Source organism: Centruroides vittatus, unplaced genomic scaffold, assembly GCF_030686945.1.
Source record: "Centruroides vittatus isolate TY-2023 unplaced genomic scaffold, ASM3068694v2 contig_1427, whole genome shotgun sequence".
Taxonomy (NCBI): Eukaryota; Metazoa; Arthropoda; class Arachnida; order Scorpiones; family Buthidae; genus Centruroides; species Centruroides vittatus.
The window spans coordinates 361,774-505,952 of NW_027120893.1; the positions used below are offsets into that span (position 1 = coordinate 361,774).

A 144,179-nucleotide genomic window follows, 5' to 3' on the forward strand; every position below is an offset into this window, starting at 1 on the left:
CTTCTGGGATAATGACTGATATCGAATTATGGGCCACTCTAAATTGATATGCCAAACTACGAAACGATTCGCTTAAATTATATATAAGTATAATTATATTCATACAGATATATTCCCTATAACCTTCGGCATCCAAAAGCCTTAATTCATTCATCAGCTGGTGAAAGCACGATTGTTTAGCCCGTTGATTTTCATTTCGCCAAGTTTTAACCCAGCATGAACGTTTTTTCTTATTTTTCTCTTCGTATATTCTCGCCAGCTCTAACAAAATTAGCACCTTTTTTCTTTTATTCATTCCAGAAAAGGAACTGCTTGCTATTTTAATAAGAAAAGTAACTAAAATTCCGTAAATACTCTGAAGTAAAACGTAAAATGTTGGTAAACTCACGAAAGTAGACAAAAACAAGCTACTGTAATTTTATTGGTTTATTATAGGGTCAAGTGTTCCGAGTTGCAACGTCAACGAACAATGTGTGACCACGAGAAGACTCACGCTTGTTGCAGTTGCGGTCGCCTGTGCGGCTGGAAATCGCATAGTGTGACCAGGGCTTTAGTGGTGGATTGCACGAAATATGCTTTTGAACTACTTGCTAACATGTAGAATGTTCAGTACAAGCAAACTATTTTAAAATATATATCGTTTATTCAAAATTTAAAAAATATTATTAAAAAATTCAATTATAACAATCTGTATTTACATTCTGTATCTACTGTATACTGCCAGTAATATTTGTAATATATGTACAGTGTAATTACTGAATATTTACATTTATTTCACAAATATTTTAATTGTATCTTTTTCTGCTTATATATTTTTGAAAAGTTTATTTATTTCTTATAAAAATTAAATAGCAGCCTTATATAGGCCTCTTTTTGTCTTCTGACAATCAATATTTTAGATCCAGTCTGCCATTGTCTACGACCCATAGTTTTCAAAAAAATGCAAAAGAAAAAGTATGATGTTACATCCAATACACAGAAAATAAGCTCTACTGGAAACATGAACATTGATACTTTCATATGATATTATGCTTACATAGGAAGATGCTCAAAATGACCACCATGCATGCCATAGAATGGCTGACTGTACACCATCCAGCATTGTGTTGGCCACAAAAGTGAATGCCGCATGAAGATGAGCAAGCAAGCAAGATCATGTGCAGTCAGACAGTCTATAGCATGTGCATGCATACCTCGATATGCTCGGTGGTCATTTTGAGCGTCTTCCTATGTAAGCATAATATCATATGAAAGTACCAATGCTCGTGTTTGCAATAAAGTTTATTTTTCGTGCACCAGATGTGATGTCACATTTTTTCTTTCTCAGTTTTCGAAAACGATGGGTCGTAGAGGTATGGTTCTTGAGTCATGTTTTATATATCCCGAGCAAGGATTCTTGCTCTGTTCAGTTTATGCGGTCTCGGCAGGACACCCTGTATAATAGAAGTTATGCTTTATTATAACTTAGTAAAATAAACTGAGATTATTTATACAAGTTTATTAATCAGATTTTTTTTACTGAGACAGACTCCTACATATCCAGGTCAATGAATGAAAATTTCTGATTGACTTGGGATGAACTGAGTCCTTCAGAACAAGCACACGAGGTAATTGTATATTAAAATTACATAAGCAACAGTTTATTTTACAAAAAGTTTAATCAGTTGTTAGACAAATCCTGTTTGCTCTTAGTTACACAATTATAACTAATTACTATGAAATTTTTATTTACATATGCTTCAATATGCAATGCTTATTTATATACTGTAATAATGTGGTAAACTTAAATTACTACAAAGTATGAACGGAATGACATCAAAGGAATTGGCTGGGGTATCCAGGTTTCATGATAGCCGATTTTCCACAGGATCCTAGAGAGCAACTATAAAAAATTTCATCCAGATGTTTTAATGTTTGTCATTACTTTCCTCCCCATACTACGCAGGCAAAAAGTATTGCTAAATCTCTCTGGATAGCTTTGAATAGAGATACTTAAATTATATACTGAGTGATCATAATAATTAATTTTAAAATAAATTTTAGTTAGTTTTTCATTGCCAGAAACATTATAATCTGTTTTGAATTTTAATTTTAAAAAATTTCTTAGAAATATTATTATTATTGATTCTGGCTTCTCAAACTATTTGATTAAACTATTGAAAAATGCTTTATTTATGAGTGTTTTTAATCTGATAAAAATTGTTTATTCATTAGGCTAATGATAATAATTATTATTATTATTTCACAAAGTTTTATAAACAGTTAAAATTCCATAAATATAATTCTGGATTTAAGTAATTTTTAAAAACAGAATAATTAAATTACCTGTGGATAAGACAATTAAAAAAACTGAATTGGACACATTGGAAATTGCAAGTATTTCACAATTCATTATTGAATATTTTGCTAATTGTTTATATTGCAGCCTCTGGCTCTTTCTTTTAATTAATTGTTATTATGAGAGTGAAGTTTGCATTTAAATCAATAATTATAACAACATATTATATACTTTTCTTGAATAGACATTATCTAAATATTTATTCAAAAACTGATTTATAATTCTTTATGTGTGTTCATTACAACCGTATTTTTCAGATATTGAAAGAAAACATTATTATTTCTTTTAAAATTAAAACTTTTATTATACATCTTACTTGTAAACTTTTTATTTTACAAGAAAAATCTTCTCCTACTTGTTTCCATTTCGTGTCGCTGTAAATAAGTAAAATTTCAATTTAATATTTACTACTTGATAAAAACTTTTAAATGTGTATTTTATTTAATTTAAAAAAAAAACATAAGGCAGACTATAAAATGAACTGAACTGATTATTTTTAAATTAAAAATTTTCTTTTTAGCATTAAAGACTTGATCTGTAAATGAACTACATTGATATACAGTAGAGCATCGATTATCCGAATCAACTAGGGACTGAGGTTGGTCGGATAACCGAAAAGTATAAAAAAATACATTATTAATATAGTGTATTAGTATATCCCATGTAATAAGCATATTAGTATATCGCTAGTAACCTACTTCGCATTGAATTTTCATCGATGTTAAGCCTAACAAATTTTTTTTTTTTTTAAATAATAATCATCGTTAAATTATTTCTTTATTTTGCACAAAATAAATACAGAAATAAAGAAAAAATAGAAAATTAAGCCTGGTTTAAATACTGGCCTCCCTTTCATGGTCGAGCCAGTGTTTCCAGCTAAAACAAGCAAAAATTTAACAAAAATAATATTAAAGTAGCCAAGACGTAGCCAAATACTGTAGCGCCACATCACTAGCGGACATTTGAATTTGCCGACTAGAATGCGGTCGGTTAACCGATGTGATGGTTGATCGGGGGTCAGATAATCGATGCTCTACTGTATAGTAGAATCTGAATATTTGCACATTTTGCATATATGTGATTCAGCATTTGCAAAACTAAAATTTGTTTACTAACAGAAGGATTTAATGAAAATGACTAAGTAATGAATAAAGTGAAAAATTAAATGATTTTTGATGGTTTATCTTAAACATACTTCACTGCAATTCACACTTTTGACCATTAAATCATTTTAGTAAATTTTCTTAAAGTTGCATTATTTTAGCACATGCACTTATTCAAGTGGCTCTTAAGTGACACATACCTAAGGTTGCAAAATTTTATATCATCAATGTTTAAAAATATACATTTAATTAATAGATATAGAATTTATAATGAAACATTTCTTTAAAAATTGTATTTATTTAGTTTATCATAGTCTTAAAGCTCACTACTAGTTTTATCTTTACTTTTTTAGTAACTCATTACTTATTTTAAGATATTTTTTAGTATTTGTTTAAACATCAGATTTTTTGAAAAGCCAATGATACATAATAATGATGAATAAGACTAATATAAAAAATTATTAGATGAACATCATTGTATATTTGTTTAAAATGTACAGCAAATAATTGTTTATTTTAAATTAATATTTATTAGTTAAAGTTCAAACTATCCAAATGGAGAATTTACACTTTATATATTTTTTTTTAAGTGTACTTTTTATTTACTATAACAGATTTATTATTAGTTAGTTTTGGTGAATTAGATATATAAAACTTACAAAATGTGATTAATTTCATTATACATTAAAAAGATAAACATGAAATTATATATTTAACGAATAATATGTGAAAATTCGAACCCGCTGGAACCAAACCACTAATAATAAAATATTTTATTGTTTGGTTTTCACGGAGAAAACATCAATCATGAGGAACAACATTTGAATAATGCTGGTTGGTGAAACTGAGAAACGTGACCGAGACGATATAAGGGCGACGAGAGAGGAAAAGGGGTCGGTTACGTAGTGTCGATTAGACAGTGTGTGTGCGTCCCAAGTCCCGAGGGAACCCGACATCTACGAAGGAATACCTTGCCGAGGATACTTTAGTTGGTAACCAGAGCAACTCGGATTAAGAGGTATGACTTCCCCAAAGTTGTGTAAACTCTCCCTCCACATATCCGAACTTAGGCAACAGTAGCTCGCCCTAACCGTATCTGTAGCTTTAGCATTAATAAATCATTCTTGTTGTTATTATATGTCATTAATGTCCTTTATTCGAGTATTGCCGCCGCTCTACCGTCGGACCAATCCTCTTCTGCACTCTCACTCGCGTGACGCGTAACAAAACCGAGCCGCCATCTTGACGTGGGCAGGTCTCACTGACCTGTTAGCCAAGAAAAAGAAGAAACGAGACTCCATCCACCTCCCAGCACCCACAATTGGTGTCAGGAGTGGGGTTCAACTCCTTCAAATTATCGATAGAGCAGAAAGGACCATATTCGAATAATAAGGACAATTCCAGTTGAAGTAGGGACCTAAATCATAGGTAGAAAGACTAGGAATATTATCGGAGGTAGTTCCAATCTAATCGAACCTATTAGGAAGAATGGAAGGCGATCCGCAACCCGCGGCAGGACCAGCTCACCCGAATCCAAATCCAAATCCCCTCATGCTAGGAGGATTGGGCGGAATAATTCCGTTACTGCCCGTGTTTACTGGAGAAACGAGAGGCATCAGAGTCACGGATTTTTTCAACTCCTTAGCGGACGTGATGAAAGTCACGGCATGATCCAAGGCCCAAATGCTAGCTGTAGCCAAGCTCAAACTCACCGGGATAGCTCGGAAATTCGTCCGGAAAGACCGATGAATCAAAGAGGTTGACAACTTTGATGAATTCAAGCACTTAATGATCGCGCAGTTTGAGCGGGAACCCTTTTCATTTAGGCTTAGTAGATTTTATACCTGTGTACAAAGACGGGACAAGGACGTACAAGCATATGCCGCCCGGCTTCAAGCGCTTGCCATGGAAATCGAGATCACGCCAGAGCCTGGGGCAGATGCCGCGGAAACTGCTATTATTCAGCGCATTCAAAGAAAGGAGTTAGACGAACGGTTAAAAGCGCAATTCCTCAATGGAATAGATATAAGGATCCGCCAGCGAGTAATGAGTCGCGAGGCTGAGACCTTTGATGAGGCGCTCAAAGCGGCGATCAGTGAGGAGACGATCGAACAGCTCACCTCCCAGCCTCGGGGAATATTGCGAACAGTCCGGGATAGTGAACGGGAGACAGACTCCCCCTCACAGGACGAGATAGCCCAACTAACGTTGGATATGCAGGAACTTAAAGCCAGAGTGGAAGATCTAACCCGAGCCTCATCAACAAACAATGCTAGAACCCCTCCAGGGAAGCAAAATAATCGAGGGAATTATAACAACCCGCCTTTCCGACGAGGAGGATACCGCCCAGTTAATACTAGCCATAGACCCGACCGACCAAATGATCAAAACTATAGGAACCGGAACCCCCGCGGTCGCAGAGATACTAATAGTAACGCTTCTCCAACGAGTCAACGAAATGAATCTCCAAGGAGATGCAAAAGCGAAAATGATCAAGATAGCTCTCAACCTAAGGAAGAAAATCGAAACGGATGGACAGGCATTATTCGAAGCATCCAAGATCAGCGACCTCGATATAATTACGCTACTAGATCCCCTTATCCGGTATCTAAGCAAAAACGATGCTATACCGAATCAAGTATGAACTTTTCTCCACCCCAAACAGATTCGTCCGATGAAAATGAGATGAGGTGGAAAAGTAGGATAAGAATAACTAGAACTGTCTCAAGGCACAAACTTATTATATTAGTTTATATTAACAATATTCCAGTAAAAATACAAGTTAATACCAGCGCAGAACGTACGCTCATATCAAACGACTTAGCGAATAAATTGAAAGGAAAAGCTCCCATAAAATTCGGGTGCCGACAGAAGTTAGGAAACAGCTTAGGAGAGCCGATTTCAGCTATAGGATCAGCAACACCTACATTTAAATTACGGGGAAAGAAATATGCCATGCCAGGTGCCATCGTACGAGCCAAAGTCACAAACCCGTGTGAAGGAATCTTGGGGCGAGACCTCATCGAAACCACACAGTTAATTTTAGATCTTGCTCATGATCAAGTCATCCTACCAAATGGGAAAACAATACATTTTTGCACACCTAGACGGCCGCGCAGAGGGAGAAAGCGGCGTAAGACCTGCAATAAAAGAGAGACAATCCTGTCAGACAGCCCACAAGCAGAAATCCCTCCCGCCGAAGGGAAGGAGAGTCAGAAACTACAAATCCGGAGCGCGAGAAGGACCGCTGCTCATCGAAAAGCTAAGCGACCCGAATACAACCAAATAACACAGACAAGCATTCAGCCACTTGTTGCATCACCCGGCGAAGACGCATTAACGGCCACACCACCACCAAGCGAACTACCCGACCTTTGAAACGAGGCTATTCTGGCATCTGTACTCCCTCCCCTACCGAAAGAATCGTCGGAATCAGAAAGCGAAAGCAAGTTAAAGGAATCCGGGCTGGAAAGCGAAATGTAGGAAGCGAAATCAACAGGGGACCGAGAAAGCATGCCCCCATATGCACTTCAAAGCCGCTGCCCTGTCCCCGAGCAGCCACGGATAATACCGCGGCCAAGCCGTAATCGTAGCCGCATCCCACGGTTCGTTTCCCCCGCGACAAGCTGACCTTCATCCCCTGAGCCCGGGGAATTAGACTAAGGAAGGTTAGCAATAAAATATATTACCGGCCTTCATCTTTGCCTCTTCCGTAATACTTGCTAGTTGCTTTGGTGCTGCAATATTCTTTATTGGCCTTATCTATATTTTCTGATCGGTTACACGCCGCCACCGACAAACTCCGGCGGGCCGACAACAACTGCAAGAAACTCGACCGGAAGAAATCCCTCTTCAAAAAAGGGAAGCTAACTCGCTTCCGGGAAGTGACGCACCCTTACAGGAACCCAAGTTCCAAGTCTCGAGGGAACCTGACATCTATGAAAAAATACCTTGCCAAGGATACTTTAGTTGGTAACCAGAGCAACTCGGATTAAGAGGTATGACTTCCCCAAAGTCGTGTAAACTCTCCCTCCGCGTATCCGAACTTAGGCAACAGTAGCTCGCCCTAACCGTATCTGTAGCTTTAGCATTAATAAATCGTTGTTGTTGTTATACGTCGTTAATGTCCTTTATTCGAGTATCGCCGCCGCTCTACCGTTGGACCCATCCTCTTCCACACACTCACTCGCGTAACGCGTGACGCGTAACAAAACCGAGCAGCCATCTTGACGTGGGCAGGTCTCACTGACCTGTTAGCCGAGAAAAAGGAGGAACGAGACTCCGTCCACCTCCCGGCACCCACAAATATATTAACTCTAATTTTTTTATACTTTCTCAATTTAGTTAATAATTGAAGAGCTTAAGTAAAAACAGTATATTCATATTAGGGAGTTTTTAAGAAAAGGAAGGATTTGATTTTCAATTCACTAGCACTTTAATATGCAACAATTTATTAATGTACAATCTGTGGATATGCTGTATTTTACACTAAGCCCCTCAATTATATTATTAAAGCCATATCAAAATTATTCAGATAGTAAAAAACATTTGCATTTTTGTTCACAAATGCATTCATTATATAATTTATACAGAAACTACTAGATATCAAATTTTTGTATCTTAGATAAATACAACACTTACTTGAGCCTGTGACCGGTGTGAAAATAACCAAATCAAATCAACAAACGTTTTCCGGACACCTTCCGTGTCCTTCCTCAGGTTAAAACTGCTGGATTCTTTTTTATATAACGCCGTTCTGGCTTTTAAAACGAATTTGAACGGTGATAGTTCGATTGCGTAATGTCCATCGCGCAAGCGCTGTATCCGTCGAGTTCCGTGCTGTTCTGAACCGTCTTTCTCCTGCATGTCCGGAAAACGTTTGTTGATTTGATTTGGTTATTTTCACACCGGTCACAGGCTCAAGTAAGTGTTGTATACACTCCGGTGTGTGTGAGGAAGATATTTTTTTATCTATTAAATATCATAATTATATCAAATAATATTTGGACTATTAATATTTCGATCTTTAAATTGTAATAATTTTGACAATTCATAGCAGATTTAAATGATAACTCACTTTTAATATCCATTCGTACTCTCCATATTTAGAATCAAATGTTCCTTTTTGTAGAGAGCGTAACTTCAATGTAAATCTTGGACCAATTTCTTGCAAAGCAACTTTCTTCCCTCCTTTGAATTCATATCTAAAAATATATTAAAATTTATAAATGAAAAAATTGTTCTAAAAGTGTTTTAATTGTTCTAATAATTATATTCTTAATTGAAATATGATAAATTAATCATAATTCTTATAAATTACAATAAATTAGTTGATTAAAAAATTTTATATAATATTTATATAGATACGTATAATATATGTAACTATTACATACAGTTTATAATGCAAATTCATTAATAAATTTTTTAATTAATTTTTGTTTTTGTAAAGAAGATATTGTTTGTTCATACTATAATTCATTTTTAATGATGTAATAAATTTATAATCATAATTTATATGGATATACTGTTTTAAATTAAGTTTTGAAATAATAGTCTATACATATACTTATATATACATTATTTATTTTATTTGTAATCTGTCACTGCTGATGACTTTAATTTTCATAGTTTCAAAATACTCAATACTTTAAAGAAATATTAAATAAATTTGAATACGTATCCTTTATAAAACTGAAATATAAAATCTAAATGGATTTATATCAAGAAAATTTTATACTTATTTATATAATATATAATCATCATCATCATTTTCTTCTTAAAGAACACCACTTTTTATGTAAACTTGGTAATTATACAATTTATTAATATATGGTCAAATTTTAACTTTAAATTGAATTTTTATTTCTATTTTTGTTGTATTCGTCACAAATTTCAAGAATAAAAATATTCTGTTAGAACTAACAAATTAGAATATCACTTCTGGAAGAAAATTCGCTAAGTTCGGCGTTAAAATAGTTCCTTTTGTACTAACACAAGCACTTTCGATGAGTTTATAATCGTCGTCTTTAGGTGAAAAGAACGATTTTAATGGAACGAGCATGCAGAATGTTCCAAGAAAAACAGAATTTTTAAATTTAAAACAGGTGTCCGGTAATTCCGGTAAATTAGAATATCACTATTACTAAAGAATTTTTAACTTATTCCAAAATCATGTCTTTTTTTAATTCTTTTTTACTTCACAACTGGGTGCATAGGTAGACACTGGGCATCTTTAACATCATTCCTTATTCAGGAATATCTTACACAATGCATTTCTGGCATACACTGCAGCTTTTTCATTTACACACATGCCTGAAATGCATATCAGTGTGTAAGATATTCCTGAATAAACAGTGATGTTAAAGATGCCCAGTATCTACCTATGAACCTAGTTGAGAAGTAAAAAAGAAACAAAGAATTTTTTTAAATTAAGAATTAAAAAATTTTTCTTATAAACTAATAATTGTATAAATATATTTTACATTGTTTTTCTAAACAAATACCAGTATTTATCTAATATACTAAATAAACATTAATGTATTAAATAAATGCAAACCTGTGATGGCGAACAAATATATAGTCTCTTTGATTATGAAATGTTACAACTCTTCTACCATGAAACTGTGGATCATAATGAAAGAGAGATGCAACCATTCGGCCAACTCTTTGACCGAGTCTTGTATTGAAATTGTTCAATATGATTTCTGGTCTATGTGAACTCCATTCAGCTTTCCTCTATAACAAAAACTTGTTTAACAGAAAGTTTTAAATATTTTCAAAAAATTTTAAAGTACTTACCTTTATATTTTTACAGAACTTTACACCACTTAATCTAAAATAAGCTGTTGGTCCTTCTGGTAAATGTGTTACCAATAAAGCATCTTTTCTGGTTAAGTTTAACTTTTCTTTAATTATAATTAATAATTATTTATCAATAAGGTGTAATTAAATGAAATGGATTATATAAAAATTAAACTGAAGTTTTTAGTATTTGGATATTAAAACAAATGTAATAAACATATATACAGCTTATTTAGGGTGCTATGTAAGTTTATTATGCCAACAATTACCAAATTATATTGGGCTATTATATCGTGATTACTTTAAATTAATTACGAAATAATTTGCCACTAGAGGGAGGTGTTAGGTGCCATCTCTTATTAGATTTAATAATTATAATTAAATTAAATAATTTAAAAAATTCGGAAAGAAAAGAATCAGCCCAGAGCAGATCTTGAACCCACAACTGCCATGCAGATTGTTGCCAGTTACGCTACCCAAGCCGCCGGTCCAACCACCTCTTCCAGATATATTTAAACATGAGATAACCATCGTTGGTTACAGGTGAGTGTTTACAGGACATGGACGCTGAATGCATCTCCAGCTGGCATTTGATCCGTTAAGTTCTTTTAAGTTTTTTTTGAATTTAATTAAATGTTATTTTGTTTTATTTTTGTTAAAATAAAAGTTTGATTTACATTGGCACTTTGCTGTTAGTTAATTCAAATAATGAAAGTTATGAGATATTTAACAATAGTCGATCAGAATTCCTGCAATTGCTAATGTTAGGCATTTCCTAAAAATGCATAAAAATTTAGAACTATTTCAATTTTCTTCTGATCTTAAAGATTCAAAATGCTTAGTGTTATTCCAAAAATTAACTACCTGTTATATCTAAAGTATTATAGTATTATGTACTAAGAAAGTGCAATTTTTTCCTCTTCGTAGCACCATGCAGCACCGGGTTAAGCCTCTAGCGGGCCCTAGACAAAATTTTAATTGGGGCCCCATTTAAATAAGTTGCTTCTAAACAAATCTTATATAATGTGACATTAGCGTAGCTAGCATGGGTGACACCCGGTGTGGATATCGTGGTGTTACCCCAAGTCACGCTGTGGTGTCACCCTTTTTAACTCTTTTATAAAACACTATCGAATTGTAATATCTTCACACTCGAGCAACTTGAACGCTATATCGAATATGCGATGTCGCATATTCGATATAGCGTTCGATATGCGATGTCGCATATTCGGTATAGCGTATAGTAAGCATTGTTAAATACAGCCTTTTCTGTCCTATCGAATTTCTTAAATAATTTTTAACTCGTTTTAAAACAGAGAAATCTTTTGCACTGAAGCCGGGTCCCTCCGAATTACGGGCCCTAGACATTTCGCTGATTTGTCTATTCGATAATCCGGTCCTGGCACCATGATATATATTCATCAAAATAATAACAACTATTACTTCACTTCTTGAAGTAATAACTTATTTTGATTAATATTAATGTTAAATAATGTAAGGAATATTTAGATTTGGTTATGTTTATTAGGAAATGAAATTAACTGCAGTGGTTTGATCTTTCTTCTGCTTTTTAGCCACCATAGCAATAAGCCATTATCTTACATATTCAATAATTTTACTGTTTCATAACATCTTATTTCTTCAGTGTTTCATATTATTGTATTAGTAATCTTTTTATACTCAATGAACTACTTACTATTCAACAGTTATGCTGAACCTTTCTCTTGTGCCTTCTACAATTAGCCTCCCTTCATAATACAAAGAAACATTTTAGATTCTATATATTTTATTTTTGGAAAAATATCATCTTATTAACCAGCATACATTGTAATCATTTTGTATATTCATTCATTTTTCTAATCAGGAGTCATGGCAGTGATTCCCAGCCAAGTAAAAAAGTCACTGACTGACTATATATACAGAAATCAGAGTTGCTGATTTTTAAGGGTTGATTTCTCTGCCACCCAAACACCTGCAGTAATTCTGAATATCTTGTTTGAAAGATAATTGTTTCCTTAGATAATGTGCAAAATTTCAAGATTTTTTATAAAGCAGTTGACGAAATATAAGCAAACAAAAAATGCAAAAATCACCAAAAAAAACTGTATTTTCTTCTTTTGTTTCTTCATCTGGCACTGCAGATGTTCATAGAGAAAAAAACTGTTGGATCTAGAAAACACAAATTTTAAACTTCAGCCTTTCCCATTATCAGTGAAGTGTCAGCAAAACTTCTGGGTAGATAGGTCAAAGTTCACAAGTGTTTCCCATAGAACAATTTCAGTTTTATGGCTTAATTTTATGCTTTTCAGGATAAAATTGCATTGAAACAAATAAATTTTATTCAAAATGTTATCCAAAATAACAAAAGCTCAAATTTATGTGAATTAAAACCTTTTATAACAATTTTTCTAAACAGCATATCAAAAGAGTTGGTTAGCGGTGCATTTAGTCAGTGCCAACTGAAATGAATATTGAAAACGTTCAGTCACCAAGCACAGGCTGAATTGTACTTCATCACGTTTTTGTTTGGATTTACATTTTTACTTTGATTAGATGAAAATTTATAATTAACCTAATATAACTACAATATTTTATTATTAATGATATGTATCTTCAATTCCTCAGCATTTATTCTACATTCTGAACTAGTACTTTCAATTTTTTTGAAGGATATTTTCAGGTTCAATATACAATGTAATTTATACAAATAATTTTTTTAATGAACATTTATGAAGGTAAAATTTTTAAAAGTTTTCACTATCTTTGAGAAACTCAACAATAATTTAAATGTAAAATTGAATACTTTAAAAATTAACATAATTATTAAATAATGAAATTGTACAAAAAATAAATTGAACAGTTAGTAATGATAGTAAAAAAATATGACATTTAATATCATTATTTCGTTCACATAAATCTACTTTATAAATATACTTAAAAAAAAAACCTGTTAATTCTAATACAAACAAAGACAGAAACATCACAAATTAACATTGAATCATTGCATAGTACAGTAGAACCCCTCTAATCCGTCACCTTTGAGACTGGGGGTATGGACGGAATGCAAAAAAGGTCGGATTATCAGAAAAAAGTAAAATAAACAATGTTTCAACTCAAGAATGACTGTATTGTTCTCTACAGTAAAAACATTGCAATGAATTGCACAAAAGCTGTTATTATTAATGAAAAAGAGCAATACTATAAGTGAAGATCCTTTCTGCTCGTCACGTGATCTTTACAAATGTTTCGTTAGAAGGTCCGTCGGAAAGTCACACCTCCACACTCAATGATTAGTTATATACAATTTATTTACAAATATTTACAAAGATATACACTATGTAATAGCATTACATACACTACAGTATCGGAGCTGTGATGCAGCACGTCGACTTAGCTGGCCTGGGAACACGAGTCACTCTTTCGGAGATGGCTTAACCTCGTGGCCGTCCGTCTCTACAACAACCTTTCTCCAGAGGACTTTCCAAGAGGAGAACACTCTCTCTATCCGCCTCAAAGGTCTGCCTGTTGTTAGAGACCGCCACGTACCAGGTCCCTCGCCCTTTCTCCTCGCTTTTTTGCCACCCTTCCAATTTAAGGGATTCTGGCACTGCCTCCTGCGACCAATCACTTCCTTCCCCTTCTTAGAGTCTTCCAAGACGTCCGCCCTATCTCCCGCCGACGTAGCTCACATTTGCGTCCGTGCTTTATTTATTCTTGTTTTCTCAAGCTGGCCGGCACGTGGCCAACACATTGTCCCTTAAGTGGAGACGCTCCACCTTTGATCCTTCCGGCCGTTTATGGCCCCGACCCCAGGTGGGAGCAATTACCTCAGTCGGGCGGTTTCTTTGACACAGGCCACCAAAGGCGACCTTTACACCTCCCACCGACAAGGTTCAAACTGCGCTTCAACAAAAGCCTGTTTGACATAAACAATACTACCGCGACACACAGCAATCTTTACCGTACAAATTATTTTGTTACACTACACTTCCTCCTTTCTTATTACAAGGATCAAGTTACTACAAATAATAAACTATACTAACAATATACAGTATTTAATATTTTACAGAAAAAGATATTTTACACAGTCAATAACATCTTCGGCAAATTGTCCCGTCACATTGCATTCAGAATCGCCTGGTAGATACTGATTACATCTATCCGAAGGACTTAATACCGACATAACTGCCTTGTCTGTACGATCTGGGGGTTCCGGATTGCTCCTGATTTCCCGTCTGGATAGTACGTCGATCTCATTACGATTTTTCGCTCTTCTGTGCGCGATTTTTGCCTTATTATCCCGCGCTACCAATGCCCTAGGGACCGATTGTTCCTTAAGAGGCGTGCGGTCAACTAGCCGAAGGGGAACGCTTGCCTGCCGACCATGACCCGCCTTACAATATTTTCTAGCATCGCTCTTTTTATTTGTCGTGGGGCTCGTCCTATTTTCCCCGCTTTCTTTCGCAACCGTAACCCTCGCGACTGGTTTCCGTCGCCTATTCGTTTTCGTCCGTTCGACTCTCCTCAAAACGCAATAATCGGCTGCCGAAAGTAATGCATCTGTACCGCAGCTAAGTTCGTCAGTTAATGCGCAAGTTATCAAGGCTGGAGCGTAATCATTTTTCTTTTTATTCGACCTCCCTTCTAGTCTTACAGGTATCGTCGCTAACACTGCTGATACCTGCTGCCCAAATGCGCTGATCAACTTAACCTTTCTCGCTGCCCGCGACACGTAAACAGGCACTACAGACTTCCTAATAACCGTCATATCTACCCCCGTGTCCACTATTGCAGAAAATTTATTATCTTTACAAGCGAGCAGGAGATTTTCGTTTCCGCTGATCGTTTCCCTGTTCACCTTTACCCTAGCTACTAGCTGCTCGTCCGATTCTACTGTTTCGTCTATTTTAACCGCTCGCGTTGCTTTAGGCTTTGGTCCTTCCTCTTTAATATTTCTCCGAGGACAATCCCTTCTGAGATGACCCATTTGGTCACAGACATAGCATCTCATTCTTGATCCTCCATTGTTCGCGCTCATGCCTCCAGTTCTAGTGACTGTTCTATCCCTTTCGCGTTCAGGTATAAGTCTAACGTCACCCTTTTCCACAGCCTCCGCATGCTTATCTGCGTATCTGGCTAACTCTTCCGGTGGGAACCAGCCTTTACCTTCTTGCAATAAAACGTAACGCTTAGTGTCGGCATCTAACTTAGTCTTAAGGTGATCCGAGACCACTAATTTTGTTAGCTGCCCAAAAGAATCTACGCCTCTACTATTCAGATAATACCGATATAGATCCTCCATTCTAGCTGCAAATTGGGGCCACGTTTCTTTGCTTCCCTTTTCAGCGGAAGTGAACTCTCTGAGGTACTCAGCGGCAGACAGTCTCAGCTCGTCTAGTAGGAATTGTTTTAAGGTTTGGTAATCCCTGATCTCGTCTGCCGTAAGCCTATTCAACGCCGTTTTACATTTCTCCGATAGCACCGTTAAAACAAGCTGCCCCTGAAGTTCTTCCGGCACATCGTACGTTTGTAGCACTACCTCTACGGCCCGAAACCACGATGGTACTTCCGCCTCCTTGTCTGGCATTTTGGGTAAAGCCCATCTGATTTTTCTAGCTAGGCTATCCAAGTTACCTCCCAGCTCAGAGTTGTTACTAGTCCTAGATTCACTCCATAGACGATCTCTCTCTAACTCTATTTCGCTTTTTCTAATTTCCATCTCTTTGTGTTTAGTTTCTATCTCGGCTAGTCTAATCTGCGTTTCCATTTCCTTTTCGCTCTTTCTAACGTCCCTTTCAATTTCCTTGTTTTTAGAGTCTATTTCGGCTAGTCTAATTTGCAAGCGTAACTTCTCTAACTCGTCAGACTCACGTCCCTCTATTTCATTCTGGTTGTCTGTGACCTCGACCTCGGGGTCCAAAATTTCCTTTTCCGGCTCCGTATCCATTTCCTGGGATTGACTAAGATCAGCCCGACCTCCCTGATCCTCAGAACATGGCATACCCCTTTTTGACCCTTGAGTCCTTCCGCGTCCCGGCATTCTGAATACAAATAATCAAGAACAACTTACCAATGTTGAGTTCTGTTCCGCCTTGATTTCCGGCTACTCTTCCTTCCGTAAGTATCCAAATCTCGAATGTGGGCTCAGTACTCTCCTGTCGTCTTGCGAGAATCTCCTGAAGATTTGCAAGAATATCCTGTCGACTGCGCCAGTGAAGATCCTTTCTGCTCGTCACGTGATCTTTACAAATGTTTCGTTAGAAGGTCCGTCGGAAAGTCACACCTCCACACTCAATGATTAGTTATATACAATTTATTTACAAATATTTACAAAGATATACACTATGTAATAGCATTACATACACTACAGTATCGGAGCTGTGATGCAGCACGTCGACTTAGCTGGCCTGGGAACACGAGTCACTCTTTCGGAGATGGCTTAACCTCGTGGCCGTCCGTCTCTACAACAACCTTTCTCCAGAGGACTTTCCAAGAGGAGAACACTCTCTCTATCCGCCTCAAAGGTCTGCCTGTTGTTAGAGACCGCCACGTACCAGGTCCCTCGCCCTTTCTCCTCGCTTTTTTGCCACCCTTCCAATTTAAGGGATTCTGGCACTGCCTCCTGCGACCAATCACTTCCTTCCCCTTCTTAGAGTCTTCCAAGACGTCCGCCCTATCTCCCGCCGACGTAGCTCACATTTGCGTCCGTGCTTTATTTATTCTTGTTTTCTCAAGCTGGCCGGCACGTGGCCAACACATTGTCCCTTAAGTGGAGACGCTCCACCTTTGATCCTTCCGGCCGTTTATGGCCCCGACCCCAGGTGGGAGCAATTACCTCAGTCGGGCGGTTTCTTTGACACAGGCCACCAAAGGCGACCTTTACACTATATGTATTTACTACATACTGTACACTGTAACGAACACAGAAGAACGCGACGGGCAGTGAGTCACCGACGAGTCGGGACAAGTTTCTCGACTCTGACCACGGTCGGATTAACCGGAGCGATGGACTAGCCGAGGGCGGACTAGAGGGGTTCTACTGTAATGAATTTGGTAACTCAAACTGTTGTAATATAAATTGCTAAATCCAAGAATTTTTTTAAATTGATAGTGTAACAATTTGATAATGATTGCTATAAGTTAACAATTAAATGACAGATCCATGCAAAGTGCACAATATGAGCATTTGCAAGAACATTAGTAAATTTTAAATTTAAATAAAAAGTGTTTAGAATTTAATACTAATATCTTATATAGAATTGTAACAGATCTAGCAATACTTATAAACAATACTTAAAAGGATACTAGGATTTCTTTTATCTTCATTAATTACAATAATATCTGTAAATTCTTTTTTTATTGCCATTTTTATAAGATTTTTTATACTAAATTTACGTCTCCAATGTAAATGTGCATTAGGTATAGTTTGTCTTAATTCTCTAGCAAACAATAATGTTTTCTGAAAAATGCAATTTATACTATAAAATAAATTCATAACACTCATAACTATTTATATAAAAAAAAATTATGTACATTTATGTAAACTATACCATATTAACTTACAGTATGTGGTTTTTCAGCTGTTGTTATCAAAATTTTTGGTACAACATCTCTATTAAAATAACTGGACATTTCATCTGTATCCAAGTCATATTGAATCTAATAAGAAATAAGTTGAAATAATAAATATCAACTTTTCAATATAATATATTCATTAATTATCAAAAATGAGGTTATCAAATTAATGAACAATAATTGCATATAACTTTATTTACAAGTTATGTCCATGCAAAGTGCACAATATGAGCATTTGCAAGAACATTAGTAAATTTTAAATTTAAATAAAAAGTGTTTAGAATTTAATACTAATATCTTATATAGAATTGTAACAGATCTAGCAATACTTATAAACAATACTTAAAAGGATACTAGGATTTCTTTTATCTTCATTAATTACAATAATATCTGTAAATTCTTTTTTTATTGCCATTTTTATAAGATCTTTTATACTAAATTTGCCAGCAACATTTAAAATTTTGGTGGTGTCATCATATTTTATTAAAAAACTTTATATTTTTAACTATTATAAAATGGCAAAAAGCTTCATTTTGAAGGTAGGGATGAGTGTTATAAAAAATTGTAAATGCTAATAACAAGTAAAATTGTCATTAAGTCTGACCCTACCAGAGATACACACTACTCCCATTATCTCCCCACCTCCTTGTTCTTAAACCACCAAAATTTAATAGCATCAATCCCCCTAATGAAGAAACCCTGCAAAATTTCAGAAATTATCAACAAAAGCACAAGAGTCATTAAGCCTTAAACAGAATAGACAAAATTGTGACCCACACCCACACACACACATCCATACAAACAGAAATTACCCCCAAATTTTTTTGCATTTCTCAACATTTCAAGGTGTCTTAAGTCTGAAAATGTAAAAATCTTGAGGGGGTCATTTTTTGACCAATTGCCATACTTTTCCTCTGTTATATATAACAGTTGGGAAAATAATATTAAAAAACAGTATATTTGTACTGTAAATTTTAGATTAATTAAAGTTAGTTTGCTAATATATTAATGCTGATTTGGTAATATATTCAGTAAATAAAGTATATATAATTTTAAGCATTTCATTAATAGTTTCTGTGTTTTTTAATTATATACATAGTAGTAGTAAAGTTTGTGATGAATAAAGACTTTATTTGGAATAAATACAATAGATTCCTTTCTTTTTTTTTGGTCTCTTGAACACTATATAGTGCAAACACACAAACACTTGGCAATCTTCACCTTAAATTTATTGTTTAGTTTAGTTTAGTAAAGTTAAGGTGAAGATTGCTAAGTGTTCGTGTGTTTGCACTATATAGTGTTCAAGAGAGAAAAACAATTACCAGCATGGTTTCAAGATTATTAAAACAATAGATTCCACTTATTGTAATCATAAATACTGCTTAAAGTGTCTAATGTTATCAAAATTAGTAGGTCCGAAACAAATAAGTTGAAATAAAATATTATTTATTATAATCAAGGTTTGGCTATTGTAATCATTATCTTCAGATAAATAGCATGAAAAGAGATCTTAAAAATGCCTGTCTCAATCTCAGCATGCAGCAATTAATCATTAATAATTTAAATGTTAATCATTTTAACTGTTATTTGCTTCAAGTACAAACGTTTAAACTATTAATGTTTCTTATGATACTTTAATTATACATAAATAAATAATAATTGTAATTAATCAAACTTAAAGTAAAAAATTTTCTAATTGCTTTAACTTTGATTTACCCTACTTAATGTTATCAACCAGTGTTGCCACTATAAAGTAATAATTCTCAAACTTTTTTGGTTTGCAGCACACTGTAAAACTTATCTTGTGTAGAAAAATTTTTTAAATATTGATATACAGCATAATCTCCGAATGGCAGACACCACCAAGACCGAGAAGTTTGTCTGCTATTTAGAGGTATCTGATATTTGGAGGCACATGCCAGTGGCCATATTGTATTTAAACCTAGTTGTTATAAAGAATACAATGGATTATGAAAATGTCAAATTTGCATTAGGAATGTGAATATACCAAAAAGTATATATACAATATATTATTTATTTTTTCAGCTGTAAAAGTCTCATTTTAATTGATTCTTGTTCAAATGTCAAGTTATGAAGGGGTGGGAAATATATTCAAAATTGTTATATTTATATCATCATTTATGATCTAAGAGACTAATAAAAATTGATACACGGATTTGTCTGCTTTGTAGTTATCAAGTAAGTGTAACTTTTTAAACATTTTTGCTTTTCTCAGTAATCAATTTATTAAAACTTTCACTTTAGCCACCAAAAAGCTGTTAGAACAGTTACACAACAGTGTTTGTTTGGTGAAAGTTCAAAGGTCGTGCTACACAGGCAATTTGCTGACCACTTTAAATTGTGGGTAGATATTCAGTTTTCTCGCATTTATGATTTTAAGTTTCTTTTTCATTACTAGTATACTATGGTTCTTGTCAAATGAATGAATAAGTTTGAAAAAATTTATAGTTTTTTTGGTATGATAAACTTAATTCCAACAATAAGACAGAAGTTCAATAACATTAATATGTATGACAATAAATGGTAATTGATAACTTAACCAGATTAAACTTCTCTAACAGATAAAGAATATTGTTCGACTTCTTATAACCTGCCCTCCTCCCCTATTCCTATTTTAAGCCAGTCTTTATTTGATACCTATGGTCATCTGTCATCTGAAAGAGTATTTTAACTGATTCTTTTTTTTCATTTTAAAATATTTCATACATAATTAGTTCTTTTGGAATATTGAAGGCAGGACGGTGCATTTTCGTAAGGTTGGCAATGGACAACAGCATCCATTATTTAGAGGTAAATATAATAGATGTCCTATTTGAAGGGTCTGGGAGATTATAAAAATTTCTGTTAAGTAGAGGTGTCTACTATTTTGGAGTGTCTGTTAATGAAGGTTTTACTGTATTTTTAATTGTAAATAACTGTGTACAGTAATAACTGTTACTCTGTAACAGTCTTTATACAAATATATTTTAAAAATAAAAATAAACATATTTTATAATATTCACAACACATTTAGCAATCTCTTGCACACCAGAGTGCTGCATTCACCATTTGAGAATCATTGATGTAGAGAATACCGAAGTGGATTTTATTACATTTATTTATTTTTAAAAGAAAAAATATTTACCTCTTCATCTTCACCATCAACAAAAGTTTCATCTGGTTCTCTGGTATTTTCAATCGTCCTTGGTGCTTGTTTTGGAGGTGCCTTCAGAAGTTAAAAAAAATTTTTTTTTAAAGTTAGAACTATTTTCTATAATAATAATAATAATAAATAATACTTTCTCGGGTAAGCAGATAACAAAGTTCTGTGCATCCACACAAACACAACTATAAGTAAATCATCTGTTAGGCATTACATACATTTACTCCAATGACAATCAAATGCAATTTGGTATAGACAAAAGCAAATCACTTCACATAGAAAAAGAAATTCTGAAGAATAATGATTATATACTACATTTGGAAATGAAGACATCAGTGAATCTATGAATGATGGCAAAGTCTACAAATAGGATTTTAGACAAACAACATTAACAAAACGTAATTAACACCATCCTAGATTAATGTTAATTTTGTTTTGTTAATGTTATCTGTCATCTTAGTTGATTGGCTATCCTGCTATCTTAAGTCTCTGATGGCTGAATGACCAAGCAATTAAAATAAAAGTCTGCCACTCTGAACAACCTGGGATCAAATCCTGATGGATTGAAAAACCATTTTTTGGGAGGTGATCCATCCAGATATGCCAGGACCCATCCCTCACCATCCAGCTGTCCATTCTGGGTCTGGCCAAATCCATAATGGGTTTGCTAAAAAGGCAATCTTGTGCCCACAGGGCAAAAAGAGTTAAAAAAAACTATCCTAAGTTCTCTGTAGAAAGGCTGATTCTTCCTTTTAAAGATGAGGCCTCATAGATGTAATAAACCTTCACTACAAACAAATAGAGATACGGCAAGTTTTTCTACAGAAAACAAGAAACACCAATCCTTTTAATCACATATGAAATCTCACTGTGAGTGGAGTCTCCTTTACATTGTCCGTGATTAGCGGTAAAGAAACAAAGACTCATTTCATCTAAATGTTTCAACTGCAAAACAATGTATACAAGAGCTCCTGACACAATGGAATTCTAATTTTGTCCACCACAACCATTGGCAAATAAATTGGCAGTGTGGACCTTCCTTAATACGGGTATTAATTTTTCAATAAAAAAAAATATATTAAATGTGGTGGTCATGTGACCAGAAAAATACGGCTGCTCAGTATTTTACCTCAAAACATTTTCCTCTGGTTGAGTCTCATTTCACTGAATTGGAGTATGCAGAAAGAGAATTTCACATAATCTCCAGGTAATTTTGCAACAAAGAGGCATAAGTCTAGATATGCCTTTAAAATAATTTAAAAACACAGTGTTTATAGCATTGCTTGAGAAACATCCGTAAGTTATAATATCAGATATTTGAGGAACACTCAGTGTTTATCATTCCATAGAATGCAAACAGTGTTACATAGAGATACGCCACTCCATCACAACACGAAGGACCTAGGCTTATATTTAAAGGTGTATCTAACTCATTTTAGCCAAATTTTGAGATACACCTTTATGTATTTTCACTGACAATATATCATATATATGTAGCTGTACTTTACTCAGAATGAGTAAAGTACAGCTACATACAGAAACATCCACATCATACAAATACACTGAAAAAAAATTAGTAAATACTCAGAACTCACCCACAAAATAAAGCATATATGGACAATGATAAAGTACTTATCCATTCTCCTATCTTAATATAAAATTAATAGATCTATCTTGTATAGGCATCATGTCAAATACACTACAAAAAAGTCTAGAAACATTAGGGCTGCACAACGACACATTACAAAAAGCAGCTGTACTAAACACATCACATAGGCAGAAATTCTTAAATACAGATAAGGTACATAAAATACATTTTAAAGGTGTATATTTTGCAAGAAATTATGAACCTATGACATATACAAGTCTGTAAACTGTAATTCATAAATAATTTTCTATAGCTTATGAATAGATACAATTTTTTTTAATGGAATTTCATATTGGAATTTGTATTAATTGATACAGCTACTGTTTGAATAAACAAATATAAAAGGATTTAGACAAATTTATTACACCATGCACATAAAATTCATTTAACTATTCAATTATTGATTACAATTTAGTTTTTTATTAAAAGAATGACTTTGTTTTAATATTTTTACGCTAAATATGTAATTTTCAAATTACATCATTATTATTATTATTAAATCAATTAAAACAGACATTATTTTAAAAATCTAACTTACATCATCGCCTAAGAGTTGATATTCTTTCTGCCTTTTCTTTCGCAATTTCCGCTTAACCTAGAAAATTCAAATTAAAATATTTCATTTTAAAATAATTTTTGACAATAGTAAAAATTAAAAATTGGAATTATTTTATATAATGAATTAAATGTATATTTTTTAATAGTTTACCAAAATAAAATCTGAATTAAAAATATTAATATGTGAAATCACTTGTTTTTAAGATTGTGCTCTGTTGATAAAAAGATACATTCTCCAACCATGGCTATGAATATGGAAAAAATAAGGGATTTACAAAGCAAGATCAAAGAGCGGTACCTGAACGAGAGAGATGCAAACTCATTACCTTCATCCTGGAAATACATCGTTGAAAATGATTTAGATATAAAACTCTCGGAATTATGTGTCCCCCTATAATCATATTTGGCTTGTGTGTTACACTCTCATAGTTTTTTTGTATATATTTTTCTTATTAGCATATTTATTTGTATTTTGTTATCCTTGTATAATTTTTAAATTTGTTTTTTTATTTATTGTTAGCCTCACATAAGTTATTTATTTAACTTGTTTCAATTTAAATTTGTATTTATAATTCTCCAAAGAGTAAAATTTAAATTAATTGTTCTATCTGTGGAACAGTTTCTAAAAATGGTTTTAAGAAATCTGATGATGGCCTATAGGGGTAGGCTAAAAATGTTAGTAATTAAAAATTTTTTCTCAGCAAATGCATAGGTGTGGTTATAAATTTGTAACTTATTCTCTGCCAAGCACATCCGAACTGTAAAATTATTTAATGTGGAATGTGTTTAGAAACTGTTTAGACTTTTTTTAAACATCTTTAAAACCTAAATATTGTAGATTTACATCTCATATTAGAAATGTGCAAAAAAAAATTGTTTCCAATTTTCTTTTTACACATTTACTGATATTGTTATATCACAAATACAAGCAATGGCACACCCACAAAAGGGTCAAGGGGCCCTGGCACCCTTCAAAGTAAGAGAAAAACAAAGGGAATAGTATAGATTGCACCCTATGGAATTTCGGGACTTTGAGTATGTATTTGAACTCAAGGGACCGAGACGAGTTTAACGATACCAAACTTTTGGACCAGAGACAAAAAATAAGAAAGTTATCATATTTATTTAATGCTATCATGCAGGCAGCACCGTAGTTGCTAGTGCTGCCATGTGGCGGTAAAGTCCTTGCTTTTGTTCAAGAACTACTGTGAATCAATTGTGAATAACTAGTGACATTAAACAATCGGCGGCCTGTCGCCAGCTTCCCTCCCAGGGGGAGTCTGTCGGGAGCACAAACAGTCAAACGCCACTTCCTTTTGTTCAAGAACTGCCATGAATCAATAACTAGTGACGTTAAATAATCGGTGGCCTGCCGACCAAAGTCTGTATAAGAAGGTCAGGACACACTCCCGTGATTCTATAGCGGCAGCGGCCATGTTGGGGCATATCGATAGAGATCACTACACGTGGTTCCTGCATGAGTCGACTATTATTACACATACATACACACTCAAAACGTTAAACAATGGGTTATTCTGTGGCACCTAATTATAAAAGTAAGTCTACCGACCTTCGATTGTTTAGATTTCCTGCAGATAAGCAGAGGAAAGCGAAATGGGTGCAGAACTGCAGACGGGATAAGTGGCAGACAACTAAACATTCTAAACTATGTGAGGGTAGTGAATATTATGTATTTTTCTATAGGTACTGTCTTTGAGATGTATACATGAGCTCCCATTAAATTATTTGTTGTTCAGCCTTCATTTCGAAGAATCTCAGTTTGAACTGTTAATCTCAACTTTTCTGTCAGTGAGATTACACATTTTTGCCAGAGATATGAACAGTACTTTGAATGTAAAAAAACTGTATGGAAGCAAAAGCTCATTTATGCGTAATTCTGCTGACTTCCGAAAATAGTGTTTTATTATATTTGTATCTTTGTGTGTTTACAGAGAAAGAAGTTATATCTCAGATAAACTCTGTTAAAAATATCATCAAAATTGTGTTTAATATTATCCTTTTTGATTAGATTTTATGTAATTAGGAAAATATGACATTTAAGCCTTTGTAAACTAAAAAATGTTCATTAATTAAACGTTAGTCCAGTATTTATTTTTTAATGCATTAATATTGTATTGGTAAATGCTTTAAAATAAAATTTTGGATAACTTATGTTATTGCATTACTTTACGAAGTACTTATATATGTAATTGCATCAGTTTTAGCACCTATTTAATTAGTTTCATTCACGACAGCAAATGATGTGGATGATTGTTTTTTTTAAACTATTTGACTGAAAAGTTGCATAAAATTGGGTCTGCATAATCATCCAAAATTATTATTATAATTTTGACTGGAAATCACTGGATTTATGCAATTTTAGTTTAATTAATGTCGTATAAAACTGACCTCAAGAAGTAGGTCATGCGTGTCCTGACCTTTTCGTACAGACCTTGCTGCCGACGTCTCCCCTCCTGGGGGAGTCCGTCAACAACATGAATAGTCAAACGCAAGTTCCTTTTTTTCCTTTTGTTCGAGCATCGCAACTTCCGATCGCGATAGTGCTGTCGGCTCGTAGTATTAGCCGACCGCGAGCGATAGCGAGACTGAGGGCCATAGCCCCCGAGAATCGACTAGTGAGGATGTGCGAAAAAAACTTAACTTGAACTGTAGACAATCAGTGTGTTCATGGATCAACATTTGCCACTGTTGTAGGTATATATGGCCAGACTGCCTGTTAAACACGCGATAGGCTTAGCAGAGAGAGTGACGTGACTCCCAATCATCGCGCGATCGCCGGAAAAAAAGTATGATAACTTTCTTATTTTTTGCCTCTGGTCCAAAAGTAGAGTATCGTTGAACTCGTCTCAGTCCCGAGTTCAAATATATACTCAAAGTCCCCAAATTCCATAGGGTGCAATCTATACTACACCCAAAACGAATCCTAGAAAATTTTCCAAAAATCTTTTCCTTAAATAAAATTTATTTTTTTTATTTATACTGTATTGTGTTTTCCATTTCTACACTACTTAAGGATTAGTGACTACATAATAAAAAGTTTTTTATCCATTCAACTCGGATCCCCCAAAATTAAATCCTGAGTGCGCCACTGAAGACAAGGGTAAGATTGCAGGCACAATTCTAGGTCTGAATGAAGCGGTTGGGACTTTAACAGAACTGTAGAACATACTGATAGGAACAAAAAAGTCTAATGAACCATGGGTGTACGAGCGCGCCTTCATGAGATATAGGCCCCCCCAAAATGACTATATGGCAGCAAACATGGCGGCCCGACTGACCTCTCATACGGGCGCCACCACACGCCGCCATGTGCTAAACTAGTGATCGATTCACGGTAGTTCTTGAACGAAGTAAAAAAATGGGGGAAAACGTCTACTAAAAACAATTTTAACGGCAAGCGATGGAACTCCCGTAAAATCGTAAAAAAAATATTGGGTCACGTGACCCGGCTTTTTTGCTCGCAAACCCGTATAACGTAGGCGCAACTTTCGAGGGCTATATCTCACGAACGCGCACATATACAGGTATGGTTCCTTTGACTTTTTGGTTAAAGTTTACCTAGGGAACTCCAATGGCCGCGCTTCCGGTCGCCATTTTGTTTTCTGTACTACGCACGCGTACTACGTTCAAAAAATTATACAAATTAGTTAGTATGTATAATTTTTTGAAAAAATAATTACATTAGTAAAAAATAAATGTTTTAAGATTGCTTTATATTTCATAGCTAGCTGAACTTGCAAAATAAACTATTACTCACGTGTTTGACGCTCTGTCATACATTTCCTTTCTGTTTCTTCTCGCTTTTCCTTGATTTGCGATCCCTATCGCTGATGTTTCTCTTTTTAATTGATATTTTTACACGTTTTTTAGTTTCGCCACACGAATGTGCCTTACTTTGTTTTCCATTCTTACACTCGTCGCTTTGTGGAGCAGCTGGAACGGACTCCGGTTCTTTCCATTTCGGCTCGATTCCGGCACGTTGCATCACGAAAAGTAGACAGAATAAAAACTTACCTATTTACTATTAAAAATAGCAGAAAGTAGCATTTTTTCTTCAAAAATGTTTAACTGGTGGAAAAAAACCACTCGCAGAGGTCGAGCCGTCACAAAGAACAAAAAATTTGCATAGGATAGCGTTATTTAAAAATTGCGCCACCTACACCTAACTTCTAACATCACCTGCCGTCGAGATTACCGGAAGCGCGGCCATTGGGGTTCCTTAGGTAAACTTTAACCAACTTTTTTGCTCCCCAGGGGGGTCGACAATTTACTCCCTCCCCACCGCGTCATTCGGTCCTAGAATCTTGCCGTTATGGTTCCTTTGACTTTTTTGCTCCTATGGGAAGCTCTACAGCTCTGTTAGGGTCCCAAATGTATCATTCAGAGCTTGAATTGAACCCAACCGTCTCATTTAGAGCTAGAATTGAGTCAAATTATGACAAACATAAGGTAGAAAGCACATAAGCGCTTAGCATTTCGACACGTTTCTACGAAAAACAAAATCACCTCACCTTGCTTTGTTCCCTTTTTAATTTTAAATATTCTTCTAATCGTCTCTGTTTATTTTTAATACTTGAGATATTTCTTTTAGGAATAGAAGAATCAGGTTCAGGTTTCTCGTTTGTAGCCACATTGCCACTGGATTCCGCCATGTTTGAAACACTTTACAAATTGCCAACTCTTCATCATTTTCTAAATTTTTATTTTTTATTTTATTCTTTTCCATTCTCTCTTCTCTCGTCTTATCTTGTTCTTTAGAGTTTAGGAACCAAATTTCCATTAAAATTTTTCATATTTAAATAAAAACTACTTAATTCAAAAATTAAATATTATAGTACAATTATTTGAATAAACCTGATACAATGCATAAGAAATTCATTAAAATTTACATTAATTTCACTGTGAGAAAATTTAGACTGTGAAACAATTATTTTTAATTTTTCGCTCTTTTTGTCTGCGGACACTAACAAGGTCTAATCATACTCGTTATGGGTTCGTCAGGTTTAAAATGGGGCGGTCGAGTGACATTGTGTTGGGGCCCGACGTATCCTGAACCCGACCACTCCCAAAAAATTCTTGAAGTTTTTCGACCGCCCGGATTCAATCTCCAGAGTGTTAGACTGAAACCTTAATCATTGATTTTACTTGCAAGTTTATTTAGCGGCTACGGTGCGCGATAGCGGCGGTTACTGTGGAAATAATCCCGGATCTCTCTAAAAAGCTCGTCGCACCGCCAAGGAAACAGTTAAATTAAGGGGAGGGGTTTACGAAAAGTTCATCATTGTAAACGATTGAGAGGAAAGGGGTCGAGGCATTGTCTACGTAGATTTTTTTAGCGATATTAAGACTTCACGCGATATATTTCGCTAGAGGCGCTACTGTCGGTCGCAGCCAAAGCGAATTCTGCAGCTAGACGTTTGTTTTGGGAAACGCTAGGTTAGGTGATTACCCAAATTGTGACTATAGCTTGCTTGATGAGCTGGTAGGGCTAGTAGGCGTAGTACTTAGTATATGCTTGGAAGTAGTGGGTTAACGTTCTTGTACATAATTGCAGTGTTTGTAAGTGTAGAATCAGTGGCCTAGTGTAGTGGGGGCGGCCCGCGCCCGGGCGGAACTTTTAGTGGTCGGCAAAATTTCACAATAAATAATAATAATACAATACACCTGTACAATACACAATAATGACGATTGTTCTTGCCGAAAAGTTCTTTAGAATTACTGTATATTTTAGTCTTTCAAATTGAGATATCTAAATAAGAGGGCGACGAATTTTCTTCTGCCCCGGGCGGCTGACACCCATGCTATGCCACTGTGTAGAATATCAATTTCTTGATGTTTTCGTTTGTTTGGTTTGGTTTCTTGTAAGAATCCTTGTCTTGAAAGATCATGCAGTCATTGACACGGTGTACGGAGCTGGGCAGTAATTACATTTGTCAGATTGCGTTAATTTGCGGCAATATAGAAATTAATTGACGATAAGAGTATTAGTTCGCGCTCTGTTAACAGGACTATATTATTATTTTGATTTGCAGCATTCCCTGAAGTCCATGCGACTCGCAAATTGGCAGTATTCGTAGTTTATATTTTCCTTGACATTTGTGTTTAAAAATTATCTTCAAGAAAATGTTAAAGCGCTAATGGAATTTTTCTACTTTGTACTTAATTGACTATGTATACATTTATTGTATTCTCAGTACTTTTAATGTGTAGAGAACATTTAAAATTTGGTTATACAGTATTTCACTTCTTAACTTATAGCTAATAATGCAGCATCGTATTTAGTACAAATAATAGAGTATTCACATACAGTGGCATAGCTAGCATGGGTGACACCCGGTGCAGATATCGTGGTGTCACCCTTTTTAACTCTTTTATAAAACACTGTTGAATTGTAATATCTTCGCACTTGAGCAACTTGAACGCTATATTAAATATGTGATGTCGTGACATACGAGTTTAGATTTATAGAATAAATCATAGTGAGATTTTCAGCTGGTGCGAGCTCTCATGGCATCTCCTCATAGCGAAGAAACTGTGATGGTAAGCAAACTGTCGACCTTTTTTCTTTTCTTTTAGGTACAGTACAGGCCTACCAGGTGTCACCCCTACACGGGTGACACCTGGTAGGCCTGTACCTAAACCTCCCCCAGCTACACCTCTGTTTACATAGGTGTGCACAGAAATTTATATATTAGTATTCAAAGGAAAAATTCGTAAAAACCCCTATTACCTTTAAACCACCTTTCATAGCACCAAGTAAGTAATTGGCACCTGTAGGAAAGTGACCATCGGTCACTTTCCTACAGGTGCGAATCATTGAAGTAATAAATGATATAGCTTTATGGCCAGCAAAATTAACAGATGCTATTATTGACCATATTCTTAAAAACAAACCAAAAAGTATTAGGAATATAGAGAATTTCAAATCAGTGTATAAAGATAGAGATGAAGTGTATTACAAAGGATTTCTAATGATCATTTTTACAGAAAGAAGTCAAATAAAATTATGAAAAAGAGAGATTGACTGATATTTTCAGAAAGAAGCAAAAGTATTTACTGCTACTCTTGCAAACTTTTTTAAACATCAAAGTCTAAAATAATAACTGGTTTGTAAAATTGGAGAATAATTACAGTTATTTTATCGGACTTGGAAGTTTCAAAAGAACACATATCAGCCATGTGTACTACGTATAATAAATTAAAAAAACATTTAATCGAATTTTTTACAAAACAAATTATACAAAAAAGTAATATTTATAGATATTTGCAATTCAGGAATGTAAAGAAATCTTTGAAAGTGTAATTATACACTGTCATAATTTTATCTTAGAGAAATCCAATTTGATTGTGGTCGAGCTCAAATTTCTTTAAGTTGTCTCAGGAAACTAAAGAGACAAGATTTGTATACTAAGAACTTGCTAAGGACAACAATGATGTCGAGACAACACATCGGCAGAGGGGGGGTTTGAGAACAAACAATGATTCTATTTCTTCATTCCATGTTTTTGTCGCCGGGGGACGAAGAAAACATAGATCATTCATCATTACATAGGGAAGTGTTGCTGAAGTTTTTCGAGTCGCAGAATTTGAAGAAAAAAACAATGTCAGATTATTTTTAATCAAATGCAGAATCCACATGTTAAAGCTTATTTATTATTTTTTAAATTTATATTACCTATATTCAACAAGTTTACCCACAAGAGCACTGATTAACGATTTATGTAATACTGACAATGAATTATTTATTTTGAAATGTCTAGTTTTACCAAAAAGCAATGAGTGAAGCATTTAAAAGACTTCCAATTGCAAACCTATTTTTTATGAAAATTTAGATTTTTTGAATAAAAACAATATTTTTAATGTCAATAAAGTATGCAATTTAAAACCAATTACTGAAATTATGAAAATTGACATTAATGACACACTTGAAAATGAATACCAAAAAATTTAATTAATTTAAATAATTAAACTTTTTAAAATAAAATAAGAGAGGCTGACAAAATATGAAAGCGATACTGACTGAGGTCTGTTTTAAAGCCGATTTTTTTTTTCCGTTTTTGTTGCAAATTAATGGACTGTGCATGGTCACTGCATGGTCCATTAATTTAAATGAGATTTTTGCGCCCTAGTGGCGAAATAAATTACTGAAGTAAACTAATAGGTAAGAAGTCCAATTACGAAATGAAAGAGCTTGGCTTATTTAGTACAAAGCAATACTTAGTGAAGAAGAAACACTTACAGAAAATACTAAGAGTAATAAACATGCACAAAACAACACCGTGCTGCACAAACTTTGCGTTAATCTGTGTTGTTTACTTTCTTAATGTCTTCTGCCTTTTCTGTAAGCGTTTCTACTTAACCAAGTATGGTTTTATACTAAATAAACAATGCTCTTTCATTTTATAATTGGACTTTTTACCTATTTCTGTTAGTTTACTTTAGTTCTTTATTTCGCCACTAGGAGCAAAAATTGCATTTAATGGACTGTGCATTGTCGCATTATTATACGTGTGAATTTCTTCTGTGGCTCTAATACAGATGATTTGAAAGTTTTAGATGATGTGTGGACTTTTCATTCAATCCTATATATATAACATGGACAACCAGATGGCAGAGGTAGTAAAGAAATCTTTCTGCCATTCTGAGAAATCCTACTTTAAGTCTGGTTCAGAACCTTCATAAAATTTTCAGGACAGTTTAATCGTAATGTCAGGATCTGTCCTTTGTCCAGCCACACCCATAACAGACACGAAAAAGGCACTCTTAGTATCTGTGGGATGGAAAGACAAAAAATATCAATCCTTGTAGGCATTTATGGAATGTTAAAAATGGTCTTAATTTATTATAAATTAATGTAAATTTCCGCTGAAAGTACTTTAAAATTATATTCATAATGCTGATATATGTATGTAAAATGAGTGTTTATTTATTTACAAGAATCATATTGTGCAAATTCTGCATACCCATGCATTCAACTTTGATTTTCATAGATTAATTGAATACTGATATTTGTATATATACAATTATATCAATTAAATTGAATATTAACTATTTAAATAAACCCAAGTCTAACATATTCAAATGCTTAATTGTATATGGTTATACTTATAAAGAATTAATATCTAATAAGAAGAGTGAAATTAAGTGAAATACTTTGATAAAAATTTTGCAATAATTTATTATTTGTTTGTTGTCAGACTTATGCCAATTTAAATAGTTATTATTACAATTCCAACTTTTGTAATAGATTATCATATTGAAAACCGATTATTTTTATCTTTAAAATTGAAAGCAGTAAAATATGACATGGATTTCAGAACATTTTAAAGTTATGTTTTTAAAATATTTCATTTTAAAGCAAGACAACACAAACAGAATAAATATACAGGAAATTATTTTACAAAATGTGCCAAAAAATTTTACATTGTAACGGGTGGCACGACTGTGAGCATACAGAAATTTTTAACATATACAGTTGTCGATTTACTGAGATTCCACTTTTTTGTTTAGTGTACAGGATGCAATTTTTCGGATGCAAATAGAATACAGTAGAGAAATACCTCAATTTACAAATAGATGTGAAGAATTTCTTCTTAACATTACATTTCAAATAAATTTATGTACAGGATGTAGTTTATCTCAGCAATCCGTAGTAAGTTGATGATTAGTCATATGTGACTTTGATTTATTGGCAATGTCTGAATGAGGTTTACAGATCACATGTTCCACATGTTGTCCATCTAAAACAGCCATCAATACAGCACTGTCATTTGATAATTTGGCTATATCTGGAAAGAACAGTGTTCCAAGCTATTCTGTCAGAATGGGGAACTGTGTTTTGATGGCATCCGTCATTTATTTCATTGTTTTTTTCTCTAAAATAACGAATAGGTAAGGTTGAGCACGTATCCAATTCATTTGATAATGGAATAGCTTCAGCACTGAATAATTTTGCATTATGATGACAAACCATACCATCTGAACACCTTTGGCAGTAAATGTCTTGTGTTAAAGATGATGTTTGCCTTGGAGCTGAATTAAGCACTTGGGCCAATGCAGTTAATGCATTTCTTTGTGGCAAGATAGGAGGAAGAAGTGGATGGTGATCACAGTTGAAACTGGAAGAAGATTGACGGCTGGCATCCGAATGAGTACGAATATGACCTTCTGGAACTACGGCATGATAACCATATGGTGACATCCTCCTCTCGTAGGAAGGCACATCAAGATCATCATCAATGGTTTCGTAAATATGATCAATGTATGAATGGTATCTATCACTGTGACCAAGCATATGACTATAAGGTGTATGAATTATTCTACCAGGTTGTTGTTCATGTAAATTTGCTGCAACAATAACTTTATCACAATTGTAGTCTTTAGGACACTGTACAATATCTTTATCTAAATCACTTGTCTTTGTCATTGTACTTGTTCTGGTATTTAATTTCTTTTGAGTTCCTTGATTACTTCTCATAGATGTTCTTTCACGTGACAGTCTCTGCTGTAGTGTCATAGAGGGAAGATCTAAAATATAAGAAATTTAAGTAAAAGTTCACTCATCAATTAAAATATAGTGTTTATTTAATAAAAATACCTTGGACAATTGATGTAGGGATGGTTATGTTGCTTGTTGATGGTTGTTCTTTCTGTGCATCCATTGCTTGGTGAAGAGACTAATAAATGAATTTATCAATTATAAATAATATATATTCCCAAATATTATCCTTTTAATTTAATATTTAAGAAGTTAGTAATCTACACAATAATAAAGAAATAGAATTAAAAGTATCCTGCAAGAAGATTGGCATTAACCTGAAATAAAAATAACTTTTAGAAAGATTGAAAAAACAATTATAAATGTAGCTTTACAGTAAAAAGTGATTATTATTATTATACTTTTATAGTCATAAACATTGTCGATACACATTACAAGAAATAGATTATTTTAAAAGTTTTATTGTAAGTTCAATTGCTATTTCAAGAAATACAAGTAGAGCAACTATAGTATTTTTTGCTGAACAGAAGATTGCATTAGTTTCCAAATTAAAAGCAATTAACAAGCATTGAAATTTTTTTTAAATTTATAATATATTAGATAAATTGATATATGATATTGTGGCACAAGAAAACAATGAAAACCAAAATTCATTCACATGCAGTTTTTTGTTTAAGTAGAATTTACAGAAAATTATAACAGAATGCAGAATTATTTAGAATTGTAATTTATCAATATATTTTAATAAAAGTTATACATGCAAATTTGCAATTAATGTAGGAATATTGTAATAATTAAAATATGAAATTTTAAATAAACATTCTAGTAATTTTATTACATTTATTTTAAAGCTAAATATCTTTAGAAATTGTTATCTTATGTTGTTATTAGAAAAAAGATTTTAGATCTCAAATACTGCCTATTTAGTAGAGAGGAAGCAGGACCACATTTAAATATTTTTTAACTTCGTATATATATATATATAACTCTCATTATGTATAATTTTCACTTGTTCCGTAAATAAATGAGAGTCTAATCACTTTAAGGCTGTGGATATTAAATTTTATAAATACTAAAAATAAATGAACAATTAATTTATTGTGACATCGTCACAATGCCGGACTGCAATTTTTAATCATATTTCTAATTTATTTAATTTAAAATATATGCTCTCCACCTCAAATTAGTACTGTAGTGTCTTGCCCTTATATATCATACTTTTCCATTAACAATAGAGTTGTGCCAGTCATCTATCTAACTCCTTTCGGGGGAAAATTTTTTAATTGAAATAACGTGACTTCCGGTTTACATCAGAAGTTCATATATAATTAATTGGGGTCTCCTGCCTCTAAGCTTTCTATATTTGGTCTTAACTTTCATGTATCTAACTCTGTTCTTCAGTTTAAGGAAGGATAAACAGACATACAAATGCAGTGGGAATTTATAGGTCTACAATTTTTTTCAAATTGCATCCCAAAAATAAAATAATGACTAAATCAATCTATGAAATATGTCAGACTTAATCATTGTCTTATGAATTAATTATTAAAAATGAAAATTTTAGATATGAATAAAAATTATGACTTTTTCAATATAATTATCATAATTCTTTTCATCTAAAATATTTAAATAATCTAAGAATAAATTTTTTTTTTCATATATATTTGCTGCAAAACTAATTTTACAGTGTGTTTTTCAAATAAGCTGATCCATCTCTTATCTCATTTATTATTGATTATGTGAAGTTGAATTTATAGATTTTACCATATTCACAATGAGGAAAGAACAGTTTTAAATAAGCAGTTATCATTATAATTTATTGCCTGATAAATGAATAAAGAATCGACACACACTGGAGTAATATACAAACAATCCTTCGAAAAAACCTTTAACCGGCGTGAGGTATGATTAATTGTCCATGCTAACGTTTTCGGATCCCTCCTGGGTCCTTCTTCAAGCTACATTTGTTTGTAACGATCCGTTAGAAAGAAGACCAGCCGTTTTTGAGTTCAAATTTTGTCTCAAAAACGGCTGGTCTTCTTTCTAACGGATCGTTACAAACAAATGTAGCTTGAAGAAGGACCCAGGAGGGATCCGAAAACGTTAGCATGGACAATTAATCATACCTCACGCTGGTTAAAGGTTTTTTTGAAGGATTATTTGCCTGATAAATATAAACTGTTAGATCTAGTTTCACTCAAAAGTTTTTGTAAAGCTTATAAAATATCAGATTTGTTGTAATTTAAGTTCATAAGTACAAAGTGATTAGAATAAATGTCTATGAACACTGACTACTAAAATGTATCAATATCCCATAATCATTATTGCATATTTTTGTCATGATATTTATCTTAATACATAAAATGATATATTAATTGCTTTTATCATTTACATAACCATAATGTAGTAAAATAAGAAATGTTAATCATAATCAGATACAGAAGTTTGTCAATATTACTATGAATAGTTTAGAATAAATCTGTATAAAGAAGAATTGGTTGCTGTGTTATACTTTTTACATAATTATTAAATTTTGACCTATCACTAACAATTTGTTCTGTTGAATTTCATATATAAAACTTTTTATCAGCAAATACATAAAATAAATTTTGTGTTTATGATACAAAAATTTTGTTAAGGTTTGAGAATTAAATTTACTATGGTTTTATTAGAAATCTATAATACACGAGAACATTAACGGATATAGAAACAATTGTAGAAAAAAAGAGTATATAAAATGAAGTTATCATAAAAGAATTCAAAAAGAAATTAAAGAAAGTAAAAATAGAGCCATGCAAAGGATCATGTGCAAAACACAGGGTGCAATACCTGAAAAAAGAGAGCAAACAGAAGAAGAAGTCATAGGGCAAGTACCCACACTGTGTGTTGCTGATGTGGTTGGAGCAGTTGGTGTTCTAGTAGAATGGATGTAGAAACTGGAACAACTATCCCCAGATTTAGTATTCTTTACACATTCTGGTAGCCACTGTGAACGATGAATAAACTTTTCATATTCTTTTTGCAACTAAAAATAAATAAAATAACTTATTAAAAAGGATGAGCTTTATATTTTCATATCACATTGAATTAACAATTTTTAATTAATAAAGACGAATTTTGTATTATTTTAAAAAATTTAATTATTTACAAAACAGTTATTTCAATAAAAACAGATTTATTGTTTTTTTTTAAAAAATTCCTCTTTTTTTATATTTTATTTCATTTTCTAGAAAATACAGTTGAACTTCCATATCAAACTTCTACATTAAAAATTTTTCTATGTGCATATTGAAAGTAAGCCTTTTTTATAGTTAAAATGAATATTTAACAATATTTAATTTCTAGCCTAAATATGATCAGCAATTTTTAAAATCAAGTGCCGTTTGCTACTTGTTGTTTTGCATCTTGTAAAATGTTTAGAACTTTGAATAAAGTCAAAGTATTTTTCAATTGTTACTTCATCAAAAAGGTCATCCATATTCAAATTCGGCTTTTCTTTTAGCTTCAACAACTTCAATAAATTTCTGGTATTTTGGAAATGAATTATTTAAAAGACTTAGAATTGACAATTTGCCAAATGTTGAATTTTCATCAAAGTATTATTTTAAAAAATAATACTTTGATGAAAAGTATTATTTTTAAAATTTTTTTCTTAAGTATTTTTTAAAAGTGTTTTTCTAAATAAGTAATTGCTGAAGTAAGAAATAATTTAAAGTTGTCAATAATCTTTTGAGATTCAGCATTATCTAATTTTTTAAAATGTTGATGAACTTGAAAGCAAAAATATTCCTCATCATATCAAGATTTTTGCTTATTAGTTTGGTCAAAATATTGAAAATATCTGCTGCAAAAGTTTTATTCTTCTCTAGCTTTACAACAGCAAAGCTAAATATCAGCATTATATGTTGCAAGAATAATATGAGGATCATTCAAAACGAAATGAACCGAAGACTGGAATATGAAAACTGATGACAGAATTGTAATATCATTGTGTGTGTAAGAATGTGTGGTTCCGACAACAGCATAGAAGATCACAGCCCACCGCTAGAGGGTCATGAGTGCATATCACATGACTACAAAGCTAGCAGAAGCACACATTGATTGTCCACCGCAGTCAGTTGTGTTGTAAACAGTGAAACAGTGAAAACGAAGGTGTCAAAAGAAGAGCAAAGAGGTGATGTTCGTTTTCTGACAGCGGAAGGAGTAGGGGGAACGGACATTCATCGAAGAATGTCACAAGTGTATGGTGAACACTGCATGTCCCTTGCAAAGGTCAAGGCGTGACACAAGCGCTTCGGGGAAGGGTGGGTGTCATTAGCCAACGATGCACGGTCAGGAACACCACATCGCATTACCGCTGACATTGTCCATGATGGAGTCGTTACCCAGGACCGTCGAGTGATGGTACAAGCCGGACGACAACGTCCAGCAGTACGTTCGGAAATGGTTGACAATGCAGCCCCGGGACTTTTACGAGACAGCCATTCACCGCCTTGTGTCACAGTGGGACAAGTGCCTCAGTAACCAGGGCCAATACTTCTGACATACAGGAAAGGGTTTCTGTTCCTAGGCCTCTGGCTCGTTTCTTTTTGAATGACCCTCATAAACAATGTTCCCTCTAATTTTTTTTGTAGATGAGCAGAACATATACAGGGTGCGGCGCCAAAATCCGGACAAATTACACATTTTTTTCAAACATATTTCTTATTGAAAAAACGAAAAGGTTTACAAATTTTTTTAAATCACATTGTTTGCAATGTCATACAGAATACATTTATTCAATATAGCCCCCTCCTGCTTGAATGACAGCCTCTATTCTCGGTCTGAATCGTGCGCATGCGTGCTTTAATGTCTTGCGGTCGATATTGGTGAATGCCGCATCAGTAGCGGCTCTCAACGATGTGATGTTTGCATGTCTGGTCTTGTTTGTGACCCTTTCAACTACGCTCCATACGTAGAAGTCCAGAGGATTTAAATCTGGGCTGTTGGGAGACCAGAATTCTTTTGACCAAAACATGTCAACGTTATCCGACAACCAATTTTGCACCAAATGACTTGTGTGGGCGGGCGCACCATCCTGCTGGAAAACATACGGCTTTCCAGATGACACAATTTCCATCCATGGCTTCACTACATTTGACAGAGCATGCAAATAAACATCTTTTGTGACATTTTCCCCTTTGTTAAAGAAATACGGTGGCATGACATCACCCTCACTGGACACAACACCTAGCACATGAACATTCGCCGGAAATTTCGTTTTTGCAATAACGGGGACATCTTCTGGGTCATGGCAAGCCATCGGTCATTTCTTCGATTGATTTTCGCATCAACAGTAAAAATTTTCTCGTCAGAAAAAAATCTGAGTCGTCTGGCAGCATTGTTTTTTAAGGAACACAAAAGCAGGTTACAGCGTTCAACTCGCTTTGTCCTGGCAGCTTCAGAAAGCATCTGTCTCACTTTAATTGTGTAAGACTTGTAGCGGAGGTCCTCCTCAACGATTCTACGCATAGTTTTCTCTCTCACACCAACAACCGACGACAATTTTCGGATCGACTGACCTGGATCCTCAAAAATCAGCTCCTGAGCCCATTGAATGATTTCAGGGGTTCTGACAATGCGCTCCTTCGAGTGAATTTTCCTTGCCGGTGTTGCAAAACCTTCATTTGACTTCTCCGACTGATTGTATTTTGCAACAACATCATAAACAGTCGATCTCGGGTATCCGAAGAACCGAATAATTTCTGTCGCCGAGTGCCCAGCGCGAATACTTTCGATAATCGCGGCTCTTCGGTTATACTCAGCACTTTGTTTCAACATGGTGACTGTTTCGCGGTTAAAATGGTTTAATACACATGTCAAGCTATTTGAACGCCAAACACGACATCTACCTGTGGTACAGAATGGCAGGAATTTGAAATTGAATTTTGTCCGGATTTTGGCGCCGCACCCTGTACTTCTCTGAACAAAAAAAATTTTTGCTGAGCACATTCTGAGCAAAAAATTTTTCAGAGCATATATATATATAAATAAAATCTTATTTTTTTTTTCTAATAATTAATTATAAAGTAGAGATTAAAATTCATTTTTAAACATACTTCCATACAAAATATCTTTTGTCAACGATTTAATGCATTTAATCGAAATATACATGGCAATAATCATGTTGCAGACAGAGTGAGAAATAAGTAAACAACAATTCAAATCAGTGTGCATGCTCATCTGCGTGGCGCACAAATTCTCATGCGCGGCAACAATTTGAGCAGTGCGCGGCCGCGCAGCCGCACAGCTTAGAGGAAACATTGCTCATAAATAAATATCAATAATTGGTGTAATTTCTGTAGAATCGTCATCAATTGAAATAACTGTTTAGAACGATCAGTTGGTCTGCTTAAGAATAAGAACTTAAGGCTTTCCACAAAAGTAAAATTCTTTCAATGCATGACTTCAAAGAGCCACCTAGTAGTCAAAGGTCTAGGAATTTCACTGAATTCTGTTTCTACAAATGAATAAAAAGCTTTCAGTTTTTAAGTCTCTTTGCTGACATTGAAAAATGTTCATAGATTTTTAGGACAATATTTTTTTCTATGTCCACATTCAAGTTTCCCATAGCACATTTTACTGAATTATGTAAAATATGAGCATTGCAATTAGCTTTAATGACACCATTTAATGTAAGGATGTTAGTGTATAAAAAATGCCTTATTCCAAAATTACATTTTGCATTATCTGCACTAAAACAAGAAATTCTTTTCCAATCAAATTGCAAATTGTCCATAGTATTTTTTAAACACGGGAACATTCCATCTTCACTTTCATCTGAATTCTCGAAAAAGTCAATTATATAATGTACCAAATTCATATTAAAATATTGAACACACACGTGGAATAATTTCATGTTTTTTGATTTGAAGCATCAATTTCAAGGCAGAAATATAGAGGCCAATCACGATCTTTCAATTTGCTCAAAACTATTTCTAATGCCTTTTTACCAAGCACATTTGTAACAATTGCTTCAGATTTTGTTCTACCACAAGATATTTTTGCTGCTACTTTGGAATCTTGGTAAATTTTTGAATTTAATTTCAAACTGCAATCAAATGAGTTATAGGAATGATTGTGTTTAACTGCATGGTATATTTGAATTATTTCCAAAGCAATTATAATATCTTCTTTAGAATTTGCTTTTACAATATACTTAACAATTAAAGAACTAGAAGATAACACACTGCATTCTTATGATAATCTGAATTTTATGCTGTCTTATTACTGAAACACCCGTATATCCAATTTTGAAAACACCTTGATAAATACCACACTTTGCTTCTTGTGGATTAGTAGTTGCTGCCAACCATTCATAATCTTTTTCCAACTTTTCTTATGTGAACATAGTTGCTTGATTTTCCTTCTTGTTGGTTCCATAATTGATTTATTGGTAAAACAGCACTTAATAAAATGAGATTTGATGAGCACAGAAAGTATGTATATAATGATTTAACAAAAAGTCACTAGTTAAAAGAGTGAATATTAGATATAGCCAGGGATAGTAAGTGCTTTAGAACAAACCAAACAAGTGCAAACAAAGCACATCTACAAGGGGCGGTAAGCATGTTGCCAACTTTTTCAAGTTGTAATGCCAAATGTTATTGTTCATCCTCATACAGCATACCTGTGTTTCAAAACAGTTCATTCATTCAAATTCAACAGTGGAAATTTTAATTCAAATTCAAACAGAATTTTATAAATCTTTGCTTGTTTTCTACATTAATGGAAGGTTTATATAAATATATGTATAAAGAATAAAAGGATCTTCTTCATCTTTTATAACAAGTCACATTTTCATTACAGTATATGGTATTAATTTTCAAAATACAATTTCTTTTTCCTTCATTGGTAAAATTCAAAATAATTACAGTATTACTTATTTCTTATAAGGCTATGTTGTTTATAAATTGCAGCAAAATGTATTGTATATAGTTAATAAAACAATACAAAAGTAAAATATAAAAACATACATACCTTTTCATTTTTCATGCAATGATAGATAAATATAAATAGTCCTTGTAAACTGTTAAATACTGTGAAGATATAAGCCATAATAATTGATTCCTTTCTTAAATATATTACACCAAATATCCATGTTATGGTTAATAGCATAACCAACATTGATGCTCCCCTAATATAATTCCTATAAAAAAAAATTTTATAACATGGATAATGTTTAACTGCTTTGACAATTATTATAAAAGTTGTTATAAATGAACTACAAGTGTTTATATCATCTTTTATAACAATTTTCATTTAAAAAAATTAAAATTACTTAATAATAACATTACTATTAATTTATTATTACTACATGCATTCATTTCCACATATTTTTTATAATTTCTTTTAAAAGATATTACAGTAATTAAAAATGAAAATATGACATACGAAAGAGTGAGTAAACTTTTTAAATTAATTTATCTTTTAATATAAAGAGTAAACTTGTATTCATGCCATAATTTTATTCATTATGTGTTTTAAGATCATACATGAAGGAACTACATTTAAATTTACCTAAAAGTTACTCTATGTTTAATAAAACTTTTACATTAATATTTTTTTGTAGTACAGTATACTCTTGCTAATTGAACTAATTATTGTATTGGCAGAGTCATAGTTATGGGGCACTAAAAATGGCTAAGACCCTTAGTAATTCCCACAGACTGTTTGTTGCATGTTACATGGTTGCAGAGCTCTGGTCTGTTGCCACCTTAGAAAGCTAGGGACTAGTGAGAGTAAGCACATCAGTTTGCATCATTCTATTGCTAGTGGTGGAGCTGGGGTTCATTTTGGTTATTACTGTATTATATAATAAAAAAATCACAATAATAAAGTGGCATTTAAGGCGAATTTAGAGGAAAAGTAATACAAATTAGTATTATTATTATTTAGAAAGAAATACAGGATTAAAATAATTGTTAAAATATAGTTTGTCTTAGGTAGTTGTGGAATAAGCGCTGTCCTTACCAGGAACTAATGCCACAACTGAATGCATTTTTTCTACTGTAAATAGTGTGGACATCTGCTAAATTACAATTACATGTTGAGACTTTGAAAGCCATATTATGTGTAATATAATTTAACAAATTTTTGTGAAAAATTTCATAACACTTTAAACAACGATAGCAATCTACCAGTGGCGTAGCATGGGTGTCAGCCGCCCGGGGTGGAGGAAAATTTTGCCGCCCCCTTATTTAGGTATTCTTACAAGATATTATTATTTATTGTGAAATTTTGCCGCCCCCTATAAGTACCACCCGGGGCGGGCCGCCCCTGCCGCCCCCACTACGCTATGCCACTGCAATCTACTAAAAAAAAATTCACTCAAATGAGATATATATGCAAAAAAATAGAGTTTTTAAAGATTTATAATATTATATCGTATTTTATGGACTATAAGATGCACTTTTTTCTTCGAGAAATTGCTTCCAAAATTCAGGTGCATCTTATAGTCCGTAGCATCTTATAGTCTGTAAAATACGGTATACACTGTATTTATTATTTTTGTAAATTTTACATATGTTTAAATTTAAAAATATATAATACAAAAAACAATTTTTTTCAACAAGACAACCACTCCCCTGTCAATTGTGTAATTGTGTCCTGCTTCACCAATGTTAAAATCTGGTCACCTTACATATACTATATATATATATGGGTGTGTCATTCCAGGAATTTTTTGTAGCAGTAAGTCCCAGGTATGTTAAGTTTCATCTCTCATCTCTCATTGTAGGCTTTGCCAAACTCACAGTGAGCATGCAAAAGAGGCCTCTTTCCAAGTGCCCTATGCAGAAACACCCAAAAATGAGAAAGTCACTTCCCTCTCTTAAGTAATTCAAAATGGCCAATTTCAATTTGTTATTTAGATAAATCGATGATGTTAAAATGGCATCTATATAAAGACTAAAGTTATAGTCCCATCTACATTATACAATATTACATAGTCATAATTGATGGACCAGTAGTCAACATTATAATTTTGATTTTAAGACCATGAGTATTGTGTTAGTTTGACTATAAAAATATTTTAGTTACTTTGATTATAAAACAGTCTTTTTAATGATTATTTTACTAAATTACTACAAAGAGATAGGAAATAAAAAGTGAGTAGTATACATATCATTATCTTATAACCAAAAAAACATTACTTCAGCAGAAACACATCTCAAGACACAAGGAACTTGCATATCAGACACAAGAAACTTGCAGCTTAAGTAGCAAATGAATTTAAACTCTCAGTCTGTAGCAGTTTTTTTATAGCAGTTAGATTTGCTAAATGCTTACACTATCTGGATTATTTATCTTTAAAGTTCTTTATATTATTTTTAATTTTTTAATCAATGCAAAGAAAAGTTTGTTAATCTGGTATCTGATAACCTGGAATGTCTAGTAATCTAGCATTCTTTGAAAATACTGGATAATCCAGAATTGTTTGATAATAACCTGACATGCTAGCAGTGGCAAATTAAGGATTTGTGGGACCCTCTGTACAAAGTTGATCAACTAGTCAGAAAGCCAACAACAGTCACTATGGAAACTTGATATAGAATCAATCTGATTGGTCTGGTGGGACAAAGTTTGAATGCATTTTTAAGGCTGGTTTATGTGATATGATTATCACTGACATTTTGTCACATCCAAAAACATGTCTACAAGATTTGTCAGCAATTCAGATTTTCACACAATGCCCTGGAATATGACTTTCACGTCATTCTGACTTGTGAACATGCACAAGAGCATTTGTTTCTCTTGAGTGTTATAAGAACACAATGTAACATATGATTTCTATTTCACCATTGACTGGTTCAATGATTTGACAATGAGTGAAAAATCTGACAGATTAAATTTTCTGGGATACCATTTTGACTTGTTGAATCAAGGTTGCCAATAAGTTATAAGTTTGTTCAAACAAGGAAAATCCATGTGTATTGTGGTTTTGAGCAACAAAATGTTGGCAGCAGATATATGTAAATCAGCCTTTAGACATATTCAGTTTTTATGCAATGCTGTTACTGGAGTTCTTGGAAAAGTGGAAAGGAACAAGACTCCCAATAACTCTCACATGTGTAGTGTAGAGCAGTGTTTCTCAAACTTTTTGGACCGCGATCCCCCTTCTACACTTAAAAATTTCAAAGGACCCCCGAAGAATGAGTATGTGTCGAAAAACATCCCGGAGGGAGGGGGTTAGGCTCGTATTTAAATATTTATATTCTTTTTATTATTTATATGTGCAATTTATTTAAGTAAAAATTATTTTATATAGTTTTTATTTCTATTATTTCTAAACATGAATCCATAGTAAATTTATAAAATATTTGAAAAAAATTGATCTAGAATCCATTTTTCAGCGACCCCCCAAATATTTTTCACGACCCCCACTTTGAGAATCACTGGTGTAGAGCACTAGAGACATACAAGAAGGGATTAGTATAATAGATTATAAAATAAGACATTCTTACACAATAAATGTGACTAATTTTGGGTTCTTCTAAACAGAAAATGAACAAAACACTCCTAAACACCTTTTGCTAACATATAGGGAAGACAGTGGAGGAGACCTGAAGGGTAAAAACTATGAATGAGGGAATAGCAAATTATACAAGCAAAATAAAAGTGGTTTAGACTTTTATTGAAGCTTTTATTTTAATAAAAATTAAGTCATACGGGACATAGGTTAGCGTCTAGAGTTTACTAAATTGATGGCCCCTGTGCCATGTACACAGCCTGGACATTTATTAATCTGCTACTGCATGCTAGTATTCCGTAAATTTTATAGTTGGTTCAAACATGTAGTCACAGTACACCTAAACAGGTTTCTCAATTCTGAGCATGTGTGCTTTTGTGAATCATATGTAAACAGTACATCTGTAAAATAAATATTATAGAAACACAAATCATTATGAATATTGATTTTGTGCAATAATATGTTTGTTAACATTTTTCAAGTTTTTCAATCATTTTTAACATAGCTTAATCATGCATTATATCATCTTCAGACTGATTGAAATGTGTATGTAAACAAATCAAAAGCATACAGCAGTGTGCATTGGTACAAAATGTACAGCAATGTCTCCAACATTCAGATCACATATAACGATATCTTTTTAACGATATTTTCTAGTTCAATTATCAGTACTAATGAGCACATAACTTAACCATTAATTCTGGTAACATAGCATTTAATACAACATCAAACGAACATTTTCGACCTTACCCAAGGTCTGCTTCAGACCTTGGGTAAGGTCGAAAATGTTCGTTTGATGTTGTATTAAACAGAATTAAAGGTTAAGTCATATGTTTGTATAACTTATTGAATTTTGTGAAAATACAAAAAATCCAGCATTTCAGGTAATCTGACATAACTCTGGTCCCACACATGCTAAACTAGCAAACTTCTATTGTATTATTTTAAATATTTATTTAATATAAATAATTTTTTAAGATAAATTTATTTATTTATAGATATAAAAATATAAAATGTCTGTTTACTACACATTAATTTCTTAAAAGATATCTTTATTTATATATACTTACTTAGTATTTGCTAATTTGCTTTGTTCTTTAGTTTTAATTGTAGAATTATGTTTTTTTCGATGGCAGATAATGAAGGCACTGAATCCAAGAAAGAAAAAATTGATCTAAAAACAAAATTAATTTTATAAATTTTCGAAATCAATATTTTAATTTATAAATAAGTTTATAAAATAGTTAAAAACAACAATTTTATTTCAATTATGAAAATAAATGTATTATTATATTTTAAAAAAATCGATAATGAAAATTATATCATAACACAATTATTATAAAAATTATCATAAAGATTAAAATTGTGTTGAAATGAAAAGAATATTTATTTACTACATTAATATTCATTTTATGCAAATTTTGTTTATATCACAATTTATGAATTATTAAATATAATATAGGGTGTGTAAAAAGTTCATAAAAAAGTTTAAACTGTGATATATATGAAAGAATTTATGTTAGCCCACTAAGGCCAACACTTAACAAACTAAACACCCAGTAGATGTTAGAAAAATTTATATATTTATGCAGGCCTGCCGTAAGCGGGTGTGCAAGGCGTGCACCGCACGCAGGTGCACGTCCAGGGGGTGGCAAATTGGTATTGCTGGCAAGCTCAGCGTAGGTAGTCGTAGTTAAACAGGGGAGGCATAATCGGTATTGCACACGGGCGCTTAAACAGCTAGCGACGCTGCTGTATTTATGCATGTTATAACTATATACAGGTTCAATCAAGGCTGCCAATCAATTCCAACGGTTTCTCTGGTGGTAACCCTAAACCCAATCACCAGCAGAACAATTACAAAATTAGTAAATGACCACAAAACACTGAATCACAATAATACTAATCCATACAATAAACAAGAATAATTATTACAAAATAAAATTCCTATAACTAACATTTAATACTAAACTTACACTAATATAGAAAAATGAAGATAGGGGATGAGAAGTAGAAAGATGGTAGATAGGACAGAACAAAGTTGTCCGGGTCCTGGGAACATCTAAGCTTTCATTGTGTTAAAATGAAGCAAGGGGCAGCAGGGGGTGCTGGAGTCAAGTTTAGGAATTACTGATGTAGACGATGATGTGAAAAATATTTTTAACACAGGCTGATAAGGGTAGTCATAAAAGTCTATCATTTTATATGCATTAATAAAAAATTTATTAATGTGCATCACCGAAAGTACAAAATGGCATTGGAAACTTGAATAGGCAGTGTCGGGAATATGCAAGTGTCATAGAGTGATATGCTGGTTTTTAGATAGCCAAGTTAAGAATGTTACTTTTTCTACATTGGCTTTTAAAAATCCCCACAGCCAGAAGTTGCACAAGTTCAAATCTGGTAACTGAAATAAATATTTTAAATAAAAATAATGACTAAAGTATCTAGATGTCCCAAATTAGGTGGGATAATACTGCTTTTTAATATGTTTTCCCAATTTTAAAATGTCCTGAAAAATGTTCTGCTTTGGACTGTTTCATAATTACATTTAAAAAAAAGGAGGCCAATATTCATTGCATGAATTGTAAGTTAAAGAACTCCTACTCACCACACCGGAATTACTTCCAAAAAATTACATACCCAGAACCTTTTACGGAACAATTTGGAACCTGAAGCAGAACCCAGAAGGGGTTCGAAAACATTTGTGTGACGATATTTATGAGTTACCATGCCGTAAAAAAGTTCTGGGTACGTAATTTTTTGTAAGGTAAAGAAAAATTGCATACAAGTTACAGCATAAAAATTTTAATATCCAATTTATAGAAACAATTAGTGATTTTTTGTCAGTTTGGCAATCCTATCTATCAGAGAACATCACGTGCAAGTTTGCAGCTGAGAACTGAATTATAAGGCATTAGCCTACTGCTTACCATTCTGGGGATCTGGGAATGAATTCAGTCAGATTGAAAAACCCCAGAAATTTTTCAGGGAATTTGTCCTGAATATGTTGGGCCTAAGATACTATTTTTATTTAGATTCACAAATCTAATTTTTACTCTTATAGCTTCTAAGTCCTTTTATCTTTTTTAGGATTTTATTCTTTTGTAGCTACATATTTTTTGGCTATTAATCTGGACTTATCATACCACAATTTCTTAACTTGGTTTTATCCTTTTATTTTTTAGTAACTTTAAACTTCTATAGAGCAGCCATTGCTTCATAGACATGACTTTGTAACTGCAATTTAAAATTAGCATATAACCTATCCATTACATAACCTGCATCCTCTTTCTAAAATGTTTATTGAACACAGATAACCTACAGTTACACACAAGAAATATGATAAACCTAAATTTTACAAATATAAATAATCAATTGATGCTTTTTAAATTTCAATGCAAAATATTTTTTAAATTATCTATATTTATATAGACATTAAATTTTTATATGATTTTATTAGATGAAAAAAACAAAAATTTATTTTAAATTGTCCCATCTAAATTTGAACATATAGCCAGTTTAGTCAAGATATAAACTTCAAATATTTATTAAAACTTGCATATAGAATATAAAAATATCTAATAATAATGTCAAAGAAAATCTGAAAACTTATCATAAGTGTTTGCCAAATAAATAATAAAAAAAAAATACAGAAAGTAAAAAAGCTCTTTGTATGGTACGACCCCACCATACAGACTTGCCTCATGTGGTTTTCAGGTTTACATTATTGGCAGTTAAAAAGAAAAAAGGAAAATACATAAAATAAAAATTCTAATTGCAGGCCATTTTTTAGTGTGTATGAAGTCTCACTAAGTGACACTTAATCTCATCTGGGAAAGCATTAATTCACTCATTTCTTTGTTTTGCACAAAACACTGGGATCTGCATCAGTCTTTATCTGATATGCTGCTACATGGAAGTAAATTTGCCAATTGCAGATAATTTAAATCCTGTGTGCAGTGGCATAGTGAACAAACTGGCACCCAACACTTTATTGGTGCCCCATCCCCCCTCCAGAAACACATATAGTTTGTCTTGGAGACCATTTGGGCACCCCTCTGCAAGTGGCGCTCAGTGCATGATACACCCCCTTGCACCCCCCTCGCTACGCCACTGCCTGTGTGAAAAAGTGAAGATATTGAGGAATTGGCAAGTATTTGCAGCCATCAAAGTTACATTTCACCAGAAGTTTTGGCCTTCGTAATTCAACAAGTTGAATTTTCTTGCTTGTCCATATAGAGATGCTTTCAATGAGTATTTTAGTTCTAGGGTGCCAGAGAAAGCCACCAGAGAAAACGTCACAGATAGCACTCAAGAAATATTGGGGTGTTGTATTGGACTACTGGTTGACTTATAATACTGTATATATGTGCGAGATCATTTCCATCTTGTGACAGACTGTTCAATAAGCTGTCAATGCACCCTGTACAATATAATAGCATCATCCAGTCAGTAAATCAAGGGCATCATGGAATTCTACCTTTATGAGAGACATTTGTTACATTGTGCCCCTAAAGTGGCACATTTGTACTCCCACCAAGCACTTGAGGGACAACAGGATATGATGCTCAAATGTCTACATGACATCAATGAATACCTTTGATTAAACAAAGAGAAAGGTACATTTCTACAAATGTACATAAAGTAAATTACTCAAATTACTTTGCAAACATGCGAATATTAAAATTTTTTAAAATTACCATGCTATTTATTGCTAGTATGGTGTTTACTTGTCTTACTTTTTCTATATAACTAATGTCTCATAGATATTTTAATATAAGATTGTGATGGAAATCTTTCTCAAAGGTGAGTCAAAATTGAATCTGAAATTTAGTAACTGGAAATTACAGGTGAAATATTAAATTTCAGTAATTAAAAAGTAATAAAAAATGCTTAGAAATTTTACTATATTTAACTTTTTAATCTATATAAGTGAAAAGAAAATAATAATGTAATTATAACAGAAACAAGTATTTCATTTAATGGAAAATCTGCTGTTGTTTTTTAATGATAATTTTTCTATTTGAGATTCATAATTTGTGGCCTTTAAGACTTCTTGACAGCTTTATGATAAATTATAAAAACCTAATACTTTCTAAGCATTCAATGTCGGTACTTTGAAATCATGAGGGTCATAGGTTCACCATGGCTGGTATAGGAAATACTTAATAATTAATGGGGTTCTCTATTTTTTTTGCAAATTTCTGCTTACATGAGGAGGTCTTGGAACTTATCAGTCATGCACTGTACTCAAAAGTTTTGTGGAAAATGAAAAACTTAATGGTACTTTTTGGTTAATGGGACACCGACTGATATATAGAGCAATGGGTAAGAGTCAAGTTCTGATGAGGAGTTTCACACCACCTCCAGAATTGTTGACCCTTTGCAAGATATTTGTCTCCGAAGGTCAGTTTTTAACATGTATTAGTCTATGCCTATTCTACATGCAAAGCATGTAGAATAGGCATAGGCTATGTGCATGTAGACATGCACCAGCCTATGCCTATATATGTATACATGCAAAGCATGTATACATGCTTTGCATCTACATGCTTTGCATGTAGACATGCACCTTGGCACTTGCTATTGTTTGCACCACAGTACCTGGGTGGAGACAAGTCCCCACACTCACCTAAAACTATATAACGGGTGGGCAAGCAAGAGTTCAGTGGGAGCCGAAATATAGGTTTTGCAAAATGCATGGGAGCCGCAGTTCTGTACTGTCGTGGCGGATAGTATGGTAAGGCGCACAATTTTATTATATAATATAAATATAATATAAAACAAATATTGAATTTTTTAATAAACATATTTTCACAAAATTATAAAATAAAATTGTAAAAATAATAATAAAAAACAGAAATTATCACTTTCAGCAAGAGCTGCATGTAACTCAAAAAGAGCCGCATGCGGCTCTCGGAGCTGCATTTGCCCATGCTGCTATATAACATCAAGTGCTCCACGAACAGTTAAGTGGGCTACTTGAAGCTGGCACAGTCGTGTGGACTAAACTGTTAAATGCAATAGTCTTCTGGCATCCCATTAACCAAAAAGTACCAAATTAATTAATATTAAAACTATTTTAAAGCATTATTTCAAAGATGTTTTGCAGATAATGAAAAAAATTATAAACTTACCATTACTACTAATATAAGAGGGCCAATAAAACTGAAGATAAAATAATTATCTGCTCTTAACCAGCAATGCTGTTCAGTTCCAAAACTGTAAGGATCCACAGCTGCAGATATTCCAACAATTATTGCAGGTAAAAGATAAGCTATTGCATAATACCATTTAATTCTAGATTTCTCTGATTCAAAAACTTCAACTAATAAAATATAAATATGAAATCCTTCTAAAAGCATCCAAAGAAATGCAGATAGAAAAAAATAATGTAATAATCCAGCCACAATTCCACATAGGATTCTCAAATGAGTTTGATTAATTCCACCAATAAAAATAGTTTCTGCTATCAGAAGACAAATACATAAATTTTTATGAATAGTAATATGATCATTTTTAATTTCCCTAGAAAGAAAAGAAAGTTTATTAAAATTAATCATAATAACAAAAGTATTAAAAAGTAGAACGTCTTTCTTTACCTGAATATTTGAAATGCTAGAACTGTAAGTAATAAACATGCTATGGAGATGATGCAACCAATGTAAGTAACTACAATTAGTGATGTTTCATTCTTGTAAGATAACTGAAAAGAATCAATACATTAAAAAAAGCATTTATATATTTATAAAGTTTACTATAATATCTTCTTACTTGTACTGATCTTCTCTTCATGAGAACTGCTGCAAAATTTGTAAGATGATTACATCTGCACACAGTATGAGTTCTATTAAATGTCTGAACCCAACATCCATTGTCAGACCAAGACCTGAGATAAAGATATTTTTTAATATTCAAAAATAATTCCTTTGCATTTATAATAAAATCAAAATTAATAGTACGGGAACTCCTCGTTAATTTTAACTCAAATATTTAGAAATTCCATTAGTTCGTAGCTATACTATTTGTCCTGGTTGAGAACATAGAGATTTACTTGTTAAAGAATTAGCTTAGTTCAAAATATAGCTACTTCAAAATTCAAAGTGAAAATTTTGCCCAAACTGTGATATGTTATTCGATCTAAATGAATGAATATTCATTTAGATTGAAGTGCCTTCGTGCTATAAGAAAACAATAAACAAAGAACATCTCTAATCTGGTCAACATGGCTTTGCTTTTACAGCAATACATTTTTGGGTCACACCTTCATGGCTTCCACATTTTACAGTGGGGCCCCCAGACCAGGATCATTGGCGATTCCCCTCCCCCTCCAACCCGAGACCTTAATGGTGTGAGGCGAGGGACTTAACCGTTTAGTTGCCTTATCATATTGGGATATGATAAGGCAGCTAAATGACAAAAAATATTATTTTCATTCACAAATTAAGCATGCATTTACAAAAGCATAGATTAGATTTATTAGAGACAATAGAGAAATTACAAGGACAAATTTTACAATGACAAACACAACATTAAAAACAAAAACAAAATAGGAACCAACACAAGAACTGAAAGAATCATAGGAATTAAATACTCCAATTAAATTGAACTCAATATTCCACAAGAAAATCCAAGCAAAGCAAAAAATACAAGCTAGTCATCTTCATACTGGGCCCCCTGACTAGGATAAGATATTTGTAGGGCTCTAGGATACTAGATTTGGGCAAGTTACTACTTTTTGAGTTACTTTAAAAATAATTTGGGCTACATTTTGAGAAATTTTGCTTTTGTTTTTATGAAACTTATCTGGCAACCTATGAGATTCTCAACAAAAATAACATTCTGTATACACGGGTGAATCTAGGTTTTTCAGGGCCTGGGACTTATTGAAATCCAATGGGGCCCCATTTTTTGTTAGATTAAGAAATCAATTGATTACAATAAAACATAATAATAATGATGATAATTTATAGTAACTGTTTTTTACTATACGATAAGTGCACATTGTTAATGAAAAAGTATTCAGAATTTATGACAATTCAATTTTTGTGGGCCTTTGATACTTCAGAGCCCACGGCTTAAGCCCTACTAGTCCCTATGTAGATCCACCCGTGTATACGTAGTCATATTATGTTTGCTTAATAAATTACATGGCATTTGGCATATTGTATAGAAATATGTAAATCTTCAATAATTCGAAGTTGCAATTATTTTATCCCTTGAACTTCAAACTAACAAGATTCCTTGTATATGTTTTAAAATAATAAAATATAATTTGTATTTAAACTAAACAGTAGGAAACCATAACAGTACACCTTATTAAAAGTTATATATAAACTGCATTCTATTTAATATGTAATAGATAGCAATGAAAATGTTATAATGATAATGTACAAAATATAACTGTACAAAACAGAGTAATAATGAAAATAAACAAAAAAGTTGTAATAAATGAAGATTTTAGCAAGCATTTGGATACAGAGAGTTCAGATACAGGCATGGCTTTTTTTTTTAACCCTTTCTACCCTGTGAGCACTAAAGGGCTTTTTTAGCAAGCCTATTATGGGTTTGGCTAGTCCCATATGGAGTGGATGGGTAGTGAAGAACAGGGTTGGACATATCCAGGACAAACTGCTCGCCAAAAAATTCCTAGGATTTTTTGACCTGTCTTGATTCAATTCCGGGATCCTCAAAAGTGGTGGGCTGCCACCTTAACCACTTGACCATCCAATCATATACAGGATGTAGCTTAATATAGTATAAATACGTGAATGATTATATAATATAAAACAAATTCCGAAATCTTTCTGGTATTTCAATTTGAAAATTCAAAATTTATTACTTAAATGAAATGATACAAATTTCTTTTTTAATTACTTTAAAAATATATTACCTTAATTCAAAATCCCAATATACACAACAGGGAAATAAAGATTCAGACTTTGTATCATTGTTTTCATCCTGTTAAAAATAAATAAAGATTTCATAATATAATTAAATATTTTAATTAATGATTTGGTTTTAATATTGTAATTAAAAATAAATATTAATATAATTTATTATTATGTAATAAAATCAAAAATATCGAATCTATCTGGAAAATGACATATGGAATTTTAACAATATTGAAATATTATAATGTTGTCTTTTCCATATTGTTAAAATTCCATATGTAATTTTAATTTTCGTTTCAAGTTGTAAAATTTAAATTTTAACATTGCCATTAACATAAAATATCCATTTATCCATCCATCCATCTATTATATTATTTGAGAATGAGAATTAAATAGATAAACTTTTTTGGCATGGATTATAGTTTATAATTCTGATGGCTTTTCTTGATAGAAAAAGTGTTGAACTTTTATATGATATTAAATTTAAAATTTATATTAAATTTACTTACATGAGAATTTTTTAATATTATAGCAATTGGTTCTGATAATTCAATTAATCCTATGCGACCTAATGATGCTGTAACTATTCTACTGTTTATAACTTGGATCTTTTTATCTTCATTCATAGAATCTGGCATTTCATAATATGAAATCTGATCCATTTTTGGAGAAGGATCTAAAATATTTGCTAATTTTTTATAACTGAGATATATAATTTTGACCATACCTGAAAAAATAAAATATTTGAACATATATTAAAATAAACAAACAATGTACATAAATTATAAATATTATAATTATGATATATTTGTAAAAAGTATTCACGGACATCTTACCATTTCTTGCAGAATCTAAAAGAGTTTGTCGAGGAATAAAAATAAAATCTTCTACTTTTGACCAAGGTGTAACAAATATGTCATCAGCACTTGGAAGTCTCATACTTGTTACAGAATTAACATTGGAAACAGTAACAGTCATTACTGAAAATTTGAAGGAAAAACAAAAGCTATAACTATGTATTTAAGTATATGTAACTTATTTCAATAAAAATATGCAAAAATAATTATAATAAGCAATTATTTATTTGTGACATCATCATAATGCCAGGCTGAAATTTTTAATTATATTTTTAATTTATTTAATTTTAAATATATGCTCTTCACTTCAAATTATCAATAGTAGTGGTTTGCTCCTGTACATCATATTTTTCCTTTAACAATAGTCGTGCCAGTCATCTATCTAACACCTTTCGGGGAAAAAATTTTTGAATTCAAATAAACATGACTTCTGGTTTGCATCAGAAGTTCATATATAGTTAATCAGAGTCTGCTGCCCCTAGAGTTTCCATATTTGTTCTTGTCTTTCATCTATCTAACTCCATTCTCGAGATTAAGGAAAGACGGATTGAGGGACAACAGCGGGAATTCGTAGGTCTACAATTTTTTTCAGATGGCAGCCCAAAATTGAAATTATCCATAATATAGAAGAAAACTATCCCTTTTAACTGATTTTCAAATTTTAAAATTGTTTACATAAGTTGTTCCAAATAAGAATAGCAAATTCGTAAGAAAATTTTACTGATGATGGCTCAAGGAGAACTTTAGAAGTCTATAAATCTTAATTAACATATTTTGAGTGTAGGCTTTTAAACTAAGATTTAAATACTTTATTATTTGGCTACATTTTGTAATAATATTTAATTATGAATTTACATATATTTTTTATAAAATTGAATACCGAGTAAATAAATTATACTGTTTTGTTCATGTTTAAAAATTTTAAATAATGCATATATATATATATTATACCAGTATATAATTTCAATTAGATGCAATAATTTTCATTTAATCCTGGATGTTTGTTCACTCTTTAAAATTTAAAACATAAATATAATAAAAGAGAATGCTAGATATACTTTTTGTTATTTTTTATTGGTTTAAATCTAAAGTGAATTTTTATTATATATCTTTATTATAATAAATATAGGTTCTAAATGGATATCTAAATGATAATATTTTTTTAAATTTCATTTTATAGATATATTTGCAATTTCATAACATTAGGATGTATCTCCGTGTATATGTGATATATGTGTGACAATTAAGACTAACTAGCAGTTAGTCTAAATTGTCTTCTCAAATGACAAATTAAGTTTCAATATATTATAGTAATCTGATACATAATTGCTCATTGAGATGATGCTGAAATTTTACACATGAATTATATAGAAAATGGAGATCAAGTCTTAATGATTCTGAAATTAAAACAATATATTTAAGTTTAATCGATGCTTTTCTTGCATGAGTTTACTAATTTCTTACAGAAACTGATTTCAAATATTTATTTTTGTTATAAAATTTTTTAAATTTTAAATAAAATACAAAGTTACGTTAATAGTTTCAAATTTCCATACAGTTCTTGAGTAATTTTAACATTTATTAATATTCAGTTATACACACACACACACACTGTAATTTGAAATTTCCAATTTTCTAATATATTTGAATTAAACAGATGTTTTTTTCATAGAATTGAATAAATTATTTATTTCATTTGATGCTGTAAACTCTAAATAAGCTCTAAATATCTCAAACTTTGTTTTTTTAAAAGACATTTCTATCATTTTCATTTTCCTTATTTTAGTTCCCAGTTTGGCTATTTACCATATTACAGTGGACCCCCGATATAACGCGCATGTTGGGTGGGAAACAACACCCGCGTTATAAGGTTAACCGCGTTATACCGAGCGGCGCGGTGTAACGCAATTCACCTCTTTACTTTAGCAATATTGTCAAGCTTTTCTTTTATTCATCATGCATACAATAATTAAACACTATTCAAAATATACTCAGGAACTCAATACATACACAATTACTCAATACGCAGTAACAATAAAATGCGCTACTCACTAACGCCGCACGGACCTGTATAAACGTGTTTGAGCTTATCGCGTCGCAAACATCGCCCGCGCTATAACCGAGTGCGCGGTATAGCGAGCAGCGCTGTAACGAGGGTCCACTGTACTTTAATACAGTGTATTTCTAGTAAATATAAAATTTACTTTTTTTAATGATTATAATATATTAAATATCAAATTTTTTCTATAAATTATAATTTAAATTTGAGAATTTAATATATAAAAATTTTTTCTTCTTTATTAATACTCCGAGTCAGTTTAATTAGGCTAATTATTATCCTTGAATGATATTTGAGTATATTAAAAGTTTTCAAAAGATTTCTATCTTTTATATTACAGAAACAATTGGATATTCATAATGAAATTTTTGTGCATTACTACATGATAAAGATAATTACCAGTACTATTATATCTCTGTATTTAAAATATTGAATAATTTTGATTGTAACTAATTAAAATTTAATAGATTACCATAATTAAAATATGAAGTATACTATACTTATACACATAAATACATTAACAAAATTGAAGTATTCGTAAGCCGATTTACATTTTGTTTGAAAATAGTAAAAATTATTATTAAAATAACATAAATATGTTATAATATAAATTTAATTGATATACAAACTAAAAATTCTATAAATATAATGTATTTATTCAAGCCTCAAATTAAGAAATAAATTAATAAGATCTCCACAAAAAAGTTTATTAAAGAAAAGCAATTTCAAATGCTTAGTAGAATTTAATTGGCTCTATTCTTTATTATTATTAAAATTACAAGTTACTACATAATAACTTTATATAGTATCAACATAGTAACTTTGTATATAGATTAGTTTAATCATTCTATGAGATTGTTTTTTATGTTATGTTGATTAAATGCTAATCTGAGAAAATAATAAATATGATAATAGGAACTTACAAACATTATCTTGTACTCTACTAAAATGATTTTCTCCATCTTGAGATTCAGCTAATAGAAGTGCACTTTGCTCCATTTCTCGCAGAAGTGCCGAAGCTACAGTTCTGCGATTTAATTCTGGTAAATCATTCCAAGCATCGTTTTGAAAATCGTCTAGTAAACTATTGCAAATATCCACTATTGACTAGAAAAACAAGATGATAATTTAATTATAAGACTATTTTCGAACGCATATGCTTTTAACAATTATTTATTTAAAAACATATATATACCTGTACTAGTTCCATTACTATTTGATGGCGTTGTCTTCCATCCGGATATTCTATTATCCTATTTGCCATTTTTAAAACAAGTTGTTGAATAATATCTGTTACCTGCATAAGATCGCCGCCATACATCATATTTGTTTTTGCCATTACGGCAAGTTTAACTGCTATATTGATAACAGAATCTCCATGCTGCAACTGTGAAGATTTATTTTTCTATTATAAAAAGTATTTATAACAGTAATTGAAACTAAAAATAAATATAAAAAGTAGATACCCTCTCTTTTAAACTAATAAGCCATAATGATTTACAATCACTCATATCTGGATGACTAGGATTCCATTTTAATGTTCTCTCATCACAGTACCACAGAGCTTCACCTAAATTTAAAAATTTTAGTGTACTTTATAAAACATTAAAAAAATGAAAGTAATTTATAATCACTGGTATTTTAAATGATTTTTTTACCTGTGGTACCACCGGGACAAAGTTGTTTAGAAGTGACTCCTGCACTAGTTCTACTCCAAATAACATTTCTTGCTGTGAAACGTGGACAATGGCGTATAGAATTATCTTCAATAGGAGACTGATGTGTTACTTTAACCAAATTTTTATTGGCTAAAATAATTAATAATTATATTATTATACTGCATGTTGTGATAATTTATATGAGAGTTCTTACATTTATTTTATGAAATCCTGTATTTTAATATGCTAACAAATAATAATAAATTTAATATTTTATACAATAATAAAATTGTATAAAATATATATTAAATAATTTAAAATCAGCAACAATTACTGTGGCATTGTCACTATGCCATATTGCAATTTTAATCATATTTTTAATTTATTTCTTTTAAAATATATGCTCTTGATCAAAAATTAGTATTGCATTGCCCCTGTACATCATACATTTCCTGATAACAACAGTCATGTTGGTCATGTACCTAACTCTATTCTGGGGAAAATTTTTGAATTGAAATCATGTGAACTGCTATATATGAACTTCTGGTCTAGACCAGAAGTTCATATATAGCAGCAGTGACATAGCGTAGTGGGGGCGGCAGGGGTGGCCCGTCCCGGGTGGCACTTTTAGGGGGCGGCAAAATTTCACAATAAATAATAATAATATCTTGTAAAAATTTTTGTAATAAATGTGATTATTATATTGCAAAACATGTATACATGACTTTTTTATTTGTAACCTGTACAATACACAATAATGATGATTGTTCTTGCCAAAAAGTTCTTTAGAATTACTGTATATTTTAATTTTTTAAATTGAGATACCTAAATAAGGGGGTGGTGAAATTTTCTTCCGCCCCGGGCGGCTGACTCCCATACTATGCCACTGTATAGCAGATGAAAGACAAGACGAGATATGGAAACCTTAGGGGCAGGAGGCCCGATTAACTATATACACACTTTGGTTTTCGCTGGAAGTCATGTTATTTCAATTTAAAAATTCCTCCCCAAAAAGTATTAGATAGATGACCAGCATGACTATTGTTAAAGGAAAAGTATGATTTACAGAGGCAAGACACTACAGTACTAATTTGTGGTGGAGAGCATATATTTTAAATGAAATAAATTAAAAACATGATGCAGCCTGGCACTGTGACAATGTCACAATAAATAATTGCTCGTTTGCATTTTATTTGTTATTAATCTAACTATAATCATTTAAATAAATATAATTAAAATAATATATTCTATTATTCAAAATTTTTAAAAATCTTAAAATTTCTTAGTAATTTTGAAAAATAGACTTTTCTTACCTTTATTCATAATATGTGATTTTGTTGGCACTGGTGTTGAAAGACTGGAAACAGAATAAGTATTTATAATTGCAGGAGTGACCATAGAACTTTTAGTAGTTAAAGATGTTTTGATTTGTGGCGAAATATCTGAAATTTCAGTGACTGATGTAGCAGACAATAAATCAGGCACTTTCTGACTAGCCAAAGTTGATGACTGAACATAAATAGGGACAGTGGGAGGAAAAATTATTGGTGGTGATGGTCTTGTTGCTATTGCTGTAGTTGCTTCTAAAAATTGATAATTTACTTTTGAGAAAAATGTCTAGTATTTTTCTATTTACATATACATAATTCATATAAAATAATAATGTTTTAAATTATTTTAATTTTCATAAAGTCAATTTCCCATTGAAAAATGTATCTATTGATTATAAATGTAATGTCGTAGGCAAGAAGTACCTTCCGAATAAACAATATAAAATCCCTTTAAAAGTACATAAAAAAAATACAAATAATACAATGTAGAATTCACAAAAGGCATTCCAAAGAGTAATAGTTAAACAATTAAAATAAATTTATTAATATTAACATTTTATATGTATATTTTTTAATTTTATGCAATGGATATTTTATAATTTTTAAGTAAATTACAGACATCATCAACAGTTTCAATTATTAAAATGGATTATTAAAAATCTTCAATAATAATTATAGTAATTATCATGATTTTACAAAACATATCTATTAAATTTCTGTGCATTTTACAGCAATTCTATCAAAACCTCTACTTACAATATAGTACAGTGTTTAATTTAGGTTCATTATTCTAAAAAAATGAGCAAGGTAAGATTGCCTTGCTTTAAGAAAAAAATTATTTTTAATACGCAAATGTCATTAAAGTGATAACTGATATGAAAAATTAACATAAATGCTAAAATTATGTATTTATTGAAATACTGATAACTGAAATATATGATCAAAGGATTATAAGTTATATACTGTATTTAAAAATACAATATTTATTAAAACTTCTTGGAATATTAATAAAAATATTTAGGTATATTGATAGTAATCATTTTATTCTCCACTCAATATCAGGATTCCTATGCATGCTTCTCTGACAAAAACACTATTGGTCACCAACACCATTGTTTTAAGCGGGTAACAATTGCTTCACCAGACTAATATTTGTTTTGTAACATCTCATGGGAACACCTTACGTGGGAATTTTTAACACATCTTACGGGCAAAATGACAGGACCACAGAATTTGAATGACTTAGGCAGAAAAAAACATCTTGTGTGGGAACACCTTAACTAGGTTTTACTGTACCAGATTTCTAATCCGATAATTATGAGCGGGACAGTATAAATGCACGAGTAAACCCAGTCATTGCCGGAGGCCTTACCTTTGTTTTCGGAGATATATGTTCATTACTAATATTTTTGTTCTACATCTAATGTATATCTACTGTATATAATGCTTCTAAAGAACCTTAAAAATGTTTAAAATGGCCCCGATTTTGAGATACTGTCACTTTTAAATGAATGCTGTTTAGTTGATAATACATACATAGCATATAATCAGAATATTCATATTCTTGTATAATTGCCATCAAAGTTGTTAGTCAAACTTTGATTGACTTATAACTAAGAATCTATTTCTAAATCTATTTAGATAAAAATTGTTATATAGAAAGTGAAAAAGTCAACAATTTGAATATAGTGCTGGCCACTTTAATTTTTAAGGCATTTAATATGTAAAATCATAAAATTTCACATAATATAGTATGTTCCTTACTGGTTAATATAACCCTTGGTGCCAAGATGGCGGCTCGTCTCTGATTCCAGCAAGGAAACAGTGGGACGCACGGTCTAACCTAACCTAACCTAACCTAACCTATTTTAATAATTTGGTTGCTAATAATTATGGTAATTTATTAGAATAGGTTAGGTTAGAACGTGCGTCCCACTGTTTCCTTGCTGGAATCAGAGACGAGCCGCCATCTTGGCACCAAGGGTTACATTAACCTATTTACTTATTTATATTAAGCACATACGTTGGTCAAATGTAAATTTTTACAAAATTATTTTATGAACTAAAATGTCGAGGTAACTCTTAATCTATTTAATTATATTACTGTAAATATATTCAATCATAAATATTAGGACTTTATGAAAATTAAAATTATACTGTTACTATTATAATTATTCTTAAAATTTCAAGTTTTTCTAGTTATTAAAATATTAGAAATAAAATGGTTATTATTGTATAAAAATTTTTATTTGCTGTTAAAAAAAATTTTCAAAAATTTAGCCAAACATTTTACATGATGATATTAAATATTCAAAAGTAATTAAAATTCTTTTTTAAATTGATAATTAATATACAGTTTTTAAGTTTGAAATTAATTTAAATTAATTTTAGTATTCTTTGTATTAAAATCATATAATGTACTGTACCATACATATCTATTTTACACATACAAGAATGTTTGACTAAATTAAATAAACAGTTAATATAAGGTAAATAAGTAAAATAAGCCCAAAATAATTAATTTGTTAATATATTAATGCATTATAATTTGCTGGCAAATTATTTTCTACAGGATGCATTAGATTATTCAATATAAAATTTTATTACATATTCAAAATCATTTTTTAAAATTATTTATGAAAGGTAAAGATGAGAAGCATCCTCTTTAATGTAACTGCCAGAATAATGAAAACATGCAAACCTTCACCTTACATAAAAAATAATGCAAGCAAAATAAAAATGATATAATAAGACATCAAATGATAAAATTATGAACAGTCAACCAAAAAATATCCCCCAATACTCGAAACTGTAAAAAAAAATAAACTTTTTAAAACTATTAGAGGGATGATGTAAACTTCTTAACTGTTATACCTGGCACACATTGGTAGTGGGCCTCCAAATACTTCACTGTATCGGGACATGGATCACCAAATATAGTACTGGATGCTGGAAGGCTGCAGGTTTTCTTCCTACCACAGCTTTAACAGACAGAACAAAGTTCTATTTTACACATATCACACATTCATCAAAAACACTATGCTGCTATCAAGTAAAATTTTAATGTAAAAAAAAAAAAAAGAAATTTAACACACACTTTATTTTTTTAATAATTTAAGTGCTTTTGATGGCAGCATTATTGGGACACAATCAGATTATTGCACTAAGATGTGCATTTTCCAAGCTATTTCCACACTTTTATGGAAATAACTTGGATTATTCAGCACAAAAATAACACAAGAACAACAACCAACCTAAAGTGCACGTGTATTGCACTTCTAAGTATTTATAGGTATCTGGACATCCATCTCCAAAAGTATCACTGTCCACCTTGACTATACACTGGGTTCTCAGACTACATCTGCAAAACACAATTAATGAACATATTTCCTGCCATTTTATTAATGGATACTTGATTTTTTTTTTCAAATTTTAATTTTGATGTTTATTCTCAACTTGCCAGAGTATTTTTTTTTTAATTTGGTCCAGATTACTCATTTATTTTATCAATCAAAATTTAACTTGTTGATTGTTGTCTGTAAAATTCAATAATATATTCATTTTGAATCAATTTATAATTTCACAAATTAATTACAAAAATATGAATAATTTGAGTAATTAAAATAAATTTATTCATTTATATTATTGTTGGAATTTTAAGAATCTTGCAATTGGTAGAAATTGCAACAAAGATTGTTATTTATCTCTTTTATTTTTTTAAGGAAACTAATTTGCTTCTGGATAAAATTAATTTAGCAAAGAATTATATTGTTTAATGTGCATAGAACTAATTTGCCTTCAGACAGAATTCATTCAACAAAGAATTATATGGTGTAATGAGTATTATAACTATTAAGTAATGTAAGTCTTCCTTGAAAACAGATTTTCGTGGATTAATTTAAAAAGTTTTTCATGCAGAATTACACAGATTCTTTGAAAGATGAATAGCTATTTTCTTTATGTTTGTTTGGAATATCATTACACATTTCGTTAATTTTTATAAAATAAAATAATTCAGAATGTTTATCATCATCAAACATTTAAAACTGAATACAGCTTTAACTTCCTGGAAAATTAAACATTCGGTAAACTTTGTACAAGATTTATTTACAAATGTAACTTATGCAGATTAATAAAATATATTTAAATTTAAAATGTAAAATATAATTATGATAGAAAAGAACACAATTAATACTCATGGAGGAATAAATAAATAAGTATATATATTACAATTGACAATAACAATAACAAATACAATTGACAATTAATACAATATATATATATATATATGAAAAAATAACGTTAAAATTGTATTATTAATCAAGTAATTTTGTCCTACAAATATTTATATAATACATATTTTAAATAAAATTTTATTAAATATTAATATTTTAAAGCAGTCTTCAATATACTTCTAAAAAGAAAAGGAAGGGGAGAGGGAAATGAATTCTGCAACATTTATTAAGTTATATCAAATTAGTTAATGTTACCCTAAGTATACAAAATGGCGGCTGGTCTTTGACTTCCAGCGTACAGAAGCGAGGAATCAGTGGGGACGCACGTGTTTCCTCGCTTCTGTATGCTGAAGTCAGAGACCAGCCGCCATTTTGTATACCTAGGGTAACATTAACCCAAAATTATTTATCACTAAATAGATTTATAGATAAATTAACTCGATTCCTAACACGATTAGAAATTTATTAAATAAAATGTAATTTTTGAAGCGCACCACTCAAACTGACAAATTACGCGTTTTGCGGAGTAATGTACTCCACATATTTAAACGAAATTTTGCACATTAACAGAACTAATAGCGACGGAGACCGAATTTTAAAAATTCGACCTAGAATGGGAGATATCGGGGATCAAAGGTCGTCGCCACGTTGAGCCACCGGCATTGTAAAAACGGTAAGCAAACCCCACAGTCGAAATACAGCGAAGATCAATGGAGTTCTATTAACTATTTTTGTGATTGTTTTTTTTTCATTAAACACGAGAATATTTTTGAACTACATTAACGGTGGCCCAGTTTATTATGTAAGTTAAGGAAGTTTTAAAACAAAAGTAAGAATTTCTTGCTTGTTGAGTGAAAATTTGGTTTAATTTAGCGCTCTCTCTCTTCTCTCTCTCTCTCTCTCTCCCCTAATGATCTAACGTAAATTCTCGAACCTTGAGACGTTCTTTTTATTATTAATCCTAATTATTTTTCTACCTATTAAATGATAAATAATTTCAAAAATGCTTTGATATTCTAGTCATACGCGAAATAGTACGATTTAGTTTTAATGAATCGAACAATCTATGAATGAAATCTCGTGCTCCGTAAAACAATACGCGTAAAACAAACAGCGTAAGGTTGTGTTAATGAGCTAAGAAAACATTATAAAATGTTAAAAATCCAGTAAATATTTTCCCATTTTATAAAAGTATATTTGAATCAGCTTTCCTGCGCACATGTTACGTATACTTCAGCTATGTTTGTGTAGTAGTAACGTTCCTTAATGAATCGACTGATGTATCATACATCTCCCTAATGTTCCGTAACGAAGAGCGAATTAGTGTCTACTTTTCTAAAACCGACATGGATCATTCTGTGTTGAATAAACGAGCAAATATATCAAATTTTAAGCGTGTGATAGATTTCGGTGGTATATTTTATAGTGGATTATTTCGTTTCTTACTACAGCATCCAAAATAAAATTTTATTTTATAATTTACTCGAATTTATTTAATCGAAGTTTCTTTATTTAATATTATTTTTTAAGAGTTTTAACTTAATTTTACTTTAGCTGAAAAAAATTACAAAATATATCAAAAGATGGCGCCACCGATACGAAGGCAATATATTATAGAATATAGAAAAGTACTCGATTTCTTATCTGTAATAGAAGCTAATTGGCCACCATTGTTATAGATACTATCTAGAACAATAGATCTTAATTCTAAATTTATAAATCTAAATTGGTATGTTTAAATAATTTTTAAATATTTTTAAGAATGAATTTAGTTTGTACGATTATATTCCGATAATTATACACTCAAAAAATAATTCTTTTAATGATTTATATACAAGATAAACCTTCGCATATCTGGCATTGTGTTCTTTTTTTTTTGTATATTTTTCCATTTTGTTTCATAACTAAATTAATTGTCTGCGAATTGTGTAATTTTTTCAATTTTTTTCGGTGAATTTTTTAAAATATTATTTTCGGTCTTATTCCTAGAACAGAATTTCTCTAGAAAAAACTAGAAGCATTTTTTTAAAAAAAAAGATGATAATGACATTCCATAAAATAAACAGAATCGTTTCTTTCTGGTAACCTCGAATACTTTTGAATGCAAAATACGAATAATGGCAAAAAGAAAAAGGAAAATAAATAATTTTGAACTTCGATGTTTTTCAATTTTAAATCCCAGAAGAGAAAATATTTTGCGTATTTTTTTTTCTTTAGTGAGTACGTTATGATAATCTAAGATATATGTTTTATGCGAATACTCAAAACACCGTTATTTTTATGCATTTTTGCACATACCAGAACAAAATTTTTAAAGAAATATTTATGATAAACGTTCCGGTTCGTTTTTGAAAGCATTTAAATATATATTTTACATTTATTCCCGTGTAATATTTTCTGAAAAATACAGCCGTTCTGTGTTTATATATATATATATATATATATATATCAAAAAATGGAATCTTCTTCTTCACCTAAAATGCTTTCGATGACTGCATTATTAAACGAATCCAATTGTCGAGTTTAATTTTCTGTTGTCGTTTTGTAGAGGAGAAAAGAAATAGTTTTATTCCGGATAGGTTCATAAAAGCTCTTCAGAAAGATAATTAGAACCGAGCGAAAACATAAAAACTAATTTGTGGTTTTCGCGTCATTTATGACCCTCTTTTCGTCCTCAAGAGAATCTCGGTTATGTGGCGCTGACTGGTAGTAGGTAGGGAACTAAATATTGCGGCTCATTTTAGGGAATTGCAACAGGATATATATATATATATATTTCCCTTACCTTTGCTGCATTTCCCTGAAAGATCTATGAGACATACAGTCCACGCTCCAATCCAGATTTCCATGCTCGTTGCAGATGCTTATGCTGAAACGTCCATAGTTTGCTCGGATGAGATTTATCAGTTGTCCTTCGTCGCATTTTATATGTAATTTACTTCCTTCGCAAGCGTAGGCTGTCATATATTTTGGTCTTTCTGTATAAAAGAAATATGAATTTCTATAATATTACCACGTTAAATTTAAACTGTAGATTAATCTTAACAAGTTAATTTGAACGGAAAACAATCGATTTTGGTAATGTAATAATGAATTGTGTGTGATTAGAAAGCTAGATTCAATTCCATGGAACGGTGATGAACGGTTTAATTTCAATAACGTTAATTTTAAAATAATAATTATTGAAATTAATATAATTGAATAATACTAATTTCGACCATTTGATGAACAGAAAGTATCATTACTTTCGATAATACGAAATGATAAGTTGTTTTGAAACATTTCGAGATATATTTAATTATAATTCTGAACGAGTTGAATAATTTTTAATTTAATTTATTTTAAATAATGTTTACCTCCGATGACGTAACCATGCCAAAAAGGTTTTAAAATCCCTTATCTAGTTACGTAGTCAACTATGTCAGACCCTAAACATTTCGAACAATAGATACATTTTACGATAATGAAACTCTTTACATTTGTCACAACGTTAACAACACTCATAAAATACAAAACAAGAATGTTTGAAAGTAAGAAAAAAAACAACAGAACAAATTCCCCGAAGCATGGAAACTCGTCAAGAAACAACTCAAGAAATTCCAGAAGGGAACATTCGGTCTCAGACCCCACTTGGTCGTAAACTGGACTATTCCCCTGGTGCCTCATCTACTTGGTCAGAATGACCGGCCACACCTTACCTAACAACATCCTATTTTGTACAACTAATGGTGCCCAATGTCTGAGATGACATCAATTGTGATATTTTCCAGCGAAAAATGTTTATCCCCAATGTCGCGCGATAAATTTTGTTTATTAAAGAAACAAATCGTTAGTTTTATTTATGAAGTGATGATTTTTCTGGATATACAGTTAAATATATAACAAACATATATATATATACTTTAAAATCATATTGGAAGATAATAGGAGATATACACTATAAATAAAAATTTTAAATATTTTTTATGTCTGTCCGAAATAAACAGCAAATTGAATTCTATTGAATTCTCTCTTTTTTTTTTTTTTTTTTTTGTATAATAAGTATGTGTAATGTTTATATCATGACAATGTAGACATTTTCAAAGAATACATTACACGCCGACACCCCGGTGAATATGATAAATAGCAGGCTGTATAAAGCAAAACGATCCCGAAAATTTAAACAGACAGACATTTATAAACGACATCCGATAGCATCATATCCGTGATGACATCATCTAGATCCGTAGGGACTAACTTCTTAATACACAGAAAGGTCGAAAACAAGCAGAACAAATGTTGTTCAATAGCATTCTGTTTACAGACGTACGTCATAGAGGGGGGGAAAAAAAGAAACCTCGGATAGGAGGAGGAACAAAACAAATCCATCTGACAGAAGAGGCACCTCTATATTTCACCAAGAGTTTATGACCATTCCCTTCATTCTTTATCCTTTAGGGAATAACGTTAAACTGTGGGAGGCAGGAACGACACGCATTGTACAGATTCTGTTAACATCTAAATTTCGGTGGTTTTCGGGGGAATTTCGTTCGGTAATCTGTATTCCAGCCGGGAAGTCAAACGGACAGTCTAATGGAGTTTGTCAATGCCGATGGAAACTTTCACATTCTAGTCCAGACGGTATAACTAGTGTATACTACGGTATTAAGTCGAAAATTTATCCAGAACAACAATAGAAAACTTTTTTTTGAAAATACTACATAAGGGGAAGACGGGTGAGAAATTTCGCAAAACGGGGCAATTTTTATTGTCTCCGATTCATTGTTTACCACCGAATTTGGGAAATTTATAGAGAATCTTTAACGGACGATATCAAAATACCGGTAGCGATATTGAATGTCGGATAGGATGATGTCACCTTTCTCGCCGTCTGGACGCTCGGGGCCTCAAAGAGCGGAGTTAGAGGGCGAACCGATAAAATTGAGCGAGTTTGTTGCCGAGATGTAGAATCAACGTTGAGAATAGCAACTGGTATGTTCTATTTACTAGCTCTTGGGGGAGGAAAAAAAAAAGGAAATCGTATTTTTCTCCATTCAGATAAGTCGATGCTGCGAGTGAGAGATATATAAGACAGAACTATTGACTGTAAAGATAGATTTATACAAGTGTCGAAACTCGAAGAGAATTTTCAAAAAGATTTTTCTCAATTTTCCAACATAACTCGCTCCTATCTACTTATTCAAAGATATGCGAGAGAGAAGATAAAGGAAATATATTAAATTGTTCTTAGCGAGTCTTGTTTTTCTAACAACAATCGAACGAACAGAGAAAAACAATAATAATAATAATAATAATAATATGCAATAGTTTATTTATCTTAAATTAAAATTATAATTCATTATTTATGGAATTTAATTTGATTTTTTTCGTTTTAAGATTGACTCGAGAGATATTTTCCGCCTTATAACTTCGAGATGCAACTGACCGCAAAAGATTAAACTCGCTAACGTTTTTTTTTTTTTTTCCTCTCTATTTGTACCGAATCTCTCTTTCTTTTTTGTTTTCAATCGAGTATTGTTATTAACAATAGTAATAAAATTCTCTAGAAAAACATTTACATGTTTTTTTTTTATAACCGAGTATATTTTAACCGGGCCATAAATTGAATGATTTGCAACGTCTGTTAAATTTACTTTAAAATGAACTATTAAAATAATAGTTTGTGTATTACTAGAACGTAAAACGTCCAAATTGGAATATTTACAAACCTCTAGGCGTATATTTTTATTACATTTTACAATCTGACCGAGAAGTTATTACAAAGAAATTTTATTGTTGTTTCTTCCAAGATGGCCGCCAATAAAGGAAACGAGTTTTCTCCATTTAAAAAGGGAAAAAAAAACAAAAAAAAATTATATTTTAATCGCTTGATATTTATCGTATGAAAAAACAAAGAAACTATAGTTACAATTTTCGAAATAAACTATAAAGTTATTTTTATAATAATTTGATAAATAAATCTCTATTCAGAAAAGCAGGCATCTGGCCTGGATCAAAGGAAAACTCAATGCACTTTATTCGAAACTATTTGTTTATTTTACTTGACTCTTAATCATTTATAAATGGTGAAAATATTTTAATAGAATTTATTTTCTATCTTTAGATTAAATCGAACATCTGCATTTTGCATTCTTTAATTAAATGGTGTTTTTTTTAAATGAAATTCGTTTCGTTGTACTACTTTAGTGACAGAAAGAGAATGAGGTTCTGTAGGTAGATAGGTATAAGAATAAAATAAAATAAAGTATTCCTAGCTTTAAAATAACCAGAGATATTTTATTCTTTCTAAATTCCTATCTTCTCTCTGACGTTATTTATATTCCTGCTTATTTTAAACGAGCTCGAAGAATGGTAAATAAGAGATAAATCGAGTTGTGTGTTTAGTTGAGTGTATAATAGAGTTATAATTTTATTATAATAAAAAATATTATTATTAATTCTATATATAAAAAATAATGATAATTTAACTGGGAATTTTTATAAAATATATATTCTTTAAAGAGAAGAAAATAATTGAAATATTTCGGCTCGAAAAACCAAAATACAGTTTGATAACGTGTATATATATAAATTATGAACACATTAAAAATAATAAATTCATGGTTTATATTAAAGATAAAAAGTTTAAATAACAGATAGTGGTCATAACATTGACAAATAAGTATTAGGGACGACGAAATAGACACTCATTACATAGAGTTACTCCTCTGCAAGATGGATGCTCCCTTTCAAAAAAAGGGTCATCTTTCCTGACAGGAGACTATGATTGATACGTATTCTTTACACCAATGGATAACCAAGAGGTGGAGAAATAAATGTTAACGTCAGACAATACGTCTTCCATGTCTAAAAGTGAGTGGATTTATCTTTCCAAGAACACAAATTTGTTCCAAACACTAATCACTCGTTCGTTTACTTGTTTCGTCCTATCGAATCGGTAACATCACTGCATCTGATAATTCAAAAAAATTGGTGATAACCGGAGAAATAATCTTATTTTTAAAAAAAAAAGTTTAAACGACTCGTTAAATTTTACATAACACGATTTGTACAATCGAGTTACATTTAACAGAAGGAGGGGGTGGAAGTATACGCAAATAAATTACATTCACGAATTTGATACGTCAGAACAAAAAACCTGATTAGACGGTTTGAAAAATAACAGATAAATCTGATACATTTTTTTGTTTTTTTTTACGAATTGACCTAAAGACCACGTGGCGTATAAACGTCACAAACATAGAAATAGCAGAGTAATGGCAGTTCAAAAGAAGTCGAACAGTTGCATTAATTTAATCGCGGAGACTTTTTCTTTTTCTAGTCAAGTAAAGATGGGATGGAATAAATGTAGGTAATGGATGGGTGTGCGGTAACTCTGATAACGAAACTATTAGCCGGTTACTATAGCAACGAAATGCAGTAACATCTCGCAGCAGGTGCGGCTTGAATGTTACAGATAATCGTTTTCTTTCTTTTCTTTTTTTCCCTCTTCTCTCTCTCCCTCTTCTTTGTCCCGAAATAGATTAATTATAATTCGAGATTTTCGAATATAACTGCAATAAAAATGATTTAAATTTATTTTGTAATACGACAACTTGTCTGATCTACTGATAAGTATGGTTTTCAATGCTACCGAATTAATCCAAATTTTAAAAAATGTGTACAGTAAAGCGGCATTGTTTTATTACAGAACGAATCCGTTTTATTATAGCTGCTGTTACTAACCAGTCTAATTCCGGGCATTATCATTATTTATAAGAATAAGCTTATTTAAAAGTCAAACTAGTTGCAGGTAAGTAAGAAGTCGTGAACTCGAACAATTGATGCTACATCACTTTTTATACAAAACATTGTACAGGAATATTATATTAATAACTGCTACTTAATGAATATATTGAGCGATTTAATGTATTTAAAAATGATATATAGGTGTGTAAAATTAAGTTAAATTATTTTAACTATATTCTATGGTAATAATAATTACTATTGCGATTAATTTACGGCATTTACATCAGTTATAATAATAGCTAGAGTCCATTATTCCCAAGGTTGTCTTTGATGGATAGCATTGGGAATAATGGACTGATAAGTGTTTTGGACAGCAACTAATTCAAGTCTGTTGATATTTAGAATATATTATAATTAATTTAATATAGTTTATAAGGCCCATTAGCTATAAATTTTATAAGGTATCGTCTTTTACTTATCAATTTTGCTACGAATACGCGAATTATTTGTACGTGGAAACGGTATTGAAAACTTCATTGTCGGATATATTACATAGTCGAGTCGAATTTATGGTTACTATATTTAACTTAGAATAAATGAAACATATTAAGTGTAACATAAATTACACGAAAGTTAACAGATAAAAGGAATGTCGGTATCCATAATAAAGTAATAAGTACACGGATTTAAAACACAACCTTCGATGTCTGTCAGGAGAGTATATAAGTAAATGGATGATCGTATAACTGCCATTTTCAGACATTTATGTTCGTGTTAAGTCTGTTGGGCCACTGACGTTGCCATATTGTTATTCGCCATAAAGGATGCAGAGATTTACGGAGCGGGAGGTGGCAATTATTTACTATTATTGTTCTATAAAAGTTTCTTTACTTTTATTGCGTCATTCTCTGGATACAAAAGAATATTTAAAGTAAGCTTATTAATGTCTTTTTTTGCAATTTTTTAAAAATAAATATTGTAATTACCCTTAATTACTCGCCTAATTAAATGTCATTAAATATTATCATACAATTTTACTCTCTTTTTTTAAGTATTTTAGATTTGTAACGCTGGGCATTTAAATGTTAAATTAGACCTCTGCGATAATTTATTTTCTCAAAATCCTTAGAGATATACAAGTGTATTTACTTTTAATACTCTAGATAAAGACCTTTGTTAGTTAAATTTTTGGTTAGTAGCCTAATTGAATAGCACGTAAAAGTATTTTTTACACCATTTTCAATTTATTTTATTTATAAAAAATAAGCTGTTTAAGTAATTTTATTGCCGCTTTCCTAGAATTTTATCTCCATTTTTATATAAGTTTCGATAGAAAAAATTATTGTATATATATATATATATATATAGAAGTAAAAATGGAATGGCAATTTAAACAGGCCAGGCTATTTTTGTTGGGACTTGCTTCTCCACTTATGATGGATACGATCTTCACAGGTGTTCAACTACCTGTATAACTCGATGCTATCAGATTAACTGTGCTCATCCGACATTTCTTCCACGAGAATTGTCCTAGTTCATTGCGCTACGATTTACAACCCGTAATTTAAATTATTAAATCGTATTATCATTACTATTTATAAAACGAGAGGAAAAACTTTTATTTCTAAATAATTACAAGAGTTACGTTAGTATTAACATAGCAAAGGAATTAATAAAGGAATTGAGAAAAATTATAAGAAGGAGCTGATTATTATTCTATTCACGGATTTTAGTGATGTCAGCTTGTTATACCGTACAATTATAAGTTAAAGGTTGGCAAAGTCTGGTATTAAGGACGAGCTGAATTTTGATGAAGGAGTTACAATACTAATTTCTCAAGATCACGAAGATTACGCGTCAGAGAGCATTTATAGGACAGAAAGACGTCTTTAGAACCTTCTTTATGAGCACGTTTCCCTTTCATATTCGTTCAATACAACGGCAGAAAAACTTATAACTCTCGTAATCAATCATATTCTATTTACCGATTGTGATTTTTTTGTGGTTGTTTGCGCTTTGGATAGAAGATTAATTCGAAGGTAACTTACACGTTAATGGCTATTCGAACTGTTTTTTTATTATTATTATTATTAACGATCTTCTAATATGTCTTAATTTTCATTTTTATGGTAAAAGCATAGGTTGAATCAATATGGAAGAATTAGCAAATTTGTAGTGGAAGTCCAAGTGGATCTTTTTCTTTTGTTGGAACCGATAATGACCAAACAATGAGTCTGTTGTCAGTTGAGCTAAATGAATGACATCGGAATCATCGATAAATTAACAGTTCATTAGCAAGTTGCTAATAACACGCATTGATTTTCATATTCAAATATTATCAAATTATTTTGCGATAACATAGTTTTGAAACTACTTAAATTATAATTTTATAATCGATAAAAGAGTTTCCTTCTCCGAGACTTAAAATGTAAGCTGTATAAAATGATTCTGAATGTTCTTAACAGGTGAGTTAGACGATTGCAAAGGGAGATAAAACAGAAACTTTTTAACTACTAATGCAAGATTGTTAATCACGATAAAATTAATTAAAATAGTTTTGCTAGATTTTTTTTTAACTTTAATTCTATGCCAATATCTGGTTTACCATACTTCAATCCGGTGTGTCACACGCACACCTGCAGATGGCGAGGATGCTGGTTTATCCGGTAGTAGTCATTTAGACTAGACAAACACAATCATTAGATCCAGGTGGAAACGTTCTACTGTAATTTCTTCAATGTCACTGACCATCGTTAAGTTGTAACCTCTCCACCTCAAAAGATAAATAGATCAATGTGTGAGGTGAACTTTTGCAACGTAACAGACCTATAAAGGAATGATTTTCCGCCCCAATATTTTAATGCTTTGTTTTAACATAATGGAGCATATCGAATCTCCATCTTTTTACTCTATCAATAGAAGAGAAATTCTATACTTGTGAAAGATGGCGTTTTTAATTAATTATACCCGTGTAATGGGATTATAAAAGAGTCTTGCCTATCGTATTCTTTGTTTCCTTGTAATTTATAGCAGAATAAAATCACCCAAGTACAGATTATTCGAAAATTACAGTATAATGCATATTTTATGGCAATCTTATAAATACCGCAGTGATACGTGAGTAGCTTCTTAAATTTACTATTTATTTTGCTTGGAACACAGTGTTATTTATGCTATATTTACAGTATTCAATGGAGAGTTCAGTAGGCTTACTTGGCAACTTTTAAAGTAAAAAAGAAAAAAAAACCGAATATCATCTTATTTGTCTATTATAGCTCATTAAACATGTTATCTCTCCGAATTATTTTTTTATTTTTTTGTTAAATACTTTATTTTTTCTTGACAGAATTTCTAATGAAATTCTTCGGTTCGATTGGAATTCTCGTTTAGAAAGGTATGAAATTACCAAAGTACAAAAGATGTTTAAAACCTGTTCTTTTCATTAAAAATTTTGCTAGAAAAATTATTGCTCGGTCGAGCGAAGAAATTGGTTTCGTTCCAAAAATTTTTATTAAAGTGGGTCAATTGATGAAGAAGTTAAACTGACTTTTATAACCTCGTAGTTGGAGGAGTTGTGGTCAACAGTAAATGATTGCTTTCTGCCTTTACACAACAATTTGAACATAATTCGAAGATGTTATTGAACAATAAAATACAATAGAATTGTTTTTCATTCGGTCATAAGCAATAGATCTTTTTCTTCCTATTGCACACATTCCATTTTCTCTGTTAATTTTTTCCCATTACATTAAGGGTATTAAGATATATATATATATTCGATAAGAGACAAATAAATAAATTCTATGAATTGTTAACTAACGAGTGATTAAAAATCATAACGAGTGGTTAAATCTCTATAAACTTTAATTGTAATAAGTATTGAAAGACGAGTACTTTCACATTAGTAATATCATTTATTAAATTTTTAATTACAGGGTTAATCAGAAAACAAGCTTGTCCGGTTTGAAGATCATCAATAATAATAAAAACTTTATTATATTTAGTAATTATGATGATAAAAACGCATCTATTATTAAACATTACATTTCGTTATTTAAAAAAAGTGTAAATATAGAATATTTATATATATATATATATATGGACTTAAGCTCTTTTTTATAGACCTACGATAGATAAATATAATTATATTAAATTGAAGTTTGAATTTTATATTTATTAAAATTTTTAAAAGTTAACAATGATACACTATACTCACTCGGAGCAGAAAAGTAAAATCGCAGTGACAAAAGCCATTCCATCACCGGTCGACCTTGAGGTTTACTATTATTAAAGTCTACACCAACCTGTAGCTTAAAGTCATCTATACTCATATCCTGTTCACGTTTGAAACCTATTTATTAACGTATTATATTCAGTTAAAGATATTAACACGTATGCTTTCGGCTTTCTACCCCCTCTCACTCATCCAAGAGAGAAGAATAAAAAATAAAATAAAGAAAAAAAAAAGATTCATTCCGAAAATTCTTGAAAGTTACAAAATTAAAAAAAAAAGAAAGAAAAAATATTTTCAAATCCGAAGACAAATTGCTAAGAAAAACAACAGTTCCAAACAGAATTTACTTGTGTATATAAAAATTTTGGAACGAATCGAGACAAGCCCCAAGGGACAAAGGGGCATGATCGTCACGTGACAGACAGCCCACTGTTTACCGAAGGAAGATAATATTTCACGTGTCGCGGACATGACAGTCGTTGGCCGCAATAAAACTTCCCTAGCCGGTTGCCCAGGGCTCGGAAAACAGAACCCGTGCTTGGTAACACCCCTCACCTGGTAAACACGCAACTTGTATTGATGGATTTAGAAAATTGTTGTTTTTTTGTTTCCTCCCCCTCCCCCTCCCCCTCCGAAAGACAATTAACAATTTTTGAGAGTTTGTATCTGCAACAATGAGTTGCGTATACGTAAAATAAAAAGGGGATAAGGACCGCCCACAGTACAGCTGATTAATTTTATTAATGAGATATCGTAAATGCTATTATTTTGCACGAAACGTACTTATTTTCATTATGCAGGAGTTTATTAATTATAAACCAAATAAAAATAAAAATTGTAACACTACATTTTCTTCTTTTCTTCTTTAGAAATGTGGATTTTATTGTTTTCTCGTAGTATATATTTAACTTTCTAAAATAATACCAATTCTGAATATTTTTACGATCTATTTATTTCATTTTCAATAATAATATACTCTAAGTTATATTGAAAATTACAATATATATATATATGTAAATTATGGTTTCTAATGATATGCGCTACGATGGTGCTTTCCACATAGTTAAGTACAATGATGAATGTTCTATTATGGTGCCGAGTATAATTATTGATGGTTTCTCCATTCATGCCACTTCTATTTTCATTGTTCTGGAACAACATACCTGAAATCTACTGCAGAAATTCAAGCATAAAATATAGTAATTTCGATCTTGTTTTCTTTCCAACAAATCTTTTCATTCGATAATTTGTGGGAATTGAAATGTTTTTATTTTGTTTTTCTCCGAGACGAGTAAATCAATATTAAACAGATTCTATACGAGACCATTGTAAAGCGATAAACCCATTAAAATTATTTGCAATTGAATTTTATAGCTAATATAACTTTAAATTCTTTATTTTGCCGCTCGCGAATAAGAAAAATTTAAAGAAAATGTTAGTTTTTATAACAATACAAGCTGTGTATATATATACATGAAGGGATAGTAGAGAATTTATATTGTATATAAGAAGCGATCATTGTAAACTGTAATTTCATCTGTTGCTTTGAAAGGAGAAAAGAAATCAAATCTCGTTTACACCAGTCATTAAAAGATAATGTGTGTAATCAAGTAAATTAATTCGCACAATTATTTTGTGTAGTTAAAGTAAATAAGAACGAACAAAATTGGATGATTTCGAATGGACTCTCGTTCATTTCGACTTTTTAACGAGGTTAATTTCGCACGTTAACGAAACGGAAAGCAACAATAAGTCATTTTTTTCCGAGGTTAAAAGCGTTTAAATTCGTTTGAAAACCCGAAAAATTTGCTTTGTAAAAGACCTTATTTGTAGCAGCGAGTTACCGACAAGTTATTATACGAACGCTCTCTCTTCGATCATTGTTCCATTGTTTGCAACGAAATGGTTTCTTATTGTGACGTCACGGAGTAATTGGGTCAGTTCGGAACGGGAGATTAATTATTTGAGTAACCTTGACTTTCTCGGCGACCCTAAACTCTCCCAAATCCGCGTTGGAAAAGTCTTTTTGTTTGCATTCTTCTCGTAAGGTGTTAAATATTTATCAACTTAAGCGTTTTTTTACGAACCGCCACTTCATTTTTTATTTCCGATGAATGATCGCACAATACATGTCTAATCGTTTGACTTGCTTGACTGAAACCGGAACGCAGAACAACTTATCCAGATGAACAAAGCGCTTGGTTAGCCGAGCATAAAAGGTCTATCAGAGTAAACTTCGCAAGAAATCGTAAAAAGCTACTCGATGCCGAATATTATTAACGAGTAAAACTTTACTAATTAATTATCCTTTCTATTTCATTTTTACGCAGAATTTCAATTGGGTTAATGTAGTAGTTATTTTTCAATTTTCTTTTAACGGCCTTGTCTCTCTCCTAATCTTCCGTATCTTTTTCGTTTACTTCTTCTAAAGTAGTCTTAAATCTTGTCTATTCGTTATTTAAGTCGTGCTAAGTTTCTCCGAAGACATTTTAAGTTTTTCCTTTCTAATGGTTTTCTCGTCCCATTTTCTTTCAAATATTCTAGTTCTTTATCCAACACATCTGGAATTCTTACCTTTAATTTCTTCCAAATCGTTTGTTTCTTGTTTTCCCCCCTTTACCGAAAATTATTCTAAGATTTTACGGTCCATTTTCTCCCAAGCATTCTCATTTGCATGTATAGTATTTTCATTCCGAGTATCTCTTGCACTTAAAATTCTAAAGCATCGTACCGGAATAAGAAACTAAATTCTTACCTTGACCCATACAGTAATTATATTTTCTACATTTTCTTATTATTATTATGACCTTCTTTAAGCACTTAATATTATAATATCTTTTACAATATGCATAAAATTATTCAAAGCTTACTCTCTCGGTCCTTCGCTCTCATTTAATTGTATCTTACTCGGGTGACGGCTGCATATTTTTCTATTATTACTCTAAGAAATTAATCTAGTTTTATTTTAAGTCGAAATTGAATCGCGTGTTTGTTTATCTCACATAATCCTTCCTTATTTAATATAATTCTAATGCCGATATTGATATACAGTAATCTGATTTAATACGACTAATCCAACTGCAACTAAAGGCCACAGGGTAGTCAGAAAGAGAATGTCATACCGAACTGTTTAATACATTCTACAATAAAGTGAGAGTGTATATCGCATAGAATTGATCCACTTTACAATTTAAATAAATCGCTTCACACCAAACTAAACTATCAAAAGTCATTTGTAAATATAGCTGAGGTGCAAATGTCTTCAGTCGTTTTTATATTACGATCATTTATTCATACAGGAAGAACAATACTTTTCGTGATTTGACGAAAGTTTTATTTCGAATAACAAGATCTCCGGCGTGGACACGAAAGCGAGTTTTTTTTTCAATCTTCCTCACATAACGGTAGAAACACAACGATTTACAGACTAATGTCTGAACTTTGGCTGCGTAGTATATTTTATTATACAGTATAACAAACGTATAAATAAATAAAAATTGAATTAATTTACCTTATATAACGTAAAACAGTCTAATAATTCAATTAACAAATCATTATTTTACTATTATACAATACTATAATAGACGAATTTAAATGACTCGATAACTATATATAGACAGCCTTATAACTATAGATAATTATTAATTCTATTAATAGATAACCTTTCGTTCATAACAATCTCTCATTAATGTTTATTTTACATGGAGTTATATACTTTATTTTTGAAATTATGAAAGGAGAAAAATATGAAAAAAATAGTGTGTTTTATAATAAAATTTGAGGTGAGCTCAAAACTGGAAGATGCAGACAATCTTTGTAGATAGTTGAAAAGTAAACAAGTTTGCAGATTTCTTCACTTGTCATCCACAGAAAATTTATATATTTTTCCAAAAGAAAATATTATTAAACCGAAGTCAGCTGTATATAATGTTACTTTCTAAGCTTAATACGATTTTTCAATATGTAAATTCATAGGAGTACCCAGCAGGTAATGAAATCTGGAGTCATATTTTGGCACGTCTCTGCTTTCTTAGCAAAAGAAATATACCAAGATGCAATGAAAAAAATGGATACATCAAAATTGTAACTTATTATTTCTTTCCTTTCGGAATATTGTTTATCTTACATTTTTATTAAGAAATCTAGCGTAACGGTAGAACAGTGATAAACATTTAATAATTTTTTTTTCATTCTAAAACGCATTAAAAACTTATATAAAAATTGTTTCTTGAATACGCAAAAAAAGCATTAAAGTCACTAACAACACTTAATGACGGAGCTATTTTATTAAATTGTGAATATTTATCAAGAATAGACCTAATTTTGTATTTCTGTTATTTACAAATAGAAAAATCGATTTATTTTTTTAGTGTTTTAATATGAATTCACTATTCCATTACTTTAAATGACTTTTATATTACTCTAACACAAATTTAATTAACATTTCTGATCATAAAATCTGAAGAAAGAAAAGAAAAAAAAAACCAGAGTAACGATCACTGTGATTAAGTACAGAATTATCTGTAATAAAGTGCATTAACACTTATAAAAATCTTTTAAATGAACCATCGGAGGGGAGGGGAAGGAATAAGAAAACAATCATTTATTTAATTTACGCCCAGAATTATTTAAATAATAAAAGCGAATTTTTAATTAATTTTCATTCATTATAATTTAACTTCCGTTCTAAATATAAAACTCGACTTACCTCCTCTCCTGGCCGAGATCAAAGTTAAAATTGCCATGAAATACCACAATTCCATGTTTTTTTTTCCCCTTGGATAACTCTTGGATGTAACCTAAAAAGAATTTAAAGTAATTAAAAGACATAATTTTCTTTCGTCATCTACTTTTTTTTTTTTATTCCTTTATTCTTCTCACACTGCTATTAACGCTTTCATAACTTTCATGAATACCAGTAAAGACTATGTTTTACCTTCGCAGAATGAATTATTATATGTTTTAAAAACATTTCTATTCAAAATGTATATGAGAAATACTCGGTTTTGATATTTGTTAAGATTTATCTTAAAACTAAATAAATTATTCTACTATTTGTGGACCCATTAAGATTTGGTCGACTGTTTAAACGACAATTTTTAATTAACGTTATACACATTGCCGTTTGTGATTCCATGCGAACATTTGCTTGTTTGCAAGATTTATGGCAAATGTATTTAAGATTTTTTGGAGACAATTAAAATTCAAGGCACTGTTGCATGATTAAAACCAAATTAAAGAGACAAGTTTAAAAAAAAAATAGAGGTATTAGAGATTGTGTTAATGATGCTATGCATATAGGTTAAACTTCAACACCTGATCAGAAAAGTCTGTTTTATATATATATATATATAAAAACAACATTAAATCTATATTCCAGCTGCAGTTTAAAGCAATTATCAAATTACAAAGCTGGGAAGATCATTTCTAAAGATCTTAGACAGCTTAGATGCGTATGGTTGAATAGGTTGAATGATTTGCATGAGAAAGATTACACTAAAATGGATGATGTAGCAGCTAAGTTTGGGTTTATTACGTATTGAACTTCATTCGAGAGTTCAAGCTATTGTATAACAGGAAATGCGACGGATGTACGAGCCTGAGAAGTACTTTAATAATACTTTTCACGAAGATGGACATCGATTACAATTAGCCAAATTCGAACCTAGATTGGCAGCTCTCTCTATATATATAATATATATATATATATATATATATAATATGAGTAGGATTGTGGGAACAATAATTTTCTCTGTCAAACTATAGTCAATTGTCGATGAGCGAAACAATAGTGACCACCGAACGATGACACAAAATGTTCCAAAAATAATAATGTCAATAGATAGTATATATTGTCTTCCTTCGTGCCCCGGTATATAAATCCGTGACCATATATCACGCAAAAGAGAATTTACGTGACGTGTACACACATTTTTACGTTTATTCAACAAAAATTTTAAATTCCCAGAATGAATATTTAATATCGAGAGTTTGTATACATACAAAACCTTAATTTTATTTTGTTATAATTGAAGATTGGTTTGGTGTTTCCGGAAAACAAATTACATTCAAGTATTGCTTCCTCTTTCTGTTTAATGAACAAGAGCAGCAGGGTATCAACACAACTAATAGGATTTCGGTCCAATCGATTGCAATAGATTAAAAAGTGTTTAGCTTAATAAAAATACACTTATTTTTTGGCTAATAAAATTATTCTTTTCTACTTTCTCGGAATATTATTTCTTGTGTATTATTCGAACCGCAATAACAATAAATTTATCACAAAATTAGATATTTACATAATTGTTATTCGAGTTTATTTATTAGGGTATATATTAATCTTTAAAGAGACTTTATTAGTAATCACTCGATGGCACTCCTCGGGTAATCTATAATCTTATTTTACCCCCGCCATCACGTAACTACGATGATAGATAATCGCGTGTTACAAAGAAACAGTAGGAAATAATGAATTATTGAAAAAAAAAGTCTGTCTGACTGTAGATTTAAATCTTCTATGACCCCTAAACGGTCATATTTCACGATGTTTATGAGCTCGGAGAGAATTTTAAGGTAGACAAGTTTGAAAATGTAACTGTTATTGTTCGAAAGATATCATTAAGAGAAAACATAACAAGGTCTGAACGACACTCCAATTATATCTTTCGTTACGAAGAATGGAATAAACAACGATAAATACTAAATAAAAATGCGATTGATACGTAAGAGAATGTACTCCAAGTCTAACATTGGATGATTTTATTCGTTCCTTTCAGCCCCAAAGCAGTTTCCAGTTGTTCTATTTCTACTGGAATTAACCAAATGACAGACGAGAGTCTTAATGAATGTGCTTAGGGCATCGACTACAGTTGGATTCGAGTTCAACTGTTAACGACTCACTGGAGTCAATAAAGTTTTCTCTTTATGATGTCACATGCGGTCTCTTTCAATAATAGTCTAATTAGTATTCTCGGGAAAGGGAAGTTTCGGTACTTAACATTTTTTAATTTCTTTACGGTTGATACTTTAAAATTCTTCATGCTTCTTCTTTAATTGTGGCAATATGTTGATGACAATCGAAATTCTTTTTTAATCTACAAATTATTTAAATCGTTCGTATGAATATATAAACTTTGGTTCCAAGATGGCGGCTCGTCTCTGATTCCAGCAAATAGAAGAAGGGAAACACTGGGGTATTCTAATAAATTACCGTGATTATTATCAACAAAATTATTAGAACAGGTTAGGTTAGGTTACAACGTACCGTACGTCCCATTGTTTCCTTGCTGGAATCAGACGAGCCGCCATCTTGGAACCATAGGTAACATTAACCTAAACTTTTAACCCGTGTCTTATTTAAAATTTTAGCACGAATTTATTACGATAAAAAAAAAACTAATTTATTTTTAAACGTAAAAGAAGACATAATTATTTTGATAGGCTTTTCTGAGTTTTCTTACCCGCTGTTGTGTTTTTTTATTATTTACTTTAAAGAATTCCCTTTACCGCGTAGACGAAAGATTTTACTTAAGATAATCAATAAAAAATACATCAGATGAGCAGGAACTGAAGAAAAAGTACAATTAATTAAGTTACTGACAATTCCCTTAGGATATATGTAATTAAGCACTAGACATATATTAAAGAAAACACGAATTCACAATTTCAGACTAACTATGTTTTGCTAAGTTTTTCAAAGTTTTAGAATTATTTAATTAAATTCTCTTACCGTTGGTTAAAACAGATATGTTTTGATTAAGTTGCATTATTTCTTTTTAGTAATAGGATTATGCAAGTTTCTGGTACGTATTATTTAATCATTTGGTGGGCAAATGTGATAACGTTTTAAACCCAATTTGTATTTTGACATACGGGTGTAACGAGTGAGAATATCTAGACTCCATTTAACGAGGCATAGACACCTCCAACCTTATTCCATTTACGAGTAATAAATCTATTTAATAATTTCGATTTCACTTGGTTTCATTCATAATTCTTTCCGTGGTCTAAAATTTCCAATCTTATAAAGATAATAGGATTTTAATAATGGCAAGGAGTGTGAGATGCTCATAGATTGAGAGGCACGACGGCTGCAGGCTAAAGGGTGGTTTCTGTTACCGTTGTGCTACTTTGCTGCTTACTATTTAGATTAGGATTTTCTTTGGTTTCCCATAATTATTTAGGTGAATGTCAAATGGGTATTTGAAAAATGACTCGGCGGCCACGACCACTCGAGCCCGAGGCTTATGAATGGATGTTAAATAAAGATTGTAAAGCAGATGTGTGGATAAATACATCTGCTTCGTTATTCTTAAACAGTACGGTTGAAGAACAAGAGGTGTCACCGAGAAATGATGATCCATCTGACGAATAAGAATGGAGTAAATAACGACTTTCTTGACAAGCTGAGATTATAGTAAATGAGATGTCCAATCAGCCATCTGACATTGGTTAGTCAGTTGACAGATGATGTAGTTAATGTGCACCCCTTCCGACCTCGAGAGTGGGATAGACACGCTAGTATTTTAAAGGAGTACTTATTGTAACAGTGTCCTCTTAACAGCACGAGGTCAGAATTTCCCTTAAGGAGCATAGGGGACCACCCTAATCGAAAATAAGGGCACAGAGCTATGTATAGAATCACAGAGAAAATTGCAGGCTGTATTTGTTGCATCGTCTAATCCATCATCGATTGACTATCATTCATTAGAAATTAGAAATTTTTATTAATTTAATCCATTATAGATTACAGGTTTTTCAACTAAAAGATACTTGATGGCTCGAATAATAACAACTTTCGAAAATATAATCTATTATAATATGGTAATTAATTCTTCTCGCATAAAGCTTTATAAATTACAACATGGTATCTTAATTTTTCATCGATTAAAAGTTGTAGAATATGCAAAGAATACATTATTCAATTATTAATTTCGTTTTAATACCGAAAAGTTAATAAGAGGAATTAGAAATATGGCGAAGGAGATATCCTATTTGAAAGAAGGGGGCGAGATAATGGCTGGCGATGTTAAGTGGACTGCACAAGTGATTTAATGAACTAAGACGACAATAAGCATCTCGCATTTTGCATATTATTGTATATTTTGTCAATTTTCCGATATATCAAGCTTATCAGAATATAATATAACAACAATTATCCGAACAAATCACTTTCGCCGACACCCCCGTCCCTCAAATTAGTTCGGATAATCGATTTTTCTCGGTTTTCTCATATTGAGGATAGACAGGAGGCAGATAAGTGCAGCTGAATGGAAGAACTTTGCAACATTTGCTGCAGGAATTTAAAAATTGTTCGCCTTTAATCGAAAGTTTCTATCTCAAATTATATTAACATTCTTTTGCTCAACGTATAAAGGCTCAACTACATCAAAAAATGTGTACAAAGAAACAAGAAAAAAATACTTTTATCAAAATAAACAAAGTGATTTTTTCTCCTTTATTGATCTTATACTCTATTATCAATACAAATCATTCGAAAACATCCTAACTCAATGCCTAATTAGCATAAAAATTATAATCTCCATACGTTAATATCGATACATACAACCTCATATTGTTTATTTTGAATCTCTCAATATTACAACCTTCCGACATAATTAAACTCCAGCGTAATGTTTGATTTTCACTACTAAACATCTTGAATGCATAATTAATACAAAACTATAAATAAATATATACAGGAAAATAGGATATATAATTAAAAAACATTATGAATTAATATTATACTGTTATAACAGATAATATTATAACTCGATTAATGGCTAAAATTCAGCTAAATATGATTTAAAAAATAACGATAATTAAATAGTATAATTAGATAAATAGATGATTTTCCGTTGTTCGAAATGGAAAAAAAATAGGCTACGTATTATAATAATGCAGATAATTAATTTTTTCATCTCAATTTTTAATCGGTTTTTCGTTGTAAAACATTTTCTTCTAAGAAAACGATATTCAATTAAGCGAATATTGTTTTCTTCGGCCATATGTTTCGTTTAAAATGTTTCACATGCTACAGATAAGAAGAATATTTTATAATTATTAAAACATATGTTTGATGGGATAAACAATTTATTTATTTATTATATAGTTCATTAATTTGTTTTTTAAATAATGAATTTTCGAAATATATATGTTTTATCTTTAGTTTTTATTCTGTATTTGTTTCGACATCATTAAAAATAACAATACAGTAAGCTCTATTGGAAAAAAAAACACCTATAAACTTGTCAATATAATCAAATTTTTAACTAGAATCGTGAAGATTAATAATTTTATAATAAAAGAATATAAAATATTCTAAAGAAAGAGAGACAGACATTAGAAAAGAGTAATTGAAGATCAATATAAGAAAGAAGTCGAAAGAAATTTTAATAATAAATCATCAAATAAACCATTATATTATATATATATATATATGACAGTTATTCGATATCGTAAGTACTTTCATCTCGATGTTAAAGTCTTATAATTCGCTGATATTTGTGTGCGATTTAAAACTTTTTAAAATCCTTAAAGTGGAAGAAGAAGAAGATATTTCGATAAGATCATCTACGATATTCCTTTCTAGATTCTGAGTCTCATTAGAATCAAAGTAGTGTTCATCATCAAAGGGACTATAAATGATTAAGTTGGTCGAGAAGATTTCCCCTTTTTCAATGGATTGAATATTCTCTTTCGGATGTACGAAATCTTCAAAAAAAAAGAACGTTTCTCTTTTTACGAGCCTGTTTTGTATTCTTTTCTTCAATTTTTCACTGGTTTCTTACCAAAGAAGCTTTATACATTCACGCCCGATGGTTTTAACTTATTTATTATCAAAAATTACGTAAAACATTAACAAATAATGCCACGAAATAATATAAATTCATGCACTTTGTAATTATTTTATTACCGTTGTTTCTATCTAGTTGTATAATTTTAATACCTTACCGTAAAAGCTGGTATTAACGACATTATCTTAACGTCTCGTGTTTATAACTATTATAATTTCGTTTGTAGACTTTTTATTACACTATTTCCTATTCTGTACGATAACTGAAATAAAATTATTTTTATAAGAATACGATACTATGACAACTTCTATTAATAAAGTGACCGAATCAATCCAAGTTCAGGAAATTTCATTGTAATAGCCGAGCTTTATCTCCATTGTTCTATGACAGGAAAGAGACTTTCAACAATAAGGATGACATATATACCATTTCCATGAAATAGCAACTTTTCTCCAACTTCAGACACTGGTATTATTAACTGACAGTCACATGATTGGTCGAAAGATTAATATCGTCAGAAGGGATGCGAAAGGTTTATAAGTCACGTTTCCTAGCATTACATTGAAAGAGATGAAACTGGAGGGTATAAGCAGTGATGTATTTCCCATTTACTTAAGTCTTATTCTTACGCTAAATCGGTATCGTTGACACCGTAACTGATTTTAAATTAATGTTCGTAAACTCGTAGTATTTAATTTAAAAACAAGAGAAAGTTTTTTATTTATTTTTTTTTTTACCGAAAATAAATTTTTAAACACGAATTCCATACATAGAAATGTTAAATATTTTGTAACGAAGTTCGTTAATGGTTCATCATACACATCAAAATTCATAGAAATATTTGAGAACAATGAAATCTGTCTACGCTGTCATCGTTAAAAGTTGACAGGAAAGCCAAGCTCGATGATTGATAGCTTAAAAATGACTTGGTTGGCCCTTAAGGGGCCAACCGGTTTTAGACACTTCCCCCGTCTTTTCCTATTTCCAGAGACAAAGAGAAAGAAAGATTATTAGGACACGGCTCTAACGATCACCTGTTAAGCAAAAATAATTCAGTTTAATCTTGTCAAAGAGCGTGAGGAACTTTTTAAAAGTGGGCCACATCCCTGCATAGAGAATGGTTTTTCATATTTCACTTCCATCATCTCCTCTCTTAAGTACATGTTGTAAAACTGGGTCGTCAAGATAAACTCGGAATCACTTAATGACTTAATTGTACACTCTTCAATTTACTAGCTGGGGAGTTGAAGAACCATAAATCAAGATGTCTGATACAGCTAATAAATCGTTTAAGTGGATTAGGAATGCGGTTTCGGACGTAACCGCTAAAATTACCACTTTGATACAAAATTGAGTTCTTACGTATTTATTATGTATATGTGCACGGTGAATTTATTATTAGACAAAAATATTAACTCTTTTAGAATTGTTAATACTCAAACGTGATCGAGAAGCTTCATCGCCATTCGTCATTCTGTCGAGTATTTGATGCTTCCCTCCAATTCAAACACGTATATTCTGATTAATCCGTGTACTGTGTAGATTCTTGTCATCGAATTGACTTTCTTTTTAATCAATTTTGTACAGTGTTAAGCATTCATCGATAGCTAAACGGTAATTTTTCCACGCGGGGGTATTAAAACTGCACTCACATGATTATAAATCTGGATTTATTCTGTAAAATTGCTTAATGTTTAGTAGTAAATTTTCTTTATTGGGCATTTATGTCTGGTAAACACATCGAAATAACCGTTTAGAAGTTTTTAATTAACTAAAAAGACTTTTTGTCTGAGACGGCTGAAGCCATGACAATAAAAATTCTCTATTTGATTCGAGAAAAGAAATTGTACGCGATGCAAAACTTGACGATTTACGTATTAAAAATATAAATAATGAATATTTATAACGATATTTACTTCGTTTAACTAGTTTTATACCAAAAAAAATTTATGGTTTTCCTCTCCCCCCCTTTTTTTGGGCCACTTAAATTCTGGAACTAGAAATCTAGCTTTATAAGAATAGAGGTAAGTCATTTCATAACAGGATATGATGTAATTCGGGGGTGAAAAACGTAGGGTCAATAACATAGGAGCGTCTTCGGATGTGAAACATCTTCAACAATTATTTCCGTTTCGTCATTTCCGGAGTGATCGAAATAGAAGCTCGAATTTAATACGTGAAAGCACGCGAGGTGAATTACGCTTTGGTAGCGATTATAACAATTATCCGGAGAAAACGGATCACGCAATTATAATCGAATATTCGATAAATCTAAGCGGCATCAAGACGGAAGAGTTCAGGATTTATGCCAAAGAATTTTGGGGTTAGAAAAACCAGTTTGGGATTACCAAAGTTATGGTATAATTAATGCAGTTAGCAGGTATGACAGACTATACCCGAGGCTTTCTTCACTACAGTATGCCCGAGGCAACCGATACAAAGAAGTATTGAGAGAGATTAAGAAGAAAGGAAAAGTTATAGATAAATACTTGGCCTCGATTTTCAAAAGTCGTCTGTCGTCTGACCAGTTTTCTATTACTTACCGAATATCTTTTGTTTTTAATTAAATACATATGTTAAACATTTGATATTTGTATAAGAAAATTTATTTAATATAACCTCTACACCAAACCTCTACATGGTAGAGGTTTAGCTTAAATAAATTTATTATATTATTTCCTTAAAAAATAAACCAGGGATGTTTCTTTAACCGACAGTGACGATTCTTTAGAAAAAAGGAGCATTTTTTAAAGCTATTTTATGAACGTTCCTAGGCTAACTGTTTAAATCGAGATGTCTACATAAAATGATCTATGGCTACTAATATCGTGGAGATACAAATTAAAAAAATAATGAATAGTTATTCCCCTGCATATATATAATATATATATATATATATGTTAAACTTCCAAACTTTCAATACTTCCAGCCTTTATTTTTTAAGTAAACCATAAATTTAACTTGATTTAAATTTAATTTAAAGTGCAGACATATGTAAACTTGTTTCTTAAGTAAATGAATGTAAATATTTTCTCACATTTAATGATTTATCAACTGTGTTTAAGAACAGCTGAAGATTCCCAATTGGAAGAAGCTGGTAGCTTCCTTAGTTGATTCTTCTGATTTAGTTATTAACAGAAAAGTTGGTGCTGTCTCTATGCGAAGTTAATCTCGTTACCAAAGCGTGACTAACCCCAGCACGCTCCCTGTCAGAAGCAAGACCCTATCTAATTGAGAGTGGATTGTGTAACCCTTGTCCTCCTCTCTCGCTCCTTCTCCCCTGCTTACACACACAAAAAAAAAAAAAACATAAAAAGATATTCCAGGGAAAACGAAGTAGATTCGTGCACCTCTACTCCTCTTTTTTTGACGTAATTTTTATTAATTTTGCCAATTTCCCAACTGGTTTTAATGACCCGCTTGAATTTGACATAAAATCACGTGCTTGGATTCGCAAAAATTACGCATTAATCTTTATTCACTTTTTATTCAAGCCGAGTTTAGTACGAGAAAAGTGATCTTCACTTGCCTCCGACATGTAGAAGATACTTATTAACATCATAAATTCGCACGAAAATAAGAAACGTCGAGAGCAGACGTAACGAAAATATATATATATATATATATATATATATACAGTATATATTTTTCATTAATAATATAATTTTTAAAACGTTCCTATCTCTAGATTTAGACTACAACCTTCTACAATTTTTCGAACAATACACTTGTATTTATTGTAGAAATTATATAAAATCAGCATTAAATAACAAAACGGTTTACTTATTTTAAAAAAATCGATACGTATTTTAAATAATTATTGAATAAATTATACAAATATTACGCTTTGTTTGAAAACAAATTCAATTTCTTAAATCCCATTTGTACTACATTAATCTAATTGTTTAAAAGAAAATTACCGAATTTAACAATTTACAAGTCAAAATAAATATTTTAAAAAAAATGCATCGTTATTTTATTAAATTTTTTTTAATCTTTTAATGTTAATTGAACTATTCGTTAAGATTTTTTGGGTTATTTTTAGATTTTCTTCGAGTTGACAATTCATTAAGATCTTTCCGTTCTTTAGCATCTTAAAGAAGAAAAAATGCATGCGATGGGATTATCATAATAGGCTTACTGGCCTAGTTATCGAGCTTAATAAAAATTAATGATAGATCAAGAAATTCATACTTTCTTCGAGTTTAAGTAAAGATATTCGGAAGGAGATGCTTCTTCGATTTATAACCCCGCATCTTTTCAATGGAATTCGGTATAAAAAAAAAGAAAAAAATGTATATCAAACTAGAAAAAATAATACAAAAAATATATCCCAGATAAAAACTGTGCGACTCTCAAATCGAAGCATTGATTTTTGCTTGGTGCCAACAAGTGCCAAGCGGTAAGAGTCTTTGCTCTCGCAGAGACACACGATTGACAGATCCGGTTAAAAAAGCCATTTTTTTTTTTTTTGTTTTGTTTTGTTTGTAGAAAAATCTAATAGTTTAAAACACATGACGTTTTATTCAATCGTCATCCAATTATTTTATTACTATCTTTTTTTTTCTCTCTACTTTCGGACAATTTTAATTGATTATTAATCTGTCAAAATTTCTGGTGTCGTAAGGGGTGGGGGGAAATCTAAAATCGATTTAATATTCACTAGAATCTTTTTCAAATCTCGAAACTTTAGATTAATCGATATAAAAGTAGAGAGGATTTTGCATAGAAATCGATTTCCCGTTAATTCGTTTCAAATCTGTTGGAGAAAATTTTAAACTGGCTATTGAAAAAAAACGTATTCAAACACTAGAAACATTCAAGAAAATGTAGCTTTGTGAGTAAAATGCGCTAATGTATGCAAATCCAATACGCAGTAAAAGCTAGATTGCATTGTAAAGGAACGGACGGAAGGGAAAATGAAAAAAAAAAGAGGGGGATTCATTGGCACAATAGGAGGATTGCAACCATTAAGATGTCACCGACAGAGACTGTTGTACACAACTGTCAACTGTGAAATTCCCTTTGTAACCTTCGGGCATTGGCACATCTGTTTGCCCGCAAGTTGCCTCAGGTCGGCGATTAAAATAAATAAATAATAAAAAAAAAGAAAAAAGGAAAAAACGAAAAACTTAACTTCACGGGCGTGAAATCGGCCGTAAGTTTATAGGACTTTCCCGACAGTTTTGTTCCCCACACATTCCTAAATCGATTGCTATAAATTAAGAGAGCAGATTTCACAGAGAACTGATTTAATTTACATTGAATGCGTATGTAAACACGTGTTTAAAATAATTAAAATTCCAAGCATTTTGTTTGTCAGTTGAATTTAATTTACACACTTTGACGTCAATTTTCCAGAAATTTCTTGGAGTATAAATTAAGTGTCGTGACGGATATTTCGAACACAAGTAAAATAGATGACGATTTAAGTAAACTTACTCGAGTATTTATTATTTCTAACTTATAGAAATACGGGATCGTTAACAAAAAAAAATATGAGTCATCAACACTAAAATATATCGATTACAAAGTTTTGTTGCGTGTTTTTTTTTTCTCCCGATAAGCCAGTTTCTGTATTTAAAATTAATTAAAGTAACGAATAATAATAATAACAATAACAAACCTGAACGTCTTCGGATAACTCACAAAGCAAGCCACATGATAAGTTTGTAAAATGAAGCCAAAGAACAGCTTTGCGGTCGGAGACTACTAAACTCCTTGCTGGTCGGAAACTGTATGACCGCTCGGCGTTGTTGTGACCAACAGTTTCACTTGGCAACAATGCGAGCTGATTGGATGACGTCTCAACTGCTCCTTCTAACGGGAAGAATCGGTACTAGTAAGGCGACGATCGGCATTTCTGTAGCAGCAACTTCAGGTAAATAGCTTTTCGGAAGCAAAGAGCGTCAGAATTTATTTTCCGCTTGTTGCTAGGCGCACGATAATCATTTGGAAAAGAGTAAACGGAAAAACTTCTAAAACCAATTCGATACAATCTCGATAATGATATCTTCGTGACTACCAGTCCGTGTTTATGACTCATTTCGGGGAAGGTTTCTCTACCAAATCCCAAACTTTTATATCGATTATTTGTTTTTATTTTGAAAAAGATAAATTTTATATACTTTCGGGGTCAGAAAGAACTCTTACCTTTTAGATAAGATGATTTTTACAGATAAAAACATAAAGAAAAAAAAAAGATATTTATCTGGTCTATAGATCAATAACCCTTCCAAATTGAAATTTACTCGGAACCTTGTAGATCAATATTATTTTCGGTCTTTAAAACAGTTTCTGTGTTTACTATAGGGATGGAAGTAATTTAAAAGTAGGAAAAAATATATGACTAGTCTTATCGATTAAAAAGATAAATAGATTTTAATGAAAACAATTCTTTTTTTATTTAGGAAGATGAGAGAGGATCGATCGAATTCGAAAAAATCAGAAAGAGATCGTCTCTACTGTTTAGACAACTAATTTTGATCTCGTTTGTGAAGATCTTTTGATCCTCCGATTGTTTCCAATGATCTCGTATTAAATTTAACGTCTGGCATGTCGATCTCTTCGCATCTCTTCGAGGAAAAATATTCGAAAGAAAATTATAACCGGGATTAGACACGAAACGAAATCGATAATATTCATGATTCATATATAACCATCAATAGATTTAAAGTCAGGAATATAATATCAAGAGCAACTCAATCATTTTAGATTTTAAATATGAGAATCGCACTGTCTCTGTAAAAGCGGATTTTCCGTGATAGCACGTACGTCACGATTTTTTCGTTTCGTGATTTGCTTACGAGTCACGGGATATAATATCGATTGGAGTCGAATGCTTTACTAAAGAGCGTTTTTCTCCCCCCCTCCCTCGACTTCCTTTCTAAATATTATGTATACAAGATAAATAAGCTCATATTTTCATTTGGTTCGCATTACATTTAATCTGAAAAAGCTTTTAATTATCGTAAGAAACAGAACTCTCCATCGTCCCTAGCCTTGTGTTAGTTTAGTACATACGTCCTAGCGTATTGACAGTTCTAGATTTGGTTTCTATACTGTATCTTTAAGGGAATTCTGATTTAAAAATTGAATGATATTGTATAAACAGATTAACCGTGCACGTAATAAGCTTAAGATTTAGTTACACTATCTATACAACACTTAAAAAATTCTTTATTATTTTTAGAATAATTAATATTTAAAGTTCTGAACCCGATTGATATGGAATAAAGGAGTTTTAAAAGGAAAATCAGAGCATGTGGTTATTTTGAGAAAGTGAATAGTTAAATTTGAAAAGGAAAATACAAAAATGCTTTATCTGCCATCAAAGATAGTGAATGATGGATTTTGCAGTTTGGTCATCTTTGTTGACTCTGTGACTACCACCTAATGACTAAGCTCATCGATAGTCCTTCCTCTGGGACTTGAATTTATGTTCAGGGGGTGGCTATTTTACATCGTACGAAGTAGAGACCAGCAGGGATTGTTCATTGTTAGACTCGTATCTTTCCTGATAGCCTTTAGCTGTTATTTTAACCCTACACATACCTACGTTTTAAATTTACGATTACCGAGCCCTAACCTAATATAATATTCTATAATTCATTCTAGTATCTGAAAATTTTATTTTTTATTTTTATTTTTAATATTTTTAAAACAAATCTATGCTATATCTATGTAAAAATGGATATCGATATATCATAAGAACATTCTGTAAAGAGATATCATAAATTTTAAGTTTATTCGTAACTATTTTTCTTTTTGATTTATACCGCTTCATTTTATATATATATATATATATTTTTTTTTTTAGTTAGCGGTAACCTAATTACATAGAGAAAATTTATGGATTATGTGTATTTAGCATTATTATTGCTCAACAAATGGATCAATTTTAATGTTTACGCTTTCGAAATTATATATGACCCTTCCTCGGATCAATTACAAAGTTATTTTTGGAAATCGACGTACTTATTTTCATGTATACTTTATTAATATCGATAATTTTATTAGTGTTATATTATTAATATAACCAAAAAAACTGTTATTTTAATTAATTTTCTAGTTCTGTAAAGTTAAAGTAAAAATATATATATATATATATACAGTATATTATTTCAGAAGAAAAATCCGTCTTAACAACGAAGTTTTTCTTTACTAAGATAATTATGTGAAGGAAAAGTTATAATAAAAAATATATATAGCCTATATATATATATGTCTTATAGATAGTTTTTACAGAGAGAAGATATATATAATAATTTCTAACATCCTGAACGAGGAAAAGTCACGTAAAAACAAGAACTCATAAAAAAAAGCGAACCTTTTGTTAACTCCAGTAAGTGAACATAGTTTATAGCCAAACAGCGATTGCAACAAGCAGTCCTCGAAATTTTCGACATGAAGGTCCCCTTTACCAGTGGCCATGTGATACATCGGCGTCAGAGGAAGTGATTAATTAAAAAACATCCCCTTCTACATTCCCACTATTACGTCCTATAATTTCCGAACACCGCTCTACCTGTCTAAACACTTTGCTATGATCGATGAGAGACTCCCTTTAGAAATCACCTGAAAAAGACTCCGGGCTGCACAAAGGGAGTACAACAACAGGTTGTGGGCGAATCTTTGGGGGCCTAATGCATTTTATTTAATTTGTAATTACACTGCTGTAGTATTTTTTTTTTTATTGGAATTATCGATATGTTGTACATTTACACCCGTGTATTTGTTTTTTTTTAATCTCTATGTAATTTTTTATAGTAAACAAACTTTTTTTTATCTATTAAAAACTTTTATAATTAAATCATGAATCGGTTATATTGAGGCCTACGCCTTATAAATATCCTCCTCTCTTCCTTGTTATTTTATGCAGATTTAATTTATACTTTTATAAAATTCTCTACGCAACTTTATATCAATTTTATGTTTTTAAAGAATGAAGTGAGACAGGAGATATATATTATATATATATATATATATATTTTTTTTAATATCTTTCTTCTATTTGGAATTGGAATCTGATGTAATTCTTATTGATTCATCATATTTTCTTTTAAGATAAAATTCGATTTTTTTTTTCCAAATCGTGTCTCTTCCTCCGTTGCAGTGTAATTAAAAAAAAATCATTTAAAAAATTTTATTAAATTTAAATTAACTCTTTTTCTTCAAAAACATTAGCAGAAATTATCCTTCTCCTTATGTAAACAATTATCTTCAATTTTATTAATATATATGCCCGTAAGTCTTATTGTTTTTTTTTCGATTCGTATTTCGTGTCATTTTCTACGCTAAATTGGTTTTATAAATTTCTAATAATCCGGTCTACTTTTCTAAAAATATAAAAGTTAGATCATATAGCTGCTTCTTATTATTAATATTTTTTTGAATATTTGAAGAAGAGAATGAAGCGCGTATATAAAAAAAGAGAGAGAGATGCGAACAGGTCCTGGAGATTGATACGCCTTCTGGCGAATTTGTGTAGTGTTGCAAGTTTGGATATTTTGTGCTGACGTCACTTCCTGCCAAAAAGGGGACGAATCGAAGAAATTATCAAGTGAATCACAAAGATAGAGATTGAATGCGGCGGTTTTTCGCTCTTCGGTTGCCTGGGGTGATGCGAGGGAAGAGAAGTACAAGGCGATTGATTGTCCGGATATGAAAGAAGTCCTCAGATGGAGTTTTTTCCGAGAGAGAACTTTTCATTGTACAAAACAGAAAACTGTATACATCATCATCTTTATATTCTGTTTTATTTTAAATAATGGAGTAATTACTGGAGAGGTGATGAAGAATTGATATAATTTCCAACCAAAGAACTCTTTTGTTTTTCGCCATTTCTACCCTTGAGTCAAAATCAATTTATTAGTGCCTATAATAATACTAGAAATTTTTTCAAATGTGATTAATTCCAACTTTTCGTTTAGTTCGTAATTCGTTTTTTTCCTCTACTTTCCATTTTTTCTAATGTTTTCCTTAGTGTTTTTTTCCCCTCCTTCCTACACACATTAAGAAAAAAATATAGTAAATATAGTTTAAATTAATTATTTCCAGAAAATCAAATATTACGAGTTTACCATTAGAATATTAAAAAGGGGAGGATCAAAAGATCAAAACGATTAATATTGCATAATTTAGCATAGTTTTATGTGTAATTTATCACATCTTATCATAGATTGTTATATATATAAATATGCAATAGAGAAGATAACATATTTTTGCTATAGATTTTAATATTACTGATTATAATAACATTTTTTTCCGATATTATTAGATTCGGCAGCAATTTAGGAAAGACCCGTCCCGCCATCATGTAACGTAACAATAAAGCAAGCAACAAAACCAATCCTCCGTATCGCAATTATCGTCAACAGGCACGCACATGTCTATCAGGCACGCATTCGCCGCCTGCTGGACTGTTACTGTACTATTGGGAAATCAAGGAAGATACTACGCTTTCCGGAGACCTTATCGGTTCAGTGGAAGGCGAATCTAAACGATAACTTACCACAGACACTTCTTTGCTAATGGATACTTCTGTTTCCAACATGACCATGAATGCCTCTTTTGGTCTATGATAGAAAGGTCGATCGTCAAATATAGAGGAGTGCGAAACAGGTTGTTTTAATATTAATGTCTAGTCATAGACGGAGTAAAACGCTTCGATTTGATGGACGAACTCTAACTACTACCAAAAAAACACCGTAAAACACGCGATAGATACCTGATATAAAATTTAAAGGCTTCCTTTCAATAATTTAAAAAGAGATTGTTTTGTTTATCATTACGATTTGTGACTTCTATTGAATATAATGTGTTAGTATGCATGTTTTTATAATCAGCAATGTGTGTAACTATATAAATTCCGGTATCGTCGATAATGAATGATTTATCGCCACCTTTTATTATATAGCAGTACGATGATGCGGACGATATCTTATTCATTAATAATGTAAACTATTGTTCATTATAACACAAGCGAATAATACCGAAATGCAGAATCGTGTAACTATGTTAAAATTCCGTCGAGGATATTTTAGTTATTTATAATTTATCTTCGAGTGATTAGTTTATCTACAGTTTATATTAAGTGTAAATTACGTGTTTAATATTGTATAAAAGAAAACGAAAAGGTAGATTTTTAACATTTCTCTTATGTAAATACGAGTTCATAGACCCTTGAAAATCTCGCTTCCTGTTGATGATTACGTTCTAAATATACGCTTTAATTAATTATTTAAAAATATAATGACTTTTTTTCTTTTCTTTTTAAATTTTAAATATCGTAATTACGTAATTAAAAATAATTAAGATAAAATATAATAATATTTAAAGTTTAGCATTTTAAAAACGTGCGAGATGCTGCTGATAATCATTTTCCTAATCAACTCGAAATAGGATACTCGTATTTTTTACTCCTAATTATATTGCATGGGCTTAATATTAATTAGCGAAATGCGTTAGGAAAATTATTTATTATTATTATTATTATTATTGGGAAAACTATTCGAGTCTTTTTATTAATATTAACATTAACATAATAACGATAATTTATACGGGGCTAATTTAAATTTCTTTTTATAGCCTAATTACTTTACCGAATAACTCAAATAAGCGTAAGTTTTATTTTATAACTAATTTAAATATTTCGTATGTTTTAAACGGTATATATTTATAGAAAGTATTACTGAGTTATATAAAAATTTTAGAATATTTTATCAAAGTTATACATTTGAATTTAAGTACATTTATAGAGTGTATGGTCGAAACTTTTTCAAGATAAGTAGACTAGCTACTTTCATAAATTTTCCTTTATAAAATATTTAACTAGCAATATCTTTTACGCTAAGAGCTGATTTTTAGCAGACATCGGCTATGAATAACGGAGAATAGCATTTAAACAAATATGTTCCGGTAATTCGTCGATAGACCCTACATTTTATCGAATATTCTAAGTAAGATCAATGGGTAATGCCTTTAATTATTATTATTATTGCAGTGTTTACAATGAAATTCTTATAAAAGAAAATCGTGGTATGAAATGTCCCGACAGCAGTATTTTAAAAATATCATTCTTCGAGAATAGTAATAGATGTACTTTATCATAAAATTTTATATCAGAATCAGGTTGGATAGGGACCTCGTGGGAAATTTCATGGTATTCCGGTGGGCACACTTAATCCTCTATGATAAAGTTAGGTACTGTTGAGAAGAAATTCTTATTTTATGCTATATTTTTTTTATAATGCGAAGCGTTAATTAAATATTTTAAAAAGTCTTATAATCGATTAAAGCAGATAATACGAGAAGTTTTATTCATTACGCTTCAATTTTTAATGTCGATTTACTAATACATCGCAATAAGAGAAAAGATATCTTAAGATGTAAACAGTCATTTACTACTTTATACAGTGTAAAATATTCTTTTATTAATTGCTACTTTTTATATAATGGAAGTTTTTTAAATTTTTCAGTATTGATAGGAAACTCGTTCGTCTACAAATAGCAATATACATTTATTGGTTGAATGAGTTTTCTATCATTGCAGTTAATGTTACACGCGGTCCATAAATGCTGTCATTACTGATCGAATCGCAGCATTTTACTGAGAAAAAAAGAAAAAATTCTATAGTCTTCGATTGATTAAAATGTAGTCGTACGAATGGTCATTCACGAAGCCAGGCATTTTATCTGGAATATGTTTTCCATTCGATTCAAAAACCTAGAAAGAATAAACAATGCAATAAAATAGCATGAGGTTTCTGCCAACTGTTTTCGGCTTACTGATTTGTTTAAAATGTCATTGATAAGTTTGTTCTCGGTGTGGTTCTGATGTTTTAGATTGAAAAGTATATCAGTTATATTGCTGTTATTGATAGCGTGTCCTTATTTTTGACTGGACGATTTTTTTTTATAAATTTTTCACTCGAAAGGTTCTTATTATTATCGACATATTGTAAAGTGTGCCTTTATTTTTTTACATTTTTAATTTAGCAATAAATTAATTAAAATCGAATTGTCTGTTTTTGTTTACTTTTCTAAAGTCGAAGAACTGTTTCATTTAAGAAAATTGATTTATTTACGTTTAATTTATATTTATGAAAATTTCGTAAAGTAAATTAAAATTTAATAATTTTGTAAACAAATATTACATATAAATCAAATATAGATATTATGATTTAATACTGTTTATAATTTATAAGAGTAAAACAAACTGAACAATTTATTAAATGCAAATATTTTATTATTTATATCTATAAATGATCAATATTTTATCATTGACTTATCAGTTTTGAATATTTTATTGTGTTATTTTTATAATTGATTCGTTTTATTTAATAAGTAATTAAGTTTATCCTTGTTTTTTTTTGTTCTTTTTAACAATTAATTATTCTCCGATTTTCGCCGTATAAAGTTTATAGCCTAATTTAATTAAAAATTATGAAAGTTTTATGAAGAATAAATTCAATACTTCTGATAGAAAAGAATAATATCGAATGGTAACGATCAATAATTCAAACGTTTATTTAATCTTTAATAGTACAAGTTATAATATATTAACGATTAATTATGAAATTTCAACTATTAAATACAGTATAGAAGTTTGCGAATAACACTACTACCTAATTAATGTAGACTCTATAAGATTATATATAGAAGGAAATAAAAACGTGTGTTATAAGTCGGTGATAAACAGTCTTAAGGCAGTGTTTATGAATACTTGCGGGATTGAAATTTTCCAAAGAGGTTAGGAAGGGGAAGGAAAATGGTGTGTTCTACATCTCACTTGATAAAAAGACGAAGCGAAGACCTTGTAAAAAGTTGCACGACTTGAAAGGATTCGTTTGTATAACCAACAGAAAGCTGACTCAATATTTGTTCCCTTTCCGGTTCTACGAATTTAATTGAATCCCTTTCGGAGAGCTTTCTGTATTTCTCGAGAGTAACATGTCAGTGCTATTTAGAACTTATTCGATTCTGGTTCTTTCATGCTTACTATAGTCCCAAGTATTGTTGCACCTTTGAGAAGTGTGCTGGATTGGCAAAAGTTTTGTTTGTACGCGAATGATGCCTTTCTTTTTTTTTTAAGCAAATGCTTTTGAACCCGTAGAACACCTTCGTGCGAGCTTCAGATAGCTTTTAAACTTCTATGAAGGGGTTTTAGTTAAATCACTACCTATTCAATGCTCTCCAATGAGGCTTATGAGGATAAAATAAAAAATAAAGATCGCGCGAAACAGCAAATAAGACACAGTTTTTTTAAATATATATATGTATATATATAAATTTTAAATATTTAACAGAAAAATTAATCAAATAATAATATTTTTAATGTGGAAACTTTGATTTTATAACGACTTGTATGTGTGTGTGCGACGGATATTTTATTTGTGATCTGTAAAATTCTTTGAAGTATCTCATCCATCTGCAGTGATTCTTCGAGACATACGTGATGGAATTTCTGGATTTTGTCAAATTTTCAAACTGGAGCCGACAGACAATCGACGGAGTATTTCAGAATTATTTAAAAGCTTGATAAACCTTTAAAAGTTATTCTGGAATCTAAGAAAAATTTTATACACAGTAGAGATAAGTAGATACATTGGATCCCATTATACGTTGGTACCTGAGCATGATTTTTCCATTCAGTCGTAGAATATATATTTTTAGCGATGGATTTTTCACGCTATAATTTTTCGAATTCCTTTTTCGGTTTTGTACGAATAGTTCTTGTCGAATACTTTCTTGAAATCAATTTGTCGTTCCGAATAGAATTTTCTTTGAGTATAAAAGAATGTCAGCAAAATGTCGGAAATGTCATTTGGACACCTTCTTTAGTTTCCCGTTTATCACTGTTAAGATTTCCGGCTCTTTCGACTTTTCCTCCACTTATGGATTTTCTGTTGTTTTTTTCATTTTTTTTCTCTCTCTCTCTCTTCTTCGTCGACACGTCTCTTAATGTTTTAAAGTGTACTGAATCAAGAGTTGAGATATTCTTAATGCAAGAATCGCGTATATTATTCAAATTCCTATCTCTATCCATCTGTATTAAATGGAAAAATGTCTGAATGATTATATTCTACCAGAAAATATCAAAGAAGGAAAATAAAATTAGAAAAAAAAATTTCTTAAAGAAATCCTTTTAGGATAAAAACAGTAAGACGAAATAACTTTTATTGTGTGTGCAAAATAGCACAGAAGGGGAAAAAATTTTTAACGTAATTATTTAAAGTTTACTACGAAGATAAAATGAACTTTCTGCTAATTTAATTTTTAAATTTCTGAAAGTTTAATGGATAACTTTACATGCTAATCAGCTGCTTAATAGAGTGATAAAATCTAATAATCTTCTGGTAATAGCTTTCGAATTTCATACAAAAATATATTAATTACTATATCCTTCTTTTGAATTTTAAATAAACTCAATTCTAATATTTAAAATATGAAGAAGAATGCATTAAAAAATCTTTTTTTTTTCTTTTATTCTAGCTGCACGAACATATGTAATAGAATTTTGTATCATATCAGTCAAAATTATTAATACTATTCTCGGAGTTTTATTACTCGATAGGAAAAAATTTTACTAAAACTTACTCCTGTTTTTTCTCAAAATATTTCCGTAAAAACAATTTCTGTATAAGAAAGAATGTCAGGAAACATTCAAAGTAGCATTCAGAAATTGTCGAAGTTAGGAAAATTTATAGATGCTATACAAAATTTACAGAAGCTATCCAGAAAACAGGAGTGGATACCGAATATCCGTAGCTGTTGTCGGTAGTATTGCTAGGAAGACAAAGCATTAAGCCACAATAGAACAGTCTATTGGTCTGGACCTGGATGAGGATTACGGTCGAGAAAACATCGAAGCCTCTTCTATTCTGCCTTCTGTCCCAATAACTTGTCTTCAAACAGTGATATCTTTTTTTCTTTTGGTTTTTTATTCTTGATGTCTGACAAACTCGATTCGGTGAATTGTCAACTCGGATCTAGAAAATTTTATATCCTTTAAGATTATATTATTAGAGGAGATGTGTTCGATGTTTTTAAATATTTATATCTTGATTTTCTTTTTTTTTTTTTTTTTGTTATAATGAAGTTCGCCTTTTTGTTTATAACGAAGATATATGCGAAAGAACTTTGAATTATTAACAACGGAGTAAGTTAATTATAGTTTAAGAGAAACTCATTCAAATTTTTATTGTTTTGATACGACACCGAGTGTATTTATTGTGTATTTCCGTGCAGCGTGAACATTAGCCGTTTATATATTTTACGATTTATTTCCAAAATTTAGTTTGCACTCGTTGCCATTAGGAAAACACATTGATGTCTTTTTTGGTTTGGTTAATCACTGGTAAAACGATAGATACTCAACCCATGTTCTATATTTGCGGCTTGATGTCACGAAATATTTCTTCAATGGAAAACACTCGTCTTTGATTCGCAGCGAATTTACTTTAGCGATGGTCGACATACTGCAATGTGTAATCTAAACACGAATCGAGATACTTAGGATTCGTATTCTGCAAATATCCATTCGTCTTCGTCTTAATTAAGCGAGTGTAAATTAAGCAGAAGGCAATAAACACAAGTGGGAACCGGTCTTCAATCTACGCCGAAATCACTTGTGTACCAAATACCAAGCGGTATACGAGGAGAAATATGTTAGGCGAGCGGAAAGTTCGCCGGTTGATTAGACGAGTTTTGCAGAGACCGAAGTAAAGTTTACCTGTTCAAACGACGGTGACATACGTGGCCCTTAAGTTCCTCTTAACGTACGAAAACATCAAAGAAACGAATACATTTTCGTTTTATCGATTAACAATAATTATAAATCTTTCGACGAATTTATCAAAATCCCTTTTATCTTTAAAGTTAGTCTCGTTATACGATTCTTTCTCTGAAATGTTAATTTTTACATTCTGTAATTAAAATTTAAAATATGCAACGAATTATAATTTGTTTCGCATTACAGTTTAAATAAAATTAAGAATTTAAATTAACGCTTAAAATTTATGGAAATATTCAAAAATGCCAAATGATCTCCTGTTCCGACATTAATTAAGTTAAATTGTTGTAAAGATGACTGTTTAATTTTGTGCAACTTTCGTGGTTTACAATCATTTATACGACATTGGATTCGATTTTTTTAAAAATTAGTTTTTAAAGCTGGGAAAGAAAACATTTGTTTTGATAGAAGAGATCGTAAAAATACAAAAATATATCCATTTTAATAGTCTTTTTACCCCCATAATTCGAAAGAATTATATGTTTTCTACGTTAAAAATGTATTAAATATTATCTCTGTCTTTAAAAAAGAAGGTAGTTAAAGTATGATAATAATAAAGTCAACGACAGTTAACACTTGTACCGGATACAGATAGGAAACCATTTTATTATTATTTTTTATCATTTCGACATTACAAGAGACCTAAAATTATATTTTTAAATGCAAATGATGGAAATGACGATTTAACGAATAATCTTTGATCATTTCAAAAAGACAAATTGATTCTGTCACGAATCGGACACGCGTGATGTTTGTGAGAAGAAAATCGTGACATATTAATCCTTCTTCCAATTTTCATGGGTTGAAATATTGGAGCAAGAGCTTCCAAACCATCCATCAATGTAAAGTATAGAATTTCATTGTTTTGCTCGCTCTATTATCATACAATGAAAGCTAAATACTAGTTCCTAAAGCACGATTCCTGTAGAAAACATATTATATTTTCTTTTCGGATTTTTAAACAATAAACTCATTAAATAATATATTTTATAAATTATCTAATAACTAATTTAATGTTTTAAATTATCGAGTAAAAGCACTTGAAAATTATAAACATTAATAACGATAACGAAGCTAATTATCTTCACAGTAAACTAGCATATGGAATCTTTCGTTTAAAGGCACATAACGAGGTAAATTAATTATTAAATTTTACCTAAAATTGAAGCAGAAAAATGTACAAAATTTTAAAGTATATACATATAAGACTTATATAACGAGACTCAATTGTTTTTAAATAAACTTTTTATATAAGAGGAGAGAGAGAGGGGGGAAATGATAAATTATATAGAAGTTGAAGTTATCGGTAAAATTTATAAAACGAAATGTAATTAAAGAAAGTTTTAATTTCATTTAAATAATTTAAAATTAATTTTTATACGTGAATACGTTTTGCATTCTTAATGAGGAGAGTGTCGAGTTTGACTTTGTAAATTCAACGAAGCTAAAAAGTCAAGCGGAATAAATTAATACAAATGAATTCTAGAAGTTTTGTCACGTATATTTCAATTATCATGTTTATCTCTTTATGAAAGATAAACAGTATTAGAGAAAAGTTTTACAAGTGTTTGGTCCCCGAGGAGGGAAGATAGTAAAACTAATCGTACATAAAGCGATCAGACGTCAACTGTCTTGATGCCATCGACGATTAAAAGAAATATTTCCCAGACTAAGATATTGAACTTAATTAACTACTCTAATTTGGGATTTGGAGAGTAATAATATCAATTATTGTAGATGTTAATTCAATTGCATTATCCATTTTAAGTGGTATAATAATTTTTATGCCCCTATCTTAAAGCGTATACAATACGTACGTTGTAGAGAAGTAATTTATTCATTTTTATGATCTAATCATTTATTTATTTTTATAAACTTCTTCAATGTTTATTCATCTATTATTGAGCTTTTTACCTCAGCACGAAATTGCATACTATTTGAATATGTTTTAAATATTTATTCCTAGAATATATTTCAACGCCATTTGAAATAAATTTTCGAGAATATTTCGAATGAATTTTGCTATTTTCATAACATTTTTATGGGTAAGGAGATTTTTATAGCTTTTATATATTATTTTTAAAGTAGATTGAATTTCATCCAAGTTTATAAAATTGTAATAGTTTTATACTTTAATTATAATTTGTTGCATGTTTCAACCTATTTATCATCTTAATCGTGATTTACGTTACAACTAGAGATTATTGCAGCATGATTATATAGTTTCATGCTACTTTTTTCGAATAAAACTTTTGCAGATAAATATATTCTACTTTAATCAATTTTCTTCTTTATTTACAAATAATTTAATAACTTACTTCGTTCAACTATGCTTAACTAATCGTAATTTATTTTGCTATTTAAACTTCGTTAGTTTTTAAAATAAATAATTTATGGTTTAACGAACAATTATTCTAGATTTTAATGTAGTTTATTAACGATTTTTAACAGAATTTCAATACAAGTTTAATGGGAGAATCCAACACCCAAATCACATCCCGTGTGCCACAGTATACAGGCTTATATAAGCTTGAACTATATTCTTATATATATACTAAAAGTTTAAATTCGCTGATTTGTAATTTTCAAGTTACTTATAATCGTGAATAACCGAATTTTGACGCTATATTCTACGTAATATAGTAAAATTCTAAGATTATGCGTGTTATAACACCAGAAACAATCTTTCAAGTAGATAATTGAGATTCGCTCTAAACGATTATATTAACGAACACGTCACTATTATCTTGTAAACTATATTATTTAATTTCTCAAGCATTTTAACGGTTAAGAGTATCATTTCACTAATGGTAAATTTCAGTAGAATAGGATGAAACTGTGCTATTTGAAAGATACATGAAGTAATCCTCTACAACTGAACTCAGATCATTGTCGATATAAGCTGCTTTTATTCGCCTGGATAATTTTAATCCAGATCGGATTGGGTGTTAATGACTGCGCTGGGTAAGCTACTTAACGTTAGTGAAACACAGGAAATTAGATCCTTTGATTATCAATTGAAAAAAACATGATGTGAAATAAGAGAAAGCAGAAATCTAGGCTAAACTAATACATTACTTAATACTTTACTATTTTTCCGTGAGATTTAATTTAAAACTTTTAACGTATACGACGACAACACGATTAAAACCAAGAAGAATTATTATTCTTTTCCCTTTTTTTTTCATGTCATGCAGTTATAAATCTTACTTCATTAGAATTTACGGTTACGTGTCTCGTAATGGATAAACTAAACAAATAGGGAAAAAAAGAGGGGAAAAGAATTATGAAAGAAGATCAATTAGATAATTAAAACTTTAATTTATAATTAAGAAATCAAATATCTGCTAATAATAATGATGGTAAGCACACATGAATAACTTCTTATAAAAACCCTTCTTTCGTGTACCGAAACTGTTCGCCTGTACATAAATTTCAACGTAAACACGAAGAAACGAACTAGTTGATGAAAATCCTATTTTCCAGCAGAATGAACGGGTCACAATGATGTAATTTGCATAACTAATCCATCTACACGATTACTTTCGCATGAACTTTATTCGAATTTGTAAAAGAAACTAAAACAATGGTACAATTCAAATTTCTTCTTTTATAACATCTTTTCAAATTTTAATTTATCTACGACTTTATACTCGTTTACATCGAAGTATTTTCACTATTAAATACATACCTAGTTTCAATTTATAGTTTTAAATTTTCATATATATTACAGCGCAAAATTGCCACTAGCCATGTATTTTAGAAGGTTTATGTCAATAAAACACGCATTTCTAATCATACGATATCTGAAATTTTAGATTTGTTTTTTTCTTTTCCTTGGATATAATAATCAAACGAAACATTAGTTTTTCTAATAAAATAATTAATTTTTATATTTACTTTAACTTGAAATATAAATTATTATTATTTCTTCTTGGTGTTTACACTTGTTGGAAAACTAATCAACAAAAATAACCACTTAAAGAAATTATGTTTTCGTTGATGTCATTCATAATCTTTTCCGACGGTAGGATCGATACATAAGACTTACAGGAGCATAAATATATATATATATATCCATCAAACTGTTTCTCTCTGACCATTCTAGTTCTGTTGTTGTACTTTTATTAAATGAAAGCAATAGACAAACCAATGGCATGCAATAAATGTTCACATATATCAAAAGACCATGATATTAAGACATGATTACAAAAGCTCGATGTTGGAATCTGGGTTCAATAGTCCATAACTATCAAGTTGAGATTCCGATATCGGATAGTTTCCAAGACAGACATTGTAATTTTCACATACAATGAGTTTGCCATTAATTTCTTAGATTTTTATATCTATATATATATTTTTTATTTAATTCTTTAAGTCATAAAATTATAAGCTCGACTTGTTCTGTGATGGTATAATTTTATATACAGTAGGCCAGACTTGTATTTAAAGTAATTCTTCTTCTTCTTCTTCTTCTTCTTCTTCTCTTTTCTTTGAAAAAAGCTAACTGCATTATATCGTTCTTATTCCTCGACTAGACTTTTCTTTTATTCGGTTTTCACATAAATAGACCTTTCTTTACAAGTGGCTATTGATGTGACATGCACTATAACTTTTGAAGTGGAAGTCGACGATCTACTCCATTTTATTCGATGCCTGATGAAAAGGGCTAAATATAAATTGGATGATTTTGAAATAAACATAATATAGGATTACAAATACACAATAAACAAGAAAAATTTATGGATCTTCTTAATAACTATTTATCTTCGATAATGGCATTTGGTTTGATAGCATCTTTTCAAATGTGACATTGATTAAAATTCAATTTTTATAAAAATTTTTAGTTTAGCCATTAATTTAGCCATTCTTTTCTTTTTTAAACAAAAGTTAATGTAAACATTTACCGAATAAAATAGATTGAATTTATTTAATTTAATATGATATATATTTTAAAAATATAATATCAAAAATTTAATATTTCTGGCAAAGATTTTAATATTCAAACTTTTAAAACCGCTTTTTATTCTCGACAAAGGAGTTACATCTCTAGAGGATTTCGCCCAAATTTTATCTTCTTTTTAAATTATATTTAAACACTATAATAAAAATAAATAGTTTTTTTTTTAATATATCACTTTGTATTAGTCTTTCATTGCTATCAACTTTATTTTTTATAATGAAAAGCATGCCAAAATAGGATTTAAATCGTATTGAATATGATTTATACGTGATAAACGATCCGAAAGATCATCTATCATTTAGTGAATATAATATATATTGTTTTAAATTAATAACTCGAACTTCTATACTCGATGGTATTTAGTATTGAGGTCTTTTGGTTTGCACAATATATTAAAGGTTAAAATGGAAATTTATAGTTTTATTCCGATTTAGAAACAATGGAAGAAGGAATTAAAAGAAATGTATAAAATAGAAAAAAAGGATGTTGAAGTTGATAGAAAAGTCAAGACTGCAAACAACATGTTATACATCTTGTAATATTTTTTTCAGGTTAGAACTTAACCATCCATAAGTCATCTTGGCGAAACGTGACGGTCAGAAGTACATCGTGATGCGAACGTGATGTGCGATGTGTTACGTGAATGAAACGTCGAAGCGATCTGTCATATTATTTATGACTAGACAGTTTCGAATATTAGGCCGTAAAACAGAATATTAGTTTGAATAATCACGTATTCGGTAACGAAATTTCTAGGTGTGTAACGAATGTTACAGAATTTATATCACACAAATAACATATTTTAAAATTTATATCTCCGAGGTATTGAATTAATAATATAAAGTATCCAATCGTATATAAATAAATCAGATTTTTAACCATTTAGAAAGTGTTTATAAATATGTAAAATCTTGTGGTAGAGAAGGTTAGAAAGGGAACGTAGCTTAATTAAGAAACATGTAATACCTTTTTGTATGGTAAATGTATCAAAATTTTATTAGGTAGATTTTATTTAAGTCACATCCAGAGAATAAATTCAATTTGCCTACTGAAATATTCGCTAATAGCCGTAGCCGATGCTATATTAGTCTGATGATAAATCTATTATTTACTAACCAAAATGGCCGACGTAATAATTGACACATCCAATATGATCTGGGTTCGACGTCACAGAAACAAACCATCTGCAACCAGTACAGATAATTTCGATCCTGACTGTTCATTAATCATAAGATAGCATGTTTCGAAGGGATACAATCCAACTTCCCAAGGGAGATCAGGTAATACCCATATACTCAGTGATAACGTTGGTAGTGCGTGAGCCATTCTTGCGATTAGCGTAGTGCTGAAGATATACTTCTCGTCTTAACGTCTTCCCCCCTCTATACGGGAGGGAGCAAAGTCTAGTCGTTAACAGACGAACTCAGCAAGTAAACATTGAGAAAAATTACACAACGTATTTGCATTTTAATCTTATTAAAGTCAGTTTCTTTAGATTGCGTGCGAGCCTTTATTATGCCAGACGGTTTCTCTCGGAATGAACAGAAAGATTTAATTACACTCGTCTGCAGAAACAGACCGACAAGTGACTTTTTCTAATTATCCCTATTCCCTATAGGCATTCTACAATATTTATAAATGCCTGTATAAGGTAACGTACGTTTCTTCTAAGCATTACGCATCAAACCATTCGGAATTTTCGAGCCACCTTTTTGCATTTTATGACAGTTTATTTTAAAAACATGTTTTCGGATCTCGAGTTTCTTCATCTGAAATGACATAGACCACGTCAGGTTCGCTGGATATGTGACTGGACGACATACGGTAACAGCTGTAATGTCAATTTGCTGTTGTCACCCATAGACAGGTGATTCCATAACATTCCAAGCTGTTGATCGTTAAAAATTATTTCTTAATACTGTACTTTCTTTAAAATATCATTATTTATCAATTCATTTTTGCTTTCTTCTCGTAATTATTAGTAAAAATTCATTAAAAATACACTTCAAAACAGCAATTCTTATGTTTTTTTTTTTACATTTATTTTAAAGGAATCTTCGTCGTTCTTTTTATATTTTTAACGATATTTTACTTAATTAATTCTTAAAAGAATACATTCGAATGTTTTTCGTTTTAATTAATAATAATAATAATAATAATAAACAACTGTTTAAATTTAATAACTTGTGATTTTAAAAAGTTATTTAAGATAGAAAATTGTTTTCTTATTTTAATTTTAAATTGAAATCCTTGTTATTATATTATTTAAAAATTTAAATAAATAAATCTATTTTCGTCTACCCTTCATAGGTTATGAATAAGTAATCAAATAATTGGACTAATGCATTTAATGTAATTTAAACTTCATGGATTATTCTTCCTTAATTTAAAATTTAATGCAATTTAAATAGTAATTAAAAATATTTAATTGGTTTTCATTTCATTTTCTTTACGAAATTTTATTCGATTCTTTCAATTTAAAATAAAAAGAAAGTTATTGGAAGATTATTTCAATATATAACTGTTTTATTCACACGCATTCTTATATCAGATCGAAAACGAACGTAAATTGTATTATATAATGTGGTATATTTAGAGTGCATATAAAGGTCCTTTTAAATTTTTATATTCTTAAAAGTAAGGCTATGAAATTTTTCAAAAATCGTTATAAAAAAGGCAGAAAATCGTCTAAAATAATTCTTCTACGATTTTAAGAAACTTACGGTTAGTGATAGAACCGTACGAGGCTCATGTTTTAGTTATTTCAGAAAAAATTCATAAGATGCAAAGATTTTTTCCATAAAATCACGTATTTTTGACAATTTACGTTTAAAGTTTTAGGACCCAGTTATGAAAATGGTACGATTCATCGATCCCCCTCACGCTCACAGGCACATACAGACATACAGACATTTCTGTTTGTCAACATGAAACTTGAAGTAGAAATTCGTCCATATTTCAGTAATCCTCAGAGACCATATTTGAACACTAGTATTAGTTCCTGTACTATCGTTTGTTTTGGATTTTCCATACCTTACGGTTGGCACGTGACTTAAGCAGCTGGTGTTCGAGTTGGTGACGTCATTATGGAGGAGACGTGGGAACGACCGTATTCTATAACATACAGGCGTCACTCGGCCGGGACGATTTTAAAAGATCTTAAACAAACATAGGTAATCGCTCCCTGTTATTATTTTTGAGGAGTTTCTTCCTTTAAAGTGGTTCCTCTAATGGTAGGATAAAACACCGTATTTCAACATACCCAATAAATGTGATTTATACCGTGTATTTTCCGCCTTTTGTAACTTTACAAAACACCTAACTCTAACAATTTAATTATAGGAAAATAAAGCATTCATTAAGAACTCACTTAACGGTGTTCAAAACTTGAACCCATGCACTACCGTAATAAATAATTTAGATCCACATTAAAGTAGTAAATCACGCTAATCCAGTTTCCAACTGCTTTTACTGTTGGTTCAGTCACGTGTCGAGCAATAAGTTCCTTTTTTTCCTCCCCCCTCTCTCTCCCTTCTGAAGTCTTACGAGACATTTTCGAAAATTACGGTATAAATTACACGTAAGTTTAAATTGCAGAAATAAAACAGTTTTATTTTTCTTTCTGCACAAAAATTTTAATTTGACTCACAGTATTTAAAATGTACGCGTATAAATAACTCGTTTGTACTTTTTCGAATTTCTTAGATAGAGTTTAAAATTTTAAAAATTAGGAGTCGTTTTGTTGTGTACTTTGATCGGTAAATAGAAGGGAAGTCGCTTACAGAGCGGGCATACGGTGCATGTAATGCATAATAACTCGAGGGAACATCGTAATATAATTTAGCATTAGAAATACGTGTTCTTATCACGATTCGGTTCGATAAACCGAAGACACGTCGTCGTTACAACGAAAAAGACAAAAGTCCTTTCGTTTCATCATCGCTAGACGTTAATTACGCGTACGTCACAATGTATTTCGTACGCAACCGCGTACAAAATTGAAGGCGTGACTAGCGTAGCGTCCATTAGATTTGTCACCCGTACATTTCACTCATTACATTCCACAGGCTTGTAATAATTACCCGAGTGTAATTATTAATCTGAACCATCACTGGACTGTGAAATATAGTTACGTCTTGTTCCGCATGGTAGGTTCGATTAGTGCACTTTTCTATTTCTCTCTCTCTCTCTTTCTCTTCAGCTTCCTTGTTATGATTATTTTCTTATTAAAGAGAGAAAACTGCATCCCCCCAAAAAACAATAGTTTCTTTTTAAATGTGTCTTGGCCAAACGACTTAAATCGTTGGCTAGAGGATGTAGATTTATCAATTTGCTGTTGGATATTGCGACTCTTCTTTGTCTGTTTATTGCTGGTTTGTCTGTATTTGTTTTGGAAAGTGCTTCCATTACTTCCGAAATATTTCTTTTATAACTTCTTTACTACCACATTGGCTATGTCTTAATGCCAAATTCGGGGAGACTGGATGCAGTTTTCGAGTTTTTAATGTAGAAAAGCCATCCTGCTACAAAATGAATTTCATTGATTAATTCTAAAGTTTTTACTTCTTCAAATCTTACATCTAGGTCCATTAATATCATTTCGATATCTCATGTTATTAATAATTATTTCTTCTTTTTTATAGTCTTGTATTTTTCGTTCAAATGTTGGAATTTTATTATTATTTGAAATTGTCCTTAGAGTTATAAAAGGAGAGAAATGTAATAGTAAACATAAATCCTCAAAATTTTATATATACTGGGGGATATTAACCAGGAAATTTAAAAAATATATTAATAATGACTACATTTTGAATACCAATTAATAATTTCGTCAGAGTTAACAAGTAGTCATAGTTGTAGTCAGTGGAAGTAATTAAAGTGAGATAACCGTAGATAGAATTGTATGGCTCGCAATCAAAACTTGTCTGGAGACCGACAGAAAAGTATCTTTCAGAATTCGAAAGAGAAGGATTAAGAAGAAAAGCATCGCCTTTGGCAACCTTTATTTACATTCATCTATTTCTATCTCGTTTCCATAACAATCAATAAAGCGAGGGTGTCTTTCCCTCTTTTCGTTTATAGGCTCCATTAAAACTAATGGACTACTATAGCAATTCCATTTACTAAAGTTAAACTATTTAACAAACTAAGTGCACTATTGTTGGTCCATGTATGGAAGTTCATTTAATGTGATTTTACCGACCGATGAATGCTGCATTCCCTACAGCAAGTGTATTTAATCAGATTATTGAAAAATTTAAATAAGTGGTTGACTTCCAAGTTGCAGGTATGGAAAGACACATTGCTTATTCAAAAGGAACATTCAACGAAGATCTTTGTGCCGTTATTTTGTTTAAATAATAAAGTTTTCGCTTCTATTTGTGTTGGAATTTAATTTGTATACTCGAGCTACAATTTCTAAATTTGATAAATATAAAAAAAGTAATAGTGGATATCGTAATCTCAATTGGTACGTTAAATATACAATTATAAATCGCATATACCTATAAGGTCCTACGTATAAATGATTCTCACATCATCTACTGTAATAAGATAATGTATCACGTGTTAGTAACCTCATAGAGGCACTTATCTACGGCCTACCGTATAACCGGAGTTTTGCAAATTATATAGGCTCCTAATGTAACAAAATTACAAACATAAATTAACTCCGACATAACAGGAAACCGACAAAAAAGATAATAATGAAAGGGTTAAACGTAGGGATAAATTTATTCTCCATCCTCTAAAGGGAAATGGGCACTCTGCAATCGGATTATCCTCATTTTTGATGTACCGAAAGAGGGTATTCTGGAAGAAAAAAAAAAAAAACATCATCCAGTAAGTCTATTACGTGGGAAAGTAAAATTCATTCTGATAAAAATGACGTCATTTCACTAAATTAAGGCGATTCTTTATAAATAGGCTTCTCTGAATAGAATGTCGGTTTCATTAGTGAGTTGTACCCCTTTAGTTAAAAATTTCGATTTTTGAGATTTAGATATCTCTTGGGGGATTCCGATTTCTTTGCCAACAATACAATCGATTGCTGGTTTTTGTCGGATGCACTCGTCAGAGATGGCAATAATCGGAAGCGACAGCCCGAGCGATTCCCCCGTAGATACCCTCTAGAGATAACATCGTCTTTTATTTATTATAGATTTTGGACACCTGGTTGGTGGACAATGCCACCACCCGATTCTACGGAGTGCCGCCTGTCAATCTCCTCTTCCTTCTTTCTCGTGTCTTAAATCCGATCCTTGTCTGAAAGACATTTTCGCTACTTTACTTCAGCTTCCAAGATTTTCATTGCTAAACAGCTAGGTTAAAAGCGGTCTCGAGTTTTTATTTTAACGCTCTCCTTACCTTTACATTATGCTCGAAAGCTGTCAAGACAGATTCGTCTATATATAGCCTATATATATATATATATATATTTGAATGGTTTTCGCTCAACAGTTCTTTAACCAAACTAATATTATAATTATTAATGGTTGAAGAATCGCACGAGTTCTTGATGGACATTTTCGTATTAAATATTAAATTAGTGTATGAGTTTTATAATATTTTCACAAAAATCATAATTAATTAAATAAATTTTGATAGAATTTAAATCATTTTTAATTAAATCTTTATATTAATTCCTACACTTTATAAGCAATAAAGTAATTAAAAAATGTTTTTTAATATTGTTTACGACAATATTTTACGACTTTTACAGTTAAAACTCTTATGCCGTGTCTGCATTTTTTTGATAGTTCTTTAAACGAAGAAAAAATTTCTTGGAGAAACTTTAAAATCTTTCTTTAATGAAGACTTCTATAATAATATTTGGAATCGAATATTAAAAAAATAAATAAAAAAAAACCCCGTCCTATAATCTCTTTATTGGAAGGAGGAAAAATATTTTAAATAACTAAAAACAGGAAAAACTTTAGAATTTGCATTCATTATCACAGAAATTTTAAATTGAAATTATTATTTTTTCTCTCTTTTTTTTTCTTCTTTTCGGAGGAGGAAGAGCATTAGTAGTGATGTTAAGTCCTACCGGAGTAAATTTATGTTAATTTTCGACTTTCAGAATTCTTTATGAAGAAAACTTCTACAAAAGACACCGAATAATCTTAATTGCAAACAGAAAAACCGAAAATTACAAAGAAATAAAAACTCGACCTAACCGATTCTAATAATAGAATTCGTTTTTTTTTTTTTGTGTGTGTGTGTGTGTGTGTGTGTGTGTGTTTAATATAAATTATTTGAATTAGAATTATTATTTTTCTCTTCTCTCCCTCCCTTATTTTTCTTTATATTAACATTTTTAAAGCTGTCATACCGAATTGAATTCCGAGATGTTGCAGTTCTTGTTACTTCATTTCTTTGGTTTGCTACGATTTGTGACTGTACAAAACGTGCTTACGAACTCGACACGAAACTCGTAAATAATTGAAATCCGTAGCTTTTTCCACAATTAAATTGAATTGTCGTCGTCGTCGTCGTCGTCGTCCTGGCCGACTGATTTACTTTGGGAGAAGGAAAGAAAAGTAAAATAAAGTTAGAATGAAACGAAAATACTATTTAAGTATTCAAGGCATGCATTTTTATCAATAGAAAGAAAGAGAGAGAGACTTACGTACGGTATAAAGTTGTAAAAATGGTCATGTTTTCGTCCCTTAATAAGAATATTTTATTGTTTGATATTTTATGCTAAAATGATAAATATATAACGTTACAGGTTAGAAGTAAAAGAGTGTAATTCCTAGATGCAAATAGCACGATATTTATTTTATGAGTCAGTAGCGTGATATATCGATTTTTCTTATTGAATATATCACGAGAATATTGTTTATTGACCCACTAAGTCAGTTAATAACGACGGCTGATACGTAGTTTCTATGGAAAATAATAGAAAATCTGAATGTTAGTAACATTAATCATTTATAATTTATAAAAATTAATGAATTATAATTAGTTTGGCCACTCGTAATTGATTTTCCAATTCACTCTTATTAAATTAGTCCGCAAATCATCTTTGTTCTATTAACACCGATCGATAGCGAATTAATCAATTGAATTAAATCGATTACGGACATCAATTAGCGTTTATAATTAGGAGATAATTGGCGGAGAAAAGTTTTTTTTTTTTTTTAAATAATTACGAGATTATACTGTCTTGTATCGGGATTTATCGATTTAAAAGAGTGCTTTTAGAGAATTTCTGCTCGAGAAATCGATTATCTAGTTTTACGATTATCTTAAGAGAAGTTTCCAGCATCCAGTAGCCAAAAAAAAACGTCCTTTTAAAAATCTTAGGAGGAATCTGCAAAGCAATGAGGTGAATGAGTAACACAGTGTTACAGCAGTGCTAATGATAGAATATCGCTGACAAATGACATCAATGTTGTGATCGACAATATATGTTTTCTCTCTTTACTTAAGCCCTTTTATCCCTCGCTCTTCGGTGTTGATAGATGTTGCTTGCTATGAGAAGCAACCAATGTCCTGAAGTATCGAAATCGCTCCACTGAGCATGAATATAGAAAATTAAGATGCTTGCGCCCGTAATAAATCTTCTTGTAATGATTCTTACAAACTTTCTACCATTCGATGTTTTACAAAATCTCAATTTTTAACTATAAAATAAAATTTACTAGTTTATTAATAAACTACTCTTTTAGGCAAATAAAAATGTATATATATATATATATCTAATATAAATCGTATTATTTTATTATAATTTACAGAACTGACTGATTAAAAATTAATAATTAATTTCAATATAAATATATGTAAATAAATAAATAGGAATATAATTTTTATCCAGTTTAATTTAATACTTTATATTACAATTTTTTAATTCGTTTTTCTTATCTCATAATATTTTTAATCATTAAAACTTGTGTTTATCGGAAAAAAAATAAATAAATATTTTATTTATTTATTTACAATAGAACTTAGAAATTCCGTGAAATTTGTCAAAGTAACCTTGTAAAGGCTTATTTGTACACAGACTATCCGTGGCTTAAACTAAATCAAATATTGTCATTGAATTCTTTAAGATTCGTGGCTTGAAATATTGAGTATGGATGTCTTAAAATAAGTTGAAATTCGACATTGTTTGAATTTAGACAATTTTTAATACAAAATCTGGTCATTAAAAACTATCCCGAGTCATGTAATGATGTTCTTTTTACCTTTATGATCTCACATTCTAGTACCTAGCCCTTCAGCATTTCGGTCTTCTCGAATACCCAACCCTATTGAAAGACTTCGAGTCTATCAAAACTCTAATTGCAAGCCTTTTATATAAGATTAAATTAAAAATCCTTGATGCTAGATAAGACTCAATCTTGAAACTATGCAATTACAAAGCATAATTGGCCATATAATAGATGTAACAAAATCTAGATGAGATTTAAAAAAATATATTAAAAAAAATACAATAAAATTAGTATAAAGTGCTCTGAGATCTTATCAAAATTATCTAACGTATATGTTTGTATATATTATAAGTGGCAAAGTTTTTACAACCTAAACCTGTAGACAATTATCGGAATTTTTCCAATACATTTTAAATAATTTAAAACCTCTAGAAACTTTTTGTTAAACGAGAAAAGAAGGGCCTTCCTGTCAGAATACCTAAGGTTTTACAAGTTATAAAAGGTGAATGACTACGAAATAATGCCGTAAAAATCTCTGAGTTACCCCCCAAGTAGAGAACGGTTGGGAAGTTTTTTGAAAGTCCTGTCAAACTTAACGATTGTACTGTTGACGCAAGAGAACCCAAGTGGTCTCATATTGATGGTGGAAAATCTCCATCCGACAAACTGATTAGATGCTTAGTCATACGGTTAGCTCTTTTGTTGTATATTACGGATGTTTATTTTCTCTCCTGTTTCTTTCTATTCGATAATTCGCCTGTAAATTTTGTAATTATTTGCTAACTGTAATGCACTTTCGACTCAGCTCGATAAAACCTAAGTTTGACGAGGAAAATAATTGCTGTAATGACGTTCCATTGTAAAGGAATGATACGACTCTCTACTGTTTAAATTTTACAGGAAAGTAATTAGATATTGTTTACTTTTATTTAAAAGAAAAAGAATTGTATTTTTTAATCAGAAAAGAATGCATCAATAACGAATCGACAGTTATGTGGAAATCGATAAAAATTGGAGTGGTTTTTTTTTTATTACTATCCCTTCTTACTACATAAATGGAAGCCGTTGGGTGATCATGTCACTGAAGTTAAGCCCAATACGAAATTCTGACAGATGTAGTGAGAGTATTAAATACACTGCACCAAATGGGGTCCAACAGCTGCCAAACCGCCCACGAACTGCAACGAGGCGTGGTGTCTACACCTAATCTCTCCAGCAAGGGGAGTCATGAAGCGGCTTTATTGCTTTCACATCATCTTACGGAACGGTTTACAACAGCCTGGATCATTCCAAGTAATATGTAAATGTACGAAAAGGTCTTACTACGTTTATGGTTCTTTGCAACTCTTCATCCTTCTAGATGGGAACCACTGGTTTGTTAAACGACAACCAGATGCGCCGAACATGGGCCAATTATTTGAGTCACAACATATTTTAAATTTATTATTAATGGACAAATCATTATTGCTTATTCTGTAAAAGTTACACGCGTAAAATAAAAGTTAATTAACGCATCTTATCGACTATAATTTTGTGGAGGAAAAAAAGAAAACGATTTTTTTTTTATATTATTATTTTATAACTCGTAAAATAATATATTTATATCAAACTTTATTCGTTAATGTTTTTTAATGCAATTTTCTCTCGTAATATTGGATAAATGTTTTAAATATTAAATCAAAAATTCAGTTTTATTAGGAGATTTTGAAGAAAAAAGAAACATTCCATCTAGAAATAGAAAATTGATTAAAGATGAAAAAAAAAAAAAAAGACTTGTAGTTATATTAGCTACTTAGAAACTAATCTAGATTTGTTATTAGGAAAATAATATTTCGATCGAGTTAATTCACAAAATCGTTAAAAATACGTCCAGTACATAATGAAAATTTAATTGAAATTTAACACAGTTTGTTACTTCGACTTGTGAAAATTAAATTTTGAATTAAAATTCAAATATTTATTCGTCTAAACAACAATAATAATAATTCTAACATCGTATTATTATTAATATAAGCGAGATATGAAAGATAATTCTCTTATTTTTTTCATGAACGATACGATAATCCAATATTTAATTTTGTTATTAAGGATTAATTTATATTAAAATGGCATAAAATGAATTAAAAACTTAAACTTTAATTACGACAAAATAAATATTTTATATATAAAAAGCAGTAATAATAATAATAATAGGTTAAAAACTTTTAAACAATTAGTAATTTTGCCTGAAGATAAATAAGTAGAAATTAAAAGTTGATGGCGAAAATGTAAATTGCTAAGCTTTAAAACATGTCTAGAAGGTTTACGTCGAGAAAATACTTATAGAAAGATAAAGTATATTTATATATTTTAATTAAAAATAACAGGGTAGAGATTAATGAAAGAGAAAATATGCTCATAGGCAAAAGATAGCATTGAGATTAAAAGATAAATCTAAGAAAATGATTTAATTAATTCTAAGAATTAATTTTGAAATTTTTATATATTTCGGCGATAATTGATTTTAGAATGTAATTATTTTTAATTAAATTTATTTAGCCAAAGGGATTTAATGTTTATTAAAAACAAGGAATAAATTTGTATTGAAAACTGTCGAGTGTATGTATGAATTATTTAAGTTTTTGGTGGAATAATATACCGTATTTACATACGTGTAAATAAAAAAATGCTTTGTAAATAGAGTGGCTTTCACCTGTAACCATTCGGTGTAGTTGTCGAGAGTGGACACAGTAAAGAGAGTAAAAAGCAGCGGTAACAATATTACGTATCACCGAGAGGTCGTAGTGTCAAGTGTAAGGGGAAACACGATGATCGAAGAATCTCTGCTTCAACTCTTAAGAGTAATGTTTGTTCGTAGAGTTAGTTAGAACGTGGGCGGTTTTTATTGCCGGAAGTCGTTGCGATGACAACATAAATAACTAACACCCCGCATTTTCTTGGTAGCCATATTTCAACTTCTCTTTTCGACAGCATCGAGAGAAAAGTCGAGTGGTGTTAGGTTGCACCCAACGATAATGAGGTAAGTTGTGCCACTCGAGCCGAAAAATTCCTTTTCAATAATTACTCTACTTTAAATTCGATAAGGAAAATTATAATTAATACGTCGTATTTATTAGATAATAGCAAATTATAACGGTAGCCATCCTTACTAAAGATGTTCTTTTAGAAGTAATTAAGATTACTTTGGAGAATTTTTTCGTATCATCGGACCATTTTAACCGTAATCTTGATTGAGATTGATGATAATTCCAGAAAGAATAAATGAATTTAACGCCTTGTTACTTTTTCGAATTATATCGTTCCCCTCTTTTTCAATAATTATTTAACCTGTGATCGAGGAACACGCAAACTGTGAATTATTTTCAATCTCCTACCGTATTTATTATTGGACTTTAAACAATTCGACAATTATCAATTTTCGATTCGTGTTTATTATTTTATTTTTAACGACGGTAAATATTTCTTCTTAAAATAGATAACGATGGTTGTTGTTTGTTTTTTTCAATAATTAATGCTTTTCCTCTTCGATCAGAGTCTGAAGATAATTTATAACTGTGATTAATTACAGGAGACGATAATTTATAAATATTAATCGAAGATGATTCAATACCACTCGGTGACTTGTAGCAAATCTAGAAGAGGATGAAACGAGAGACGGTAGCGAAGTGACAGTTGTGCTGCTGTACTTAATCAGTATGTCAGCAAAAAAGCGCATGCTCTGCTTTGTATCGTACATTATACTTCCTTGTCATACATTCTGCTATATCTGGGCTGCTGCTTTTCTTTTTTCTGACGTCTCGTCTCTTCGAAAATGAAATTCTATAGTTCCTAAAGAAAACTTTATTACTGATTACCAATTGCAGAAATAAACCATCTTGTGTTTATTTTTATGTAAAATATTTTGAATTATATAAGCTTCTTTGTAAAATTTATAGTTAATTATGAAGTCGATTAGCGTTTTCTAAGAAATATTGATAAACACACGAAGATAAAGGAGGAAGTATCTCTTCCTCTTCATTCTATAATTAATATTTTCTATGCTTAAGTCGGCAATGAACAACTTCCCCAATTACGCAAGGAAAGATCCAACAACAACTGGCTAGATTCACATTGTTATCGATGTCATAGATATGTTCTTAATGAAGGAGCTCTGCTGATTATGGGAGATTAGAAGGTTCATTAGAGCCATAATACTCCATGGTAGGATTAAGTCTGCGCAAGTCTCAGTGATTTGCTATCCATTGAAACTCTTGTTTACATTACGTCAACGTATAGCTGTAATGAGTGGGAAGATATCCGAATATTTGTATCTATATTCAGGAAGGGGAAGTTAGTTCATGACAATTATATACGCTTCGACGGATTCACCTTGATTACAATAGTTTATTTAATCGAAGATATACACGTTGTAGGTCTATGTCGTGTCTGTGCGAACTTTACATTTGTGGTATGAAATTTAATTATTGTCTACGAATTATTAACTTTGAAATACGTATATAAATCAATGGGATAATTAAAAACGCATTTGTACCGATTCGAAGAAATGTCCTCCCTGCAAATCTAGATTCGGTCTTTATATATCTAGATCTTTCAGGGGAGAAATTTGGGATGGAAAAATCCCTGGAGTGAATGTATAAGTTATGAAACGAAACATTTTAAAGATAAGAGATTTTTAAGAACGTCTGAACGTTAAGATTTTTCTTCTTCTTCTTCTTCTTCTTCTTTCTCCCCCTCCGCTATTTGAACATTCAAAATAAATAATAAACATGGACTAAATCTTTTGTATCGATTTATTGTTTTGAAGTTTATCATAAATTAAAAAATATTCACTTATTAAATTTTATCAGGAAATCGATTAATGAGTAAAGTATTGAGAATTTCTCGAAGACAAAAATACATTTAGGAAAGAATAAAGAATTCAATATTTTAAAATTTGTTGGCGATTCCAAATTGTAATTTAATTGAATTACATAAATCTAACAAACATGATAAATGATTTATACATTATTTTTAAAACTTTGTTCGAAAGAGTTTCTAAAAATAACATCATTATGAGAATCTTGCTGTTTCCTCAGGGAGCCGATAAAATGCACTTGACGATCGACAAGTCTGGGTTGTTAATGGTGCTTGCTATTTGACAGGTTGTCTCTCTCTGTCATCACAATTCACTCGATAAAATCGCCAACCAGGAACCACCTAATCCTCTGATCTACGATTTGATAACAACAACGAATGAAAAAAAAAAAAAAAAAATAGACTGTCCATTCTCTTAATTCAATTTTAAGTAAGAAATATAATATTAGTATAGCGAACCGTGTTATTCCTGTAATAATCAGCATTCATGTTATTCGCCTATTTGTCTATTGGCACGACAGTAACAGCTGGTTACCGATTCACTTTTATCCTGTATTTCTAATATTACATTTATATAGTTAATCAGACAGTCTATTCTATCATTTATAGGAAACATCTCCTCTATAAAACCTTGCGGAAATAGCAATTTTCTTAGACATATGAATTCTGCCTAATAACTATTTGAGGAAAATGCTTATTCTTTTGTATAAATAAATTATTATATTCAATATCAAACCATGCGAAAATTACTTCCTATTTTTATGTTTAACATTGTACATAGGATATTAACTATTGTAAAATAATATAAATAAATATTCTATCTTAAATTATAGTATTAAATTTTAATGTCTTAAGTTACGTAAAGGAGATAAATTTTTAATTTTGTGGTCGCTAATTATCTGTAAAGAAATAATAATCCTGGGCAATTTCAATTTATATAAAGCACGTTGGTAGATATGCATTAAACCAAACAGTTGTTACTTATATAACAATTGAATAGGTTAAATAATGTAGTAAAAATAAATTATATACGTATGAAGGGGCATTCTGCATTCATTCTTACATCCAACATCTGCCTGATAGACGAACCCACTTCGAAAATGGGTAGCGGGTATAATACAAAAGTATGTTGTGCAGCCCGTTATATAATCCCCGGTACTTTTCTCACAGACCAACCCCTCTAATGGATTTCTAGACGAAAAAGAGGGGACTAAGCTTGGTCGAACAAGGAGAAGCCACATAGTATGGTGGGTAAATGAAAAGAAAGTGGTTATCAACGATAATGGTTCGTCATCAAAGCAGGTGTGGGAATGCTTTAACAATAGAATCGAGTGTTTGGTATATCTCTTGACTGTAATTTGTCGCACATAATCTGTCAATTAGTAGGACTTTCGACACCGAAAAAGGCGGATTTTATAAATACAGATATAGATATTTTCTACTTTTACCTCTTGACATTTTCTTCTATTCTCGCTTCTATTCTGGACTTTTCATCCTAATTATCAGAAAAAATTTATTATAAGAAATAATGCTTTTTTCTCTTTACGTGTGTTGGATATAATATTTACTATTGTCGAGATAATAAAACGTAGTATTCGTGTATTCTAAATATACTTTTAAATAACTCTCACTAAACTAAGAAGATAAAAATTCAACATTATACTAGAAAATTTCACATAAATAAAATTAATAACAAGTGAATATATAACTGTGGATTATTTCTGTTATGGTCTACAAACTTTAAACTCTCTCTTATGGTCTATATTTTTATTCTAAATCACGCGTGTGTTTTAACGGGTAGAAGATGTTTGTTTAAATTAAAAATCGATGCGGGATTTTTTTCATTTATCTTCAGTTAAATGATGAAATAAATATGCATCTTGCGTTAGGAAGATGTTCCGGCTGCGTGATAAATATTTAAATTCAGTTTTAAGGTTGATCTATGAGAAGAAGGATTTGAAACTGAGCTTTATTCAGAATTAAGCGTAAGACCTATTGTTTTGCGGTCGCAATTATAAATTTTTGTTACAACAATAGAATTTATCGTCTTTCTTAGAATTTCTCGAGAAAATTCTTGACAAAAAAAAAGAAGAAGCAGAATTATTATATGTTTTTAAGATGGATATCTTTAAACAGTAGGTCTGTAGTTAACAAGAAGAAATGCGCCCCAGGTTTTAAAATGATCACTGCTTGAATTACCGGTTTCATTTTACTCAAACTTTTAATTATACCAAGTATGCTTCTATAGGGTGATATATGATTCCTTTAGGTAAAGCAGTGTTCTTTCTTTTCCAATAGTAACGCCTACTAAAAGAGGGGAGCACGGTTCCATAACTATTACCTGTCAACGTTTTCTATTGATAGATATAGGCGTGTTTTTCCGGGAAAGAACGAAAATATTTCTTTTTCAACAAAGAAAATATTGCGTTGACAGAAAATTAATGAATAGAATTCAAAACTCTGTATTAAATAATAAATTCGTCTAGTTTATATCTTACAATTTATACTGACGTATATTTATTTAAAACCCTTTGAAGATTAAAAAAATTGCATGCCAATTCGAATAGCAATAAATAAATAAAGTTTAAAAGGAAAATTTATTTTCTTTATCAAATTAAACATTTCCAGGTGTACGAAAAATACTTTTCTAATATTGTTTTTGCAGGTTACGAAGATTCCTTGAACCAGAATAAGTCGGTGTAATTTTAATCCAGTTTTACTTGTAAAGTAAAGCAGAAAGGTTTTGGGTCAAACAGAAGTCGAATATATAAATAAAAACAATTTAATTATGGGAGAGAAGTTCACTTCTAGTTCGTCGGTCCAACACAGTTTCTTATTTATTTATTTTATTTATTTTATTTTATTTTTTTTTCCTTAGCCCAACCCTCACTTTTAATTAAAACTCAAGGCGCCTCACCAGTAATTAATTTTCTCACTCTAAGAGTTTAAAGGTCTTCGAGTAGAGTTATTTATAGTTTATTAGAATATTTATACTTTAAGGTTTATACTATAAGTCAGTAAATTAGAACGTAATGTCTGGAATTTACTTCTCGTGTAAAGTAATTTATATCTACCTCTCTCGTTTCATTTATTTTCTCATTGATTAGCTGTTCGTATATGGAAATGCTTATAATTCATACGTAAAGGAAAACGATCATACAGTAATAATGCATTTGTATAGAGTAACTAAAGTATAGATCTCGAGTTACACTTCAAAAAATGTCTATATACACGAATCCTATTGTGAAATTGCCCTATACAGTACATTTTTTAAAACATGAATGTATTGTGACTCCATTCGTATCATTTAATGCTACATAATGTAATTAATTATTAATTATTTCACCAAATTATAACTAAAATTCTGTGTCTTTTTTTTTATTATTTGTTATTCTATCCATTATAAAATCGAATGCTTGGAATTAATTGTAGATAGAGCAATTTATATTCATCTGTTTGTTGATTGATTCGTAATTCACGTGGAAATAATTTAGTGCACAATTCATAGATATAAAGAAAGAGGGATCATCCGTTATATTGCATTTCCACAGTGTATAGATCTTAGGCCGCATCTTAAGGTTTATGCATATAGATCTAGTAGGAAACTATTCAATGTTTCGGAAATATGTATATATCTTTTCTGATAGGTGATTTTCAATAAAACTTTTAAAATTGAATTGAAATTTTTCTTCAAAATAATCCTCGAGATTCTAAAAATAAAATTGGAATTCGTTGCTTTCGCAATAGAAATATTGAAAATTCGGTTTCCTTCCTAGATCTATCTGGAGTGATCTCAGTTTGATTGTAATTTTATTTATAAGCGCTGCTCCGAATATACGATTGAGGACAGGTGGATGATAGATGCATTTATACTGTATGTGAGATAGAGGGCTTTAAAGAAGACGTATGATATTTGAAGGCTTAAGTGAGGTGATAGGAAAGACTTTATAAAAATTTACTACGGGTCTTTTTATTCCTGAATGGCAAAACAGTTCGAGTTTACAATATTTACATCTCGGGATGATAATAAAAAAAATTTCTTAGAAGTTTGTTGATTGGAAGCTGCTGAATATTAAAGTTTTTCCAATGATGAAATCAGTTTTAAAGTATGTAGGGATGGAAATACAACTCTTCTATTTACAATGAAAGCGTGTCTATTTAAATCGGAAATTTACCGAAACTTTATAATCTTTTCGAAGTGATGAAAGAAGGATTAATTTGTAAAATTTCATCTTATTTATGTCTTTATAAACTTGAAAACTCTTTGAAAATATTGAAACTTTTCTTCTTGAGGGACATGCAGTTTATATTTTTAGAATTGAGAATTTCTTTAATTATTTGTATAAACTACCCTGTTTCATTTTATGGTTTTTGTTTATGACTACGTTCCTATCGATTAAAGAGTCGAAGCTCATATTGAATAGTTTTTAGTTATCATTTTTTCAAACTACTTAGTTCAAAAATAAGTTTTTAAATATCAAAAAAATATTCAGCATTTATTAAAATTTCATCTTAAAAGTAGATTTTTATGACCGAGCTATAAAATTGCTATAAAAAATAAATCCATTTGTAAGAGAATCTTTTAAATTTGTAGCTAAATATAGTACAAGAAAAAATAAACTTTTAAGTCCTTTATCTCCTTAAATGCTTAAATACTTTATAGACCTACATGTGATTCAAAATGTGCAAAAATATATATATCTGTTGAGTATTTATAGCATTAATTTACAATAGGATCATAGTAATTTATTCATAAAGTCGATTTAAATTGAGGAAATAGGATTTTAAGGTGTTGACTTATATCCGTTTTATTCGGCTTCACACTACCTTAATTATCTTAACAATAAGGATATATATATATATATAATCAATAATAAATCGTATTTGAATCAATTTTATTTTTAAATGTATAACGGTTCTTTAAATTTATATGGCTCACTCGTCCAGTTGTAGGACCCTAATCTTCTTAAGAACAGACGTTTCTAGTGAAAAGCTGGGGATACAATAGCTTGCTATTAGCTGTATTCTCTCTTCTACCGTTCACCACAACTTCACCACGTCCGATCTGCCACTTATACAATGGTAGAGATTTGCTATATTCCTCTAGAGGCTGATTTCAAAGAGCCTCGTCTGTTGTACCTTTTTATAGACACGTCTGCCGAACTGGAATCTTTTCGTCCTTTTCATGTCATTCAGTCTTAAAGCTGTTGAAATTTGGTGACGATTCAATCCAACTGCTTAATATTTTCAGAAAAAAACTTTTCCATAATTATAGAGAATAAATTGAAAAAAAGTCTATAATAAATATGAAGTACTCTTCTTTAAAATTAATTTTTTTTTCCTTTTTTTTGTACAGCGATACTCTGCAAAATCATATTATATGGATTTTTATGATTCTAAACCGTTTTTTAATTAATATATAAGTTCAGCGCATCATAAAAAGATTTCGATGAATTGGAATAAAATAAATTAAGTTGTTTCTCTTAAGAGAAATTCATTTAAGATGGTGTAGACGTGTAATTACTGTATAAACTAAAAGGTATTGATATATATTGTATTAGTTGAAAGCCTTGCTTGTTATGTGTGCTGTTTAAGCTCAATTGCTGTAAAAATAAGTGAAAAAATCGAATATTTCTGTCTATAACGTTTTACACGTGTTTATGTTTACTACAGCCTCAAAAATCTTAAGATTTGCGGACCACTTTTGTTCCTTTAGAAGCTCTAACCTGCAATTAGTCAAAACTAACAGAGTATGGTACGTTCTGGTAGACAGATCATTCATATCTGTTCACCAACTAACCCACACTCTAAAGGGTGAGATGGTGATTTAGCAGAAAATTATATTGTTTAAAAATCAATATTACAATATTAAATACGAAGCTTATTATTTGGAATCATACACGAGTGAAATTAATATAAAATCTTACGTAAAACTTCAACGAGTTCATATTTTAACAAGTGCTTTATTGATTGAATAATAAGAAAGTAATCCCTACTGATTTTTCTTTTATTATCTCCAATATTCTATATATAACTTCAGGAAGATAATTTCATTCTCCTTACGAGAAAGAAATGCATTTTTACAAGTAGAAATATCAATCCTCTAGAGATTTTCAGATAACATATAAAACTAATATAATGATTCAACGTATATACTTTTATATATTATATAGCCTATATATATATATATATACTTAAGTCTAAACATTGCATTTTTAATAGGTTATTTTTCGCTTAAATTTATATTTAATATTTCGTATATTAATTTAAAATAACGACCTAATTTTTTAAAAATAAATTTATAAGGGGGAAAACAATCAATAAAGAGATATCCAGAGATGAGAAAATAAGAAATTTGAAGAAGCGGAAAAAAACTGGATCGATTAGTTTTATAGGAAATTCATTAGTTTTGAAAATTTAAATGAAATTCTGAGAAAGACGACATAAAAATATTACGTTGATACATTATTATTATTATTTTTTTTAGATTAAAAAATGAATATTAATCTTTCCATCAAATTTTAACCTTATAATTCAAGAAGGACGTCTCTTTTATGGAGAAATTGTAATGTAAAAAGGATTTTACGAAACATCTAATTACAGTGGATTTATATGGATTATAATTCGAGTTGAAATTGTTTTATGAAATGTATGATTTTTGAAAATAGTGGATTAAAGGATATTTTACGAAATAGAAAACTCGATAAATCTACCTTACTAATTTGTTACAGTTTAAATTTTATGCAAAATAAACCTGTTTTTTTTTTTTACTTCACATTTTCGCATTATCTTCATCTTTATTCGGTTAGGTTCGTTTTATATTTTAATTTCTGGCTCTCACAGTAGATTTACTTGATAATTTTATTAAATTACTTTTCGTCTCAGTATATTTAAATTACTTAAATAAAACTGGAATTATAAGTTTATTATAATACACTACACTACAGTGACTATTTGAAATTATGTTTACTATGGAAAAAAGTTAATATATAGATAAGGCATATCTTTTATTTTCAATTATCGAGAAGTTCCTTCATCTTAAATGAATCGAAAAACAATTTTTTTTGAAGAATTTATTATTAAATAATGCTTTAAAATAGTTTCTAAAGTGTATTAAGATTTTAAAAATGACAATGAAAGTTACGTTAACGAGTAAGAAGTTTAAGTGTAGAGGAGACATTTAAATCTTTTAAATGATTAAGATTCGAAAAATACCAAAACGTATCTTTGACAGAAAGAAATATGAATTAAAAAAAAAAATACTGAAAGAAGTATTAATTATTTCGAACAGGTTATTAATTAAGATAAATGATAAAAACAAGTTAAGTGACAGCTTCAAATTAAATCTTTTTAAAAATGATATTTTATCTGGAATATTGTAAAAAAAAATTACGTTTTTTCTAATACTATTTGTTATTAAATGTATGATTTTCTTTTAAATATAGTTCTTAAAGTTATTAAATGATGAAATGTTTTTTCGAAATTTGTCACAGAATATGTTATACACTCGTGTTGGCTTTGTCATTTCGAAGAATTTGCGAAATGTCACGATTAATTGAAGGTAAACCCTTCGAAATCCGTTAGATAAAAAGCAGAATTTTTATGTTAAAAATTATGAAGAAGAAGAAGAAGACGAAAAAATTAATATGAAATATGATACAGATCTACTTCTTTGTATAAATTAATTTAGATAAAATATTTGGAAATTCAAAATGCAAATATAACATGGCATACTTTATTAAGATTGATTTGTCGGTTAAGAATTGATATCTGGGATCATATAGTATAAACCTATCGATAATTTGATCCGATTCTCTATTAGGCGACAACATAATATCATATCAAGTTCATACCATAATATCATATTTAGTTTGCTTTGAATATTTGTCACCATTTGTCACTCACTCACGAGGAGAAGACTCGTGTTACTGATGAGTGGAAAAAAAAAAAAAACAAATTTATTTAATAATTTAAAATATATTTATTGCCGAAACTAAACACTTATAGAGTAATTATACATTCCAATTGTAAACTGAGAGATTTAGCGAGAATAATACGAGCAGAAAATTAATTAAATCCCGAAAAAAATGGCGTGCTTTCGTATAATTGATTTAAATTGTGTTAATGTTTATAGGTGCGACGAATCGAAGAAGTGCTAGATCAAGAATTTGATATACTGAATCAAGATAAATGCAAACTGTGAGGTATAGAATGGGTTAAAATTTATTATTCTTCAAGATTTATAAAATGGATACAGTTCCTAGTATTTGAAATGGATACATATGATACTTTTCGCAGGAAAAAAGTAATATATAAGCCGGAATCTATCCCTCTGGGCTATTGTGGTTACGGTTTATGGATTGTTGGCTATTTTGATAATATGGAATACGGATCCATAAAAAGTTCCATAACTTTAAAAGCCGCAATGGAAAAAAATAAAATAATAAAATACCTACCAAACATTAGATATATTTAAAGCTTACGATACGTCAATAATTTATTAATTGATACTTTTTTCGATAAATTAACGCCATTTATAAGATTTCCTATAGTAAATTGTAAAAGAATTTTTCCTATTATTATCCACTTTAAAAGTTTTTTGCAGAATTTTATAAAAATAGTTACGTAACACGAGTATTCCCGGTTAGTTTCTTTCAACGAACTGTAAAGAAACAAAGATCTGGATGAAAGGAAATGACGTCAAAATTGCCTTCGTTTGAGGATGATGATGACCGTTAGTGACAGACAAGTCGCAACTATGTCCCAGTAATTGGTGATTATAATTTTAAACGCAGCCGGTTTTAAATTCTAAGATTTCATTTTTTATGTCTTCCCATTGATAGAGAGAAAAAAATGAACTTAAAAAAGTATAAATTACACGACAAAGCTTATTATACTGAATAAAAATAAAATATATATATATATATATATAGATTGAATATTGTTTTAAATTATTAAGATAATTTTTGATTTTTGATCCTCTCAAGTATTATATGTGTTAAAAAATACAATAATCTAATTTATTCTATCAACAAGTAATAAAATTTCCTAATAATGAATATTTATAAGGCTTAAAATTTCGTTTATTAATAATAATTTATTTATTAAAGAAACGAAAATGACTGTAATAACGTCGTTAAGAAAGTAAAGGATTTTTAAAAAAGGAAAACTTAACAAAGTTGTTAACGTTTATTTGTTTCCAGTTAGGTTTGTTAATTATGCAATTAGAAAAAAGACGATTTTGCTTTTAATTTGATTAATAAGCAAAAATTTTCTACCTGATTAGAAGACTCGCTTCATAATTTGCTTCTAGTCTACCAATAATTTAGTAACTGCAGAAAATCAAAATAAATTACCGTGTCGTATCTAATTTCCTGTCATTTTTTCATTATTTTTTAGTCGATAAAGGATAAGAGATTATATATATTTTGTAAATAAATGAAATTATTGTTTATTTCGATTATTTTTTAAATTAATTTCTAATAATCGACATCACACACATATATATTATCTTTAAAGAAATAATAGAAATTAATTCACCTATTTAAATAATAAACTAGTTTATTCAGCTATTAATTTCTTAATTAATAAACACTAGGCGTATTCACACTAACTATACTTGTGTGCTGTACACTAGGTTATTAAGTTATTTATGAGATAAGCCTATTGTATATATAAAATTATACAGTATATATATATATACATTTTACAATAATATAGGTTATATTAACAACCACGTTTAATTAAATGACATATGGGCATGTAAATTGAATGTATTCGTTTATGGTCTTTTCGTATGTTCGAAATTTCAAATAAAAATGATTGATATATTTTTATTTAACAAATTTCTATAAAAAAAAATTGACGTTTAGAATATAATATTTATAATATATAGCAGAATAACGACGTAAGCCATATCTAAATATTACAGGAACGTAAATAAAGTTGTCATCGAAATTTGTTTTATGGATCAAGCTATATTATTTTCTATATTTTATTTTAATAAAATTTTTAATATTAGAGACAACTTAATAATTTTTAATTTAGATAAAGTAGTTCATATTTTGCATATTAATATACTGAATAAATATAATTATATCATGCAGATATTGTTCAAACAAACGATAAACAATTAATATTCATTTAGGGTTTTTTTCCCCCTTATTTAAATATATTTTACGAAAATTAAATATTTGTTTTTCATCTAATATTTAATGAATAACGTATTGATTTTTCTAAAATATAATTAACAGTTTTTTAATTAGGCCTACATTTTTTTAAGGGGAAAAAAATGACAAGTTAAATGTACTAAATAACATAAATTGACCCTTCTTAAGAGAAAATGTTATGTTTCGCGTATGAACTTTCAATAAAATCAATTTTAATATTTTTGTTTCGGCAGCAACAGTATTAAAATTGATTTTATAGGAAAAAATTATTGGATTTCGTATATATATATATATATAAAACATAAATATTAAAAGACTCGTTGAAAGAATCGATAAAACAGAATCCATACTAGTATCTCTCATAAGAATATCCTGTGTGAATATGAAGGAAAAACACTTAAATTTCTTCCTGCTGAATTAGAAATGTTCTCAAAACCATGAAGGAAAATGGAGTTTTTGTATACAAAACTCGATTTTTCAAACTTTCTTTCCAAATTTCATCATTCCTTTGTCAGAAAAAAACCGAAAAAAATGCTAACAAAAATGAATTGAAAGTTTATAGTTTGTGATAATGTTCGTAAAAGTTTATCTCGTGTGTGTATAAAACCACTTTATATATTATTTTTAAATAAGTTATTTGTGTGTAAACAAAATACAAGTACCAATTACAAGCTATTATTGTACAGTACCTATTGTCTATTTTTCATTCGCTTGAGAAAGATATATATATAATCAGCTGTTTATTGGTGTCTGAATCTGAGATATTTTTGCTAACACTCAAAGTATTTGTTTATTTATATTTTAAATATAATTCAGTTCTTTACAGTTATCAGCGTGTTTATCATTCGAAAATAATTATTAACTAAGATTTTATTTAATTCTGTGATATTCAAAATAATAATAATAATAGAATTTTAAGAATCTTATCAAGTTTTCTTAATGCCGAGATTATTTCTATTTAAAAGTACAAGTCGCATTATCTCGTGTCTCATAAGAAGTCCATTCTTGACATTATCTCGACTTTTCAGTGAAGAATCCTAGTGCAATAATACAAGAGTTAGATTAAATCGTTGAGTTTTCTCATCCGTTCTGCCATCACCTTATCGGAATCCACTTAGAGAACTTCTTCGAAAACACTCCACTTACTGTTTTGTCTTCTCTTTCAGATACTGTCCACTTGACTTTACACAATTCTTTATCTTCCTTTAGATAATATAACAACGTATAACCGTCAACCCCTTCTTTATTTATTTTATTCATTTATCAACGGAGGTGTTTTAAATAAAGGTTTTAAGATAACGTTAATGGTGTCTGGCTCTTTCCGATTTAATCGAATTTAATTGTTGAAATCGAGCTTATAATTCTGTAAATTTTCAAAATATAGAATTAAATTTGTTACGCATTTCCAGTTCTCTATAGATGACCCAACGACTATATATATATAGTATTGTTAACATTGTTTGGTTCAGTAAAAGCAGACAATAATTCTTTGATTGACAGTACGTCTACCTCATTATCTCCTGTAACTCGTGGACCTCGTTCGCTATTGTATACATTGTAAAGTAATCGATATACAACCGTAGCAAACTCTACATTCAACACGCCAGAAATTAAATTTACAATAAGAACCAGTATCAATAGCATTCAATCTCACTAGCTTGAGTCATTGTACAGTATATATATATATATATTTAATAATTAAAGAAATCTAATTATAATTTTCAAAAGTGATCTTTTTACGAAAAGAAATTTAATAGAAGCTTGCGTCATTTAGGACCCATTAAAATTGGACTGAATCACACGATGGCATCGATAACAGTTAATGGATCTTTGGTTGCATTGGAAATACAGCGACTGGATGATTAGCCAAATGTTTTTAATGGGTTTTTTCACTAGTATTTATGCAGCAGAAATCGTGATTTAATACGATTTAAGTTAAATCTAATAAATGTTTGATGTATTTGCTTGTCTGAAAATGTCTCTATATTCAATTTAAAAGAAAAGGATAGGAAATTTCACAGCACGAATATATATAGCCTATATATATTATAGGAACCGAGATGATGATCATCACGTCCTATACGTGTGCTATGGTAGAAAGAATATATCACAATAACCGAAAATGATAATAACACCAAAGTAACTATAAATGTAAGCTTTAAAGTTAAGAAAAGAATTCTTATTTTAAAAGAAAGTTTTAAAAATATTTATGAAAAACACTTTAATTTTTTATCTTGATTGAACGGTCTTAAAGTATTTAAGTATAAAAGAAGAGAAATCGTAAATCTGTCCGGATTGCTCACAGGGAAGGCATCTTCAATGCCAATTTTATGATGCTCAAATGTCCAATGACTTTAGTTTACGATGCAGGACAGAATGAATGGAGAGAAAAATAGGTAAAGAACATCAAATTTTCTCCCGGTTTTTTTTCTTTTTACTTCGTGTTATATAATAAAAAGGTTCCATTTTTTTCTATCATTCCTTTCTTCTATTATAGTTTGTATTTCTGAGGAATTTAGATTTGAGTAAAGGTGGAAATTTAGTTGCATAGAATATGAATGTAAATTTTTTAAATAGAAAGAAAGTTTTGTGGGAAAATAAAAAGATAACAATGTGGGATATTCTACAGTTTTTCTTTTAAAGTTCTGCTACGAGATTTCATATACATTTTTATACGTTTTCCAATAAAATAAAAGTATTGTAAATATGACAAAATATTCACCTGACTGTAAAGTATATAGAAACTATATTTGATAATTCTTGCTATTAGATCGTAATCTAAATGATTCAGATATTAATGCACAATTTATGCAAATTGCATTTGATAATTAACGATCAATCAAATATTACAGCGTGCATTTTAAATTTAACAAATAAGTTATATAATTACATATAATGACAAAGGTTATAGCAAAGTTTGTGTTTTATAGTCTTGGCGATAAAAAGATCATGTGTCGGCTCCTACGACACAAAGTATTTATAAGTTACAACGTTATTTGAAGATTATTTGCAGTGGTTTTGGCAATTTTATTGTAATTATTCTTCTCCATATCATTTTTGGAAGAAATATTAATGGAGTAAAATCATTCCAATATAAGATTGTAACGTCTAAAGAAATAAGGACATAAAGGCAGAAGGAATGGGGACAGAGAACGATATATCAAGAGTAAATTTTCCATTTATTCTATGAGACTGTCGTTTGAGAAGGCGAAAAAATTATTTGCTGGTGATGTCACCGCCATTTCTGCCGAAAGATCCCACCACGCATGCAATCTCATTGGCAATCTACGAGGTCGTAGATAACAACTGTCTTTATATCTTTGATCATTCTTATCTAGAACCGACGTAGGTCTGTTTAATGTCGGCATACAGTAGTCGTTTGGGAAAGTTGGCGATGCTTTATCCCCTTCTAGTTCCCCTACCGATGACGTAAATGACGTTCTATCTAATTGCCCAAAAAAAGGAACGTGAGTGCCAAGGTGAGAGAGTGTACTTTCCTGCTACGTTATACACGCATTCGTTCAAACTATGCCTGTAAATTCTATTTATGAGCATCGTTTTAGACTGCAGAAACTTTTCTCTCCTTCTTTCCTATATAATACTCTCCATAATATATATATATTAAAACTTTTTACGTGTTAAAAATCCGTCTTAACGCCAGTCAAGTTTAACACCATACGTAAAAATTAATAAAAGAATGCATACATATTGAAATTAGTTACGTCTGAGTTGGTATGTAATATAAAGAAACTGGTGTAATTTTAATCACAGAAAAGATAATTAAATAGCAATCCAGATAATTTATTTAAAAGTCAAATGTTAATTTAAGATTTAAAATGAAGAGCTAACTCTTGATGATGTAATAAGTATTTGCAACTATTTAATTGATAGATATCAAAGAAGTATTTTAATTTTCGTGTTTGATGTCGTAAAGTTAAGTATTACATTCTTGGCTGAAGTTATAGAAAAGTTGCCGTGGAGGGGGAATCATCTTTAAATATCAGACATCAAGTACTTGCGCCAATTAAATTAAGGAATATGCTAAAGTACCTACGGGTTTTTCTTCGAATTTCTTTTATTCACAGTCTTAATGTCAAGATGTGCTAGCGAAGTCGAAGGGAAATTGCTAATGTGGGCCGACTTTGATGATTACTTAAACAAAATATCACGATTTTCTTCAAAGTTTATTAAGGAAACGTTGTGTCTTCTGCATAAGATGCAAACGGAAAACTATTTAAAAAATACAATCGACTATTAACTTAACGACTTCTTTACAACAAGCCGACATTTCTACAAGACAAAATTTCGTGTTTAACCAAACTGAATCTGTGACGCCTGAATTCACCGACAAATGAAGAAGTTTCCTCTAAAATCTCAACCAGGTTGATGATCTAAAACATTAAGTCCAGATGGAAGTCATTAGTTCCTTACATGGGCGTATGATTCTCATTAGTAATTTTAGCACAATGAGTCTAATAGTTGGTCATTCTGAATATTTGTTTGCTTTGAATAAATAATTGAACTGATCGACGAAACCATTTAAAATGACTTTTAAACAACTCCTATTACTTTTATTATTATTTTTATTTTCAAAATTTTAAAAGCTAATTTGAATAATTAAACAATCGTATGTTAATTTCTTCCGCGGATCGATTCAATTTTGCGATTTCTTTCCTTAAACTTCAATTGTAATTTTTAATATTTAAAATAAAATGTAAGCTATAATAATAATAATTAATAAATAAATAAATTCACTTTTTAAATTACAATTCCATTAATTATTGAAGTATTTCGAATTGGAAAACGGTAGAAAAAGTACGGAGAAATTAGAAATGAAAAAGTTTTCTATGAATAATTGAAATGTTTTCTGTGAATAAGTATGCAGAGTTATTATAAATGAACGTTCTCTTTATAGAAAACCTTAAATTAAAATATAAATTACTGCAGAAACAGATGAAATTTGTTAATTTTTTCAAATTTCTTTTTCTTTTTTTTTTCTTTCCTTCTACGTCGCAGAAGTTTGCGAATTCAGAAAATGAAATTCCACGCTACACAATTAGCGAGAGAATGTAATTATATATGTAACTTACCAATGCGTAAAAAGAGATTAAATTTATCTAAAACTGAATAACTTAATTCAGATATCTTCATAAAAACTCATAAACCAAAATATTTCAATATTAAACTTCAAATACTGGTAAAAATTTATTTTTAATTTCCGTATACTCCTGGGAAAAATTTAATTGTTTAACATATCTTAAATATCTGTTAGCTTAAGCAATTTTCCTGAGACTAGGATACATATTTTTTTTTTTTATTTAAATAAATTAATTTATAAAACATCCCTCTTTTCCCCCCTTTCATTTTGAACTTAAGGGGAAATACCTCTTTTTATTTTTTTTTTAATTTTTAAAGTTTAGAATTATGAGGAGACTTTTTTTAAATTACTGTATGGAATTTACAGTGTTAAATATAGATTTTCTTGGTGTAAATTTCAAATTTAGTGTCTATAATAAACATCATAAGTGCTTAATTCGATTTAAAACTGATGAACAATGTTAAAAAATTCATTAAAGTAGTAAGAGATTAGAAAATATTTTTACGCGAATGATTATAGAATAAATCACGATTAAGTTTAATAATTATTAAAAATTTATTTGGAAGAAATTATCGTGTCCATTACTTTCTCGTATTTATCCCTCCCCCCAAAAAAAGGGTTTCGGTTTAGCCATCTTTCTTTCTAAATTAAGACATTTAAAATGGTGTTCTTACGTTCCATTAACAAAATGGCTATAAAATTCTTATATACTGTATAGTATTTATCTAAAGTAAGGTATGTTGTCATCTCTTTTGTATGTGCTATACAGGAAACTTTTTAAATTTTTTAGACGTCATTACCTTTCATGCATCAGCTAACACATAATGGATCAACAGACGATATTCTAAATGGTAATTATCAAGAATTTTCGTCACTTGTGTTCTTTATGTTGCTTGCTCGTCATGTGTCGATGCATTCCAATGCTCGCTGTTTTTTTATTTATTTTTTTATAAAAAAATAAAAACTCAGGAGTGATATTAAAAGATGAGTGCAACATCTTGTTACTCTTTTTTGTAATATATTTAAGCAATTTCTTGAATTTAAAACTAGTTAAAAACTAAGAAAGAAAATCTTATGTTTTTCGAAATTATTTTCTTAGGTTATTCGAGTGAAAAAAATGTTTAAAAATTAAATGAATAAGTTTTCTAATATCAGTTCATTTGAATCTATTATTATAAAATAATTTTTTTATTATTTTTTTTCAAATATAAGGCTGTATAGTTAAAGAAGCGAATGAGAAAGAATAGTTATCGTTATTATGGTATAAACAATTAGGAACAATCAAAAGAAATTAGTGCCTTGGGAAATAGAAAAGTTGGAGTATTAAGTAGAGAAATTTAAGAGATATATGGACACGTCATTAAAAGTAACTACAAGAACAACAGCATTCAAGTGAGTGTGAGACAATAAAACTTGAAATGTGGTATGTTGAGAATTCCTTCTTGTAAGCCATAAACGTTATTCTCCTTCCAGTAAATCTTTATATCTATTTTCTTTAACTATCATTAACAAGGAAATAAAGGCATAAGATACATGATAAATCCGTCATTGAGAGATATAAACCAGAATAAACGTTACTTCCCACAAAATCCACCAATTTGCCAAAAAAAAACGGATGGAATACTTCTTGATTCCGGAAGATTTATTTATTCCGGATTGTTTTTCTTTGATATTTTTTTTTCTTGTCTTTCTCGACTAGGAATCAGGAATATGACGTAACTGTTCGTTAGATATAATGCAATCAATGAATCCACACTGTTTGACGTTCTGCTACCCGTCTGTTTATTACATTATCTTTGTGGTAAACAATTACTCCAGGGAAAGAAATACATTCATTTCTTTATGGAAGACGGTTTATTTCATTATTTTTCTTCTAGAACAATTGATTTTAGTAGCCAGAACAGTAATGTCATTTTTATCTGCGTAGAAGAAACAAAAAGAAAAAAAAATACATGTTTATAGTTCTGATACAATACTTGTTTTCCAGATAACAACATCATGTACTTTCACTGATGAATCGAAAAGAATCCCATTTATCGAAAATTCAAAGCGCGATATGGCTGCATTCAAACGATCTGAGAAATCAAAAATTTTTCTAAGTCGAAATTAATGTTTCTTCTTCTCTATACGTGCAATAAAAATAAAGTCAAACTTAAATCGAATCCCTGTAGACTAGATACAATTTTAAGCCATGACGTGTATTGCGTAGTGTACCTGAATGAAAAACAACGTTAATATTATATTTAGACATCTTACCACATTCAAGTTTTATATGTTTGGCCATCTTATATTTATAAATATGACATTGATGCATGAATCAATTGTGTTTTCATGAAAGTATAATATTTACAGAGGTAAACCTCCGAAAAACTTTTGTTCTGTGGTTTGTGAATTACATTACCGTAACACGGTACTTTTTATTCTTCTTTTGTTAACTCTGTATAGTTGTTAAACCTGTCAATCTTTGAGTTTAACGGTTTATAACCGATATCTTATTACATACCCGAATGACAGTATTCACACTTTGTCAGAAGTTCGAGCTCAATACTGGGAGAACAATATATTATACCTTAAATATTATGTAATATATATGAGAAAAGAGACTAATTCTCTCCATCATCAGTTGATTTATCGTTTCCATCAGTAGAGTCCTGATCAATCAGTTAAGCCTTTTACAGGCATCAGTTTAATTACTGTGTGTGTAGTCGGTTAAGTTACGTCATTAATTACTGTTTCAACAGAGATATTTTCATTAATTTGGCACTCGTTTCCACTTCAACAACTTTCTAATTATTGATGAATTTTGAACTTGTCTGATATGAATTCTTTCAAGCGTTGATTTTAACTCATTTAAAAATTCTTTTCGCACTTTACTCTTTTATGATGATAAGTAGAAAACTAAATTAAAACTTTATATAGGCCTATATATACATAAAAGTGTATATGTATATTGAAGTACTTTAAGTCGAATAAGAATTTAATTTAGTCAAAGTTTTCAGGTATAAATTTTAGTATCTAGGATAAAGAAGACGACAACAGGCTTGGGAAAGTAATTTATCGACTACTGTCGATACTGCTTAATGTAAGTTTAGTTAAGTTTTAAATTAAGTATTGTTAGAAATTCTTGGATAAAATTTTCTCGTGACTATCGAAGTCGTTCGATTAAAATCTTAAAAAAGAAAACAAAACTGACACGAGTAATTTCCCTTAAAAATATTTAAAGATTAAGCCGTATTTGCTTATTTCTATACGAGTATTAACACGAAAAAGTTACAATTAATTATATTTTATAAATAATAAAAACACGAAGAATAAAAAGAAAGTATTATCGACTGACATTTTAAGTTAAAAATTCCACTAATATTTTTATTCGAGACGAAGCGAGCTTAATTAGAGAAACGGAGAATGCATATATAATGAGTAAACCGAGACTTTGCAGAACTCAGACAGATTTTAAATTCCATCAGCAAAGATATAATAATTATAAATTCCCACTTAAAATGCATATCATAATGCAAAAATCTAGACGTCGTTTATCACAGTGGGATTATAACTCTACGTAATTGTTGAATCTGCAGCTTTCTTATTGATTCTTTCACCCACTCACGTTTTGACTCTAGGGCATTCACATACGAGTAATAGTACATTAAAGAGGCGAGAAGTCGAGATATTAAATATTAATTAGACATAACTCAACATTCTGGGTGGAGGGTGTTTGTGACAGACATATCCTCCGGCTATTTTATGAGCAATCATATCCTACTATTCATTTTCATTGAACGCATCAACCCTCCAGATATATTATCAAAGTCTTTTGATACTTTTTAACTTCTTTTGTTCCGTACTCATTAATTATCGGCAATTTAATAAACACGTTCTTTAAATATGAAAAACCGCTAGCCTTATTTACTTTAAGCGTAAGACAAATCTTCTGAGATCTTTCATTATTTTTTTTTTTCTATTTTTTACGTAAAGATAACGATTTTTTAAACTTATTTACTTGCTTTTTTCTTATTAAAATAGAAGTTGTTATGATTGGATAGAAGAAGAAGAGGAAGAAGAAGATTAAATTTCTCATTTAATGATAAATAAAAACTTTGCTGACGTTTTGTGAATATAATAAAAGAATATTTAAAGAATTTTTTCAATTTTTTTCCTCCCTAATTCTTTTAAATGCACATCTAAATAACCATTTTCTTACTTTAATAGCTAAACAATAGAGGTTTATTCAATTATAAAACGAGATAAAGGAAAGATTTTCTACATAAAACTAAGAAATTTCTGTATTAAAAACATCAGGAACTTTTTGACTATTACATTTGATAAATCTCAAATATTATTCGATTCTTATAATATCCATTAGTTGTATATCGTATTTAAATTTCCAAGGGTGCACTTAAGGAAGTTACTTACTTTCACTCTATTTACATAAATAAAAATTGAATTTAAATGAATATTTCTAAATTTAAATATTTATTGTTTTAAAAATTATTTAATAGTTAAATTATTAAGAGACATAAGACTGTAGTTTAACAACATTCGTATAATAATAATAATAATAATAATAATCTAAAGACCGTAAATAGTTTATAGTTATATTAGCTACGGGCAATTTATATATCATTTTAGTAGACAAACATAGAGATTTGATCTACGTTCCCAGTACAATTAAAACTACTATCCCACATTAATATACCGAAATACGAGACTATAACCTAAATGCTTATTCTATGTATTTTTTCTACATATTATACAATTGTTTATAAAATTAACGGACAATTTACATTTTACAATAGATCAAATTTAACTGCAACCTAAGCTTTGTATTCTAATACAATCTCAAACTCTTTGTTTTGTTCCAACAATGATTATGTTGACACGCTTGTTGCTATGCACTTATCTCGCATTATCTAATTTGTTTTGACCTAAATTTTATTTCTCTGTTTTTAAAATAACAAACAAATTCTAATAATTACAATTTAAATATATTCAATAAATTCCTATTTAGAAAATCTTGAAAGATTATTATTATTTTTTTTTCCCCTCCTGTAAACAATTCATAAATGATAGTAAACAGCATTCGTTTTTTCTGCTATGCGAACAAAGCAAACAAATACATTGCACACGATCGAGTTTTATTGCATTTTTAGGATCCGGCTTGTTTTATGTACGGATACAAAGAACTTAATCAATTATTTGTGTAAATTATTCGAACCTCGCAAGTAGAAATGAGACCTATAAAAAAAAAAAAAAAGCGCCGACGTTTATATGACTATATTCTTTTATTTTTGAATATTTCGTAGGTAATAATAAAAGTATGACCTCTTCTCGATGGAGCACGCATAGCTGACGGGCCAACAACTGCACATCTGGATAACTTCACTCCTTACCTTACCTTATAATTTACTCAACATTGAGTCAGCGTGTCTGATTTTCACGTTCGTACGCAGCATGAACTTTAAATTTTCAACCTCTTAGGCAGTGATGTCATTGAATAGTTAAGAAACTATGCAAAAAAGAAATAAAATAATATCACCGCAGGGATTACAAACATCTCTTTTTTTTTATGTCTGAAATTTATATCGTGTGCATCGAATATATTTTATTTATAAATTTGTTCCCGAAAGATTTTAATTGAAAAAAAGTACATATTTATTTCTATAATAATCGTTTTAAAATTCGTAAAATAAGATTAAGAAAAAAAATCAATAAAATAATATATTTATAGTACTTAAAATAATTATGTAAAGTAAACGAGTGGTATAGAAAATAAGAATTTAAAAAAAAAAAAAAATCGTTTTGATTGATATTTGCATCGAAAACAATCTATAGAAACTTACTGGGCAGAACAGACATACAGTTATGTCTACGTATAATTTTATTGTATATTGAGTGTTACGAAATGCACGCGATCACGTCTCGTGTCACGCTTTTCTTGCTTGTCACGTTAATAATAACGTGGTCTGTCGTCAACAGAGTTTGTGTTTGTGTCTCTGCAGCTCAGTCTTTCTCGACCCTTCTTTCTAGATTCGTTATATTTAATTGCTAATCGTCGATAAAAACTTTTCTTAAAATTAAATCGAAATTAGGGAAGTTTTTTTAAATAAATAAATAAAAAGTTTCTTCGAAAATA

The 144,179-nt window shown here is 30.5% G+C and overlaps 2 protein-coding genes across 2 annotated transcripts; both read right to left on the bottom strand.

Moving 5' to 3' along the window:
* Nucleotides 1-2,611: 2,611 nt before the first annotated feature.
* On the bottom strand, nt 2,612-27,878 carry LOC136968287 (ribosome production factor 1-like). Its single transcript, XM_067262288.1, has 9 exons — nt 27,719-27,878; nt 23,167-23,223; nt 20,963-21,043; nt 17,806-17,901; nt 17,548-17,701; nt 10,240-10,322; nt 9,998-10,176; nt 8,519-8,645; nt 2,612-2,712 (listed from the first exon to the last, which is right to left on the bottom strand). The coding sequence occupies exons 1-9, from the start codon at nt 27,857-27,859 to the stop codon at nt 2,671-2,673; spliced, it is 960 nt and encodes a 319-aa protein (XP_067118389.1). The 5' UTR covers nt 27,860-27,878; the 3' UTR covers nt 2,612-2,670.
* Nucleotides 27,879-32,536: 4,658 nt separating this feature from the next.
* Nucleotides 32,537-92,766, bottom strand: LOC136968282 (latrophilin Cirl-like). The gene is made up of 20 exons (XM_067262282.1): nt 92,636-92,766; nt 80,922-81,012; nt 67,037-67,229; nt 63,271-63,377; nt 59,999-60,268; nt 58,686-58,835; nt 58,494-58,597; nt 58,223-58,414; nt 57,951-58,134; nt 54,948-55,091; nt 54,621-54,838; nt 54,111-54,178; nt 51,992-52,106; nt 51,820-51,923; nt 51,355-51,745; nt 46,285-46,388; nt 41,725-41,893; nt 36,584-36,730; nt 33,805-33,883; nt 32,537-33,734 (listed from the first exon to the last, which is right to left on the bottom strand). The coding sequence occupies exons 2-20, from the start codon at nt 80,974-80,976 to the stop codon at nt 32,974-32,976; spliced, it is 3,555 nt and encodes a 1,184-aa protein (XP_067118383.1). The 5' UTR covers nt 80,977-81,012; nt 92,636-92,766; the 3' UTR covers nt 32,537-32,973.
* Nucleotides 92,767-144,179: the final 51,413 nt, after the last annotated feature.

What these genes read in the sequence shown, in the direction of transcription:
- LOC136968287 (XM_067262288.1), bottom strand. Translation starts at nt 27,859, where the DNA reads ATGGCGGAATCCAGTGGCAATGTGGCTACAAACGAGAAACCTGAACCT. An exon ending in TTGATGGTGAAGATGAAGAG is followed by an intron (nt 17,902 to 20,962) that starts GTAAATATTTTT and finishes ATTTCTTATTAG; the next exon opens with ATTCAATATGACTTGGATAC. An exon ending in AGTACGAATGGATATTAAAA is followed by an intron (nt 2,713 to 8,518) that starts GTGAGTTATCAT and finishes ACTTATTTACAG; the next exon opens with CGACACGAAATGGAAACAAG.
- LOC136968282 (XM_067262282.1), bottom strand. Translation starts at nt 80,976, where the DNA reads ATGGAATTGTGGTATTTCATGGCAATTTTAACTTTGATCTCGGCCAGG. An exon ending in TTCAGGGAAATGCAGCAAAG is followed by an intron (nt 63,378 to 67,036) that starts GTAAGGGAAATA and finishes TGTGTTTTGCAG; the next exon opens with ATGTAGTCTGAGAACCCAGT. An exon ending in TATTGGGATTTTGAATTAAG is followed by an intron (nt 52,107 to 54,110) that starts GTAATATATTTT and finishes TCTTTATCTCAG; the next exon opens with GTCTTGGTCTGACAATGGAT.